Source organism: Lagenorhynchus albirostris, chromosome 15, assembly GCF_949774975.1.
Source record: "Lagenorhynchus albirostris chromosome 15, mLagAlb1.1, whole genome shotgun sequence".
In the NCBI taxonomy this organism is placed as follows: Eukaryota; Metazoa; Chordata; class Mammalia; order Artiodactyla; family Delphinidae; genus Lagenorhynchus; species Lagenorhynchus albirostris.
Genome location: NC_083109.1, coordinates 79501761 through 79602779, shown reverse-complemented (window position 1 = coordinate 79602779; position 101019 = coordinate 79501761). Strand labels below are relative to the sequence as shown.

At 53.4% G+C, this 101019-nt stretch overlaps 4 protein-coding genes across 7 annotated transcripts; 1 reads left to right on the top strand and 3 right to left on the bottom strand.

Moving 5' to 3' along the window:
- Positions 1-1387: 1387 nt before the first annotated feature.
- Positions 1388-5233, bottom strand: UPK3B (uroplakin 3B). Its single transcript, XM_060122291.1, has 6 exons — positions 5092-5233; positions 4792-4941; positions 4317-4554; positions 3011-3090; positions 2143-2272; positions 1388-1673 (listed from the first exon to the last, which is right to left on the bottom strand). The coding sequence occupies exons 1-6, from the start codon at positions 5192-5194 to the stop codon at positions 1514-1516; spliced, it is 861 nt and encodes a 286-aa protein (XP_059978274.1). The 5' UTR covers positions 5195-5233; the 3' UTR covers positions 1388-1513.
- Positions 5234-8351: 3118 nt separating this feature from the next.
- Positions 8352-41851, bottom strand: DTX2 (deltex E3 ubiquitin ligase 2). 4 transcript variants are annotated; one of them, XM_060122288.1, is made up of 11 exons: positions 41721-41849; positions 40360-40524; positions 29301-29657; positions 26781-27417; positions 20421-20521; positions 15440-15580; positions 12999-13072; positions 11711-11869; positions 10862-11023; positions 9545-9634; positions 8352-8896 (listed from the first exon to the last, which is right to left on the bottom strand). In XM_060122288.1, exons 3-11 carry the CDS (start codon positions 29566-29568, stop codon positions 8669-8671), a joined length of 1860 nt encoding a protein of 619 aa, XP_059978271.1. In that variant the 5' UTR covers positions 29569-29657; positions 40360-40524; positions 41721-41849; the 3' UTR covers positions 8352-8668. The 4 variants fall into 4 exon arrangements, with proteins under 4 accessions (XP_059978271.1, XP_059978270.1, XP_059978272.1 ...); XM_060122287.1 differs by lacking the exon at positions 40360-40524 and having other exon boundaries at positions 41721-41851; XM_060122289.1 differs by lacking the exons at positions 40360-40524; positions 41721-41849 and adding an exon at positions 35297-35510.
- A 10522-nt stretch (positions 41852-52373) lies between these two features.
- ZP3 (zona pellucida glycoprotein 3) lies at positions 52374-59513 on the bottom strand. The gene is made up of 8 exons (XM_060123555.1): positions 59205-59513; positions 57075-57193; positions 56260-56363; positions 56006-56183; positions 55794-55911; positions 53190-53281; positions 52926-53053; positions 52374-52591 (listed from the first exon to the last, which is right to left on the bottom strand). Exons 1-8 carry the CDS (start codon positions 59511-59513, stop codon positions 52374-52376), a joined length of 1266 nt encoding a protein of 421 aa, XP_059979538.1.
- A 19724-nt stretch (positions 59514-79237) lies between these two features.
- Positions 79238-88224, top strand: SSC4D (scavenger receptor cysteine rich family member with 4 domains). Its single transcript, XM_060123172.1, has 10 exons — positions 79238-79403; positions 80847-80882; positions 81155-81460; positions 82188-82265; positions 83051-83365; positions 84446-84523; positions 85097-85171; positions 85287-85598; positions 86490-86558; positions 87188-88224. Exons 1-10 carry the CDS (start codon positions 79238-79240, stop codon positions 87502-87504), a joined length of 1752 nt encoding a protein of 583 aa, XP_059979155.1. The 3' UTR covers positions 87505-88224.
- Positions 88225-101019: the final 12795 nt, after the last annotated feature.

Below are 101019 nucleotides of genomic sequence, written 5' to 3'. Positions count from 1 at the left end.
CTGCTAAACCCACCTGCGTTGGTGGGAGGCTTCCTGGCCCTGCCCCCCACTGTGGGTGGGTTTCCCTGGGCCCGTCAGGAGATGGGGCACCCTCAATGTATAGTTAGGGCTGGCGATCAAGGGCATAGGCTCAGGGCAGCCCCGGGTCTGGTGTCGGGGCCAGGCTGGGCCCTGCGTGTAAATTCTCCTCTTCCAGAACCAGTACAGGCACTGCTAGGATGGAGGAGCCAGACTGCATTTATTCATCTCCAAAAAGCAGGGGCCCCCGCTGGCCACCCTCCTCGGGGGGCCTGCCTGCTGGGAGCCGCGGTCAGACTAGAGGGGCCGGGATTGGGTCCAGGGACACGGGGTGCGGTGACAGTGGACAGTGCGCGGCGGGGAGGGTACTGAGCCTCAGTTTTTCCGTCCAGAAAACGGTGGCGGCTGTGCGGATCAGACGACACATCGTAGATCCTCAAGCAAGAGCGTGACTGCTCATCCCTCTGGCTTGGCCGAGGTGGGACCTGGAGCCCTGACCTCCAGAGACCCCCCTGAGTGGCGGTATCTCTACGACATCGGGTCAAGCGGCGGGACTCGCAGCAGTTCATAGGAGTGCGCAAGCGCGGGACCCTGCGGCTGCGTTGGACTGGCGGCCCCTTGTGGCCACAGTGGGAACCACCGGCCTGGCGGGCGGGCGGACGGACGCTGCTGAGTTAAGTGTATCCTCCTGGGTGATGGGGGCTCTCGGACCCCAGAGAGTCCATTGGGGTGATCGTCTGAGGAGTGTGAGCCCATGGGTATGTGACAATGTGAGGGAGTGATAGCCTCCCAATAGTAACAGGTCACATCAGGACACGTGGTCATCTGAGGCTCAGAGCAGTGAGTGAGCGAGCTCCCAAGAACAGCTCCAGGCTCTGCGTGAGGGCCTGCGTCTGACACTGCAGGGCATGCAGCAGGAGCTCAGTAAATGTTTGTGGCGTGAGAGTGAGTGGATAAGTGTGTGAGCCATCAGCGTGTGCAAGGGGGTTAGGAGTGGTGGCCGGAAAGTCATAACGTGTGTCTACACTGTCAGACCTTACAGCTGGTGAGTGCCCCCCTCAGAAAGGGAAATGGAAGAACCTCTAAAGGCTCCACTGCAGCCCCAGCCGCTGGTGGATAGGACAGAGGGGCAGAGGGAGGCCTCATATACCCCAGGATGGGCCCAGCCCAGCCCCCTACATGGGGCAGACAAGGCCCCCTGCAGGCCTCCTCCTGGGGCCTGGAAGCTTCCTGTCAGGGCGGTCTCTCCATGTCACCTTTCAGCCTCACTCGAGGCAGGCAGAACTCAGGCAGATGGAGGCGGAGGCTGGATGCCCAGCCTGACCACAGCCCTCCCCTGAGTGCAACTTCACTGCCTGGAGCGGGGGAACTGGGAAAGCCCAAGGCAGGGCTGCTAGTGGTGGGATGGATTTCAGGCAGGGTGGGGAGGTGCGATGGGGGAGGGGCACGTAGGTGCAGGTCCCCCACTGCCCCAGCCCCAGCTGTATGGGCCAGGCTAGGGGCTGAGGCTGGGGAGGGGTTCCAGGCCAGGCTCGCAGCCCACGGGCAGCGTGGAAGCCTTGCTGGGTGGGATGTGGTGGGTCATGTAACGCGTCCCCATGAAGGAGCCGGTTCGCAGCTGCTCTGGGGCCTCCTCCGGCCACCACAGGCTGGAGCTGGATGGGGAGAGGAAGAGGCGCAGCTGTCATTCTGCTGGGTGGAGTAGGCTGCCGAGCTCCCCGCTCCCAGAGCCCTCCCCCTGCAGCCTCTGCTCTCCCTTTCCTCCCTTGTAGAACCAACTGGAGGTGTGCCTCCTCCAGGTGGCCACCCTGACTACCTGGGTGTCAGTTCACTGAAATGATAGAGGGCTCATTGGAGAGAAAACAAGGTCAGGGAGGAGAAGGGCCCAGTCAGAACGAGGTGGCCCCTTCTCTGAACCTGTCGTCAGAGGAGCTGCTGGACCACCTCCCTGACCTCCCAGGTGAGAGATATTGGGGGGGGGGCGGGGAATTCCCTGCACATCCCTGGAAGGGGCACCGCCCACCTCAGAACCACAGGGCTCATGGAGGTCTTCCAGGTGCTGGGACCAGTGAGAGGGAAGGGGTTCTGGGTGAGAGAGGGGCCCTCTGGGGTGTCAGCACTCACAAGCGCACGCTGGAGGCTGCCAGGAAGGCCAGGAGCAGGAGACCGGCCAGAGAAGAGAGGATGGAGGTAATGACAATCATGTCGCCACTTCGCCGGCCTGGCCACGTGTCAATGGAGCCTGGGGACTTCCCTGCACACACAGTGGCTCTCAGAGGCTGCCCCTGGACCCCAGGGCGGTCACCTCCCCACCATGCTCCCACCCAAGGCTGACTGCCTTACATCCCCAGCCAGCCTCCTGAGCCCATCCATCTGTCCCTCTCAGCTAGGCATCTGTGTTCTGCCAGCCTGGACCACCAGCCATCGCTCCAGCCTCTGCCTTGGTCTCACCTTCTGGGCTGTTCCCACCAATGTGCCTGCCCACTGCCCCACCTGTGGCAGGAAGCGTGGCAACAGAGCTCAGGACTGCCCTGCTCCTGGAGCCTGGCATTCAAGGCCCTCACATGACAAGACCCACCAACACCACCAGCCCGGCCTCTCAGCCCATCTCCCGGGCGCCCACATGTGGGACACTCCAGCCTTTCACGTGCAGTTTCCTTATCCCGGGACCCACGGCCCTGACCGACTCCAGCCTCCTCCTTGCCCTGGCCCTTCTCCTCCACCTGGCAGTGCTGGGCACAGGGTTGGCTCCTTGAAGGAGGAGAAGACTGCTTCTGTCTATGACGGGGCTGGGGCCCGGGGCACCCGAGGGTTGGCAAACATTTTGGGGTGGACAGAGCCGGTGTCTCTGCTGATGGGGTCGACCCGGTGCCCCAGCCTCCAGCACGAGGTTCTGTATGGGGCGGGGGCCGGCTGAGCACGACCATGGTGGAGAGGGCGGCCAGTCCACACGGGGCAGACTAGAGCCGGAGCACCCCTCCCCCAGCGCTACCTTGGCGGAGAGTGATGGGGTCGGACCACCTCGTCTGGGCCTGGGGTGAGCCCTTGGAGTCCATCAGGAGGAACTTCACCCTGGGGAGAGGAGGAAGGGTGAGATTCCGAGCCTCGACTGCCCTGGGCGAGGCACCCACCTTGGCCAGGCCCCAGGCAGCTGTTGCTGGCTGGCCAGGCTGTGGGCCTTTCCATGTACAGGGGAGGGTGGGGCCCATCAGCACCGCTGAAGCCTGGCCCTGCTCTAAGGACCCCCGGAGACCTCTCTGGCCACAGTGACCTGTGCCAGCAGCCCCAAACCATCTGAACCGTCGCTCTCCAGACACTCTATCTGGTTTAGGTGGCCCCGATTACTAAGTGCCACATGCAGGGTGCCTCAGGGTGGCTCAGCGGGCCGCATGGGGCTGGGGCGCCCTGGCTTCCCAGAGAACTGCTGGCTGTGAGGAGTTTGTGAGGCCTTGGAAGGCCCCCCTATAAGGGCGGGTACCCCAGGCAAAGGCCAGGGAGGGAGGGCTGTGATCAGGGCGCACTCCGAGCCCAGGATCACGGGAGGGGGCAGGCTGAGCTGGGGGCGGGGCACCGGGAGCCGTGCGAAGCCTCGGTTGTATCTTTGTCCGCGGGTGGGGGGCGGAGCTCTGGAAGGTTTCCGAGCCGCAAGGAACGCAGGCAGGCTGGCACTGACGGGACGGCTCCGGGGCCGCTAGGGAAGCGGCGGCAGGTATAACTGGAGGCCGCGCCAGGGAGTGGCCACGGGGAGGGGGAGGGGGACCTGGCCGGGCTGGGTGAGAGGGCGAGGGAGGCGTGGGTGGAGCCTACGCCCCGGCCCGCCTTGCCTGCGCCCCCTGCCGGTTCCCCCAGCCGCACTTGGTCTCCCCAAGACCTCTGGCCTTGTCCCCTCGTCTGACACCTGCTCTCCCACCCCGGCTCCACCCTCAGCCCCAGGCTTAGTTTCCCGCCAGATTTACCTGTGGGAGGGACGGTGGGCCCTGCAGCATTCCCCTCCCCCCTTGTGGGGCCTGCAGACTCCTCCCCAACCCCCACCCCACCCCACCGGCTCTGCGATGCCCATCTCCTCCTCGTGGGCCTCCTGGAAGGGCCACATTCTGTCTGCCCCCCCAGCTGGTCGGACCCCACAGAGGAAGAAACCCAGGCTTGTGAAGGGGAGGGGCTTGCTCCGCTTGCAGCCGGGAAGGGGACGGGCCAGGACAGAGGCCTGGGGAGAGGCTGGGGTGGGGTGCAGCCCTGGTCCCCAAAACCCCTCCTCTCCCAGCACAGCCCTCTCCCAAGGTCCAGGTTGGGTGACCCACCTGTAAGGTCCAGGGCCGGGGAGGGGGGCGTTGCAGTAGGGTGGCTGCTGGAGGTCAGCAAGGCAGCCGGCGTCATTGCCCACCCTAAGCACCGGGGCGCCCCCCCTGCCACCCACTGGGTCCTCACAGGGCAGCTGATCCAGGGTCTGGGGCAGCGTCATGTAGTGGCCATCCGTCAGCAGCCTCGGGGAGGCTGGGATCTCAGCCAGTGTCTGGGGACTCTGGAAGTCCCTGGAGGCTGCAGGAGTGAGGGACAAACAGATTGGGGCCGGAGGGGAGGAGCGGACGGGACCTCGCCACAGCCCCTGGCTGGGTCCAAGGCCTCCAGCCCTGGCCCTCCAAGCCTCACATGAGACTTTGTCACCTCTCAGAGCGCCCTCTGGATAAAGCCCAAACTCCCAATCCACACCCAGTTGTGAGGGGTTCCCAGGGCCCCTGCAGCTGTCCTCAGCCCCAGGCCTGCACCAGGACATACCGTTGCTGAAGGCCACCACCAGCCAGACGGTGCTGGCAGCACTGGCGTGCCCTTCCAGGACACAGCGCGGCTGCTCCAGGGAAAACGTGGTGGCCGTGACCTTCCCTTCCAGGTCCCAGGCTGTTATCCGCGGCGTGTAGGGGATGAGCTCTGCGGCCGAGGAGATAGGGGTGAGGGCCCAGGGCCCACTGCCCCTGGGGCTGCCTCTCCCAATCGGAGGGGGCGGGCTCCCAGGGTCCCGGCAGGTGCCCCAGCCCCTTGGATCTGGCCAGGGGCACCCATCCCGGGACCCCCACTCACCCAGGCTCGTGCAGGGCTGGGGCCACACCAGCACCACGAGGAGCAGCAGACAAGGGCGCAGCTGCCTCCAGGGGAGCCCCATGATGGCCTGCAGAGCACGCATGCATCCACAGCCTGGGGCTCGGCCTCACCCCCTCCCCCAACACCGCGGGCCTGGAGGAGCTGGTTAGTCAGGCTGCCCCCTGGCCGAGGGCTTGAAAGACCTGAAAATGTTCACCCTCACTCCTCCTCCCAGCCCAGCCCACCACGGGGAGGGAGCTGGGCAGGGCTCCGGTGTGGGGCAGGCCAGGGCCAGTTAGGAGGGCAGGAGCAGGGCCGCTGGAGCTGAGCGAGAGAGGTCATTGGACCCCCAAGATGCAGGCCAGGGCACCCCAGGGGCCCATGTCTGAATTTGGGTCCCACCCAGCCTCCCAGCCCTGGGGAGGAGGGCTGATCTCTGGAAACAAGGGCTCAGGGCCACATGCCAGAGATTCCTGCACCCCAGGTGCCAGGAGCCTCCCTCTGGCCTTCCATCCCCACCCAGGGAAGGAAGTGGGCAGCCCCAACCTGTCTGACGCCAGCCCCATCACCGCCCCTGGCCCTGCTGCCATCTCTGCACCCTGCCCTTCCTCCACGAGGCCACATCCTCCCTCACTCCCCAGTTCCTTCGTCCAAAGGAATCACATGGACTCAGAGAAAGGATTGTAGAGCCCTTGACAGCTAGCAAGTCCCCTACTTCAGTGGTCCCCAACCTTTTTGGCACCAGGGACTGGTTTCGTGGAAGACAATTTTTCCACAGATGGGTACCAGTCTTCGGCCTGGGGGTTGGGGACACCTGCCCTACTTACATTACTCCCACGGGTTCTCACTATATATGTATTTTTTAATTTTTAATTATTTATTTTTTAAATATTAATTTTTTTTGGCTGTGCCACACGGCCTGTGGGATCTTAGTTCCCTGACTGACCAGGGACTGAATCCAGGCCCTTGGCAGGGAGAGCGTGGAGTCCTAACCACTGGACTGCTAGGGAATTCCCTATATGTGTTTTAAAAATTGAGATATAATTCACATACCATGTCATTTTAAAATGTACAGTTCAGTGGTTTTTGTTTTCTGGGGGCTTTGGTTTTTTGGGGGGGGTTGTTTGTGTTTTGCTTAAACAAGGAGGGATTTATTTTTATTTACAAGAATCCTGGAGGAGGACAGCTGCTGGCATGGGCTTGGTCAAATGACGATAGGGTCAATGTCTCTGAGATTCTCTTGGCCTTTTTCTCATTGTAGCAAGATGGCTGCTGTGGCTCCAGCCATCATATCCTCAATCAAAGTAGGAAGACGGGAGGAGCAGGGAGGTGTTATCCAATCTCTCTCTTTTATCAGAAAAACATAAGCTTTCCTAGAAGCCCCTGTAGACTTCCTCTTAAATTTCACTGACCATAAATCACCAGATTCCAGAACCTTTTCACCACCCCAAAAGGAAACACTGTACCCATTAAAACAGTCACTCCCAATTCCCCCTCCCCCTGACAACCACTAGGTTACTTTCTGTCTCTCTGGATGTGCCTCTTCTGGATATTTCATATGAAGTGAATCACACAGTGCATCCTTTTCTGTCTGGCTTCTTTCACTTGGCATAATGTTTTCAAGGCTCATCCACGTTGTATGTGTTAATAGTTCATTCTGTTTTCTGGCTGAACAGCATTCCGTTGCATGGATACATCACATTTTGTTTATCGTGCATCAGCTGATGGACATTTGGGTTGCTCCCACTTTCTGGCTATTATGAGTGTTACCGTGGACATGTTTTCAGTTCTTGGATATTCACCTGGTAGTTTTAATTGCGGAGTCATATGGTAACTGCCTTCTGAGGCCCTGCCCAGCTGTTTTCCAAAGTGGCTACATTTTACATTCCCACCGGCCGTGGATGAGGGTTCCAATTTCTCCACATCCTCACCAATATTTATTCCCTGTTTTTTTTTTTTATAATAACCACCCTAATGGGTATGAAGTGGTATCACTTTGTGGTTTTGATTTGCGTTTCCCTAATGACGTTGAGCATTTTCCATGTGCTTGTCAGCCATCTGTGTATCTTTTTCAGAGAAATATCTATTCAAGTCCTTTGCCCATTTAAAAAAAATTGGGGATCTGTCTTTTTATTGTTGAGTTGTAAGAGTTCTTGATATTTTTTGGATACGAGACCCCTATCAGGCATAAGATTTGCGAACATTTTCTCCGATTCTGACTCTCACTGTGCTGTAATGGTGGGAGCCGAGCATGAGGGTGGCACTCGGGTGCCCACCCAACTCCTGTGCCCTGTGAGCAGTGGAGCGAGTCTCACCGTGGAACCAAACAAGATTGGGGTCCAGCTTCTCTATGGAGGCCTCCCTGCCCTCCCCAGCCAACTTCTCCACGAGGCAGTGGGCACAGTGCCCAGGGCCCACGATACTGCTAGGGGTCCACAAAAATGCTTAAATTTCTTTTAAAATCAGAAAGAAAAAAAAAAAGGAACTTCTAGATGAAAGAAAATGCTCTAACATATATTCATCTTTGTACCAGCGCATTCTAACATAGAATTTCAGTCCTTTTCTTATACGAGAAGGGCTTGTGAAAGCAAACCCCCTCCCGCAAACCCCCTCCCCCACATCCCTTACGTCACTCGGGTGTGTGTCTCTTCAGCCCCAGGCCACACTCACCCCCGCCAGGCAGACAGCAAGCCTGCGAGTATTGGATCCTCCTTCTAAGAAGGTTGGGAAGGATGAGAACTTTGAGGATGGGGTCAGATCAATCCTGTCTGGGATTCCTGTCCCGGCTCTACCGCTGTCACTGTACCCTTGAACCTGTTTCCTCACCTGTAGAATGAAGACAGCAGCACCTGCCCCATGTGAGCAGTGCTTAGAAAGCCAGAACCCTGGGGAAAGAGATGGGAGGGGCCCTGGCAGAGCTGCTGGACTGCGCACTGCAAGGAGAACTGGGGCGGGGCCCGGGAGCAGCTCAGGTCAGCGCCCGGCTCCTGGCCTCACTGTAGCCTTGGTTTCTTCATTTAGGGGGTTGGATGGGCAGCCTGTAAGGCCCCTTCCTGTTCTGACGCAGCAGGACATGTGTGTGCTGGCCTTCACACATCAGATTTTACACACACACACACACACACACACACACACACACACACACACACACACACACACACACACACACACACACACACACACACACACACACACACACACACACACACACACACACACACGCAGCCTCTCCACTGACAAACCCACCAGGGCCCGCTGACTTTGGCTATAGGGCATTTATTGCAAATAGAACATCTGAGGTATGAGAAGCTGACCCAGACCCAGGCCTGCCCCTGGCTGGGGGCACAGCAGGCAGTCTCTCCTCACCCCCTGCAGGGCCCCCAGCACCGATGGCCCGACGCGGCCCACCGAGGACGGAGGGGCCCACGCACTGAGGTAGCGGCATCCAAAGCCCTCACAAGTATGACCCCCAGGCTCGCCCAGTTCCCACACAGACCCGGGCCTGGGGGGGCCGGGGGATGGGGACAGGCAGGCAGGAGCAGCCTGGGCTCCGGGGGGGCACGCCTGCGCCCCCAGCTCACTGCTGCTGCAGGCAGTCCTCAGTCACCCCCTGGGCGGCCAGCTCGGCCAGCACGTTCTGCAGGTAGTTGGGGTCGGGGTAGCCGTGGCCTGTCACGTTGCGGTCCATCTCTGTCTTGTGGTGAATCTCGTTCCACACCACCGTGTCGGTCTCCCCCGTGGTGCTGGACGTCCCTACTGTGAAGATAAGTCGCCTCTTCCAGGCCACCTTCAGCAGCTCCAGGACCTGCCCAAGGGGGAGGGGATGGTGGGGAGGCAGGAAGAGGGGGAAGGGGAGGGAATGGCGGGGAGGGGGGGAAGAAGGTGGCCGTGAACAAGCGCTTATAACAAACCCCAGCTCCCGGGGCTGGCCTGGAGAGCAGACACCCACCCCGACACCCCCTCACCTCCCTAAGCCTCTTCACACCCTCGGAGCTGTCCCCACCCCAAAGCCACCACACCGGCTCTTCTGTCTGCCTGGCATGCTCTTCCCTGGCCTTCGGAGAGCTGGGAAGTCCCAACTCAGGTCTCAGTGCAGAGGTGGCTCTGCAGGCCACCGCCCCCACCACCCAGGTAGAACGGCCCCAGCGCCTCCCCATCCCGTCCTCCCACTGGAGCACCTGTGAGGTCAGCTCGTCTCTCCCTGGACCCCGGGCACCTGGGATGCCTAACGCACAGCAGGTCCCCGGGAAGGGGTGGCCCACACCCCAGCCGGCCCCCAGGCCTCATCCCCCTCTGCCTGTCGCAGTAAGGTGAACAGAGGCAGATCTGGTGTGGCCGCCGAGCTGGGCCCTCCCCACCCCACCGCCTCCCACTGCACACAGACAGCTGGGCCCAGAGCTGCCAGCCGGGGGGAAGGGGGGGCCACTCCCAGGGGCGTTGGTCGGGCCTTCACCTTGCGGCCCTGGGCGTTGTCCGGAAGGTAGCACTGGCGGGGAAACCCTCTGGCGGTGAACGGCTTTCCAGGGTTGGGGTGTTCCGGGCCCTGCAGGAGGCACACTGATGCGGGGAGTGGGAGCCGAGGGGCCCTCCGGCTGCAGAGGTGCTCGGACACGGGTGCCCAGCCTCACCCCTTCGCCTTCCAGGTGGGGCTGCTGCTGCGCTCAAGTGACCAACCAAATCGACTGCCGCCTCACATCTCGCTCTGAAGACCCACCGTGAACACGGCGCCCCCCCACAACTGCCCTCCCTGAACCCGGGCCGCTCAGCCTGGCGTCAGACACTCCGGCTAACTCCCTCCACTTCCCTGAAGAGCCCGGACCCCTTAGAGGCTGGGACGGAAGCGCTTGCTTCGCTGGCGGCCCTCCGGGCACGGGGCTCTCTGGACCGGATGGCAGGGCCCGCCGCCTGACACCCTCACTCGGGCACACAGCGCCTCCACTCTCGCTCCAGAAGTGGCCGGAGTGGGGTCTGAGACAGTGGCGGCAGGCTGGACAGAGGCTGGCGGTTGGAACCGCGCACAGCCCTTGCTGTGCCCTCGGCCACACGGTGACACGCCATGTACAGCTCCAAAGTCCCCTCCCGCTCTGTGGCTCTACTGCTGTCTGGAGTGTTTCTAAATTTCACTTTGAGCCACGGAGAACTGGAGGGAAACCAGGGGAAGCACATAATTAGACAAAACCGAGTGACATCCCGTCAGACTCCTGGCCCCCACTACCCAGTGTCTTCCCAACCTGCCCAGGCTCTGAGATCCCCCAACCTGGTCCAAGGCAGAGACCTCAGGGGCCAGGGCTCCCGTCTGGGTCCCCAGTGAGCTTGGGTTCCTGTCCCCGCACGCCCCACGCAGGCCTGGATCAGGCCACTGAGCGGGTCCCTCAAGAGCAGTGAGGCCAGCCAGCCCTCCCCACCCTGCGCTCTGCCCCTGTGGGCTCGCCGGCCGGCCGGCCCAATAAAAGCGCTCCTCCCGCTTAGACGCTTGCTGGCCTTCCACCCAGTACAAGTCCAGCGAAGATGCCTCTGCCTCCAGGAAGCCCTCCCTGGCTCAGGAAAGGGCTAGGGCCACCTCTTTGCTTCCACAACCCTAGGAGCTGGCTCTAGCCCCCAGCACCAGTGCCTCTTGGTTGCTGGTGGCCTGACTTGGCAGCCTAGGCACCTTCACAGTGACCCGGGGTGCGCAGACTGCTAGGAGGGGGCGGGAGAGAAAGGACAGCACCCGAGAAGGGCTGATTCCAGAAAGATCCGAGGAGGCTCCTCTTGTGCCGGGGCCCCTTACCTGAATGCCATGGGGAATGTTGTAGACTATGAGGATTGTCCCACAGTCCTCGTGGCCGGGGAGGGACACCTGGAACGTGAACACCTCCATCTTCCCCCGGGGCTGGGTTCCAGTTTTCTCCCCATAGATGGTTTTGCAGGAAGGACACTGCAAGCTTCCATCCTGGGACAAGGCAGAATGCCGTGGACTGAGCCGGGGCCCCTGAGCGGGCACCCAGGCCAGCCACCCCGCTGGCTAGATGGGAAAGAGGCCCACAGGGACACGAGTTTGGCCCCAAGTCACACAGTGGGTCCCAGGCGCATTGCCCAACTCCCAGGCAGCCTCCTCGCAAAGAAACTTGATTCTAGAAGCTTCCCTGGAAAGATAAGTTTTAACCCAGAAACTCATGCAATTTTCATTAAAGGGACGAGGTACCCAGAGACTGGCATCAGGTAAGAAAATGAGGTTTATGAGCAAAAGCTTGCACAGCCGAGTCATGTTTAAGATGAAAAAGAAAACCCTGTGAACGATGGACTGATAAGCTGGCATCTTGGCTGGTACACGATGGCACGGGGACACTGTGCAAAGGCCAGGCCCCAAGGCCCACCACGGGCCTTCGTTCTCTCCGTCCCCCTAACCTGTCCACTCCGGCTAAACTACACCAAAGGTAGGGCAGCCAGGCATCGCCTGCCACCCCGAGGCCCATCCTGCTGCAGGGCCAGAGCTGCAGACATCTCAAGGCTGCCTCCGAGCGGGCCCTGGGCCCCTCACACGGCAGCCCCAGTCACCTGCTTAAGTGCAACATGACGGGTACAGGCTGCGGGAAGGAGACCCCGACCCCCACCCCTGGCCCTGGTGGGCCATGGGTACCTTGTTCCCGTTGCAGTACATGGCCAGCAGGCAGAGCAGGTGGAAGGCGTGGCTGCACTTGGCCAAGCGGCCCACAGCCACCGGCCCGAAGGTCTTGCTGTCGGTCGCGTCGCTGTAGCCGGATGCCATGGACAGCTTCTCCATACAGATGATGCAGTCCTGGAGGGAGACCCCAACCCGGGGAACGCTCACCCACGGCCCCTATGCCACAGCGGGTGAGTCCTGTAGGACTGACCTTCGTCTGCTGAAGTGCCTCACCCCAGTCTAACTCAATCTGACAGCTGTTTGTTCCGGAGGCTGGGAGCACAGAGGGCTCACCGTCACCACAGCAGAGGGGACGGCAGGCGGCACCAAGCGTGGGGGCCAGTGTAACAACTGAAGCACAGGCGGAGAGGGCGGCCAGAACAGCCAGGCAGAGAGGTAAGTACGGGAGGGGCCCTCAGCGCTGGGCTTTACAAGGGAAAGGGAACTTGTCAGACGCACAAGCATGGGAACGGGCCCGGGCCCTCGGGTAGAGAGAAGAAAGCGTTCTGAAGCAGGAGCCAGCGTTTCCGCTGGGAGGGGCGGCGCACCTGCAGGGCAAGGGGCGACCAGGGTGCAGGAGACAAGGCGAGGTGGGGGGAGGACCAGATCCCGGGAGGCCCTGACGGCCACGTTCGGGGCTGGGGCTTCTTCGTCTTACACGTCGGGGGCCCAGCTGAGAGGCTGTGAGCAGCGGGTACTAAGTCATCGTGGCCACGTGTCGGCTGTGTAGCCGGCAGCTTGGAGGGGGGGTGGCGGGGGGCAAAGCAGCCCAGCTGTGCTGGGTGAGCACAAAGGCAGAGACAGACAGGCAGACAGCTGTGAAGGGGGAGGGCAGAGCAGGCTGGAGGGAGGGGCCGACGTGAGGATGACTTTCAGGTTTCTGTCCAAACCTTTACCAACCAGATGCTTCCTATGCACTCAGTTTGCAGGAGAAAGAGGCGAGAGAGTCCTCGGCTCTGGACTGGCACGAATGACCTTGACCCCCGCCCCTCCAGATTCTCCAGGACCCTCCACGCAAATCGGAGAAAAGTGGTGCCGCAGCCCCGAAGCGAGGCTCAGCAGAGAGAGGCCCAGGCGCAGCCGTGACGGGGGTCTGGCAGGCTGGGTTAGCCACAGGAACCCCGACCGGCCCTCCCAACAGCCGGCGGGCAGGACGGCTCTCTGGACGAGGCACCTTCCAGCGGGGGACAGGCTGGCGTCCTCGTCTAAGCCACCCCTCATTTCCAAACAAAACCAAAAGCAGCGTGGTTCCCGTGACACGCACCTCATCCAGGGCCGTCTTCAGCTCTTCTGTGTAGTTTTTTATCACCTGCTCTGGCTCTGGCTTTGGAGGCCCTCCTAAAAGAGAGAAGAACATAAGCGGTGTCCCGAGGAGAGTGAACTGGAGATGCTGGAACGAGAGAGAAAGGACGACAGGGAGCGGTCCAAGTTGCTGGGAGGGATGTTAGGGCGGCTCAGAGGGGAAGGTTAGCGTGCAGGAGAGGATAGACCTGGGCCAGGCGCAGAACGCTCTGGAGCTCTGCCGGCTGAGCCCTTCCCGGCCCACGCCGGGGGCCCGGCCCCAGGAGCCCTGGAGGAGACGGAAGAGGGGCAGAGACAGCAGCTGGCCACAGCCCTCAGGAGCCACGACGGGGCCCTGCACACCTTCACTCAGGAAACCCGTCCCAGGCTTCAGAGGACATGCAGAAGGGTCAAACAGCAGCTTCTAAAACAGATACTCTGGAGCACATCCTGGCCGTGTTATTTTACTCAGCTTTCATCATTCTTGTAAGAAAGTCTCGGTAAGAGAAGTAAGTTTTCTGAGTCAAGTGTGTAGTGCGTGCCTACCCCATGGGGACATCTGTGTGCACACCAACTGCAGATGACGGCCACACGGCCACAACAAACCACAGTCTTCTTGGGCTTGTCCCTGGACTGTGGGGTGTCAGTGCCATGCCTCCTCGATTCCTAAGCTGCCCACAGTTCTGTCCCCGACCCCTCCTCCCGAAACCTCCCACTCCTCTGTGCGCACCTGTGCAGGAAGCCCGGAGCGGAGGCCCTGCACCAAACAGGCCCCACCCCAAGGAGAAGAAACGCCCCCAGCTAGAGAGAGAATCAGCATGGCAGGGGTTCTCCAGGCAGAGGCAGCTGCAGAATCACAGAGGGACAGCAAAGCGGAGCAGAGGGGAGGGACCAGGGAGACCAGCGCAGCCTGGGAAGAGTGATCCCGGCAGGGCTTGTCATCCTGTCTCAAGGTCAGGGGGAGCTCCTGGTCCTAGACCCTGAGACCAGAGGGGCTCTGGTGTGAACCCAAGCTCATGGCCGTCAGCCTGTGGCTGCAAAGACTTACAAGCCTGAGCTCCTTCTAGACCAGAGAAGGCCAGGTGACAGTTATGAGGGGAGCAGAGGGGCAGGGACCTGGTGAGGTCAGGTTGGATTCTGGCTCTTGGGCTGGGACCAAATCAGGTCACCTCTGAGTCTCAGTCCTCTCATCTAAAAAGTGGACCCAATACCAACCAAAGCCGTGATCACTGTAAGGGCATTAGCTGCTATGACCTGAAAAACAGCTAGAGGCAAAGGAAGACCACGCACCCCATACACACGCACACGCACCCCCATACACACAGACTTCTAGGACCCTGACTCTGGTCGCTGGGGAGAAAGCCAGGCAAAAGCACAGTCCCCACAGGCACCGGGTGGCCATCCTGCTGGCTGGGACTCTATTCTGATTGAGGGGAGGAGGCCTTCTAGAAAAGACTGGTCTAGAAGGCCACGTCGACTAGGGACAGGCCAGTCTGCAGCTGGACCCTGGGATCCCTCCGGTGAGGCCTGGCTCAGCACCCCTACCTCTCTGCCTGCCTGTGCCCAGGCAGCCTTTCAGAACTGGAGGTAACTCTCCAGGAGCCACTTTTCTCAAAGGGGGCCAGCCAGGTGACCGCCTACCCCACGAAAGGGACATCCGAGCCCAGGAAGGCCAGAGCATCTGCTGAGAGCCTTGTTTTCTCGGGGCAAACCCGAGTGCCTCAGGAAGCTGCCGGCCTCTGAGGCAGAGTAAGAAGAGGGAGCAGGGCAGGAGCGACTGCCAGGGGTGGGGTGGGGCTGTGCAGGATGAGCCCCGCCCCTCCTGGCCTCCCTCCTCCCCCGTTGGGCGGGGCTTAGACAGGCAGTGAGCAGGATCAGAGCAACCACCGTACTACTACTACTTGCCAGGCGCTTCCCAAGCGATTTACTTCCTATTCCTCCCACAAGCAACCTGCCCTGTAGGAGGCGCTCCGCTCATGAACGGGAGGCTTGTGTGAGTTCACAAAGCCCGGGAGCTCTGGAAACCCAGGACTGGCGGAGCCAGAGCCATGCCCCCTCTCACACCATCCTGAAGGTCACCGAGCGGTCACACTTCTCTGGCCCAACGATGGAAGCAGAGCCATCATCGGCTTTAGAAATGGCAGGTTTAGAACTCACTACCCACAGGCCCCTCCACCTGAGTTCTGTTAAAACTCACAGCACCTTCCAACGGTTCTGAAACCCCTTCCTCCCTGGCCGTGTGACGGCCAGGGCAGTGGTCATCGGGGGACCCCTCTGAAGTAGCCCCACATGGGCTGGCCCTTCGAAGGAAGCGGCGGAGGGCCGTGGTGGTCAGAGAAGAGCGTTCGGTGCAGAAGAGTCAGAGGCAGCAAGACTCGGAGGAGGCTTAGCAGAGGCCAGAGAGTATTTGTGAGCAGGAACTACCTTTCATGGACATTTTCCTCAATCTCTTAACTGAGCTGTGACTTTTAGAGGCCAGACAGGAGGCGGGAGGGCTGGCGGGCTGGGGTGCGCGGCTAAGACACACAGGGAGTCCAATGGCTGACATCAGAATACTCGTCATGCCTACACGGGGTGCGAGATCAGACATGCAGAGAGGGGAGAAACGTTAGAAGGGGTCGTGCAGCATGTGACCTCCACAAACCCCGGCTGTGTCCAGCTGGCACTGTCAATGGCCATCAGGACCTGCCGATCTCCCCGGGGAATCCGGCTGCTCGAGGCTGCCAGGGCCTATCCGGGCCAGCAGGGCTAAGCTCTGGGTCGGGAACCAGTGAAATGCCTGGCTGGTGGGAGCCTTGGCCCCAAGCTCCAAAGGGGTCTGTGCAAGCAACCCATCAGCCCGTGCCTGGAGCATGCAGTGGGCGAGTCTGTTGCTTCGGGAGGGCAGAGGGCAGAACGCCACCCCCGGAAGCCTCCTCAGCAGTTCTGGTGGGCGCCTCTCTGTGCCAGGCATGAAGAAGGAGAGCAGACGGGCGACACAGAAGGGCGCAGCCAAGCTATGGAGACGCAGATGGGCTGGAGCTCGCGGTCCTCGCTCTGTGCCCCCTCGGCCGCGCCCCCTCAGCTCCTGCTCACCTTGCCCCCATGCGGCGCTGCCTGTTTTGCACGCCGCACCTGGCCCACCTAGGTGCCTTCAGCGCCATCGCTGGGGCGGGGCGGGCCAGCGGGAATGCTGCCCCGGGCCTGCTGCCCCACCGAGGCATCCCCATGGCCCCTGTAGCCGCTCCTCTGGAGCAGTTAAGGTCCCAGGCCGTGGCTTCTTTCTCTGGTCCCCTTTGCCCTGGGTGGGAGCACAGGGGCAGCCCACAGCGTGAGGGAGCCGCAGCAGGCAGCCGCGCCGAGTGGCCTGTCCAACCTTGTCCCTCCTTCCTGATGCCTGCAGGAGGGATGCCTCACTCCTCAGCCTGGCGCTCCACACGCATCCTAGCCGGACCCTCACCCGCGCTCCCCAAGGACCTGGAACACAGCACGTCCTCCCGCTGGAGTCCCCGTTCCTGCCACACTCTCAGCCACCCTGCTGTCCACAGCACCCTCTACCCAATCCTCCCTGTCCCTAGTCAGGCTCAAAAGCACCTCCTCCCCCAGGGAACGGAGCTCTGGGCTTCCCCTCGGGCACCTCCCTTAGGGGGGCTTTCTAGGTGCTCAGAATCTGGCAAGGGGTCTGGGCACAGCGGACAAGCCAGGTGGACCTGCTGCCCACTCCAGAGGCGATCCAGAGCGGTGAGGAGAGATCTGGCCTCGGGATCCACTGGGGCCCACTGTGGCCTCCACCAGAGAACAAAGGCTCTCAATGGGGCAAATGCGCCCAGTTAGGGACAGAAGCAGAGGCCGGCAGCCTGGGCAGCACAGGGTGCGTTGTGGTGGTCACTCCCAGGAGACACCAAAGTGCACATCAGAAGACCGAGGCTGGACACTGGGTGCCCGCTCATCAGGTAATTCGATGCCACCAGCATCCCAAGGTTGTTCCTGGGCTCAAATTGTGGGTTCCCTTGGAACTAAACATCGGGTGGGCCAAATGACAAGCAGGCACAGGGGGCAGATAGATGGAAAGAAAGAGAACAATCCCTTAGGAGAACCTTGGAGCTTTGTACTTGCCCCAACATGCACCAGTTCCCGCCCATCAAGCAGACCCCTCTGCACTGGCTGCCCCTCCCTGAGCGGCAGCCCCTCCCTGACTGCCCATCTGAAACAGCCACGTCCCCCTCCTGCTCGTCTCCTTCACTCTGCTCCAAGAGGTGCCCGGTCCCTGCCCGCTGGGGAGCAGACATCCCTGAGGCGACCGCATCAGCCCCGCAAGAGGCCAGCGTGAACAACGCTCCTGCCCTTCTCAATGCAGGAACTGCTCCGAATTCAAGACACAGACAGCGAAGTCTTAACTTAGACGTCCACAGGCAAGCAGCCCATGCCCTGCAGGTCTGCCTTCTTGTGAAGAAGTGTGAAAATCACCCCAGAGCTAACACTTCACAAAAGCGGCGTCCAGTGGACAGGATTGGGCGGTGGGGGGGAGTGGGGGGGACCAAGAGGGGCCATCACATCTTCCCCAATAGCAAGGGCTCAGGGACAGCCCCCCCAAATCGGCGTAACAGCTCGGATAGCCATGGCTTTTCCTGCTCTCGTCTTGATCTGCCGGAGCCCCTGGCAGGTCCTGCACATGGGCAGATGTGCAGACACCCCCTTTCTGATGTCCAGCGTTGGCCTTCCGTCTAGTGACCAGGACTCAGGTCCAAGCCTACCCTCAGCTGGCCCTGGCCTTACCAAGCTGGGCTCAAGGCCAGTACCACTCCCCACTGGCTGACCGGTCTTGGGCAGGTCTTGGTAGCATAAAATGCAGACAGTCCTCCTCCCTCGCAGGGTGGGAGCCTGGCCCTGGTCTCGGAGGCCCACTCCTCCCCACCCCCCTTAAGAAGAGGCCCTGGCCGGGCTGCAGGCAGCAAAGCCAGCACCTGAGGCGCCTGGCTGACACGGAGGTAGATCTTCCACCAGCGAGAGGGGCGCGCAGCCCTTCCGCAGTACATCCGCAGGCTGGAGACCTACCTGCAGACCCCTGTGCCCAGGTGCTCACCCCAATGCGGCGAGCGTGTTCCCAAATCCATAATCGAATCCGTAACTGCAGCCCAGCTGAGAGGTCTCTCCAGACCCTGCTTCTTGGGGGTGGGCGCAGGATCCCTGGTTCCCTGGTGCCCCGCACAGCGGGGCACCAGGGAATGCAGGCGGGGCGGCGTCTGGCCGCTGGCTCGTCTACTACTCTTTCCTCACTGGGACCCAGTTCCTGAACCTTTGGGGTCTGTTTCCCTGACAAGCAAATGGAGATTAAAATACCTGCCTGCCTCCAGGATCGCTGTGAGAGCCCAGGCGGCAGGGGACACAGAGGATGTCCTGCAGAGGGTCCAGCCTCAAGAGCTCCTCAGTACCCAGACCACTTCTGAGCTGTGTGCAGAGGCGATCACGGCATTGGTATTAAAGCCTCAGTGACCGCAGAGCTGAACGGAGCTGGGCGCGTGCAGGTTGGGCCCATTCCCCCACAACCTCTCTCCAACAAGACCAGCACCGCACGCACGCACACGCACACGCACACACACACACAGGCCTGAAACACCTCTGGCGTCGGATGCCACGAGAAGACCTAAACTGGGCAGGGACTTCCTAGTCACCACATTTTTGCTCACTGTTCTCTCTGCCCCAGCAAAGGGCTGATGGCTGAGCAGCTGACAGACTGAAAGCCTCCCTTCCTGGGGCTTTCCGGGCCTCACTCTACCGTCCTCACCGCCTCTGACTGGTCCTTCCATGTCCTTCAAGGGCTCTTCTTCCCGGCATCCAACCGGGTCTCTGTAAGCTCACTCCCGGGGGGCGGGCACGGGCCGCCCCACTCCACCCCACGCCGCTCTTCTGAACTGCTCATCCAAACCTCCCTGCCTCTGGGACAGCTCCGCCTGTCGACAGCCACAGCTATCACCCCACCCATCGCCCCATCGCCTCACAGCGAGAAGCCCAGACTCTGAGGCCAAGAATGCCTGGGGCTGAATCCCAGCTCTGCCAAGGGCTGGCTGGCTGGCCCTGGGAGGTTTGCGGAGTTCTCTGAGCCTCACTTTCCTTAAACATAAAATGGGAATCAAAGTTCCTCCCCCACAGAGTTGCTATTGGGATGAAATGAATTACCACACATGCAAAACCCCTAGTCCTTCCTCCTTAATTATGATGATTTATTATCTCTGTCGGCAGCTGTACACCAGGCCTCATTCCATTCCTTCCCTCTCACAACCAATCCAACCACCAAGTCAGAAGCCCTTACCTCCATCTACGGCCACGACCCTAGTCAGTGGCTGGCCCACCTGAGGCATGAAGTCCAGGTCCACAGGGTCTCCCTGCCTCTAGGCCTGGTCCCCTCCAATCCCCCCTGTGCTACCACAGTGACTCACCCAACACCCAGTCTGGTTAGCTCACTCCTCTGCCTCCATCTTTAAATGATGGAGGCTCACCAGACTCCTCAGTGTATCTTCAGGTACGATTTTACATTTCCCATAAGTTAAAAAATAACTTTCAGTGGCTTCCTAATACCCGCAAGAGGAATTTTAAAAACAATTTGGGGCTTCCCGGGTGGCACAGTGGTTAAGAATCTGCCTGCCAATGCAGGGGACATGGGTTCGAGCCCTGGTCCGGGAAGATCCCACATGCCGCGGAGCAACTAAGCCCGTGAGCCACAACTACTGAGCCTGCGCTCCAGAGCCCACGAGCCACAACTACTGAGCCCACGTGCCACAGCTACTGAAGCCCGCGTACCTAGAGCCCGTGCTCCGCAACAAGAGAAGCCACCGCATCAAGGAGCCCGCTCACCACATCTAGAGAAAGCCTGCGCGCAGCAATGAAGACCCAACGCAGCCAAAATAAATAAATTAATTAATCTATTAAAAAAAACAACAGTTCAAAGGTGTAAGGTTAGCAAAAGATCTAGAGAGACACAAAAGCACTTACTCAAAATGTTAACTCCAGCCAAGAGTTCTATGAGTTCCCCAGGGGGCCCCTTTAGGGAAATGCCTAAAGCATTTGGGGACAGCAAAGTGACTCCTGAACCATAATTCAAGGCGATGTGAAAACGTAAAAGATGGGGAAAGGCCACACCAGGGCACCCACCGTCATTAGGCATGACCCGCCCCCCCACCCCCGCCCGCCCCAACACCGAGACAAACGAACAGCCACCCAGGCTCACCAGCTGGGGGATACACCATCACTGAAAAAAGGCACCGCCCCCCAAGGAGCCTCTCTGGGTTTCCATGAGAACACACAGGGTAACAAGACCCCTGCCCCACAATCTCCTCCCCCTACCCCACGCATTCTCCCCTGCCCCCAAGTCCTGGTCCTGCCAGACACAGTCTGTTCTGGAACCTGGACCAGGGAGCAGCCTGCCTACCTGCGAGAGCTTGCTGGACCCTGCTGGGCTTCGACATCTGCACGGGCACCGTGGCGGGGACGCTCCTGGGGCTGCTCACTGGACCGCTGGGCAGGGAGGCACTTGGGGAGAAGAGAGGGCAGAGCTTAATGTGCGGAGCCGACTTAGCAGAAACAGGAGCCGGAGAAACACCGAGTGAGGAAGACACGGGTGCTGCCGAGGCCCCTTTGTGGTTTCACTTCCTGCAGCTGCCTCTGTACAGTGAGGGCTTCTGTTTTTTTCTTTTTTTAAAGAAAAGATCCCGATGAAGAGTATCTGGAAGGAGGAGCAAAGAGATCTGATGTTCACTCCTCTCAGACCCAAACTAACCAAGAAAGAGAATCTGAATGCTTGATGTTAAGCCAGAGACCGGCCCGCCATCACTTCCCCTGTGAAAATCAAGCGACAAAAGTCAAACTCCAAGTTGGGCCTTGGGGAGGGGAAGGAACCGTAGGCAGGGACGGGGCAGCGACACGAAAGAACACTGCTGGGGATGAACCTCATCTTTTTACAAGGTATCGAGAATGAAGCTTTGGCTGTCAAAAAACGTTCTCCTGGACAATCAGAGACTCTGAAGACAAACCTAAAAGAATTATGAACTCACCAGCTTCATCAAAAGGAGGGCTCTGTGGTTCCCCGCAGAGCGGAAGTCCAGCAGAAACCACTCTGAGTGGTCCAGACCAGTACCACCAGTAACAGGACCAACCAACATCAGAAACCCCAAGAGAAGATGCTCCGAGAAGGAAATAACACCCCTTTTGTGGTTCTTGCCAAAACAGCATAACCTCAGTCCAGTCATGAGAAAACGTCTGACGAACCCAAATTAAGGGCCATTCGACAGGAGGCCACAGGAGAAGGAACAGGTGGAGGAGGAGAAATGACAACTGGACGCAAAGTGGGATCGTGGGACAGAAAGACAACTGCAGAGGAAACACCGATGAAAGTGGGAAAAGTCTTTAGCTAACAGTCCTGCACCAGTGGTGCGCCTCTCTCTGGTTCTGAGCCGCACCATGTTTACGAAAGACGTTAACGCGAGAAGTCAAGTAAGGGCAGTGGGGAAACTCTGTACTATTTCTGTGACTTTTCTGTAAATCCCAAATTAGTTCAAAATACAGGAAATTCTTTTTTCAATGAAGGTCTTGCTTCCCACAGTGACTAATTCCAGGTCTCTCACTTGGTTTTAAGCCGTTATATTTTTAAACGGTAATAAACCCGTGCCATTATGGTTTCAGGGAGCCCTGCCCTGGGGACAGCTGGCGTAGATGGCCCGCCATGCCTGCTACCTCCTCCCCCTCCCGGTGACTGCGTCCTCCAATCCAGCACTGCCCATGTTCAAGGTGACGCAGTGGGAAGGGTTTTGAAACCCTTCCACGCAGTCCCTCCACTGGAGTTCCCCAAGGACAGGCCCTGGGCATGTTCCTCTCTGTTCCACTGGGCCCAGCCTGGATCCAGGAGCTGGGAAGGTGCTCAGGAAACGATGGACGCCTCCAGTCTGCTGTGCCACCCTTATAACGGTCGGCAAACCAGCAACCACCTGGTTACAGCAAATGCTTCTGGAAGCTGCCCAGATCCTTCCCTACTGCTGGCCTGGGGTCACGGGTCCCACTGGTGGACACAATAGGGAGCTGCTGGTTCTGACCCAAATCAGAAAATTTCACACTGGCTGGTACTGGTTTTCATTTCTGGACTATTCTCCCCAAACAGAATAACCTGTGCGGCCACGCTTCCTGCCACCCTTATCTACCCTCAGCCCCAAGAGGACAATGGAACTGGATCAGGCGCTCTGATGATGTGGGGGGCGGGGGGGCGGGGGGGGGGTTAGGTGTGTAGGACACTAGGGCTAAGGTTTTGGCCCCGCTAAACTCCGTTTAATTTGAAGCCACGCCCCACTCCCTTCCTGAGCCTGTTTCTTCAATTCTCAGGTTCTAGAAGTGAAGAATTTGAGAAGATACAGCCCTTGGAGGCATCCTTCATCTCCCAAGCCAACCCGACAGGGAGCACTAAGCTTCAGCCCATAACCAGGAGGCTGGAAAGCCGAAGCCTGGCTCTGCCACTGCACTGGGCTACTCAGTGGGCTGGGCATCACTGGCCCAGCGGGGGTCCGAGAAGCGGGATCCTCCCTTGCTGGTGAGAGGCACGTATCTGAGGGAGAAGGCCTAGGTTCTAGAGCAGAAAGCAGACAGGCAGTAAGGCTTCCAATGAGCAGCTCACCCTGGAACTGGGACCAGGAACCATGGCTAAGTTCAATCTGCTTAGGGGTCTCAAGATGTTGTCACTTGCCCTGCGACCTTCCCCAGCTCCTCCCCCATGCATTTCTCTGCTGTGATCAGAAGGAACAGAGCAGTAAAAGGATCCAGTGGGTCCCAAGATGGGGACTCTCAGGGGTGGACAGAACCTCAGAGGTCGCTGATCTCCCTGCACCGTCCTCTAAAGGGCTCAAACTGGCAGAGTGTTCCCCGATGTGGGGGCACCATATGCCCATGAAGTGCCCTTCCGAGAGTTCCCTCTCACCTGCCTCATGCACTCGTCCCACCTGCTGGGTTCCTGGCTCTACCTACTAGGCCCTCCCTGCCTTGCCTGTCTGGGACCGTCTCCAGGAGCTTCCAAGTGGAGCTGGGAACACGAGACAGGAAGATTTCTAGTCTTCTCCGCAGACAGGACTGGACAGTCCCAAACAGGGGGCAGAGCTAGAAGGCTGGACAGTGAGGCACACAAAGCCTGGTCCAGCTCCCCACAGGCTGCCACCCACCGGGGAACCTCTGAGCACGCGCAGTACAAGAAGCGTACGATGTGGAACCTGGCAACCCCCTTCCAGCCCCCGCAGCGCTTAAAAGCTGGGTGCCCTGGTGCATGTCAAGTCCCCTCTCTGAGTTTTACTTTCTCTCTCTGTAAGATGTGAACAATTCCCAAAGGCCCCCAGGGTGTCTGCGAGGCTCAATCTGCAGCACCATCCAAGTGCCCACTGTTTCCTAGCTCTGAGCGGAGCCAGGCGGCTCCGGGAGAGCTGCAGGGCCCTCACCAAATCCTGAAATCCACAGCCCTATCAGAGCAAAAGGAAACTTCAGAAACTGACCCGCCCAATTCTGTAACCTTCAGAGAGGAAAAGAGAGACGCAGAAAGAGAACAGAGTGCAGCCGAGGGCCTACAGCGAGTCAGGGGCAAGGACCCACTGGAACCCAGGACCCCAGTCCCACAAGTCTGAAGAGCCTGGCTGATACTGGGAGGGCGTGGGGTGCTTTCAGAGGCTGGGAGAACAGCAGCAGCAAGAACAGAGCTGACGAAAGCAAACTGAGAGCCGTTTTCCTAGGCCGGGTTAGTGCAGGGACTAAGCTCCCCGAGGCCTAGCCACACCAAAGCTGCAACAGAGGGCTGGCCCTAATCTCCACCCAGAGCCATCAGAACGCTAAACCAGCCGGCACACCCTCTATTACAGAATCTGTGCGTGACACATTTTGGAAAGTCTTCCATCCAACATCACTGAAACACAAGTTTTGGTGCTTAAAGGGATAAACTTCAGCTACCAGGAAATTTACTTAAACCCAGCGGCTCAGTGACAAATCATGTGTCTTCTCCATGGATTACTGCCTACTCGGAAAGGCTCCTGGGGCAACAGGCAAATCAGTCAGCCAAGGTTTTACCCAGATTGAGCAAGAAGTGATTTGAAACTATGTGGGTTACAAAAAAAAAAAAACCACATGGGTTCCACAAATTTTGATTTCACTGACTCACATGTCCTTTGACAACAGCTACCAGTAAACACTTTCTCCTCCACACACGCGGTAACCTTCACCTGATGCTGCTGCCATTCACTTGGCTTTGAGAACTATATCACAGCCGCTAGAAGACTAAGGTGCCAGGTGTTTTCAAATCCTTCCGGCCCTGCTGGGTTAAGAGGTCAGAGGTTTATTAAACCCCCTCTGGCTCTACAACAGCCATTAGAGAAGGGTTAACTGCAGAGAACCACACTACAAATTAGACAGGAGAACACCGGCCCCTGCGAGTGAATGTCACCCCTCCCAGCTCCTGAAGAGCTGCAGGAGGTCAAGGTGAACACCCCCTTCAGGCGGCAGGTCCCTTTGAGGCTGTTTCACCTGCCAGAGCCTGCTGGCCCAGCTCCCTCCTGGTTTACAACGCAGGGCAGCAGGGTAAGCAGCAACACGCACGACTCAGCAGCAAAGGTAAGGCCGTCTGGCCCGGCAGCCTTCCATCCTGTAACTGGCCTGGATGGCACTGACGGGACCCACCTCAGTAGCCTCTTGGGCCCTCAGGTTGGGGAGGGGAGACCAGAGAAATATCAGGGGAGGCTGATGGGCGCCCCATACCAAAAGAAAGCAACAAAGCCCATGAAGTCGCCTGGCTCAATCCCAGCATCCCAGCTCTAGAACCATCTAGAAACTTGCCAGTTAATTTGTAAGAACATAAGCCCCAGGAGGCTAGGCAAAGCCGACCTAGTCATAAAAGCAGCTCCAACCTTGCTGATAATCCTTCTGGGCTGGCAAACATGACATGTTTTTCTCTAAAACAGACTGACTCACATACTGGAAGGGGCCTCACAGAGCACTGGGAGGGGCCTCATAGAACACTGGGAGGGGCATCACAGAGCAATGGGAGGGGCCTCACAGAACACTGGGAGGGGCCTCACAGAACACTGGGAGGGGCATCACAGAGCAATGGGAGGGGCCTCACAGAACACTGGGAGGGACTGGGTTGGCATGGAGCCCAGCTTGCTTATGTCTCTGTGCAAGCCCACAGAGAAGGCCCAGGCCATACCTCCCTGTGCTCCCGATTCCCAGAGAGATCTCAGATCCACGTGCCCCAACTCCTGGAGTACACGTAGGAAGACACCCGGACCCAGGGGGCCCATCCCCTCCTCTGTGTATTGGCGGCTTCTGTGCGCACCCCTCAGGACGCCCTCTGCCTTCCTCTCACTCTGCCTTTTAGACAGCTTCAAGAACTCCATGTGGGGAGTTCCCTGATGGCCTAGCGGTCAGGATTTAGAACTTTCACTGTAGAGGCCCGGGTTTGATCCCCGGTCGGGGAACCATCCCACATGCCACGCAGCATGGCCAAAATACAAAAAAATAATTATTAAAAAAAATTTTTTTTCAAAAAAAAAAAACTCCACATGCCCCACAAGGGGCCTGGGTTTGATCCCAGCTCTGCCACTTCCTGGCTGTGCTGCCAACCTCGTCAGCCTCAATGTTCTCCCCTGTAAGCTGGGGACACTCCCTACCATATGGCCATTGGGAGGATTCACGAAATCACCCACACAGCCTGCTGAACAGGGCCCGGCTATAACATGCGCTTGGTGAGTGACAGCTGTCACTGTCCTATCGAAGCTGGAAGGTCCTCTGAAGCCTAACTAGAAGCTGCCAAGGAGGTCTCGGCCACACTGGGGCGCTTCAGCCTCCCTGTGGTCAGGTGGGCTGGTGGGCGGGCTTGGGTGAGTGACATGGCACCGAGAGGCTGACTCCCTGGGAAACAGGGCGGCCACAGGCCTACACAGCCAGTCACCACCCGCCCAGGTCACCCTCTCTCAGAAATCAGCCCCCATCCCGGCTAACACTCTGAGTTCTCAAAATGTTCTCCAGGCCCCAGACCCTCAGTAATAATCGATGATGAGGCCCCTGATCAGTGACAGGTCTCTGAGCATCCCAGATGCACCCGCCACTGGCCACTCAGGGTTTCCCCACTTTAAAGCGCCACCTGGTCTGGACGGGGCCCATTTCATCATCTCAGGGTGCCCTATGAGACATGGACTGCACCAGCACAGCAGCTGCCCTATGTCACCTGCTGCCACCCCCAACACGCTCAGCACTTTGCTCTCTCCTCAACCAACTTTTAAGCACCAAAGCTGGGCTCACAGCCTTCCCTGGATGAGGCCGTGGGCTCAGGGAGAGGGCTGAACCTTCCATGTCTGTGACTCCAGGGCCAGGCACATAGACGGAGTCAGAGAAATGTCCTCAGGTACCCGGCCCCAGCTATGTGGCACACAGGCACAGCCAAAAAAATCTTTAACTGCTCAGAGAGCCCAATTCTCCTGGGTCAATGAAAGGATCACTGGTTTTAACCCATGGGGCAACTACCAGCACTCAAGTGCCAGAAGTCAGGTAGGCTCCCCGGGACACAAGGCTGTGCACGGCGTGGCACCTCAGCACCACGTGACACGTGCAGCGCTGGGGCACGTGCAGAGGGGATGACGCAGCAGGGACAGCCAAGGAGGCAGGTGCCGAGCCTGCGGGCATTTGGGGGGAGTCCTCCCAGCTAAAGAAGAGCAGAAACCCAAGCCCGCTAACAAGGCATGCAGGTGGACAAAACGACCGGCCGCGTAACACAAGATACCTGGCTGCGCCGGCAGCGGACAGTCCTGGGGGCTGGTGCTGAGGTCCCACGTGGGAGAGGCTGGAGCGGTAGAGGGGCTGGTTCCCCAGGGAGGGGAGCGCCCCAGCCCAGAGGTTGGCGGTGCTCAGCTTGGGCGCAGACCTGGCCCCAGAGAGTGAGGGCTTGTTGTACGGAGAAAAGGCCTGGTGGGCCCCCAAAACAACGGCGGTCCTGTGGGGTGGCTGGGGGACTGCGTAGGCAGGAAGGTTGGTCATGGAGTGGCGGTAGCGGCCTGACATGGGGCCGGCTGCGCCGCCGCCGAGGCACTGATGGCAAGAGCAGGCCACTCCCGTGTGGCCCGGTGGGGCAATGACAGTGGTCGCTGGGTACGGGGGCCCTGCCTGGCGCCGCACGCTCCGGCAGAAGCTGGAAGTCTTGTTGGTCTGCGTGTGGGTGGCACAGTTGACGGTGTAGTTGTACCCCAGGGCAGCCAAGTCCACGAGCTGGGCGCCCCTGGTCACCTGCTGCTCCAGGTAGTCGCAGACGCTGGCTTCATACGCCGTCCAGGAGCCGTCGTCACTCAGCCACTCCCAGACGATGCCCCGGCCCGGGGCCGAGTGCTGGGGAAACAGGTGCCTCCGCACAGCCCGCATGGTGCCTGTTTTAAAAGGAGCGTTGCACATATAAAGTTCATCTGCTAGCCACTCACCACCTCCCAAAAAAAGGGAGTTTAAAAATTCTTTTTTTCCTACAACCAAAATAAAACAACATGATCACGGTGTATATATGGTCATGCTGCTGTCTGACCTAAAGGCTGGCATTGACTATTCTCTCCAAATTTGGGGTGAAGGGTAGAGAGCTCTCTCTATGCAAAGAAACCATGGATCAAAGGGACCAACTGGCAGAGAGGGACCAGCGCTTCTCAGCAGGAGTGAGGGATGCTGGACGCTTAGGTCAAAGACCAGCTGTGGCTCAAAATAGTCCTAAGGATGAAACCTATGTAGCCTGACTTAAAAAACTGAAAACAAAATGTCTGAAGAAAATTAAATAATCCATAATCCAACCACCAAGAGGAAAGCACAGGACATATATCGTATATTGTAACATATTCCTTCCCGTCTAGTCTCCTAGGCATGTATGTTTAGGTGTAGCTGACAATCATACTGAAAAATTTCCTGTTTTCATGTATTATGCCGTAAGTATTTATTATGTCTGTAAAACTTTGTAAAACTCTTTATTAACTGTTACACAGTTCTCTTACATGGATGTACTTAGATTCCTTTGGACTTCCCAGGTAGCAACTATTAGCAAACACCTGTGGTTAGCTTATATTAATAAACAAAACCAATTCAGGAGAGAAAGAAAAAAGTCAATTTGGGCCATGCTTCCAACAGTACTTGTCAAAAGGTGATCACTGTGATTACCTTCTACCTGGTCTCCCGACCTCAGCAGCCAGTGGGATACTCTTAACCCCCAAATCAGATTACGTCACTCCTCTGCCCTAATCTTCCCAGGGTTCCTCCTTTCAGAAGAAAAGTCGAAGTCCCTAAAGGGATGGAAAAGCCCTGAATGACCTGCCCCTCCCTCCTTATCTGTCCCCAGCCCTTCCTGGTGACCAGGCCACCCAAGCTCAAACTTCAAAACGACCTCTCTCTGCGCTTTACACATCCATTCCCTGATAAACACTCACTGCTACCTAACTCATACACAGTTCTCGAATCATTTATCTTGTGCGCTGCCTTTCTCAGTGACTGCAAACATCATGAAGGCAGGGACTTTTATCTGCATCCACTGCCTGGAAGCCTGAGTCCTCACACCCTCGAGGAGGCTGCTACAGGGATTAGACCAGGAGTCTTCAGGCTCGGCACTAGTGACATTCTGGGCTAATAACTCTTTGTTGTGGGGCTGTCCTGTACATTGTAGGATGTTTGGCAGCATCCCTGGCCTCTACCCACTAGATGCTGGTAGCGCCCCACCCCATAGTCCTGACCATCAAAAATGTCTCCAAACATTGCCCCCAGCTGAAAACCACTGATTTACAGGGATAGTGCACAGCTCTGGGAAGAAGTTGGTGGCCCCATTCTCAGTAATACTGAGCAAAAGACACACACACACACGAAAGAAACATGAGTGCACAGGAGAGTGAAGTAACTTGCCCATGTGACACAGCTATCATACAGGAGCTGGAACCCATCACCAGGCCCTCTTAACTAGCATGGTGTGCCACCCCCATGCCAGCCGGCCTGCTTGCCTGCCTGCTGCCAGCGAGACCCTCAAATGCCTGCGGGCGGAAGCAGGCATTTCTGGTTTGGGAGACAAGGGGGGAAGGGGCTGGAACGGCCTCTGCACTGTGTTCCCAAGGCACCCCGTACCACTAAGGAACATCTCACACTGCTATCACTCCCACCACCTGCCTTCTGACCGTGTGCATTTCAGGGGCAGGATAACACTGAGAGTCAATTCTGTGACCCCCAACACCTAGCACGACGCCCAGCCCGAAACAGGCACTTGGACACATACTCGAGGCAGGAAGTGCCTTACCAGTGTCCTGGCGGAACTGCGTCCAGCTGGGGAGGTCGATGATATAAGGAGCCAGTGAGGGGTCAGCCTGGCCTAAGGGGATGCTGTGGGCCAGGCTCCCCAGCCCGAAGCGCTGGCCCTTCTGCTGGACAAACTGCTGCTCGATGTAGTTGCAAACAGTGGCACTGTAGGGGTGCCAGGTGCCCAGCCCGTCCTGCCATTCCCACACGGCCACCGCCACCGGGCTGGTGTACACCTGAGCCAGGGAAGGGCTTGGGGCCATGGCCATCTTCCCCAGGACTCCCTCTGTTCTCCCCACCGGCTTCAGACCACTCTGGGCTGCAGTCTCAGGTTCATTGCCCAGCGCTTCCAGGAGACCTGAAACAAGACAGACACGCAGTTACCGACGCACACGGTGGCCCTGCCAGAGTCAGTCTCGGTGCGGTGGGGGCGGGGGGGAATCGTGCTTTTCCGCAGTCACTTGTTTCCCTAATACCTTAAGGGCATCGTGAACCAAGTACCTAATCCTGTCTCTTTGCTCAGGCAGCCAGAAGAATTCAGAGTCAATCAAGCAGCCTCCTTACCTTTGCAAATGTCCAGGAAGACACAGCGGGTGAATTCTGGGTGCTAATCGTCAGCCCTGCTTCTGTCCTTTTACCAATAATTTCCCTCTGGCCCAACTACTAAGTGTATCCTCCTATACTATATGTATTTTCATGAGTCACCCCAATCCTTTGTGGACTGAGGCCAGCATGACCCCTTATACCTTTGCGAGGACGCCACACAGGTTTCCAAAGCAGTTTGTTTGTGAGACACATATTAACACCTGCTATGCTACAGATGAAAAAAAAAACTATGTCTCAGAAAGGACCAGGGGCTCAAGGACAGCCAGAGCTGCGACTCTAAGCATGGGCGGGTCCTAGCTCTGTCCAGGTGTCCAGGCTGCCCTGGTTTCCCGCACCATTAACCACAGAGGGCAGACCCTAGATAGACATTAAAATCTATGGATGCTGAAGCCCTCCCTCTCTGGCCTCTCTGCACCCCACTCCCTGGGCCTGGGCCTTGCTGACCAGGGGTCAGCTCCAAAGACTTTACACCCATCTCCCAAGACATTCTTCTCCCAGTCACTCCCGCCCAGCTGCATCACTCAGGGTTTTCCCAGGCCATCCATCACGTGAACTTCTCCTCCACGGCCCCGACCAGAACTCTAACGCCCACATACACATATGGCGGTCCCTGTCTTTCTGCCCCCTCAGAAGGCAGACACCCAGCGAGTCGGCCTTGTCCACAGCCACCTCGCCAGCCCCAGCACAGGCCGTGTCAGGTAGCACGTGTTATACGTGGATTAGCTCAAAGCACGACTGAATGGAGGCAGACGAAGATTCTATGTGCCTGCAGCTGTTTGAAGAAGAAAGGGGGTCTGTGGAAGCTCCTAGGGTGAGAGAGGAACCGGGCCAAACAGACTGACAAGGCGGTATTTCTCCCACTTTATGGACAGGAAAACAAAGAAGTCAAGGTCTTATTGAAGGTCACACATACACTGGTAAGTGGTAGCACAGAGTGCAAACCCAGATCAACTGGCTCTAATGCCCATTTGCTTAGCGAGGAAAGCTCAGCATGAGCTCTACCTTGGGCTCCGCCTAAATAAACGTTAAAATCCTAGGGATGCTTAAGCCCTCTCTAGCCTCTCAGCCTCTCTGCACCCTACTTACTTAGAGAGGGGGGAGGGAGAAAAGGGAAAGCGGTGGGGGGAGGGGAGGAAGGGAGAGAGGAGCCTGCATCTCAAGCTGTGAGCACCCTCAGCTGTTACGTCCACAGAGGGCCCTGGTGCCAACAGGGTTCCCAGTCACATCATCTGCTCCGATTCCCACACAATCCCCTTAAGTACAGACACTGAATTTTGTCCCTGTTTTGCAGATGAGAAAACCGAGGCCCCGGTGGTTTTGGTGACTCACTTTCATGGCCACTAATGAGGCTGGGACCCTGCCTGGGCTTTCGCTGCTGTCCCTGAGATTGTACTCCAGCAGGGTTTCAGTGAGAAGGCCGATACCACCTGCCCCACAAGGAAGGCAGAGCTGGAGGAGCACGTGACAGGGAAGAGGCACAGGCTGTGGTGTCCACACGCCGCATATTCACTGCACTCTACTCACTGTGTCACCTGGTGAAGGTACCTAAGCCCTCCACGCCCGATTTCGCTTGGAAGTGGACATATCAACCTCTATTCTAAGTGCTTTTCTAGGGGATTCAGATGGATAGGTGTGTGTAAAGCACCCAGAACAGCTCCAGGCACACAGCCGATATCAGCCAATCTTGGCCTCCCTCCCTTTCTCTGCTCCCCTCCAACCCAGCACCTCCCACCCCTCAAGTCTAGGTGAGGAGTGGCGGCCCAGGGCGGCACTGAGCTACCCGGCCTGAGAACGTGGGCGATGAGTCAGGCCTGCAATAACTCTGAGCACACATAGGGGGGCCAGGGCCACCCCTGAGCTGCCAACCGCTCCAACAGTAGCACACATCCCGCCATGGAGGATTAGACCCAGGATGCCCTCGAGATGGCTGGCGAGCTTATTAGCTCAGCGCCTGCAACTAGAGGTCTCTGGACCCACATCCAGGTACAAATCACAGGACTGGTTTCAGGGCCAATTACTCCTGAGCCCAGACTTTCCCCCCGGCACCTCCTGGCAGGCGTCACTCATCTCTCGGGCAGCAGGGGCCTCCCATGTACCAGCGCACGTGGTATGTTCCAGCATGTCCACACACCCCCAGATGAACCAACTCGGATAACTCTGCCAAACAGCCTGAGAACTACACTCGAGAACTTCAGCTAAGCTCTTCATGAACGTGTTTGGCCTACAGACCACAGGCACACGACGGTCCAGGCTCTGTCAGGGTACTAGAGACCCAGAGATGAGAAAGACACAGCACACGGCCCCTCCACGACCGGCCACTGTCCCCACTAATACCAAGGCCTCCACCTTCTGTCCACATGCATCAAATTCTAGCAAGTGCCAGAATATTCGGAGCCATTTCCCACCTCCCAGACATTGATCCTGCTGGTGTCCACGTCCAGACTTCCATCCTTTCTGCGCCTAAGCCCCCAGCAAACATGCCCATCCTTCCAGACTCAGCCACGGCACCCCACTCTGAGCCACACCTTTAACAGAAAGTGCTGACCCCATCCTCCTGTGCATCCTCACTGCATTCTCCATTGATCCAAACATACTGCATTTATTGGTTTCAGTATCTGTCCCCCCTCTCACCACCCCCCAGAACAGGAACTCCCTGAGGGCAGAGCTGGGGCTGACCCAAAGCTGGGGCTGCAGCTCGTCAAATGCCTAATATCCCAGAGGGTCTAAAACACACACGCCGAAAGAGAGGAGCACCTTCTGCTCCAGGCGCCTGGGGCACACTTGGCGCGATGCCCAGAACACCCACTGAAGTTCCCCTGGAACGCAGCAACCATGCACACACAGTGGCCGTGTCAATGCACCCATTCTCTGTTACAGCCTCAGCCACCCCAAGCTGCAGTTCAAAAACCTAATTTGTTTCGGCTCCTAATGATGGGGCTATTTAGGGTGCTCTTAATTATGAAAATTGTTATTATTCTAATTGGCCATGGGAAAACAGCCTTAGTCTGGGGGCAACCTAAACACTTTATGATAACGGAATAAGGGAATTCTTAAATAAATTATGGTACACCCCAATGATGGAATATGAGCCTTGAAAAATGTTTTTAAAAGGCTTTCAGACCTAGGATAATGCTGTTGACAAGTTAAAAATACCGGATATGTAACCATATACACTATATGCTCTCAAGGGGGTGGGTGTGCCATTTACTGAGCACCTACTATGTGGCATGCACTCTGTCCGGTGCTCTTGCCATCCAGCTCTCTCAACCCTCAACTGCCCTTGAAGGTAAAGATTATCCCCATTTTACAGACATGAGAACCAAAGCCAAAAGCAATTAAGAATTTATTCAAGGTCAGATGGCCAGTCTGTGACACCAGGTTCTAATATAAGCTAATTTGTAAAAGGTGGGAAGGAACAACTCTGACATTTTACTAGGAGTGATGGAGTTATGGGATATTTATTCTTTACCTCTTTCTGTACTGGCAAATGTTCTACAATGATCATATTACTTATTATGATCGAACAGAAGTTATTTTTAAAAAACTGTATCAAGGGGTTCCCTGGTGGTGCAGTGGTTAAGAATCCGCCTGCCAGTGCAGGGGACACGGGTTCGAGCCCTGGCCCAGGAAGATCCCACATGCCGCAGAGCAACTAAGCCTGTGCGCCATGACTACTGAGCCTGCGCTCTAGAGCCCGCGTGCCACAACTACTGAGCCCGCGTGCCACAACTACTGAAGCCCTCGCGCCTAGAGCCCGTGCTCCGCAATGAGAAGCTACCACAATGAGAAGCCCATGCACCACAACGTAGAGTAGCCCCCGCTCACCACAACTAGAGAAAGCCCGCGCGCAGCAATGAAGACCCAACACAGCCAAAATAAATAAATAAATAAAAATTTAAAAAAAAAATGTATCAACAACTTTGACCACGAGAAAAACCATCCTGCCTTCTCTTGCATTCTCTTGTCAGATTTAGCCACAAACGCCTGTGCACAGCCCCACGGCTCCGAGGCACAGAGGGACGCTACTGTCCTACCAGAGAGGGGTTTCACACAAAGGAAAAAAGTTGCATGTGTCCAAGAGTCTTTCTATTCCCAGGGGATTTACAAAAGCTTTAGAACAAGACCTGAGCTGACGCAGGAATCTGAGTGAAACTCATCCTGCCTGACTGTGGGCCTCCGGGTAGGGGAACCACACAAATGGATCCCTTACAGTTGCGGCCTCCGGGAAGAAGGCCCCGAGCGTGGCTTTTAAACTGGTGCCCAGACTGGGCGACTGTCAATTTGCCAACATGTGAGGACCCGTTTCCTCCCCGCAAAGCCCACCGAAATACAGAGTGGCCTGGCCCAGGCCTGAGTTGGGCAGTTCACCCTTGGCTCCATGCTCGGTCACCTTGGGACAGTCACCTCCCCTTTCCTGGGCTCCACTGCTCAGGCGGTTGGATGGGTTTTCCAGCCTCTCATAAGCAGCAGAACCCTTTTCCAAATGTGACCGTACGCTGCCCATCGATATGTAAAACGCAGAAGAGTGGGGTGCTCTTATGGACACAAGGGCTGCCCTCCATTCCTACTTCCTGAGAGGTCCAGGAAGTTGTTGTGCGGGACAGAGGCGTTCTGAGGGGCACGGATTGGAGACCAGTGAGACCGGGTGGACTTCAAACCCTAGTTCCATGCTGCGTCACTTTCAGGTGCTTTCCAAGAAGCATGGGCCTGCAACTCCACACCCCACCAGCTGACACGGTGCGCATGACCGCTAAGCAGAGCATGACCTTCAAAGACTTGTTACAGGGCAGCCGGCCACCCAGGCACTGTCAGAAAGCCTTCCCACGGAGATGGGAAAGTCGAATACTGCACACAAACACACCAAAGAAATGTTCTACTTTGCTAGACATGTTGTTTTTAATACAAATTTAAAACAATGGCCTATTATTTTTTTGCCTGTCAAAGCAGTAAAAATAATTTCAGTACTCAGTGCTGGCGAGAGTACCCTGAGATGTCACACTTCTGGGATGGATAAACCCTTTCCAGAAAACAGTTTGGTAACACACATCAAGAGGTTTAAAAATGTTCACTTGCTTTGACACGATCATTAAAAAATCTATCAAAGGAGATGAGAGAAAAACTTCAACATAAAGATACTCCCCACAGCACTATTTTAACTTGGTAAAAGAGAAGCAGAGAGAAAACGCAGTAGAAACGGTACCAAAATGCTAAGGACTGCCTTGGAGTGCAGAAACTATTAGAGACCTTTGGTTCAACTTCCTTACATATCTGAACTTTTCACATTTTCTAAAGTGGGAAACTATTACTTTTGTTTTCAGAAACAAACCGCTACAATGCCCACCACTTTCAAAAGATCGTAAATATGACACAAACCCCACCACTGTTACTTACCATCATTACTTCAGACGGCTGCTCCCGTCCCAGTGGAGTTTCACTAACAGGCCTGTCAAAGTACCACGGCACCTCCTTGCCAAGAGACACCATGTCCCACCCCTGAGTTCCAAGGAAGTGCAAAAAACACACCATCCAGGTGCCCAAACTATTACAACAGGGGAGCGCTGCAAGGTAAGGCTTTTGTCTGGAAAAGAGATGGCTTACGCTGGTGCCACCCAGGCCTGACTAGGCTCCTGAGAGATGGAAGGAACTACACATGATTTGTCCCTTGCACATGGGGCTGCTAGAAGGGAAATAACTCCTCTCCTGGCTGGTGCCTGACTAGGGCCCTCCAGGGGCAGGTCAGAGCAGAACGTTCCAAATGGGGCTCAGAAAGCCACACAGTGGCCAGGAGGCAGGCCCCAGTGACCAACAGTTCCCCAGTGGGCAACCTCCTCCACCAGCACCAAGAGCCTGCTGCTCCTTCTTTGCCAGGGGCAACCTGACCACCCACAGGTCGTCAGAGCCTATCCTGGGGCCAGAATGGGGGAGCAGCGGAAGCAGTGGCAGGCACAGTGGCCATAATCACACCAGTGGCCACCAACCAAGAGCTTACTAGGTACCAGGCACCTTGCTAAGTATCTTATAAGTGTTCTCATTTAGTCCTCACATTCCTGAGCAAAGGGTATCATCTCCATTTTATAGATGACAAAAGTGAGGCAAAAGATAAACAACTTGCCTGAGAAGCCACAGGTATAAGCAAACCCAAATCAGTTTGCAGAGGGATAAACTGATGTGGACAAATCAGCCTGCCAGATGTGTCTGCTTGACCTACTACACAGTTTTTAGTTTTTACAAATTGAGCCAATGTTTAAAAACTGGAATATCCACCATTAAAAAAAAAAAAAATCCAGACTTCCAGCTTCTCTTGAAAACCAAAAAACCTGGCAACATTTGCAGGCCTGACCCAGATGCATTATGCAGCCAGCAACGATGAGCTGCACCACGGTGGTGGCTCGTACTACTCTCAAGGTTACCACAGTTACCACAACTCTCCAGGGCAGAGCCGGCAAACTTTTCCTATAAAGGCCCGGAAGGTACATATTTTAGGCTTTGTAGGACACTGGGTGTCTGTTGCAACTACACAACTCCACCACTGTAGTGTGAAAACAGCCAAAGGCCACACATAAACTAACCGGCGTGGTTGTGTCCCAATAAAACTTTACTAACAAAAAAAGGCTGTGGGGCTTCCCTGGTGGCGCAGTGGTTGAGAGTCTGCCTGCCGATGCAGGGGATGCAGGTTCGTGCCCCGGTCCGGGAACATCTCACATGTGGGCCTGTGAGCCATGGCCGCTGGGCCTGTGCGTCCGGAGCCCGTGCTCCGTAACAGGAGAGGCCACAGCAGTGAGAGGCCTCGTGTACCACAAAAAAAAAAAAAAAAAAAAAAAAAGAGGCTGTGGGCTGGATTTGGCCCATGAGCCACGGTTTGCTGACCTCACTGTGGTCCCACTGAACTATAGTTGAGAAATACTTCTTTGAACCCGTTTCTCTACTGAAAAGTGGGAGAGTGCTTATGCCTCTGGCCAGCCTCCCCTATGACATGCCTGCCCTCTGTAGACATGTCAGTCTTTGCCCAACACCTGAGGGTGAAATACAGCATCCAACAGCACGGCAGGCAGCATGTGGTGAGGGCCACCCCCAGAGAAGCCCAACCTGCTTCCCTTTCCTTGCATCAGGCAGCTGGGCCCTGGCCTCTCTTCTCTCCTCCCTCCCCTGGGACCCTCTCATCTGCTCCCATGGCTTCCATAATCCCATGCACGCAGAGCATCCAGATCTTTCTTCAGATGTCCTGCCTGAGTCCCTTAAGCCCTCTGCTCCAGCCATCGGCAACTCCAGTGAGAGCCCAGAACCGGCCAGGCTGTTTCATGCCCCTCACCCCCCACCATGAGTACCCATCCCACCTGTCCACTTACTCAATTCTTAATTCCCAGCCTGAGACTCTCTGTCCAGTGAAATCTTTCCTACATCCACTCCTGCCCTGCACGGAGAAGTGGCCTCTTCTAACCACCAATGTCCATGTGACATCTGAGTGCAATTATCTACTTGTCCCGTCCACTAGGGCACAGACTCCTAAAAGGCAAGGATTATGGTCAGGAAAAGATTTTTCAAACAAGGCACAGAACGCTGACTACACATGAAGAGATACATTTCACTGTGTTAAAATTAAGAATGGTTGTTCAACAAAACATGCCTCAAAGAAAGCAGAAAGTTAAAAGCTGGAAAAAGATATTCACAATAAGCACGAAGGATTAAAATCAAGGATATATAAAGAACTCTTACAGTCAATTTTCTTTTTAAAGCGCCAGGAACCCCACAGAAAAATTGCAAAAAAGTGAACATATAATTTACAGGAAACACACATGCCAATAAACTTATGAAGAGATGTTCGACATCAGGGCTCAGGGACACAGAAATCAAGATCCCAAAGATCCCATTTTATACCCATTCCATTGGCAGAAATAAAAAAAAGTCAGCCTATACCAAGTGTTGGCAAGAGTGTGGAGCAAGTGGAAGGCCTACGTTCTGCTGCTGGTGGAGTGAAAACTCGTACAATCACTTCAGAAGAAGTCTAGTAACAACTACGAAAGTTGGACATTTATTCACCCTATGACCCGGCAAAATACCATCCCTCAGCTCATACCCAAGAAAACCTCTTGCATATGTACAACAGGAAACGTGTACGGAAATGTTCAGAGCAGTCCACGCGTGACAGCAAAACTGGAAACGAGCAGGTACCCATCAACGGAAGATCAGACGCATAAACTGTGATTTGCCCACACCATGGAATATTATTCAATATTCAAGACAAATGAACCAGAGGACATGCAATACTATGGACAAACTGTAGCGGTATTTTTTTAAGTGCCTTAGGAATACACAGGTACCGTAAAACTACATAAAAATGAAAGTGAGGGGATAATGGTTATCTCAGGATGGGAATGAGAGGAAAGATCAAATGATTGGATGTGTATTTTGTTTCAAGATCCTGGCTTTTGTTGTGGATGGCTGAAATGCAGGAACTTACAACACATTAAAAATAACTTCGGAAACAAGTGAAAGCAAGCTGGGCGTGAACGGTGATCAGTGTTTATTAATCTAGTTCTCTGTTTACCTGCAGTGAAAATTAAAACAAACACACAGAAGGGACTGTTTAATTCTCTGTACTCCAAGTGCCAAGCACAAGCCCGGGCACACAACTTCCTAAGTGTGTGTGCAATGAATGAGGGATGCTCCTCCCTTGCCCGTGGCCCCATTCCTGCCGGCCTCTTCGGTACCTTCAACAGGTCTGAAGCCAAATCCACCTTCCTTGCTGACGCCCCTCTCCTCCTGGATTCCCTGGCTCTGCACTGGCCCTCCTCCGCCTTCTCCCCCAGCCCAGCGGCTGCCCTGGCTTGCCCTCTCCTCGCCTCCTCAGACCCCACTGCTAGCATCTGGTTGGGACCTTTCTGCCTCTCACCTTGACAAGCACTCTGCCGACTGGCTTCTCCAACTCCTGTCTCTCCTCGTCCACCCTAGAGACAGGTGCGAGGTTGAGCTTCCCCATACAGTTCTGACCCTCTCTCTTCCGCACCTCCCCTAGAGCTCTAGAAATAATGTTCACGTTCCGGCTGATGCTGAACGCCCATCACAGTCTGGTCCCTTCCTATCAACAGTAGCTGCCAGAGCATCTCTCTTCAGTATCCTCTTCCATCTACACCTTCCCCTCCCTGACCCCTCCTAAAAAGTGTAAGTGATGAGCTGCTACCCCACATACCGCCAGTTTCCCCAACTCCGTGCCTCGACTTTACCCAGAATCCCACCCACTTGGCCACCCATCCTCAGCTGACCCACACTTTCAAGGCCCCATTTAAACACCTCCAGGATGCTGGGACGTGCCCACTTGAAAGAAAAATCCCCTCTTACCAACTTCCACGGCATTCTGTCTGTCCTCTACAGTTCTCTCTCTTTCACAAGACCCGGAGCAGCCAGAGGGCAAACTCCCCTGTCTACCTCCCCCTACCAGAAGCTGGCAGTGGTGTACGGAAACGGTCACGAAGAAAACAATCGAATCCATTCCACGCTTTCTAGCCAGGGAGCTCATCTGGCTCATTTCTAGCCATGGCTCATAAAATGCCCATCCTAGGATTTCCCTGGTGGTCCAGTGGTTAAGACTCTGAGCTTCCAACGCAGGGGGCTCAGGTTCGATCCCTGTTCGGGGAACTAAGATCCCACAAGCCGCGCGGCACGGCAAAAAAAAAAAAAAGCCCTTCCTGGAATTCTACTAAAATCCTTCTGTTCCCCTGAGCCTTGGCATGACCCCTAAAAGCCCCCGCTCAGCCCCCTGCCTACCTTTCCAGGCTTCTCGGCCCCGCATCCACACGCTGTCGCTTCAGCCACACTGAGCTGCTTACAGTGACCCAGATATGCCAGGTTTCTTCATGACTTTGCGTATACTGACTCCTCTGCCAGGCTCCCCTACTTCCTGGGACCTACTCCTTCTTCACAACCTTAGCTATCATCTTCTGGAGGCTTCTGGGCCTTCCCTCCTGGGCAAGGGTGGGCTGGGCTCCGCCCTGTGATTATCCACTCCTCAACATGTATCACACTGACAACACCTTGTCACTGGCTATGGTTTGTTTATCTTTCCCACCAAACAATGAGCTCCTGGAAGACAGAACTTTTGCTGCTGGCCACTGTAACCCCAGCACTGGGCATGCGGCTTGACAAAAAGGAGGCACCCAGTAAAGGTTCAAGTAACCAAAGAAACTAAAATTTCCAGTTCAAATGCAGAAACCGTGACTCGTGTCCTTCATCCCATAAAGCGCGTCTGAAGGCGGAAAGCATCTTCTAAGACTGGTTAAACAGGAGAAGCTGCTGGCAGGAAGCCACCTGAATTTATCTGAGACAGTTGGCAATCAACAATCAACTCCCAGGGCTCACTTTCATCCTGGGGACCTCAAGTTCCACCCTCCCCAGTGCCCACTTTCTCCACTGAAAACCAGATTGGGAAGGCAGCAACGTCAAGTCCCCAGGGCTCCCACCTTTTCTCTCTGGAGAGCGGGCACAAACTGTGCCTTCTTGGTGGAGGTACCAGATCCTTAGGAGGAGTGACTTGTTTGAGTTCCCATCTTGATATAAAATTCAAACAACAAAAACCGGGCAAATGTGAAAGGCTTGCTGACTCAGCAACACAAATTCCAAGGCACCTTTGCCAACAAGGAAGAAGATGATCAGGTTTTAAATTGAAAAACAGGAGTTAGTGAAAACGAATTCACAGATGTCCAGTCTGTGTGCTGTGGCTGGGGACTGGAAACCACCAGATTCATTTTCCAACAGCCTGGGCAGAGCAGAAGGTACAGTAGTCTCCCTCTGCCCACTCAGTAACCAAGGGGATGGCTAAAAACAACAACAACCACCACCACCACCCCACAAAACAAACACACACACGCTAAGCCCTTCCACAGAAAGGCCTGAAAGGACTTCGAAAGCCGATCTGCAGTGTAGGTATCCAGGGAATCAACACACCAGAGACGGAAAAAATTTGGCCAAGGTCACATGGCAAATGAACAAGAAGCCCAGTTATAGTCATACTGATGGTTTAAGTAAAGCCTGATTTTGGTTACCCGAAAGACCACCTTCTACAACTCTACAGGAGCTAGGATAGCATGCAGAAATATTTTGAGTTTCTTAAGGGTCCAAGCGTCTCTGCACAAACTATTTCCACTGCTTTTGGCACTTAAAGAAGAGGAACCAGTGTGGGGGACAGCAGCTGGCTGAGAAAGGGTAGTTTCAGGGGGGAAAAAAAAGCGTCCTAAATCCTTTCCACAGCATGTACCTTATGCCCTCCCCAAGAAAGTGACCCAGGGTCCCAGGAAATAGGCACTTCCTGGAAGTCAGACCCTACATGAGGCGAGTTAGGAGTTAGACTAAGGAGGCAAACTCCCCTAAAGTACAGCCCCTGGCTCCAGTGAGCCGTCCACCGGGAGGCAGACCCCAGCAGAACCCAAACGCTAACTAGGGCAGCCGGTGGCATTATCACCACCGCCTCCTCCAAGCCCTGTGAGAAAAGGTACACTCCCACAGACGGACCAAACTCTGGGTCTGCGCCCCTCCCCCTGCTAGCCCTTCGGCTTCCACCCCGGCGTTCACCCTCCCACCAGGTCCGGTGCTAAGCTCCCAGCGTCTCCCAATTCCCCCAACTCCCTCCTCCGGGACATCTACCCGAAGGCGGGTCCCCACAATCCCCCCCCTCCCCCGTCACCCCGGGGCTCTTCTCCGGCCCGGCCCAACCTTACCCCACGCCCACGCCCGCCCCCTTCCGGTCCCAGATCGGCTCGGTCTCCCCCGCGTCCCCGGGACCCCAGCCCTGGCGACGAGCAGGTGGCCTGTCCGCCCCTCTCACCGAGGCTGAGGAGGGCGGGGGGGCAGGCGGACGACACCGCCGAGCTCAGGCTGCAGCCCCCGCTGGGCCTGGGCACGGCTCAGGCTCTGCCTCCCAGCCTAACGAAGAGGCAGCCAGAGTGAAACAGCGTCGCTTCCTTGCGTCCCAGTGCGCATGCCCAGGACGCTGGGCCTTCTGGGAAACGTAGTTCCAGTGGAACAGCGGGGGGGGCGGGGCCGAACTCGACGTTCACCTGTTTAGGGGGTATGTATCCCAAGAGAGCTTCGTGTCTAGCTGGGGAGACAGACACTTAAACATACAACTACAGGACTCCCCTGATGGCGCAGTGGTTAAGAATCCGCCTGCCAATGTAGGGGACACGGGTATGAGTCCTGGTGCAGGAAGATCCCACATGCCACGGAGCAACTAAGCCGTTGCTACAACTACTAAGCCTGTGCTCCAGAGGCCGGGAGCCACAGCTACTGAGCCTGCGTGCCACAACTACTGAAGCCTGCACGCCTAGAGCCCATGCTCCACGACAAAAGAAGCCACCGCAATGAGAAGCCTGCGCACCACAATGAAGAGTAGCCCCCGCTCACCGCAACTAGAGAAAGCCCGCGTGCAGCAACGAAGACCCAACGCAGCCATAGATAGATAGATAGATGATAGATAGATAATAAAAAATTAAATTTAAAAAAACACACACCGGGGCTTCCCTGGTGGCGCAGTGGTTGAAAGTCCGCCTGCCAATGCAGGGGACACGGGTTCGTGTCCCGGTTTGGGAAGATCCCACATGCCGCGGAGCGGCTGGGCCCGTGAGCCATGGCCGCTGAGCCTGCCCGTCCGGAGCCTGTGCTCCGCAGCGGGAGAGGCCACAACAGTGAGAGGCCTGCGTACCGCAAAAAAAAAACAAAAAAAAAAACACACCTACAATCTAGGTGGATAAATGTAATAAAGGAGTGAGAGTATAGAAGGGGGTGCCTAATGCGGGGTGGGGGGGGAGGTCAGGAAGACATTGCAAAGGAGGTGACATCTGAATTGGATTTTGAAGCCTGTATAGGGGTTTGCCAGATGGAATACAGGGAATCCCTTGCAAAGGATGAGAGATGTGAAAGTGCCTGACACATTCAGGAAGCAGGGACATGTTCTGTGTGGCCAAGGCAGAGGGTACATGGATGGGGTGAGGACAGAGAAAATGGATTAGGGTGTGGCAGGATATGGGGAAATGTCTGGGTAAGATTATGATGGACTCTATATGTCATGCAAGAAATTTAGGCCACTGGAGTCAATTGAAGATTAAGCAGGGGAACGAGAGTAGGCATTGCATTTTAGAAGGATACCCTTGTGGTGGGTGGAGGATAGAGAAAGGAGTGGGGAGACCAGTGTGGAGGTGGTTGTTCAGGTCGAAGGTGATGAGGCCTAAACCAGACTGGTGACTAGTCTTTTGGGATCATAGACCTCCTGTAGAAAGCTAAAGAAAGCTATTCCCAGAAAAATGCTCAGATGTGTTCACACCTGTGTATACACATACATTTTTGCATACAATTCCAGGGGATTCAGAGTCCTCTGAATCTTGAACTCTAGTTGAATATCCTTACATAATCTAATGTCACTCATACTTTATCAGGGATTTGAGGAAGATTCAGATTGCTGGAGATGAGGAAAGAGCCCTCCCCCAACATTCAGTTCAAACACTTCATTTTATAGAGGAGGAGAGAGGGGGAGTAACCCACCAAAAGCTAGTGAAGGAAGAGAAGGAACAACTGCAGCAGGCCCAGTTTCTTGTACCCTAGGCTGGGTATAAGAGCTGGGTCAGCTCCCCATACCACCCAGAAGTGACTTAGAGGACATAGGCTTTGAGACTGGGGAGGCATCAAAGTCAGGTTCTTCTAATTATGCCCAGAGCCAGCTCTCCATTGAGAAACGAAGGGTAGCGTTTTACCTGTGATTTATACTAGATGCCTGCCGCGGCTACAGATTAGGATGGGACCACTTCCCTTCCCCTCTCAGAGCCTCAGTTTTCTCAGCCATAATCATTAACAACATGTCTAAATCACCTAGTAGGTGCTTCCCTCATTACTCCCATTTTAAAGATGAGGACACTGAGGACTTCCCTGGAAGTCCAGTGGTTAAGACTGAGCTTTCACTGCAGGGGGCCCGGGTTCGATCCCTGGTCCGGGAACTAAGATCCCACATGCCATGCAGCACAGCCAAAATAAAGAAATAAATAAAATAAAAATAAAAAGATGAGGACACTGAGGCTTAAGTGAGGACACAGATCTTAAGCAATGTGTCCAAGGTCACATAGTTGACAGCTGAGAGCTGGTCTTTTTTTAAAAATAAGTTTATTTATTTATTTTTGGCTGCGTTGGGCCTTCGTTGCTGCGTGCGGGCTTTCTCTAGTTGCGGTGAGCGGGGGCTACTCTTCACTGCGGTGTGCAGGCTTCTCATTGCGGTGGCTTCTCTTGTTGCAGAGCACGGGTTCTAGGTGCACAGGCTTCAGTAGTTGTGGCACGAAGGCTCAGTAGTTGTGGCTCATGGACTCTAGAGCGCAGGCTCAGTAGTTGTTGCACATGGGCTTAGTTGCTCTGCAGCATGTGGGATCTTCCCGGACCAGGGCTCGAACCCGTGTTCCCTGCGTTGGCAGGCGGATTCTTAACCACCGAACCACCAGGGAAGCCCTGAGAGCTGGTTTTTATATCGAGGTAGTGTCTGACTCCAGACTTGAGCACCCCATATAGCTGGCCTCACTGCAGGAGAGGTGGGGATGCAGATGAAATGGTCTGAACCATTAGAAAAGCCTTTCAACACCCAAAAGATATTTTAAGTGTTTCCTTTTTCCTCAGTGAAACACTGGAGTGTTTGTCCAAAACCCCACTGCACATACACGTAGACACTCAAATGGGTAGAACAATGGTGAGAGGCTGGCTGGGAAGGTTCTGGAACCTAGGCTCTAGAGAGGGGAGGACCTCTAAACACAGACTGTTGGAGCTCTGGGGAAGTCTCAGGGGCTCAAGGTTGAGAACCAGTGTGGGAGGCCAGGGGGAAGGCTGAGGCGAAGTTCCACAGGGACAGGAAGTAGGACACGGTCTGGAAGACTGGGTGCATGGGAGTGTCTTCCCATTAGGTAGAGCATGCTAGAAAAGTGGGGAGGTCAGTCAGTCAACCTCACACAGAGTGTGAGGTAGGGGGAGGGGTCAAACAGCCAGGTATGAGGCTCTGGAGAGATCTGGGCTAGAGATGGGGATTTGGGGGTCACAGGCGATGAAATTGAGATCACCTGGGAAGACCGCAGAAGAGGCGCAAAGGTCAGTCCAGGGCTGAGGAATGCTGACTTTTGAAGGACAGATGAGAAGCAGAAGTGTCTGGGGAACAGGCTGGACTAGGGGACACCAGGTGAACATGATGGCAGAGAACCAAGGGGAGGGTTCCATGAAGGGGGAGCTCAGTGGTGACAGACACTCTGAGAGGCCCAACCAGCTGGTCCCCTGGTGGGGAGCCCATCCCAGAACCCAGGGCTCCTGCCTCCAAGTCTTGGGTTCCCTCATTTTTCAGTCAACCGGCTGATGTCCAGAAAGTTCCCAAACTTCTGACTTAGGGACAGGAAGGCCATTGGTGACCACACAGTGGCTTCCATTGAGAGGCAGGAGCTGAGGCCATGGAGGTTAGGAATGCAGTCTGGAAGCATAGGCAGCTGTTCCAAGAGCAATCTTTGTGTTCCACACATGGGAGGAGGAGATTGAAGGGGGTGGCAGAGGATAAATCCACACGTGTGGAATGATGCCACTTACGTAAGGATGCCCGTGGCCGTGTGCACTTGGGAAGACGCCCAAAGGGCGGGGGGAACAGGTGATAGTCACTTTCTTTGTACTTTTCCTGTAGCATTTCACTGTGTCCCAATGAATAGTTTCCATTTTTGTAACCTAAAAAGAAAGACTATTTTTATTTGGGGAAAAGTAAAGAGTTCCGGTCGTGAAAAGAAGCGAAATAGGACAACAGCGAGAGGGAGAACGGGGGACAGAGACTTTGAAGTTTTAGGCAGGAGAGAGTGAGTGTGCTGTGCTCTGAGGCTACAGCAAGATGTCCCTCAGTTAGCTGGAAATGAGGGAAACTGGATTGGCCACTTGCAAACTGAACTTTAAGCCAATACACATAGAACGGGGCTGGTTAAATAACCCTGGAACACTAGGTAGAAAGAATGAGGAAGACTCACAGGTGCTGATGGAACTGGTAGCCAAGATCTATTGTTAAGTAAAAAAGGAACTTTCAGAGCAGAGGGTTAGAGTAGAATGGGCACTTTTGTGTGTGTGTGTGTGTGTGTGTGTGTGTGTGTGTTTGTGTGTGTGTGTGCATTTTAATTTTTATTGGACTACAGTTGATTTACAATGTTGTGTTAGTTTCAGGTGTACAGCAAAGTGAATCAGTTATATATATATACATATATCCACTTTTTTTAGATTCTTTTCCCATGTAGATCATTACCGAGTATTGAGTAGAGTTCCCTGTGCTATACAGTAGGTCCTTATTAGTTATCTATTTTATATATGGTAGTGTATATATCCCACTCTCCCAATCCCAATCTCCCAGTTTATCCCTCCCCCCACTTCCCCCTTGGTAACCATAAGTTTGTTTTCTACATCTGTGACTCTGTGTTTTGTAAATAAGTCCATTGGTACCATTTTTTTAGATTCCACATGTAACAGATATCATATGATATTTGTCTTTGACTTACTTCATTCAGTATGACAATCTCTAGGTCCATCCATGTTGCTGCAAATGGCATTATTTCATTCTTTTTTATGGCTCAGTAATATTCCGTTGTGTATATGTACCACATCTTCTTTATCCATTCCTCAATCAATGGACATTTAGGTTGAGTCCATGTCCTGGCTATTGTAAATAGTGCTACAGTGAACACTGGGGTACGTTTGTGTGTTTTAAATGCACACACAGGCTTGGAGGCATAGATATTTTCTGAGAGGAAACCTAAGATGCTCCAAGAAGGTAAGGGATGAGCTGAGGATTTTTATTTTATTTAGTATGCATTCATGCTGATTTTTTCTATCACAAAAATATGAGAATGCCCCCCAACACATACACACAGTAGAGTAGGTTAGGTATGCCTTGTGGGAGCTGAAACATTCCAGGTGGAGGCTCTGTACTAAATCGTCTGCCCAGAAGGGAAGACTTTTTTTTTTAATTTTTCTTGTGCTGAGAACTCTTTTTTTTTTTTTTTTGCGGTACACGGGCCTCTCACTGCTGGGGCCTCTCCCGCCGCGGAGCACAGGCTCTGGACGCGCAGGCTCAGCGGCCATGGCTCACGGGCCCAGTCGCTCCGTGGCATGTGGGATCTTCCCAGACCAGGGCACGAACCCGTGTCCCCTGCATCGGCAGATGGACTCTCAACCACTGCGCCACCAGGGAAGCCCTTTTTAAAAAATATTTATTTATTTGGTTGCACTGGGTCTTAGTTGCAGCAGGCAGGTTCCTTAGTTGTGGCATGTGAACTTTTAGTTGCGGCATGCATGTGGGATCTAGTTCCCTGACCAGGGATGGAACCCGGGCCCCCTGTATTGGGAGCACAGAGTCCTAGCCACTGTGCCACCAAGAAAGTCCCAGGAAGACTTTTATTTTTTAAGGTCTCACAGGCTAGCATTTGTGCCACCCACCGGCCTTGAGGGCTCCCAAGCAACTGAGAATGAATGATGTGGCCCAGGAAAGAAGTGGCCATAGAAGGCGGAGTGGTGGGGGCCAAAGGAACTTAGATTAAAAAACAAAGTTCTTCAACTCCACTCCAGGTGTCAGGGTTTACTGCTTCCAAAGGTTCCAATCTTGGAACCAGCCCCTGGCTCACGCTGGAGCAAGAAAAGATCGACTTCAACCTGGGAAAAGGCGAGACATTAGAGCCCAGCGACACCACTGAGGGGCTCAAGCACTTTCTGATGTTTTGCTTGGAAAGGCAGAATTTTGCCGTTTGGTGCCTCAGCTAATGGGCCTCCATCTGACACTCTGGAGGGCTCGTCTGATTAGAAGCCACAGCTGCCTTGCTCATTATTTCTGATGAATTGACAGCACCTGGCATCTCTGGGTGATGGCCTCGCTCAGGACCCAGGTGCGACCTACACAGCCAACAAAATCGCAGTGGTTTTGCAGCCCTGAGGAGGGAAGCAGTCTCACCTGAAAGCACCATCTTATGTCATTCCCAGTCCCTGGGAGCCCAATTTGATGAACTGGTTTGTCCTTCTTGCTAGTTCCCTTGCTGCCAGTCTGAAATAACTGATGTGAACTCACAGTTAATTCATTGGAGAAGTTTGTTTTAAGTCTAAGCAATCCCACTTGACCTCCAGCCTCCACCCCACAGTTATTGTTCTTATTGTAAATTAATGCTCTAGCACCCTGCTGTTAAAAAAAAAAAAAAGACAACAAGCCTGAGGTGGGAGATAGACGGGCCCCAAGCTGAACAGTTTCTCCCCTGTGGACAGAAACTCCACAAAAGCAGGATGATGGCGGAGGCTGGGCCCTGCCCAGATAAGAGATAATAGACGACATATTCCTTATTCTTGAAATCAAGGAGACCTCCCTGACTACACATGCACAGAAAGGCTCCTTGGAGGTCAAAAAGGGAGGGGGCACCAACTCATAGTAAGTGATGTCAACTACCCATAGGCCTCTTCGCTGGAATCCATCTTGGCTAAGAGATACACACGCACACAGGGAGGACCCTGAGATATACCAAATATGGACTCAGAACCAGGTAAAGCAACATGATTGGTCAAAGGAAACCCAGAAGAAATGCCCCATATGAGTGATTCAAACTGCCACGAGTGTGTCACTCTCGCTCTGAGCCCACCCGCGTGTCTATCCACGTGTACACTTCTTTCTCCTAATAAACACTTGCTTCACTACTTTCCGTCTCTGTGTGGAAATTCATTTCTACACAGCTGACGGGCCAGGGACTTGTCACTGACCACTGGTCTAGTGGCTAAGATTTGGTGCTCTCACTGCCGTGACCTGACCTCAATCACTGGCCAGGGACTGCAACCCTGCTTCAAGCCGCTGCAAGGCCGAGGCCACCGGAGATCAGGCCCAAAATGGAGTCAGCTGTGCTAAGCCGCATGTCAGCAAACCAAGACTTATTACCTAATTGCAGTTTCAGCCTCTCCCAGGAAAGTAACCTTTAACCAGTCAATCTGGAATTACCTGGCCAGCACTACTGAAGTAATTCACCCCATAGACCCTTTCTGTCCCCCATAGGAAGGTGACTTTGCCTGAAACAATCCACTCTTTGCTAGAAACTTCCTTTTCCCGCCCGCTTCTGCCTATAAAAGCCTTTCACTTTGTACAGCTCTTTGGAGCTCCTTTCTATTTGCTAGATGGAATGCTGCCGAACTCCTGAATTGTGGAATGAAGCCAATAAGATTAAATTTACTCAGTTGAACTTTATTTTTTTTTAATTTATTTATTTTTTGTGGTACGTGGGCCTCTAACTGCTGTGGCCTCTCCCGTTGCGGAGCACAGGCTCCGGACACGCAGGCTCAGCGGCCATGGCTCACGGGCCCAGCCGCTCCGCGGCATGTGGGATCTTCCCGGACCAGGGCACGAACCCGCGTCCCCTGCATCAGCAGGCGGACCCTCAACCACTGCGCCACCAGGGAAGCCCTGAACTTTATTTTTAACACTCATTTGGAATCTTGAGTTGCTCAAGAGAAGGGATCAGTTGCGGTGTGTGGACAAGCAAGGTGTCCTAACCTGAAGGCTGAGGGCAGGTGGTCCCTTGGGAGACACAGTGTTATCTTTCTGGTGATATCCAACCTCCTCCTGGAAACTTCCATTAGCCCCTAGGAGCTGCTCACAATCCATTGATTAAAATACCTGATAAGTCTCACATCTGTCAGGAAAAATTGTAAAAGACAATTTTGAAATGGGCGAAAAGTTAATCTGGAAGGGTGTTAGAGAACACCTAGGTATCTGATTCTATAAGAATCTGTGCCTTTCCTAGTCTTTGACTAAGGTATTTTACAAAATCAATAGTAATACAAATAACTCTTACCCATAGAGATGCAATTGCTTTCTGTCTGTGAAAGCCATTTTTGCCTCTATCAGCAAATTCATGCCTGCATTCCTGATCACCTTTGTAAATCTGTTTTTTGGATTCTCCTTTGAACCAGTTTTTTCCATCTTGCAGTTTCCCTCAATGAATGAATTCAAACAAGATCTCTGACATGTTTTAATTTTATATTTGTGGGATGATTTTTTTTCGTTGTTCTTTAACATAGCTCATATCTCCCTTTTTACCCCTTGCTATTAGGAAGGCAAAATTTTAAGATTAAGTTGTCTTATTTTTTAAACTTTTTACCATGGGGGCACACCCATAGGCTGGAGCTGCAACCTGGTCCAGGAGGGTGGAGTGTGGGGTCTCCCAAGAGAGTGAACAGGTGCACTTGGAGCCCACAGGATGTGCTATGTGACTCTGGGCGCAGTTTTAAACACTCAAAGTGTTGATTAACCGAGAGTTTCCCAGGATATAATAGGGACTTTCCCCAAATGCCCGGGAAAGAGGCGGTCTGAGCAATGGGCCTGCCATCTTCCTCCCTTTCCCACGGAAGCTCCACCTTGAGGCGGGAAGGCAGGGTCCTCTGACATTACCGCTGGAAGTGGCCTCTCCGCCCGAGCTGAGGGCACCCACCTCCTGGAAGTAGCTGGGGCTGACACTTGAGGTTACGTCCTCGGCACACTTCCTCCCCATACCACACGCAGCCACTTCCTCTGAGAACAGCAGAAGTTGAATGAGAAAAGAGTTCCCGAGATGTTGCAACACCCAGGACAATGAGGGCAAGTAACAGGTGGGTGGTCCTAGCAAGGACCGTCTCCCAGGGGGTCCTGGGAGTAGCCTTTGCTTGGAGACCAGCTCTGAACACACACTGCATTCCAAGTGTCACATGAATCCTCACCATAATCCTGAAGTCCAGAACTCCCCCATCTGAAACAGGATGATTCTTAGGAGGAGGAAACGGGCTCGGGCAGGGGTAGAGCTGGGTGGGATGTGAGACAGGCCATTTGGCCCAGGGGTCGTGCTGCATGACCCAGGATTCCACCAAGTGCTCTGTTACTCAGTCTTCAGACAGTCCCATCTTACAGATGAAGTGACCTGCCAGCCCGGCCGTGGCAGGGAGCCAGGCTGGCTTTTCGTCAGCCTCCAGGTTTTACTCTGCTGCTCGGTTGATCTCCCTGACAGAGATGGCCCATCCATGGCACTCAGCCCTTCAGTGGCTCTTTTTCATGTTATCAGCCCTATGTGGCCAGCTTCTCCACTCTCCCCCTTACTGGACATCCAGGTCCTCTATTCCTACAGCCACAGGTTCTCACCATCCTCTCCTCCCTCCACACCCACCTCCCCCATTTTGCCCAGCTAGGACCTGCTCGTTGTTTGAGGATTTGCTCCAGGATCACCACCTCCAGGAAGCCCACCCTTTCTACCCCTGAGACTTTTACTCCTGTACAGCACACCTGATGGGGGCGGGGGACAGGAATCCTTCTTGATGGAACTCCGCTGGCCCAGAGTACTTCACACACCTGAATCAGTTGGGGATTTTGTTGAGATGCAGATTCTTAGGTCTGGGATGGGGCCCCAAACTCTGCCTTTCCCACAAATCCCCAGGTGATGCCCAACGGTGTTCACAAAACCATGCTTGGAGGGGAAGGACCTAGGTCTTCCTGTACTTCTGAGGCCCAGAATCTCACAGATCTTGCTCTGAACGTATTTAAGTGCCATTTGACTCCAATCAGTTTATGCCTAACAGCCCTGCCCAGCAGGTACCAGCCCCGTTTTGCCCCCAAGGATGCCCAGGCTCACAGCAGGTGACTAGCAAAGCTGGGATTCCACAGTGAAGGAGATCTTCACCCAGTGAGAATGAGTCGCAGCTGGTGGTGAGGTTGGGGAGCTAAGGGGCAGCCGATGGTGGGGACGTCACAGCCCTCAACAGCGGGAGCACGGCCACCTCCCCTGGAGAGGGGCCACAAGCTTCCTGGGCACCACCGGGGCACCATTCCCTTGTTGAGCACTCCCAGAGGCTGTGGCCAGGGCCTGGGGGAGCACGGCAGCTTCTGGGGGGGAGTGATGAAAGTGAGGGAGGCCGAGAGGCAGCTCCCCTCGGTCACAGGAGGGCCTGAAGCACCCACAGCTGGTGACTTGGCCATGACACTCACCCCCCAGAAGGGCTCCCCTACAGCAACTTCAGGTCCCAGGTGACCATGCCCTAGACCATCACTTCTGGCCTTTGGGCTTCTAGCACGTGGACATGTGGCTTCGTGCCTGCTGCCATTAGGGAAGGCGACTAGAAGTCCTTTCCTCCCTGCCCCCAGCCCTGGCATCAGACCCATAGGGCCCAGAGCCAGGACCCTCTGGCCCCCTAGAAGCGGGGCTGGCAGGGCCCACCCTTCTTTAGCCCCCAGCACCTCTCATCTCGGCCTCCTTGGAGATGTGGGATTATACTCGCCCTGGGAAGACAAGCCCCACCCGCTCTGATACACAGACTTGCTAAAGACACAATGGTACTTCAGTTTCGCCGCTTGCACCCACGACCCTGTTACAGTCCACCCTCCGCCCCTACACAGCCCCTCCCAATTCACCCCCATCTAGTTACTGTGCCACACCCCAGGGGTCACTTTCTTCTTTTATTGGGAAGCAGACACAGGGCACACGGGGTGGGAAGCAGCCCGACGCTTCCCCGTGAAACCCAGGACGATGGTGGCCAGAGTCAGGGACACCACAGTGGCCAGGCCTAAGCCCAGCAACACCGAGGGGGGAGAGGAGGTGGACCCTTCCACACTGTGGTCTCTAGTCTTCCCCAGGAAGATCAGTGGCCCCACTGTGACATCTGCTTCTTCTGTCACTGAAAGACAAGACATCCAAGGGTCACCTTAGTCCCCACACAGGAGTCAGGTTAGGGGTTTGGGGTTGCTCAGTGGGTTCTAGACCAGTAGGTTTAGTTCTAACAGCTGCATATTCTCCCACACCCCTGATTATGTGTCACGACTCCAGGATGACTGCAGAATGGCCCCAGCCGACAGCAGGGTGAAGGCTTGGGGCCTCTCTCACTTAGCCCCGAAATGGCATCCCCCTAGGGGTAAGCAGCCTTAAATGGGGAACAAGTGTCACCCTAGAGTGACATCCGGTGCCCTAGACTGAGGGGAGGGCAATAGACCTGGGGCCCTCTGGAGACCTACCATGCCTGCGACTGCGGGGAACAGACTGTCCCTCCAGGTGGCGCAGCCTCCTGTAACGGCCTGATACGCCACAGCTCCCCTTGTTACAGCATCGACAGATATCAACAGGGCCTTCTACCGGGGACCATCTGAGAGGGAAAGACATAAGGGTCAGACGGCTGTGCAGTCTGCAGGAAGCGGTTTGCTGATAGTAGGCACCTTGGGGGAATCAACAGGAGTGTGGCCAGTTTGCTACCCCGGTTATGTCCAATCTGGTCTCCTCACCTATTGGAGGACTTGCTGAAGGAACAGGCCTTGCTTATTTGGTCTGGGACTCGGTCAACCGGAGTGACCTTCAGGTGGCAGGTGATATATATCTGGAAATAAGAGCAGCTGTTACGAGGTGGAGTTCTACGCAGTGCAGTGACTAGTAAGCCAGTTCTTCTCTAACCCTTAACCCTTGAGGGGGAGGGGAAGCCCACTTTAGGGATGGGATAGTGCAGGCTCAGAGGTTAACCCGCCTCAAACTTCAGAGCAAGTTGCAAGTTGGATTCTAAATCGGCACCATCATCTTTATTCCTCTGGTCTTTCCCCTACTTTTCCAATCACTTAGCATGCCTAAGCCCCGGGGCCCATTAAGTCAGAACCTCAGGGACAGGAAATCAAGTCCACAAGGGCCAAAATCCCACCCGACCAGCTGGAGTGGGGGGGTTTTTGACAAAACCAGAGCTCAGGTCAGCCTGCATCCTTTTGGAAGAGGTTCCCCACAGTCAGAGGTCCCCCTTCATACTTCAGGGTCTCAACACACACATGCACACACCCCCCAAATCCTGCAAAGAAACCGAGGTGCACCGCCTTTCCTAAAGCCTTCTGCAGAACCACAAGCCTCGGCCGCCACCTAGTGGCCAAGCGTGCCTGCAGGGTAACCGTTTCGGAAACTTGAACCAGCCCAGCTGCACTTCCGGCTGCCTCTGCCTTCCATCTGCACACACACCCCAGCCCCCTCACCAAAGAAGGGCTTCCGGGTCCCTTAGTGTTCCCACTCCAGGAAGGGAACCGCTTTGAGCCTCAGCTTCTTCCCAGAACATGTTGCTGATGCTAACTGGGGCCTCAGATCCCAGGGTGGTTCCTCGTTAGCTTTCTCCCTTGTGCCATAGCCGCGCCCATCAGCCAAGCCACCCGCCCACCTTTGAGGGAGAGCCGTCCGAGAGCTCAAGGCTGCCTTCCGTTGATCAGGATCGCCCTCTGATCTTAGTCACCCCCAGCCCATCCCTGGAGAGGCAGACACCGGCTCAAGAGTCACCCATGCTGATGGCCACCACCTGTGTGAAGCCTCATCCCCTCCTTCCTCACCCCTGGACCACCTGTGAGGTCGATTCCCTACCCCAACCAGCATCTTCTACCCTAGGCCCCCCAGGGTCACCGAGGTGGGCACTGGCACCCTTCCCGAGTCTATTTTCTTTTATCCCCAGCCCCATTCAACCCAGGACCTGCCATCAGAAAGCTCCAGGACATCTCCCAGTAGCTTCAGTTGTGCCCTTCCTTTTATCTGTCTACCATCTGTAGCAGATAACTTCTGTTCTCCGAACAGAACTTCTGGGTGAGGTGAGGTAGCAACAGCGAAGTCTAAAAATTCACACCGCTTGTCCCTCAATGCCAGCCAGCCACGTAAGCCTCTGGTTTGGCGGTTTGTAAACCTAGCTGCTGATTAGACGCGCCAGGGAGCTTAAAAGGCTCCTGATGCATTTCTAAATAAAGAGACTAGTGGCTAGGTATGGTGAGATACTAGTGGTAGAACCTAGATGGTAGGTACATAGCTGTTTGCTGTGAAATTCTTTTGGCTTCACTTTTGAAGATTTTAAGAAACTGGAAAAGTTGATGCCAGGTCCCACCTCAGTGAAATGAAAATATATGGGAGGTATCAGTATTTTGATGGTCCTTAGGTGGTTAGTACAGAGCCAGAGCTGAAAACCCCTGCTTTAGTCACTAATCCTTCCTGACTAGCTATTCCAAATTTCACATCCTCCCAATCCTATCTCAGGAAACTTGTTTAAAAACTTCTTGATTGTCGTTTGTAAGATTCTACCAGCACTTTCTGGCTAGAGGCCAGTCCTACCTGTGCTTCCTGCCCAGCCATCACGAGCGATCCACGTTTTAGCTCCCTCCCCCCTCTGCCACCCTGAGTGTCAAGTTGAGCTTCCTAGCTTAGTGGTTCTCAAAGGGTGGACCCCAGAGCAGCAGCATCACCAGGACCTGGAAACTTATTAGGAATGCAGATTTCAGGCTCCACTCCAAACCTTCTGAACCAAACCCTGGGTGGGGGGCCCAGTGGTCTCTTTCAACAAGCCCTCCAGGTGATACTGATGCACTCAGGTTTCAAAAAGTCACAGGTCTAGCCTATGATCAAGTTCGAGAAGCTACCTAGCATGAAAAGTTCACCCCTGCTTCCCTTGCCCTTCTAGAAAGCCTACAGGAAGGCTGACACCTGCTCTTATTAAGTCCTTTACTCAACCCACCTGGGTTCTGGCCCTGCTGACCTTGGTGAGGACAAAGTCAGTGACTTGGTCATCAGGTGCTGCATTGTTGGTGCTCATCCGATGTGAGCTGTCAGCTAGGTCTCCTGCGCTCCTATTCTCCTAGTTCGTTCTCTTTCCAGGATCCCTGAATTTCTCCATCCTTCATGGATTTTCTACCGGTCTCTTAGGGCCTGTGCCTCCCCAAAGATCTCACTAGAGCCCATGGCTTTTTCTACTTGATAAGTTACTAGGATAGGGCAGAACTATTAAATCACTGCTTAAGGGGACAGCTAGTGAGTGACCACACCGGCTAGTAAGCCTGGTCATCCTGACCCTATGAGTTCAGCCTTATTCCAGGCTCTTAAGCCATTACCGTGTTTCTGGAGTCATTAGCAAAGTGGAACACATCCACTGTGAACTGGAGGGTCTCTGGTCTGGGTCTGGGTGCTTTGAAAGCAGATGAGGCATCGGTGAGACCGTCCACGAGACAACTTGAAAGAGAACAAGTGAAACACAGTTAAAGATTGAGGAGGTGACACAGGTCGTGTTGCACAAGCGTTCCCTAGAGAGGTAGCCCAGCCTTACCCGTGGAAGTCCACGATGGTGTGATAAGGGGAGGTGTTCCAGTCCGGCGTCAGGGTGGCCACACAGTGGTCCACGAACACTCGCAGGGGCACGTGGCTGCCGGTGTGGACTTGGGCCTGGAGGTGGGCTCTGTCTCCCAGCTGGAAGGTGGGCGTCGTCTTCTCGGTGCTCCAGTTCTCTGCAAGGCACGGCCAGGGTGAGGGTCTGCCAGAGCGCCCCCTGCTGGCCGCCCCCTCCCAGCTCTCCTTGCTCACCCTCCATCAGGCGCAGGGAGAAAACCAACTTCTCCTCCGAGAACATCGTGGTCCTGAAGGGCACCCAGGTGGGCAGGATGGCCCAGCTGCTCACGTTGCCCTGCCTGGGAAGAGAACAGCAACCGTCCACACCTGGCCCGGGGCTCCAGGTCCCTGGGCTGCAGCCCCTACTAGTGACACACTGCCCTCCTCTGGGGTGTGTACGGTTCTGCCCAGATGTGTCTGCCCACCGTCCGAGGTCCCCCTCTCCAGGATCTTGTTCTGGGAAGCCCTTCCACACATGCCTCATCCCTTGTTTCCTCGTGGTATCAACACCATCTCCCCTCCCCACTCCCAGATAGGAGGGCAGGGTTCAAGGCCTTCACACTCCGCCCAGCACAGGGCCAGGTGTTGTAGTTATAAACCAGTCGCCCTGTCCTCCCACCTTGATGCCCCAGTTCACAGGCACATGCTTCATGCTGGGGCCTCCCCACCCTTGCTCAGCCACTGCGGGAAAGCCAGAGGGAGAGAGCAGGTTGTGATGGCCAGAGTCAGAGCCTGGAACCCACCCCTGCGCTATTGAAAGACCGCTTCTGAGCTCTGAGGGCGCCAGTGGCCGGGCAGCCTCGCAGCTTTCACCAAGAGGCAGCTGTGGCCCGGACCAATTTCAGAGGCTCAGAGCAGAGGCAGCAGGCCCTCCATTCCCGCCAGGACTGAGTGCAGGGACCGCAGCCCAAGCACCTCCCCCTCCTCACAGCTAGATGCTGCCAGGGGGCTGACGTGCCTGCCGAGGGACCTCTGTGTCAGGGGCAGCAACAGGCCCATCCCACACGGACCTGGGGTAGCGGCACTCAATGGGGACCTCCGCGCGGTTAGTCCTCAGGATGGACAGGTTTCCCACAGGGCGGGGGTCATGGAACAGGAAGGTGCTGTACACCAGGGCGTTGTCGGTCACCTGAGGGAAAGGGGAGGGGTTAACTCTCCCAGCATCACCTGCCCTGATGTGCCCGGCCAGGGGCAGGAGGGCCGTCCGCTGGTGGTGGAGAGAACACAGGCCCTGGGCTCAAAGCCTGCTCTGCCGCTGACAACGTGGGAGAGCCTGGACAGGCACCCCCTTCGCACCTCTTTTCACCCCAAAATGGTGACACCACCGCAGGGAGTCTGGGTAAGCTCCGTGTCATCACCAAGCAGTGCCCAATGACCAGAGACATCGGGTGTATGCTCCCTTCTCAGACTGCTGCCCTCACCCCACCCTAACACACACACACACACACACACACACACACACGCACACACACACACACACACACATACACACACACCCCACTTCCTTTTCCAGGAGAGGCCTGAGGCCAAGAAAGCCTCCAGGAAGAGGCAAGAAACTTCCAGGAATTTTAACTCACTGCCACAGCAGTTACTACCTAACTCGCCCTCCCCCTTCTGACTTATTCTCAAGCCCATTTCACAGAAGGGGAAGCTGGTTTTTAGCGGTTGCCTGAGGCCGGAAGAGCACAAGCAGGTGCTGCTGGGGCAGTTTGCAGCACCTGCCCCCTGACCCCAGCCCCCCAGTGAACGGCTGCCTGGCCCTGCCCTCCGCCCGCTCAAACGTCAGGGGAGAATCCTAACTGTCTATCAGCAAGGGTCCCAGGTGGAGCGGCTGCATATATGTGGGACCCAGTGCAAAGTGAAAACGTGGGGCTCCTTGTTCAAAAGGAAAGAATTTCAGGACAGCAGAGCATCACTAAACCGAGTGTGGGCCCCGAGAACCGGCACAGGTAGCGTTCCCAGGAAGCCGCCCCGTCCCCGCAGGATTCTCATCTGGCGAGACTGGGCAACATTGTCCTGGGGAGAGGTGTCATCAGGCTGTGCTCCACGGTGGAGTCAGCTGGGGATCTTAAAGCTACCGATGTCTGTCCCCACCTCCATTCCGATTTAAGGTGGGCTGTGGGAATCAGGAGTTTTAACCACTCTCCAGGTGATTCTAATGCCCCGAGGCTGGGAGTTACTAAATTAGGATTATTCCTTAACTCCTGCGGCCTCCCTATGCTCTCCCCAGGGAAACAAGGCCCAGGAGGCTTCAAGGACAGCCCTGGACACCACACTGAGACCAGAGCCCCAGAGGAGGACTCCGGGGGGCTGATGGTGCTTCAAGGCCAGGTGGGCAGGGGGGCATGACAGAGGGGAGGACAGGCTCTCTGAGCCGGAGCAGAAGTCGGTCCAGGGAATCGTGCACCAGCTGGGCCCGGTCCGGCCCTGCCTTGCTGAAAGGCCCCTCCTCTAGTCTGAGGCTCTGCCCCTCCCCACTCTCCTTGGGAGGCGTCTGGCCCGAATATTACTCAGCTCTCTTCCTGTACGTGCCCCCTACTTGGGACTGCTCCTATGCGACCCACTTTGAGCCTCTTCAGCAGAGATGAACACGATGCCCTTTGCCCCCTCCCTCAACATCACTTTTAGTTCAAGGCTTCAAAGCCATTAAACATGAATGAGGGATGCCAAAATTCTGGTGTGTTTTTTTTCTGAGATGACTTCCGAGCTTTCTGAGGTGTCAGAGTTCATCTCTTCCATACAAATTTCTAGGGCCCCTCACAAGTGCTGGGCTACCCGCAGGGGATCCTATCACACCCTCCTCCCCTACATCAGCTACATCTCTCCTGGATGCCCTCCAGGGGTTCATAAATCCTCAGGAATCGGAGTGGGGGTGCCCAGTCTGGCCCAAAGTGCACTGCCACCTCTGGACTGCACCCCACCTCCCCAGCGTAGGCAGCTAGAGGCAGGAACTCCCCCGCATCCCCATGCCACTGAGGCCCAGCTTCAGGCCTCAACTACTCCAGCCACCCGACCCCACAAATGAAAGGAATTCACCCCAGCCCCGCCTGACGCCGGCTCTGCATCCACACTCCCCATCACCGGCCCCCTCCCATGTCATCCCACCGAGGCCGGGGCTGCCGAGGGGGCCCAAGCCTCACCTGCACACTGTTGCCGCATGCGTGCAGCCCAACCTCAAACCTGACCACGGGATCTGTGTCCATAGAGAATAGCGGCTCACAGTGGTCAGGGCCCAGGGTAAGGTCTGCAGGCCTGATGAGCTTCCCGGTGCCAAAAAGGTCTTTGCTGACAGTAACCACCAGCTGGTCCTCCTGACACTCCACCATCACGGCGGGTGGCTTCAATGGCATGAGATGCTGGGATTCATCATGCCAGACGGGCCGGGGGTTGCACAGCTCCAGACTCCCCCAGAGCAGAAGGCAGACAAAGAGCCTACAGCTCGGCCCCATGGTGCCTACAAAACCGCTCCCACTGGCAACTCCGGGGCAGGCGCCACCCCCGCCATCTTATACCCCGGGTGATGGTTACTCACACCTGGGCTCCCAGTTGCCTCCCTTCCCCAGCCAATCCAGTGGGCTAGGCCTCCGCTGCTCAAAGTGGCTCCCGGTCCTGCAGCATCGGCATCACCTGGGAGTTGGTTAGAAACGCAGACGCTGGGACTTCCCCGGCTGTCCAGTGGTTAGGACCCCACGCTTCCACTGCAGGGGGGGCCAGGTTCGATCCCTAGCTGGGGAATGAAGATGCTGCAAGTCGTGTGGCACGCCCCCCACCCCCCCCCCCCCCGCTCAAAAAAAAGAAATGCAGACTCTCAGCCACAGCCCAGGATGACGGAGTCAGGATCTGATTGTTTGCTATCTCCCCAAGTGATGTGTATTCACATTAAGGTTTGGCAGCCTGCTCAGTCATAACTTCTCACCCCTTCCCTACTCCCACCCCTAGGGTTCCACCCTTTGCAAGGCCTTGCCCTCATTGCCTAGAGAGGGAGCTGAGAGATATCCTGGATTGCTGGGGCGGGGTGGGGGGACCTGGAGAAAGGCCTTGATTGAAGGATGAGGAGGATTTTATCAGAGATGGGAGCTCTTTCAGAGAGAATCGGAGGCATCACTAGGAGACCAGGGTATGTTGTGAGCCGCTGCTTAACTTTACGGGAGGTAGGAGGGAAGGGCGGTTCAGGCAGAGGCAGCTGTGTGAACAAAGGTGTAGATGGGGCACTGGGTGGGCTTGGGGGAAAACCCCAGGAGCTCAGAGATGCTGGGGCCTCAGGTCCCCAGGGGGCAAAAGTGGCAGCTTAGGGAGCTGGGGAGGTGGATGGGGCAGGATCGTGAAGGTGCTGGGCTGAGATGCTGGACTTTGCTCTGGGGGGCAGGGCGGGGAAGGCCACAGAAGGGTACTGAAGCAGATGCACCATCTGGCGAGCTCTGGCTGGGGAGGGGTAGGACTGGAGACGAGGGTCAGGGGGCTACTGCACCAGTCCTGGCGGAGGAGGTAGAGAAGGACTGACAGACAGGGTCAGCCTGTACTCATGGCCTACTCTGTGCCAGGCCTGGCTGAGACTCCTTCAGGAGGGGAGAAAGAATACAAAAAAATTCACGGCACTGAATTGCCAGGGGCAGAAGTGTGTACTCTCCAGCAAATGCTTGTTTCTAATGTGACTGAACCATACATCTAAGTCGCTTAACTATACTTCCTTGGTGTTTTTTTTTAATACTCTACTTGTGCAAAAATAAATGCAGGGGAGAGACTGCCCGCACAACTTCTTCTGACCTGATCAGCACGGGTGGGGGGAGGGCGGAGGGGGGAGGAAGCCAGCAGAGAGAAGCAGGTGAGAGGTCAGGCTCCAAGCTCGCCTGAGTGGCCTACGGCAGCAGAAACCCTCCCACCTGGGTTTCCTGCCCAGCAGGCCCAGAGGGAGGGAACCAGCTGTGGCCTGAGGCCCCTGAGGGACAGACAGCTGGAGAGAGGGGAAGGGACCCCTCAGAACTTGTTACCCACAGCCGTGGGTTGGTTGTGGTGGGCTGGGGATGAGCCTCCCTGAAGCCTCACATCCGTCAGCCTCTCTCCCTCTCTGCCTTGGAGTTAACCCCCCTTAGAGGGCTTCAGGAAAAACAAGACAAATCTGTGCGGGGCGTGGCGGGGGGCGGGGGTGAGGCATGTACTGCTAGGGGGAATCTGGGTGAGGATGGGGGAGAGTCTGGACGCACACGGGGTGGTGGTGAGCATGTGTGTTCCCCTTGTCCAGAAGGAGGACTAGAGACACCTCCATCAGGGAGCATGGCCAGTCCAGCCCCCAGGAACCCTGAGAAGTGCTGAGAAGTGCTGCCCCCTGGTGTCCAGGATGCACCAAAGCACGGCCACCAGCTCAGAGCATTTTCCTTAAAATTCTTGAAAGCCCAGATAGTGGTTTCTAAACACTATTCCTCTTTAAAAGCAGGACCCAGCTCTTCTGGGAGAAATGGCTGATTCCAGGGCTAGGGCCAGGAAAGACAGGTGAATCTGGAACATCTTGTCATGCCAGAAAATGCCCACAAGTGGTTAAGGATCTGCCTGCCAATGCAGGGGACACGGGTTCGATTCCTGGTCTGGGAAGATCCCACATGCCGTGGAGCAACTAAGCACCCCCCGCGAGCCACAGCTACTGAGCCTGTGCGCCACAACTACTGAAGCCCGCATGCCTAGAGCCTGTGCTCCGCAACAGGAGAAGCCACCGCAGTGAGAAGCCCTCGCACTGCAATGAAGGGTAGCCCCTGCTTGCCACAACTAGAGAAAGCCCGCACGCAGCAACGAAGACCCAGCACAGCCAAAAATTAAATAAATAAAGAAATAATTTTAAATGCTCGCAAAATGATGAGAACGTGTCAAAAGAACACAGGAGTCAAATTAATGGGGTGGGGGGTGACTGGCCAAATTGGGGACAACTGTACATCAGAATGAATAAGGACAGTAAGGACTACACATTGAATAAAATAAGAATTCCTGGGCTTCCCTGGTAGCGCAGTGGTTGAGAGTCCGCCTGCCGATGCAGGGGACGAGGGTTCGTGCCCCGGTCCAGGAAGATCCCACATGCCGCAGAGTGGCTGGGCCTGTGAGCCATGGCCGCTGAGCCTGCACTTCCGGAGCCTGTGCTCCGCAGCAGGAGAGGCCACAGCAGTGAGAGGCCCACGTACCGCAAAAAAAACAAAAAAAGAATTCGTGAGTGTCCATGCTGATGCTAAACACAAACATAAAAACCCACGAATGAGAAAACTTTTCCCATAAAAGGGAAACTTTCTTACGATACAATGCCAACAAATGATCGTGGAAGGAAGATAGATTCAGAAAATAACCATTTGCAATCATCACAGTACTAATAGATTCAGGTAAGAAGCATTAGCGCCTGTTAAAGATCAGCTGATAGTGGGTAGGGGAAGGATGGATGGGGAGTTTGGGATTAGCAGATGCAAACTATTATATACCCGTCAGGACTAAGATCCCGCAAGGCGCTCAGCGCGACTAAAAAAAAAAAAATAAGGGTAAACAACAAGGGCCTACTGTGTAGCACAAGGAACTATATTCAATATCCTATGATAGGGAATTCCCTGGTGGCCTAGTGGTTAGGACTCTGCCCTTTTACTGCTGAAGGCCCGGGTTCAATCCCTGGTTGGGGAACTAAAATCCTGAAAGCCACACGGCGCAGCCAAAGTTAACTCTTCTAAAATGTTCGCTATCATCTATTAAAAATTTTAAATATATATATATATCCCATGATAAACCAAAAAAATGAGCTGATGCTGTGATGAAGATGTTAGCTAACCCTATAATCATTTTGCAGTATAAAGTCAAATCAACGTGCTGTACACCTTAAACTTATACAATGTTTTATGTCAATTATATATTGATAAAGCTGGGGGGGAAGCTCTGGAGATGTATGGTGGTGATGGTTACACAACTATACTGAATGCTGTTGAACTGTACACTTAAAAATGGTTAAAACGGTCAATTTTATGTTATGGATATTTCACCACAATAAAAACAAAGCAAAACTAGTTGATGGAAGTTAGAATACATAGTCTCGAAGTTTCTCCTTAAGGATTCTTTATTAATTACAAAAGAATAAAGGCTTCCCTAGTGGTGCAGTGTTTGGGAATCTGCCTGCCAATGCAGGGGACACGGGTTCGAGCCCTGGTCCGGGAAGATCCCACATGCCGCGAAGCAACTAAGTCCGTGCGCCACAACTACTGAGCTTTCACTCTAGAGCCCGCGAGCCACAACTACTGAACCCGCGTGCCACAACTACTGAAGCTGCACACCTACAGCCCGTGCTCCACAACAAGAAGCCTGCGCACCGCAACGAGGAGTAGCCCCCACTCGCCGCAACTAGAGAAAGCCCGCACGCTGCAACGAAGACCCAACGCAGCCAAAAATAAAGAAAGAAAGAAAATAAATTTTTAAAAAAATTACAGGGCTTCCCTGGTGGCACAGTGGTTGAGAGTCCGTCTGCCGATGCAGGGGACACGGGTTCGTGCCCTGGTCTGGGAGGATCCCACACGCCGCGGAGCGGCTGGGCCCGTGAGCCATGGCCGCTGAGCCTGCGCGTCCGGAGCCTGTGCTCCGCAACGGGAGAGGCCACAACAGTGAGAGGCCCGCGTACCGCAAAAAAAAAAAAAAAAAAAAAAAAAAAATTACAAAGGAATAGGTGGCTACTTTACAGTGGATAAATCTGGCAAATAGCACTTTAGCCACATCGTCAAACTAACTATTAGTTGAATAAACATTATTATTTATTTGGTGGGATAAAAGGACATCACGTGCCTCCTGATGTGAGGAGATGATACCCAGGGTTTAGAAAAAAGTTATGTATGTGTAAATATGTGTGTGTGTGTAACACACATGTATGTGTATACATATGTGTGTATATGTGTATGGGTATATATGTACATACACACAAAATTACTTGTGTATACATATTACATACATACAGAGATAGAAAAAGCATATGTAGCAAAATGTTCATATTTGCTATATCTGGGTAAAGGGTAAAGAGGATTTCAAAATAAAAGGTTAAAAATAAACCCTTTCTAGGTCAGATTCAAGTGAGAGGACAAAGGGATTCGTTCTCAGAAGAAGGCTGTTAACCAGTTTCCAAAAGCAGTGGCTGAAACAAAGTATGAGGTTATAGGTAGGAAACAAAAAGATGTGTAAGATCTTTGAGAAATAATTTATGAAACTTTACTGAAAGTCATCAGAGAATACCTAAACAGAGAGAGATTCCATATTCATGGATGGGAAATGCAACCTCAAAGATATCAATTCTCCCAAAATTAATTTATAAGTTCTATCAAAATCTCAGCAGGTTGTGTGTGTGTGTGTGTGTAACTTGACAAAATGATCCTAAAATTTATATGGAAGGGCTAAGGGCCAAGGAAACCAAGACTTTTGAAGAAAAAGAACAATGTGAGAGACACACCCTAACAGATACTAAGACATATTATAGAGCCATGGTAGTGAAAGCAGGGTGCTGGTAGGACAAGAAAAAAATACAGTGGAATAGACGAGAGAGCCCCAAAACAGCCACTTGCATAAGTGGAAATATGATACATGACAGAAGGAACAGATGGACAACTCAGTAAGAGAAGCTGTGACAAGTATTATCCATATGGGAAAAAAACCTGGATTTCTACTTCATATATAAAAATGAATTCTAGAGAGATTAAAGAGCTGAATGTGAAAGAACAAAACTTTATAACTTTTAGAAGGAAATACAACCTCCCAGGGCAGAGTGAGGTGAAGGGTATTTGCTAAATATGACCCCCATGCCCTCCCCCAACAAAAAAGCACAAATCGTAAAAGAAAGGTGACTTTTTAGGGCACTTTCATAAATAACGATAAAATAGTTATAATAATAATAATTACCATTCATCATTTACTCACAATACACAGGGACTAGGTTGAGTACCCTAATCCTGATACCCACCTAGGGAAGTGTCACTGACCGCATTTTACAGATGTGCAAACTAGGACTCAAGAAAAGTTGTACCCAAGGTCACGATGTACCAGTGAACACACAAACCAAGTTCAATCCCAGATCTATCAGACTCTAGCTCCTGGTCTTTTGTCTCTAACCCTTACTGTCTCTCTGACACTTTATAGTAAAGTTAATAATACCAGTTGCGTGTGTTGGCGGCGAGGTCTACCCACCTCAATAACTCTAACAATCAAGTGTTAGGATTTACGTGCCTCTCCCCCAGCTATTCATATAAGATATCCAATAGGTGCTTTAAAAATAGGACTTTCTTCCTATCACCCTGGGAAGACAAAATAGCTGGTGTGTGATTAAGAATAAGAAACCAAAATTGTGGGACAGATGGAATTTGCCAGACGCACCCACAAACAAGCCACTGACACTACAGCTATGGCATTAATTCTGTAGCCAGACTTTAGCTGGAGGGACCATGATGGGGCGAGATTTGGCACGTTTTTTGTGCAGTGAAAGAGATGAAAAGAGATTTAGGGGTATGAAAGGAAAGCAGCTCTGGGAAACTTTTCACTATTTCATTATTAAACGTCAAATGGTATACAAAATTTACAGCCCTCTTGACTTAGTACGTGACTTTGATTACAGCTAAGGAAAATGAATATTTTGTACAATGTTTCTGGCTTTTACTTACAGAGTGTTAAAAATTACCTTAAAAAATCAATTGTTGGGAATTCCCTGGCAGTCCAGTGGTTAGGACTCCACGCTGTCACTGCCAGGGCCCAGCCTCGATCCCTGGTCGGGGAACTAAGACCCCACAAGCTGCGTGGCACAGCCAAAAAAAAAAAAAAAAGTGTCTAAAGGGATAATGAAATCCACTTCCTCCCACCCCCACCTATTGTTAACAGTTTGTGGTGAATCCTTCCAGACAAGTTTTATATGCATATAAAATCACTTAAAAATACACTTACTAAATGCAATGTGGTATCCTGGATTGGATCCTGGAACAGAAAAAGAGACATTAGTGGGAAAACTGGTAGTATCCAGATAAAGTCTGGAGTTTGGTTAATATTAAGGTATCAACGTTAATTTCTCAGTTTTGACAAATGTATTGTGGTTGTATAAGATTCTTGTTAATATTAGGAGAGAGGCTTCCCCGGTGGCGCCGCGGAGCGGCTGGGCCCGTGAGCCATGGCCGCTGAGCCTGCGCGTCTGGAGCCTGTGCTCCACAACGGGAGAAGCCACAACAGTGAGAGGCCCGCGTACCGCAAAAATATGTATATATATATTAGGGGAAAACTAGGTGAAGAATTTATAGGAACTCTGTGTACTATTGGGGCAATTTTTCTGTAAACCTAAAATTATTCCAAAAGAAAAAGGTTATTTTAAAAATGCACTTAAAATGGGGGTCATATTCTACACTGTTCTGCAACCTGCTTTTTCTCGTAAGAAGCAGAGGACATCTTTAATGCTGAAAATCACTTCATTCTTTCTGGTGGCTGAATAGAACCATATATGGAGGTACCACAGTTTATCCAACTAAAGTCCTCATGCTGAACATGTAGATGATTGCAATTTTTTTTTTCACTGCTACAAACTAGAACTTCCTTGTCCATCTATCTTTCCATTCCTGCTTCGATATTTCTGTAGGATCAATTCTTAGAAGTGGATTTGTGGATCAAAAAGTATCTGTGTTGGGACTTCCCTGGCAGTCCAGTCGTTAAGACTCCTCGTTTCCAATGCAGGGGGTGCAGGTTCGATCCCTGGTCAGGGAACTAAGATCCCATATGCCACACGGTGTGGCCAAAAAAAAAAAAAAAAAGGTATGTGTGTTGGCACTTTTCATAGCTACTGCTATCGAACCCAGCAACCTTCTGTGGATATGCCTGTCTCCTCCACACCTGGCCTTTAGACGTTTTACCCCTGATGTCCACACTAAACCAGCAAGGAGCGGGGGGACTATAATCCACGTTCTATTCCTTATCCAGCAGGTCCTGTGTGGGGCACATTCTCTACCAGCTCTGGGTATGGCTGCGTTGCCGACACTGAGATCTTAGGTCAAAGGCTTTATACTGTCTTCCTTTCTCAGTGGTCATGTTACCCAGACTATGTTCCTTGAAGCAGAGGAAAAAGACTGAACACTTTCCAAGAGGCTGTGTGTGCTTGACTGACTGGTGTTTAGACCACCTACTCACCTTCTACAATCAGGGGGGTGGTACTGGAGTTACCGGGCCATCAGACTTTTCAAACAGGATCATGAGGGTGGAGAGTGATGGGAGGACTTCTGATTTGGAGAGGGTGATCAGGAAAGGACATTCCCAAGGGAGGTACATTTGAGCAGAGGCTTGAATGAGGTGAGGGAGTGAGTCGTGCAGATATCTGGGGGGAGACAGCTCCAGGCCAAGGGCAAGTGCAAAGGCCCTGAGGCAAGAGCAGGTTTGGTATGTTCCAGGAATGGCAAGGAGACTGGAGGGGCTGAAGCCTAGTGAATGAAGGAGGAAGTGGTAGGAGGTGAGCTCAGAAAGACCAATTCATGAAGGACCTTGTGAGATTTTAGATCATATTCTAATGGGAAGTCATTCAAGCAGGAGAACACTGGATGTGATTTACTGTCAAAAGGATACCTAGTCACTATGCAGATAATACATTTAGAGGGGCAAGCATGGAAGCAATTAGGCTACTGCGGTGGTCGAGGCAAGATATGATGGTGGCATGTATCAGAGCAGAGTTACCCAACCCCAGAACTATTGACATTTTAGGCCAAATAATTCTTCGTTGTGGAGGCCTGTCCTTTGCCTTATAGGATGTTTAACAGCATCTACACAGTTGAGACAACCAAAAACATGTCTAGAAGTTGCCACATGCCCCCTAGGGGGCGAAATCATTCTGGTTGAGACTTGTATTCATATTGTATTAGAGTGACTTGGAGAAGGTAAGAACAGATTGAGCTCCAGATATATTTTGAAGGTAGGGCTGGAAAGATTTGCTGATGGAATGGATGCTGATGGTACGATGCAAGAAAAAGAAGAATCAAGGATGACTTCAATGAATAGATAAAATGTGGCCCATCCATACAATGGAATGATTCAGCTTTAAAAGGACGGAAATTCTGGACTTCCCTGGTGGTCCAGTGGCTAAGAATCCGTGCTTCCACTGCAGGGGACACGGGTTCGATCCCTGGTCAGGGAACTAAGATCCCGCATGCCTCATGGTGCGGCCAAAAAAAAAAAAGCATGAAAAAGGAAGGCAGTTCTGACACAAGCTACAACATGCGTGAACCTTGAGGACATTATGCTGAGTGAGATAATCCAGTCACAAAAAGACAAATACTGTATGATTCCACTTATACGAGGTACCTAGAGTAGTCACATTCACAGGCCCTCAAAAAGTAAAATGGTGGGTACCAGGGGCTGGGGGAGGGGGAATGGGGAGTTATAATTTAATGGGGACAGAGTGTTACTTTGGGGAGATAAAAAGTTCTGGGAAAAAAAAAAAAGTTCTGGAGATCTGTTTCACAATAATGTTAATATAATTAATACTGCTCAACAGTAGACTTAAGAACTAGTTAAGATGGCCAATTTTCTGTTAAATGTATTTTGCCACTTAAAAATAAAATAAGATAACTCTTAAAAATATTTATTTATGTATTTGACTGTGCCAGGTCTTAGTTGCGGCATGTGGGATCTCTAGTTGTGGCATGTGGGATCTAGTTCCCTGACCAGGGATCGAAACCGGGCCCCCTGAATTGGGAACACGCTACTGGACCACCAGGGAAGGCACAATAAAATAATTTTAAATATTGCATAAAAAAAAGAATGCAGTTTTTGCCCAAGAGGGTCCGCTTGATTCTCAGAATGTGGCAACTGCTGCCAGAAGTTTCCTCTGGGCCATTGGGTTCCCAATACAAGGCACATTCCTTGGGAGGCTTCTGCCTTGGCAGCCCTTAGGCCTTAGGCTGCTTCTGAAAGAAAGTGCTGGACAAACATAATGGTCCCCAGTTCTGGTCATACCAAACTCTCCCTCAACACCGGTGCTTCCCCAAACATGCTCCCTGCCGTTGTCTACAAGAAGATCAAAGAATGAAGTTTCAGTGACTCCAGGGGGAAATATTGGGCACTTCTCTTCTATGCTCTAATTTCACTTTTGCACGTTTTGTGGGAACCGCGTTTTGTCGTAGCGCAAATGTATCTCACAAGGAGACTTTCATTTCCCAGCAATGGATTGCAATGGATTCCCACTTCAGCCGTCTTGCCTAGATAAACACACCAAAAGCAACCTAAATGTCCATCAGCAGAGGAATGGATAAAGAAGATATGGTACATATATAATGGAATATTACTCAGCCATAAAAAGAATGAAATAATGCCATTTGCAGCAACATGGATGGACCTAGAGATTGGCATACTGAGTGAAGTAAACCAGACTGAGAGAGACAAATATCATATGATATTACTTATATGTGGAATCTAAAAAAAGGGTACAAATGAACCTATTTACAAAACAGAAGTAGACTCACAGATGTAGAAAACAAATTTACGGTTACCAGGGGGTAAGAGGGGGAAGGGATAAACTGGGAGATTGGGATTGGGAGAGTGGGATATATACATTACCATATATAAAATAGATAACTAATAAGGGCCTGCTGTATAGTACAGGGAACTCTACTCAATACTCTGTAATGGCCTATATGGGAAAATTCTGTAATGGCCTATATGTATAACTGATTCACTTTGTTGTACACCTGAAATGAATACAACATTGTAAACCAACTATACTCCAAAAAAAACTTTTAAAAAAGAAAAGAAAGAGGAAAGAAAAAAACCCCAAAACGAAACACACACACCAAGAAAGAATAGTGATGTGGGCACTAGCCAGATTTAGTGTAACAGATTTCCTGTGGATAGGAGGGACTGTTAGAAATGCATTAGGGGAATTCCCTGACAGTCCAGTGGTTAAGACTCTGCTTTCACTGCAGAGGGCCTGGGTTCAATCTCTGGTCAAGACACTAAGATCCGATCCCACAAGCTGCACAGCACAGCCAAAAAAAAAAAAAAAAAAAAGTGCATTAGGATATCTTTTCATAACTAACCTAAACGGAGTCATCAAAACTTTTGGGTGTCACCATCCTCCTAGGGGGCTGAAGAGCAGAAAAGGTATTCCACTCGGGAAAGACATTCCAGAATGTGGGGACCCAGTGGGATTACACTCACACACCGCACACCAGATTTTCCTACTATCCAGACAAGCCCGGCTGCTTCCAAAGGATCTTGAGAAGATAAAACAGTGAATCAACCCCTGGGCACCTGCAGTTTCTCACACCAGGGAAAACCACTTGTCAGAATCCATTTTCATACCCCAAGCTGATGATTTCAAGAAATACTAAAAATTTTTTGCTTTTATTTTGCAATGTTAGTCTGTTTTGCTTTTGTAAGTCAGCTAAGACTTTTTTTAAAATGTTTTATTTTGAAATACTAATTATAGATTCACAGGAAGTTGCAAAGAAATGTATAAGGAGGTCCCGTGTACCCTTAGCTCAGTTTCCCCTGATGATTACATCTTACATAACTGTAGTACAATATCAAAGCCATGAATGTGACATTTATATGATGTGTGTGTATAGTTCTGTCATGTTATCATATGTGTAGACGTCTGTTACCATCATGGCCATCAAGATACAGAACACTTCTGTCATCACAAAGATCTCTCTTGAGCTATTCCTTCACACCCACTCCTCTCCCCTACACAATCCCTAAACTCTGGGCATCACTAATCTGTTTTCCACCTCTATAACTTTGTCATTTCAAGGATATTATATAAATGGAATCATAGCGTGTGTGACCTTTGGAGATCAGCTTTTTTTTTCACACAGTAAAATGCCCTTGAAATTCACTGAAGTTCTTGCACATATCAATAGTTTGTTCCTTTTTATTGCTGAGAAGTTTCCATGGAGTGACTGTACTATGGTTTGTTTAACCCTTTACCTAATGTAGGACATTCTGATTGTCTCCAATTTCAGGCTATTACAAATAAGGCTGCTGTGAACATTCTTGTGTAGGTTTTTGTGCAGACATAGGTTTTCATTTCTCTGGAATAAATGCCCAGGAATATAATTGCTGGGTTGTATGGTAAGTGTATGTTTAGGGGTTCTATGTGTGTTAGTTTGTTGTCTTTTTTTTTTGCCGCACCACACGGCTTGCAGGATCTTAGCTCCCAGAGCAGGGATTGAACCCGCGCCCTCAGCAGTGGAAGTGTGGAGTCCTAACCCCTGAACCTCCAGGGAATTCCCTGTTTAGTTTTGTTTGTTTGTCTGTTTGTTTGGGCTGCATTGGGTCTTCATTGCTGCACGTGGGCTTTCTCTAGTTGCGACCATTGGGGCTACTCTTCGTTGTGGTCTGCGGGCTCTAGGCATGTGGGCTTCAGTAGTTGGGGCGCGAGGGCTCAGTAGTCGTGGCGCATGGACTTAGTGGTTTCATGGCACGTAGCATCTTCCTGGACCAGGGCTCAAACCTGTGTCCCCTGCCTTGGCAGGCGGATTCTTAACCATTGTGCCACCAGGGAAGTCCACCTGTTTAGGTTTTGTTTGTTTGTTTGTTTTTGTTTTTTTGCGGTACGCGGACCTCTCACTGCTGTGGCCTCTCCCGTTGCAGAGCACAGGCTCTGGAAGCGCAGGCTCAGCGGCCATGGCTCACGGGCCCAGCGGCTCCGCGGCATGTGGGATCTTCCCGGACCGGGGCACGAACCCGCGTCCCCTGCATCGGCAGGCGGACTCTCAACCACTGTGCCACCAGGGAAGCCCCCCACCTGTTTAGTTTTTAAAGAAACTGTTAAACTATTTTCCAGAGTGGCTGGATCATTTTATATTCCCACCAGCAATGTATGAGGGATCCAGTTTCTCCACATCCTTGTTAGCATTTGGTACTGTCACTATTTTTATTTTAGCCATTCTGATAGTTGTGTGGCGATAGCTTACCCTGGGCTTAATTTTCATCTTTCTAATGGCTAGTGATGTTGAACATTTTTTCACGTGCTCATTGCCATCCGTATATCCTCCCTGGTGAAATGTCTCTTCGTGGCTTGCCCATTGTCCAGTTGGAGTGTTTGGTTTTTTTAATGTTGAGTTTTGAGAGTTCTTTATATATTCTAGATAGGAATATATCAATATCTATTCATATAGGTGATATATCCATACAGTGGAATATTACTGAGCTATAAAAAGGAATAAAGTACAGATACATGCTACAATATGGATGAACTCTGAAAACTATTCTAAGTGAAAGGAGCAAAAGGCCACATATTGTCGGATTCCACTTATAGGAAATGTCCAGAATGGGAAAATCCATAGAGACAGAAAGTAGATTAGTGGTTGCCAAGGGCTGGAGGGAGGGGGAAAAGGAATTGACTGCTAATGGGTACAGGTTTCGTTGGGGATAGTGAATATGTTCTGGAATTACGTAATGGTGATGGATGTATAACTCTGTGAATATACTCAAAACCAACAAATTGTATACCCAGAGCTTATTCAAAGTCTCCTAGAGAGGTAGAATGGATGGAGAAAAAGGCTAGGACTGAGCCTAGGGCTGCGGTCCACTTGCCAGTCATACTTTGCAATGGGCAAGTCACTGGATCTGGCCACTGAGACTTGAGTGGATTTCTCTTCTGGTAAAGACTTTTTAGCTTTTAAAATAGGACACAAGGTGGGGGTGTTTCCTCTTTTCTGGCTCTGAACATTGTCATATGCATGAGCTACTCAGAATTGAGGCCACCACGTTGAGTCATGAGGGAAACCAGCCAAAAGAAGGAGCCAACTTGCTGAAGATAGCAGAGTAGACCTGGGTCCCTGATGATGTCACTCCACTGAATTAACCAATCCTGAAATGGCCTTACCTCTGGACTTCTTTTTTTTTTTTTTTAAATATTTATTTATTTGGTTGCACTGGGTCTCAGTTGTGGCACGCAGCATCTTCATTGTGGTGTGCAGGATCTTTTAGTTGTGGCATGCGAACTCTTAGTTGTGACATTTGGGATATAGTTCCCTGACCAGGAATCGAACCCGGGCCTGCTGCATTGGGAAAGCGGAGTCCTAGCCACTGGACCACCAGGGAAGTCCCTGGACTCCTTATTAAGTGAGATAAAAACTCCTCTTTATGAGTGACTGAGATTTGCATTTTCCATTACTTGCAGCCAAAAACACTGTAACTGATAGAATATCAAACACTTTTGAGGGAACTCTACTCAATATTTTGTAATAACCTATATGGGAAAAGAATCTGAAATAATATATATATATATTCATATATATATATGAATCACTTTTCTGTACACCTGAAATTAACACAACATTGTAAATCAACTATACTTCAATTTTAAAAAAACCCAACATTTCCTTCTTTTTTTTTATTTATTTATTTTTTATTTTTGGCTGCGTTGGGTCTTCGTTGCTGCGCGCGGGATTTCTCTAGTTGCGGCGAGCGGGGGCTACTCTTTGTTGTGGTGCGCAGGCTTCTCATTGCGGTGGCTTCTCTTGTTGCAGAGCACGGGCTCTAGGCGCACAGGCTTCAGTAGTTGCGACATGTGCGCCCAATAGCTGTGGCATGTGGGCTCAGTAGTTGTGGTTCACGGGCTCTAGAGTGCAGGCTCAGTAGTTGTGGCGCCTGGGCTTAGTTGCTCCGCGGCATGTGGGATCTTCCCGGACCAGGGCTCGAACCCGTGTCCCCTGCATTGGCAGGCGGATATTAACCACTGCGCCACAAGGGAAGTCCAACCCAACATTTCTGAGATATCAGGTAACACAAGGACTATGGCAGAAACTGTCATTGTTGCCTGGTACTTTCTGTCCCTTCTTACATAGTAATAGAATTCTTAGCTGGGCTATGGCTGTGAGAAGATGTTCCAGCCATAAGAGAGCAGAAGGGATGTGGTTGTGCCCCTTAAGGGAAGGAACATGCCTTCCGTGTGTCTTTTCTTTCTCTTTTCATTGGCTGTTATGGACTGAACGTGTCCCTCCAAAATTCACGTTAGAGCCCTAACCCCCAATGTGAATATCTATGAATATAGGGCCTTTAGGAGTTAAGATTAAATGAGGTCATAAGAGTGGGGCCCTGATCTGACAGGATTAGTGTCCTTATAAGAAGAGGTACCAGAGAGCTCTCTGAGATCCATGTGAGGACACAGTGATAAGGCAGCTCTCTGCAAGCCAGAAAGAGGGCTCTCACTAGGAACCAAACCTTGCCAGAACCTTGATCTTGGACTTTCCAGCCTCCAGAACTGTGAGAAAATAGATTTCTATTGTTTGAGCCACACAGTCTGTGGTATTTTGTTATGGCAGCCAAGCTGACTGATACATTGGCTGAAATAAAATCATGATGGCGGAGGTTGGAGAAGCCATCTTGGACCATGAGAAGGAAGCCCTGTTGAGGGCGGCAGAGGAAGAAGAAAGAAGGAATCTGTATCCTTCACAATCGTGAGCTCTAGATCTCCTGCCAGCACTTATAGGTGAGAGATAAAAATAAATTTGGATATTGTTTAAGCCTCTGTTATTTTCTCGTAGGTTATACTACTGTTCAGCATATGTTCACTCTCTCCTCCTCCCCACTTTTGGGAGAGGCATACTTCCCCTGCCTCATTGATAGATAACAGGCTTGGCCATATGACCTGCTGTAGACAATGTAACATGCATGAGCAGATGGGATGGGTGTCGTGACCCAGCATAAGCTTTAAATGTGCTTGCTTGGTCTTTGGGGTTTCTGCCTTCATCTCCAGGAGGAGCATGCCCCAGGTAACAACTGCTCCTTTAGCTTGGGTCCTGAAATGAGGCACACACAGTGCCGACCTGAACCCAACCCACAGCCTGAAATAGAGCCTTCAGAGCCAACGTGCAGAACCATGGGAGAAAAGTAAATGTTTGTTGTAAGCCATTGCAATTGGGGGGGTTGTTTGTTATGCACTCTATCCCAGCAAAAACTGATGAATACAGTTTCAGAGCTCATATTATAGCTAAAACAAGGAATGAAAAAATTATCCCTTGAATCTCATGATGTGCAGGTCACCATTGACCTGAGGAAGGGTTGTCTCAGTGACGTGCTAAGGACCAAAAGCAGATTGGCGCCATTTGAGTAGTGAGTGAGAGGAAAGGAAATAAAGGTGGGTGAGCAGACAGCTCTTTGGGGAAGTTTGGCTGTGATAGGGAGGAGAGGGGTAGGGCAGCAGCCAGAGTGCGGCATGGAGGCCAGTGGCAGCCATGCAGATGGTCTGCTCAGATCTCCCTCCGAGAAAGGAGCTGATGAGTCGTGAGGAATGTAGTCAGCTGACAGCCTCCATTTGTAGCAGCTTTGGGATCTACTGCAGCCTTTGAGCCAAGGGCACACTATTCCCGGGCATCCCCAGCCAGTGACAAAGCATGGTAGGGAGGGACTTCCCTGATGGCCCAGCGGGTGTGGCTTCGATCCCTGGTCAGGAAACTAAGATCCCACATGCCGTGCAGCGCGGCCAAAAAAAAAAAAAAGCATGGTAGGAATACTAGGGCTGGGCCATTTCTACCCTGAAGACCCAACCGACATAGGTTGAAAGGGTTTTCTGTTGTTTGCTTTAAATGACAGAAACCATTTTGCTTAGAAGCCCCATGGGAAGAATCCAGGTGGGAAAGAGCAACTGAACACGGGAGAGAGAAGACCCACAGATGGAGAGAGGGAGGTCCCCGAGAAGGCAGAAGGAGATGGGGTCTGGACTGCAGCGGAGCAGTTCCTCAGGCCCGGGGAGGAGAGGAGGGCTGAGTGCGGACATGTGAGGGGGTGTAGGTTTGGGAGCTAGGTGATGGCAGACCTCGTATCAGAGAATTTTCTTTTTCTAAGTAGGAAGCAAGATCAGGCTCCAGAGTCAGGGAACTAAGTCCTTCGAGGTTGTACAGGCTGTGTCTCCATTTTCCTCTCTTGGCCTCAGTTTTCCCATCTGCACGATAAGCAGCTTGGGTTAGACCCCTGATCCCCAAACTTGTTTGAGCCTCAGTAGATTTTCAAAAATACACTTTTGGGGGGAATCCCATCCCTCAACTGCTGGATCGGAATCTCTGGGGCGAAAGTGGTAGGGGCAGGAATCTGTTTATATTTTTAAGTGCACCCAGGGATGATGTGAATTTGGGAACCACCCTGTGGAGGCTCTTAGACCCCTTCAGCTCTGAGAGTTTGTGGTTCCAGCCAGAAGGTGCAGAATTCCAGCACAGCATTTGACTGAAGCTATAAACTACAGAGTAAACCACACGCCGCTACCTGTCACCTATGACTACAAAAGCGCCTAAGTCCCAAAGGTACCGGAACTTAAAAGGAACCACAATAAGGCAAAAAAATCAGCAGCAAAATCAGAGGTCCTGCCTACATGGGAAGCCTATCTCATGTACTCTGGCTCCTGCAACCAGGTTTCCAAACCCCCGGGTGGGATGGGTTTGGACATGGTCAAGGGGGAGTCCCAGGCAACGGAACTAAGGGTTGAATCAGGGCTGTCGCAGGAGAGACAGGGATGCTTTTGGCTGCCCTGCCAAGGGGTGGAGGCCTATCCAGGCCTTTCTGAAACCTGAACCGTGGGGTGGGGGAAGGGGGAGGAGGGGCTGCCTGGCCCTGAGAGTCCACGCCTGCCCCCCAACCCCAGAGCTTCTCCTCTGCCCGGTGCCCCTTCTGGGGGCTGCTCCAGACACTGCAGGCCACCTTCACTCTCCCTTTGCCTCCCTCTGCCCCTAAGGTCGGGTGGGGACAGGCTGGGACCACCAGCCAGCTCCATGGACGGGGGACTTTGCCTCTGCTCACCTCCCAGCTTTGGAAAGAAAAGAAGAAAGGTCTGTGTTGATCTGCATCTGGGGGATCCTTCCCAGTCCTAAACTTCTGGAGGCAGAAAAAGTGATTTGACCTCAGACTGACTATAGAAGAAGGAACAGAAAGAGCCTAGAACCTTCCCCCAGGTATGAATTCTTCCCTTTTGCTGGCGTGTGTGAGTGTGAGTGTGTGTGACTTGTTTTCCACTGGACAGATGTGGAGTTGTCCTTAATGATCTCCAGGGCCCCTTCTGACTGCTTCAGTGCTATGATTCTGCAGCCTTAACCTTCATTCAGTCTCCTTAGTACCCATCCTGTGCGAGGTGCTACCGTTGGGTAAGCCCTGGTCCCTGCTCTCGAGGGTCCCCAGTCTAAACGGGGAAACAGTAATCATAATAACAGCTACCACACTTATGGTGGGCCAGGCTCTGGGCTAAACTTTTTACAAACTTTAGCTCATGTACCCTAGCAAGAACTGTAAGAGGTAAGTGTATTACTAACCCCATTTTACAGATGAGGACAGCGAAGCGTGGCAAGATGAGCTCACACAGCTAGTAAGTAGATGGTAGAGCGGATTCTTGTAACCACTGTGTGTGCTGCCTGCCCTGAACAGTGAAGAAACAGTTCAGGGCAACAGGTGCACTGCTACAGGATAGGGAGGGAGCCACAATCCACGAGGGCAGGGAATGGTTAAGCCTCATTTTGACCAAGGTTCCCAGGGTGTAAGGCGGGAGCAGTTTTGGGGACCAAGCTAGGAGCTAGAGATAAGGCAGTTTCCACAAGGCCCACTGAGAGCTCTAGGGTCAGCCAGGACTTGAGATCAGTGGCGGTCAGGATCGGGGGTCCTCCTCCCTCACTCCTGGGCCACGGTGGCAGGGGATAGAGAGGGGGTACTTCAGAATTCCCAGCCAGGTTCCCTGGGAGCTGTGTGTCCCCATACTCACAGAGCAGGGGCTTCCCTGACCTGGGGGGCCAGTGTTCCAACAGCCTGAGAGATGGGTGGCCCCAAGGCCTGGGAGGCAGGGGAAGGCCCAGATCACAGTGGATTCCCCTCAGCAAAGATGGGACCATGGTTCCCCCCTCCTCACAGCTCTCGACTCCCATCTCCCAGCTGTCCCCAAGAACACAAAAGCTGATTATTCCACTGGGGGCTGTACTGGGCCCCATGAATGGAGTATTGAAAACCCTGTGTCCACATCCAGATAGGTTTTCATCCTCTTCCCAAGCAGACTGTTTGTATGCCAGGATGGAAGCAAAGCCAGGGAAAGATGGGGGGGTGGGCGGGTGCGTTCCGGCTGAGAGGGGCACCCATGTCCCCCGGGAACCTGGCTCTCAGTATGTCCCAAACAGAACCATCTTCTAAACCAGCCGCCAACCGTCCAATCATAGTCCACACACTGGGATGCTGGTTATATGGTGCGAATGTTTACTGAGCTCTGCACTTACGATTTATGCACTTTTTGGTTTGTAAACCTCAATCCAAAATTAAAAAAAAAATCCCAAATGGCATTTACTCTCCCAGCCCTATACCATTCTTGCATATTTGTGACTCGTGGGAACTGTATTTCCTTGATGTTTTTTCTTTTTTTAATTTTTATTTATTTTAGCTGTGTGGGGTCTTAGTTGCGGCACGCGGGATCTTCGTTGTGGCATGCATGCGGGATCTAGTTCCCTGACCAAGGATCAGACCCGGGTCCCCTGCATCGGGAGCGCAGGGTCTTACCCACTGGACCACCAGGAAAGTCCCTGATGTTTTTTCTTTAAATTAACTTTTTTTTTTCTGATTTCAATTAACTTTAGGGAATTCCCTGGTGGTCCAGTGGTTAGGACTCAGCCCTTTCACTGCCATGGGCCTGGGTTCAATCCGTGGTCGGGGAACTAAGATCCTGTAAGCTGCGGTGCAGCCAAAAAAATAAAATTAAATAAATTAAATTAACTTTAAAGGGAAACTTTATGTTGTTCCAGATAAATGAAAAGCCAGAATCCTTTGCCATAAATAGAAGGCAGTGTAAAAGAAAAAATAAATGAAAATGAAACAGTAAATGTCATCTATCTCCCCCCAAAATGATGTGGGTTGCCCCCAGTGGCACAAACACCCTGCTTTGGGATGTGCTGCCCTGGAGGAAAAACTCTGAGCCTTTGGCACAGCCAGGCAGACCTGTCTCGGTTTGGGATCAGACAACCCTCCCACCCCTTGCTTTCATACACCCTCTGCTCCAGCCAGACCTAACTCCTCACGAGGAGTTTCCATCTGTGTTTCTGTCCTCATCCTCCAGCTGCCGCCTCCACTCAGAATACGAAACCCAAGTGGAAATGTCACGCCCCCACCCCTCACCGAAGCTCTACCTGGGCCCTTCCAGCTGGAAGAAGTGAAGGGGAACCTTTAATTCCAGAAGTTCCAGCTGTGACTTCTCCACCACCCCTTAATGGGACCCTTGGAAAGGCCATCCACTGGCTGGACGCGTAAGGACACGGAGATGCAAGTTGGTCCCCAGCCTGATGAGAAGAGCCGGGGATGGAGGCCGGGAGACAGGAACGCTGCCACTTCCCCCCTCACCCCTGTCCTGTCCTTCCTCCTCCTCTTGCCACTGGGTGAGTGCCCCCCTCCCCCCATTTCCCCTTTCTGGCTCTGAGTTTTCCCAGTTGTAAAATTACGGTGGGAGGTGGCCTGTAAAAGAGGTGGTTTTCAACATTCCCTCCAGCTCTGACATTTGCCCAGGTTTGCTGAAAGCTAAGGTCTGAGCTGGGGGAGTGGAAGGCTCAGTGCTAAAGGTGAGGGCTCAGTGTACACAGAGTATGGACAGTTTAGGATATTGGAAACAGGCAAGGAGGGAAAGGGCATGGGCTCACCAATGGCTGTTGGAAAGCCAACTGGTGGAACAGATGCAATCAAACAGCCTAGGGACTATCCTAACTTAGGAAAGAAGAAACTGACTCTTAGTTGCTTCATCTGTAAAATGGGTACACTAGTACATGCCTCAGAGGTTGTAAGGATTCTTTCTCTGAGCTAAGGTATGTGGCTGTGTCTGAGAATTCTGTGCACAAATGAGGGGCTATTATGGGTATTCAATTTCCCATGCTAGGCCAGTTTCCCTCTCAGTCCACATGCTCAGAATTGTATGGTGAAGGAGAGTGTGGCTGTCCGGGTTAGAATTCCAGCTCTACCTTTTATTTGCGGAATGGCCTTGAGCAAGTTACCTAACTTCACTAAACCTGAAGTTTCCCCTTCTGCAAAATCCAAGCTGCCTCATAAGTTGTCCTAATGAGTAAGTGAGTCAGGCCACATAAAGCAATGAGCACAGTACCCGACATACACATATGTGAGAGCCGAACCAGAAGGACTTATACAGGTAAACCTTTGGGGGGCAGTCAGAATGAATCCCAAAGGTAATTTACACACTTAAGGCAGAGCTACTGAGCACCTGGGGAGTAACAGGCTCTGGGCAGGGGGCTCTGGGGGAGACCGAGATGAGACAGACATGGCCACATCACCGGGCAGAAGGCCTGGAAAAGGGTATGTATACGGTGCCCAGGTATTCAGAGGAAAAGGAGAGCACTTCTAGCTGAGAGCTCCAGGAAGGCTTCCCATAGGAGGTGGCTCGATCTGCAGGGCTGTAATGAGCTGGGCTAGCAGAGGAGACTGCAGGGTTAAAGACCTGGAGACAAGACTGATGGGAGATTAAGAAGTAAGGAGAAGCAGATCAGAAGATCCTAGAAGACTTTGTAGAGAAAACTTAGGTTCTGGGACTCCTGCAGGAAAAGGGGAGTCTTTGAGGAATTCAGCAGTGGAGTGGGATAAGCTGAGCTGACATGTGTCTCAGGCAGATCTCTCTGGCGTGGCCCATGGACCAATGGGCGAGGGATGAAGCAAGGAAACCAACTGGGGCAGTCAGGGGCTTTGGAAAAGCAAGGGTAGTGAAGAGGAGGGGGATGATGGTGGGGACCATGGGCGGAGGAGGGGGGGCTGTGTTCCCAGGGCCAGGCAGCCAAGGGAGGGGGCTGAGGGGGCCAATGCTCTTCCTCACTCTGTTCCAGCCAGCGCCCTACAGCCCACCTCACTGCCCTTTCCAGGTAGGTGCCCCTGCCCTTCCCCCCCACCCTCCCCCCTGCTCCCAAGGTACTCAGATGCTCAGACAGAAGACCCAGGGAATAATGACTAACCAGCCCTCCATTATTCTAGAGGCCCCCAAAGGGATTGCTCTAGTCTCCCCATTTTACAGAAAGGGAGAAATAAGTCCCCAGAGGGCCTGATCCCAAGGACCCCACAGCTTCAGGGCAAGGCGGAGGCACCCTCTCGTTTGGGCCCACTGATCCCCCCCATGCCAGCTTAACCCACTCCACAGAGCTGAGGCTGGTGGGGGGCCCGAGCCGCTGCCGGGGACGCCTGGAGGTCCTGCATGGCGGCTCCTGGGGCAGCGTCTGCGACGACGACTGGGACGTGGTGGACGCCAACGTGGTGTGTCGTCAGCTGGGCTGCGGCCTGGCTCTGCCCGTGCCGCGGCCCCTCGCCTTCGGCCAGGGCCGTGGCCCCATCCTGCTGGACAACGTGGAGTGCCGTGGGCAGGAAGCCGCGCTGAGCGAGTGTGGCAGCCGAGGCTGGGGCGTCCACAACTGCTTTCACTACGAGGACGTGGCTGTCCTGTGTGACGGTGAGCAGGACAGTCTGTGACCCGGAAGGGCAGACAGGCTGGCAGGCAGCAGGGCTTCCCAGCGGTAAGAATGTTCCAAAGAAGAAGACCGAGCCAGCAGCTGCAGTGCACGGCGTTGGGGAAGCGCCCCAGCCTGGCTGTCAGAGCCTGGGCCCCAGCAGTGCTCTGGCTCATTGTGTGACCTCTGCTGAAAACCAGCATTACTGCTTCCATGGAGGGCCTTGATTATCCCAGCAGAGCCCTCTTCCCATTTCTAAAACCAGACAATTGGGGTCAACACTGGCGGTGAGGCCCGCTTGGTGTAGAGCTGCAACAAATCTCTGAGAGGCATTGACCTTGAGAGCAGTAGTTCAGGTTTTCAAGAAAATCAGCTGGAGGGCTCATTAAAACACAGATGGTGGCCCCATGCCAGAGTTTCTGATCCTGCGTCTGGGGTGGAGCCTGAGAATTTGCATTTCTAACAAGTTCTCAAGTGATGTGATGCTGCTTTAAGAACTAAAAGAACTGAGAACCAAACGAAATCCTCTAAAGCTACTGCTTTCAGGACTCAGGTGGCCCTTTCTCCTCTCATAACCCAGATTTCCTAGTTTTGACCCTTTGTGTGGCCAGAGGCCCTGAGGGCAGGTACCTTAGGGGTCCATGCCCTGCCCCTCACATACCTGTGTTTGTGAGGATGGAGAACAGAAAACTCCATATTCTCCTCCCTTCCACCCTGCTTCTTTCCCAGAATTCTTGCCCACACAGCCCCCAACAAGGAAAGTGTTAACCAGCAGGGCACCCCCTACAACTCCCCAGAATGGAAAAGGTAAGTAAAGGCAATGTGGGGGACCACCTGGGTCTTAGGAGAGGGATCCAGGGAGGAATATCCCAAACCCTACCCTAGGCAGTGGGAAGTGAGGGATTACTGATGGGTGAGTTTGGTCATTCCTTCATCCCGCCCTGCCCCTGCACCCCCTCAGGCCACTCACCATCTGGACAGGGAAAGAAGATTCATTCTAGTGGGATGATAAAAATAGTCAGCACAAGGTTGGAGAAAATAAGAGAGGTGGGGGCTGAAGCTTAATCTAATGGGAGAGTCCGATATTCACAGAAATGCTGATAATGATGTAGAACAACAAAATGAAAAGTTCCCTTAAAGAAAGACAGATAAAAAGGCAAGAAAATCCGGAGGAGGAAGAAGATCCCATTCATCAGAAATCAGGGAGGGTTTCCTGGAGGAAGAGTTGTTGTTGCTGTACCTGGAAAGATGAGAAGGCTTTCATTGCAGTAGTGTTCTAAATGAGGAATCAGCACATCCTAGATGGTTAGCAGAGCATGGATGGACAAGGGCAGGGAGGGTTGCTTTTAGGCAGGAAATGACACAGTCATAGGGTTCTGTCCTCAGATCCCACAAAGCACCCCCAATCTAGACTCTGAGGAAGCAGTGCCTTGGGGGTAAGTGGGTGAGCAGCTCCTCTTAGGTTTTAAGTCCTGGGACACCATGCACTGTGGGTATGCGGAGGGCCTGGGGCAATAAGGAAGAACTTTGGGTTGGAATGGGCAGCAAAGCCATGTGGGAGATGCTCCTTGTCCCCCCACCCCCATTACCAGGTGAGGGCAGCGTGCGCCTGGTGGGGGGCGCGGGCCCGTGTCAGGGCCGAGTGGAGATCCTGCACGGTGGCCTGTGGGGCACCGTGTGTGACGATGACTGGGGGCTGCCGGACGCCACCGTGGTCTGCCGCCAGCTAGGCTGCGGGGCGGCCCTGGCAGCCACCACCAACGCCTTCTTCGGCTACGGCACGGGGCACATCCTGCTGGACAACGTGCACTGTGAAGGAGGCGAGCCCCGTCTAGCAGCCTGCCTGAGCCTAGGCTGGGGGGTGCACAACTGCGGCCACCACGAGGACGCCGGCGCGCTCTGCGCAGGTGCGGATTTCGGGGGCGGGGCCGGTGGGCGGGGCGGGGCCGAGTCCTGAAGCAGGAGGAGGTGGAGTGGGGCCTGGGAGGGGACCGGGATGTTGACTGTCTTGGTGTTAACCTGAGCTCTTTCAAGAAGGCCCCCGAATTAGTTTTAATTTCTCAGTACTGCTCTAGAAGTGCCTCCGAACATCCTAGTAGACTCCACAGGTATGTAATACTGCAGTATTACCTCACCAATACTCCAGAATTGTCTAACAGTACTCCAAAAATGCCTTCGGAATTTTCCACCACTTTCTAAGTACTCTTTATGGAATACTTCAGAGTAAAGTAATAGTCCTCTAGGATCGCTCCAGAGATACTCCAGAATTCTCTCATTGACACCCAGGTATGTCCCCAGAATTCCCTAGCCATCTGTAATCCTGATTCTCTTATAATAGTAGTTCTTCTCACCTGGTCCCTCTCCCATACTGAGAGGTTTTCTGAAGTAGGAATAATAGGGCTGTTAATGGCATTTCACAAATGGACTCCATTCTACCAGATATAAAGTGCTTGCCCATGCCTCACAGCTAACCAGGGGGCATCATCCCCAATTTACAGATGGGAAAGCTGAGGCCCAATGAGGCAGAGTGAGCCCTGGCAAAGCCTCAGCTAACCTTGCTGCATGATCTTGGGTATGCCCCTTGCCCTTTCTAGTCTTATTATTTTATCTGTAAATGGGGATAGTGAGTTTTGTTCTGCAAGCCCCTCAGGACTGTGCATGGCCCTCCCTGTTGGGCAAGGCCTTCTTTATCTCCCCATCTTGGACACACATTGGGCTTCTGGGAGCACTGGAGAGAAATGAAAGCACATCTGTGAATGCCTGTATAAACCGTGAAGTGTACACCTAGGCAGCACAAATAAATTACAAGAACTGGCAAAGTGGGGCAGACTTCCTTGGACCCCAGTTGGGACTAAGCCCCCAGCTCTGAAAGTAAAATCTGTTGTCTTCTCCAGGGAGACCCTCCCATCCTCTCCGAGAGCCCAAGGCTGACCAGGAACCAGAACCTTGGCCTCTGACCCTACTCCCTTCTCTGACTCCTACTCTAGTCCTGGGGCACCTGGCTCTCACAGCACTGCCACCGTCGGGCACAAGAGCGGACTGGGCCTGGCACACAGAGCCAGAGGGTAAGGAGCCCAGCCCACCAGGCTGGAATGGTAGGGGCAATGGTAGGTGGGCAGGGCTGGGAATTGGGAAGACTGTTCTGGACTCAGGGGGAGGGGGCCCGGGCTATTAGGCCAGGGCTTTTGGCCAGACGGTAAAGAGGTGGGTGAGAGAACAGATGAGCAGGTGGAGCAAGGGTGAAATCCAGAGCTCTGAACAGTTCAGCAGGGTGGGAGGAGGCACTTCCTCAAAGCTCTGAAATAAAACTTGGGTTGGGGCTGAGGTTGGAAATTGAGAGGCCTTGTGAGAAGTGAGATATAACTTGAATGAAGGGTCAAAGTATATTTGCAATTAGGGCTGGACCTATCATTGGGATCGAAATTAGGATAATGCCTGGAAGTAGGATTTGGTTTATTCCCTTCAAGCTTCCTGAGGACCCCACCACAGCATACAACATGGTGACTCTAGGATTGAGGCTGAGTGGGGTGCAGGTGTGGTAAGAGTTGGGGCATCTCAGTAGACGCGCCCTGTGCCCTGCTGCAGGCCAGAAGCCCTCTTTGTCCCCTTCAAATGCTCTAGATACCCTGTCTCTGCAGCTACAGGAGTTGGTGCCCTGCCTTCCAGGGAGCCGGCACTGTTCACCACAGCGGCCTGGGCGGCGGGGAAGAAAAGTAAGTGGCAGGGCCGGGGTTCCGTTGTGGGTGGAAGAGGGTGGGGCCGGGGCTCTGCCCGGGAGCCGATGGCCCCAGCCCAGCCCCTCTGGCCGCGGGCCTGTGCGCCCCGCAGGCGGGCGGCTGCGGCTGGTGGGCGGCCCGAGCCCGTGCCGCGGCCGCGTGGAGGTGCTATACGCCGGGGGCTGGGGCACCGTGTGCGACGATGACTGGGACTTCGCGGACGCGCGCGTGGCCTGCCGCGAGGCGGGCTGCGGGCCGGCGCTGGGTGCCACGGGCCTCGGCCACTTCGGCTACGGCCGCGGCCCCGTGCTGCTGGACAACGTGGGTTGCGCCGGCACGGAGGCCCGCCTGAGCGACTGCTTCCACCTGGGCTGGGGCCAGCATAACTGCGGCCACCACGAGGATGCGGGCGCGCTCTGCTCAGGTAAGGCCGCTGCAGGACCACGTATGCACGGCGGCACGGGCAGAGCCGAGCACCACCTGAGGAATGGGGGGGCGGGGGGGGCGGGGTGCCGAGCGCAGGCGCTTACTGCGACACGGGCGGGGCCTGCTGTGAGATGGGCGGGACCGGCGCAGGCGCGTACAGAGGCGCGGGCGGGATGAGGCAGGCTCTGGGGAACGGGCGGGGCCTCGCGCAGGCACGCTCTGCGGCGCGGGAGGGGCGGGGTCTGTTGGGAAATGGGCGGGGCCGAGCGTCAGAGCTCGCCGAGGCACTACGGCGTGAGCGCCGCGGGAGAGGATTCACGCTCCGCAGGCAGAGGCGGAGCCCACCATCGGCGCGCTCTGCGGCTGCGCGGCATGAGCGGGGCCGCGAAGGGAGCGCCCTCTGCTGCAGGGAGGGGCGGGGCCCGAGGTGAGAGGCCGAAGTCCACTGGTAAAGTGTGGCAGAACCTGTGACAGACAGGCGTGGCCGGGGAGGTTTTGTTCTGCTGCGTCAAGGACCCGAAAAACTGTAGTTAGCAGGGAGAGTTGATCAGCTTTCGGGGAGCAAGCGTTTGACCCTTGGTGGGAGTCAATGGAAAAGGGGTGTTTGCAGAGTCTGACACATTTAAAAATGCGTCTCTTTATTGATTGCTTTGGGAATCGGTATTTTCGCCCTTGTTTGGTGTCCTGGTAACCTTGGCCACAAAGGGTTCTGCTTTGGGCCCCAGGGTGAAAGAAGCACAACCCACGTTTCTGTACCAAGGAGCGGGGACCTATGAAGTCCTTTCTGACCCTAAATCAGTCCTCCCTTGGAGGGTAAGAGGTGACCTGGCCTCAAGGGACTTGTTCCCCAGTGTGACAGCCACCTGTTTCTTTATCCTTGCTGAGCCAGGCCCAGACGAGCTAGTCCAGCAGGACGGTGCTGAGACCACCCAGGTGCCCACTCCTCGGCCCAGGGACGGTAGGTGTCCACCGTCCCTAAGAGTGAAGTGGAGGCATCAGGATACGAAGGACCAGATTTGGAAGGAGGTCACAGCCCGGGGTTACACAGCAGATTTGCACCAGGTCCTGGAGCCTTTGTCCTTCTGCGAGAGTCTCAGGCCTCATTAATAGAGGCATGATGTCCAGAAAGAGGGAGGTGGGTTTTAAGCTAGAGTCATCTAGAGATTTCTAGAGTTGGGACCAAAATAAAGGGATGGGCTCCTGTCCTCAGGAGAGCAATGAAAGAATTCAGACTTTAGTCTGGGGAGTCCAGGGAGAAGGGGAGACGATGATGATAGAGAGGAGCCCTGGGTCTGAGGTATTGGGATTGTGAACAGAGAACTAAGGAGAGAGCAGACATGAAGCTCCCAGCATGCAAAGAGCGCCCCACAAAGGCTTGTGCACATTCTTCTATCTTGAGATGCAGTCTGGACCGATGCCCATCTTATTTTAATCTCCTTTGTCTGCCTTCGTCCAGTGGTTCCCAGGGCACTGCTGTGTCCCAAACCACCACCCTTTGCCTCCTCTAACTACCCCTTACCTGGCCTAGCTTGGGAGTGGCGTGGCCTGGGCCAGCCCCTTTCAGCCCCAGACCTTGTCTCCCCACAGGGCACTTACGTCTGGCCAATGGAGCCCACCGATGCGAGGGCCGTGTAGAGCTCTTCCTAGGGCAGCAGTGGGGCACTGTGTGCGATGATGCTTGGGACATGCGGGCAGCCGGCGTCCTGTGTCACCAGCTGGGCTGTGGCCAGGCCCTGGCAGCCCCTGGTGAGGCCCACTTTGGCCCAGGCCGAGGCCCTATCCTCCTGGACAATGTCAAGTGTCGTGGGGACGAGAGTGCCCTGCTGCTCTGCTCTCACATCCGCTGGGATGCCCACAACTGTGACCACAGTGAGGATGCCAGTGTCCTGTGCCAGCCATCGTGACCCAGCCCACTCTGCAGACCACTTCTGGGAGCCTACTGTGGCCTGCCCCTCTTCCTTCAGGAAGTCCTCCTCCTGTGACAACTGCAGTTCACTCTGCCCTTCCCTCCCCTTGCCTGGGAGAGAGCCTGCCCAGATGGTGTAGTCCTGCCTGAGGGAGCCTGGCTCTATCCCATCAACTTAGTGTGTGACCTCACCTGTCGTCACCTACTGTGGGCCCATTTCAATGAAAACTCCTACTTTCTGCTCAACTAAAACAGAAACTGGTGGGAAGGGAAGCACTCCTAACTTTCCTCTTTGGTGGGACTCCTGTTACAATACCCTTAACCCAGCCTTCCTTAACCCTGGTCCAGGAGGTTCAGGTGCTCTCTGTAAATGGGGTATCTCCTTTCCCTCCACCCATCTGGGGATCCTCAAGAAGAGGGGAAGGCAAGAGAGGCCTACAGCTCTTACCTTAGACTGGCCTGGGGCTGCAGAAGGACCTGGGTCGTTGCCCTGGCCTGCTCTGTGAGGGCCTGGACTCAGATGGTGCTTGGCTGGACAAGGGGACTGGAGGGGCCAAAGCAGGGACAGTGGCCCCTCCCTGCAGCTGGAACCAGCAACTCGATTTATGCTGCTCCCACCACAGAGCCTCCACTTTGCAGAAGCAAAGAACCCTGGGGGCCTGTAGCCACCCGTTCATAGGTGCCAAGTCAATAAAGCATTGTCCCCCCTGTGTTTTAACCGAGGTCAATGTTTGGGCATAAGTGCGTTGTTTGTGGCAGCAGAGAAGACTCTGGTTAGAACTCTCTGGAGGAAACCTGCCTGGGGTGGAGGGCAGTTCAAGAGCATCATCAGAGAGCTTTCGGCGGGCCCATCACATCCTGGAAATGCTGACTCACAGTGTCAGGCCAGGAAGGCCCCTAAAGGGTCCCCTAGCCCATCCCCATTTTCCTTTTACATACACAGAATCCTAAAGGAAGGGGTCTGCTCAAAGGCACATAGCAAGAGTCCCTAGAAGAGAAAAAAATTGAGACGAGGCAGAAAGGATGATGGAGGAGAGTAAAGCAGCATTGGGGCTTCCCCAGGGGCTGCTCTTGAGGTACCTCACCTGGCGCCCCAGGGCCAGAGGGAAGTGAGGGATCCTGCCAGAGCCTCTCTCAGCCCCCCGGTGGCTGACTTGCCAGTAGCAACTGTCTGACGTCAAACCCCCGCCCTCCACATAGCCTGCAGGCTCTGTATGAGTTTCCTATCCCTGCCGTAACAAATTACTATAAATTTAGTGGCTTAAAACAACAAATTTATTATCTTACGGTTCACAAGGTCACGAGTCTGAAATGGGTTTCCCTGGGCTCAATTCGAGGTGTTGGCAGGGCAATATTCTTTCTAGAGGATCCAGTGGGGAATCCTTTTCCTTACCTTGTCCAGCTTCTCGAGGCTGCCTGCGTTCCCTGCCTGCTCACAACCTCCTTCCAGCCAGCATTGCATCACTCTGACCCCAGCGTCCATCATCTCATCTCTTCTTCTGATTCTTCTGCCTCCCTCTTCCATCCTCGAAGGCCCTTTGTTATTATATTAGGCCCACCTGGATAATCCAGGATCATCTCCCCATCTCAAGGTCCTTAATTTAACCGTGTCTGCAAAATCTTTTTAGCTACGTAAAGGAGCATTTTCACCAGCTCCAGGGATTAGGACTTGACCTCTTGCAGCGGGGGGGGGGGGGGGGGGGGGGGGGCGGCGGGGAATTATTCTGCCTCCCACAGGCTCCAAACCCAAGTCCTGGCTGCCAGCCAAAGAGAGAGGCAGACACTTAAGCTCCAAACTCCATCAGCTCTTGGCAGTATTGGTTTTGCCTCCATTTGTCGGGGAGCTCTGTGACCCACTGTGTCATTGGAGGGATGAGGGCTGGAGGAGTGAAAGGAATGAAAATGCTCAAGAATTCAGGGAGTCGGAGCAGAGGGACAGGGATGCTGTAGCTGCCCTCAGCCCCTAGACCTCAGTGCAGCACACTCAGATTCTGCTTAGCCTGTGGTCATTGCCACTCCAGCCACATCCACACTCGAGTGTGCCTCTCTATTGTCTTGAGATGTGTCACGGCTTCCCACCCCTGGACTCCCCTTCCTCATCTAAACAAAGTGCTTTCATCAATGCTCAACTAAAGGGAAGTATTAGCATCCCTTTTTACAGACAGGGACAACTGAGGCTCAGAGCGGGGAAATGACTTGTACAAGTTCGCAGAGGAGACCCAGGACCAGAAGTTAAGATTCTTGATGCCCATTACTGGGCACCAATATGTCCAGTTCTTCCCCTTCCTGGCATATGGTAGATTTGTACTTCCCTGTCCTCTTGAAGCGAGGCATGGCATGTTGACACGCTTTGGCTGATGAAATGTGAGTGGAAGTATCCCCCTCAGGCAGAAGCCTTCAAGGACCCAAGCACTGTCTGCCAAGTTCCTTTCCTTCAAGGTGACCAGTGACATTCCAGGTGGTGGAGGCTCCGTCCGTCTGGGTCCCCCCCTGGAGAAAAGCTTCCATTGACTCAAGGTGGGCAGGTAGAGTGAGTGAGAAATCTGAGTTTGGGGGTGGTTTATCATAGCAGCGTAACCTAGCCCATCCTGAGTGAGACACCGAAGCTCCTAAGTTTTTCTCTGTCCTGGGGGGCCTACCTGAAACCTGTTTTCCAGACACTGATCAAAGCTGTTCTGCTGTCTGTTTTCTGTGGTTCTGTGTACACTTTGGTGTTGTGTGGGCCAGAGCCTACTGGGTTTGGGAACACGCAGATAAATAAGGGTTTTTGCCCTTGAGAAACTCACAGAATAATCCAAATGCTGACTTGAGCGCCCTGTGCTCTTCTGAAACTCAACCTGTGACACTTAGAACTTCATCACCTACACCTAAACCTGGGTTTCCCTGTTTAGGAAGTAACACTACCAAGCACTAGCTTAAGCTGGAAATCTGGGTGTTATCCCCAACAGTCCCCACCCTTGAAAAACTAATTAGTCATTAAAGTCTACTGATTCTACCTCCCAAACACTGCTGGAATATGTTCGTTTCTCTTACCATTTCTTCTCTTACATTTCTTTCATGGCCTCTTCACTGCCTCACTGTCTCCAATCCATTCCCCATACCGCAAGAGCAGTGAATTGTCTAATGTTGACAAATCTGATTGTGCCACTCCGCTGCTTAAACCCCTTCCGTGGCTCGCCAGCGTTTTCCTCAGCAACCTAGCTCAGTCTACAAGGTCCTGCGACAGCCTGGTTCTACTTGTGTTCGACATCATCCCTTACCACTTGCTGCCAGGCTCTTGCCAGGCTGAACTACTTTCAGTTCCTCTAGTGTCTGGGCTTTCTTCCCACCGGGCCTCTGCACATGCTGTTCTCTCTGCCTGGAATACACGTCACCCTCTCCCCTCCTTCCCTTTGGTCAACTCTTATTTAGACTCATGTCTCAGCTTTCATTTTCTCCAGAGGCCTTCACGGATACCCCCTCCCCCACCCACGGTCTGGACTAGGAGCCCCCATCACACCCTGTACCTCCCCAGTGACAGCACTCACCCCTACATCACAGCAGACTGCTGACTTAGCTGTGTCTTCCACCAGCCCAGGGGCGCTGGGAGGGCTGGGGCTGGGTCTGTTGCGCTTGACTTTGCACGTAGGACCTTATACATGGCAGGTGCTCAAATAATATTTGTCCAGTGAACGGAGGACATGAACAAGTATTTCTGGAGCACCTGTGTGCTAGTCTGAGCACCGTGCTGGACTCTGGGGCTGCAGAACAGGAAGAGATCTAGACCAGTTACTGTTTGCATGGCCCAGAGATTACCTTCAAAAGAAGACCCATGATAAGCCATTGAACAAATCAATAGCCCAGAGAGTTTGAGCTAGTGATTAGTGCTACAAAGAACATGAAGCAGGGTGTTATGGGGAGGCTCAGGTGGTCAGGGAAGGCCGCTGAGGTGGTGAGCCTTGAGCTGGGCCCGAGGAGTGAGGGGGAACCAGCCATGAGCTTTTTGTTGATCATGAAAATGTTTGGAGTGGACCATTCCAGGTCCTTCACCGGGGATTTAGCCTGGCCTGCAGAAGGACCAGCAAGAAGGGCATTGTGATTGGAGCAAAGAGAAACATGATAATAGATGAGTCAGGAAAGCTGGTAGGCGCCAGACCACTCAGGATTTTCTAGGCCACCGGGAGGAGTTTTATTCGAAGAGCAATGAGAATCCATTGGAAAATGAAGAATGCAGGCGGCCCAGATGTCAGCCTCTTGAGCATTTCCCACCCCTTTTAACTTGCTGAGTGCACCTTGCCTCTTAAGATCTAATCAAAAGGACCCATTAAAGCAGGATACCAGGATCCCTACCAAAAGCCTCAGGAATTCTTAGGGAGCTTAGATTCTGCTAAGTACCCCTGACTTTTGCTGATTTCTAAATCTTCCATCTGCTTTTGCCTCCTTTGTGACGCTCCTTTTACCTGTTCACTGACCAAGCCCTTCACTCCCAAAGTTCCACCGATTCTAGGCTGTGCGTGGTGCACACCTGGCTGACGATCTGAAGCAAGCATTCAACAAACAGCCGGAAATTAGATACCCTGTTTTTAAAAATCCCTTCTATATTCACATACACGCACACTGCCACCATTACCACCACCGCACACACAGGCACATTCCCACGTAATTGTTACTGATATTCTCTACTCTAGCCCTAATGGCCTACCCCAAATGCTGAGACCCTCCGTCTCCTACCACCTCCTTCCGCATTTGCAAGCCCTCTTGACTCCCACATTTTTGCTCATTGCTTTTTCTTAAATAACAGCTTTATTGTGATATAATTCACATACCATCAAATTCTCCCTGTACACTCAAGTGTACAATTCAGTGGTTGTTAGCTATTTGCAGGGTTGTGCAACCATCACCACTATCTAATTCCAGAACATTCCAGAACATTTCATCACCCCACCAAAAAAACCTCATACCCATTAGCAGTTACTCTCCATTTTCCCCACCCCGGGGCCCCTGGCAACCGCTAATTTACTTTCTGTCTGTATGGGTTCTAGACATTTCCTAGACATAGAATCAGGCAACATGTAGCCATTTGTGACTGGCTTCTCTCACTTGGCATAGTGTTTTCAAGGTTCATTTGCATTGTAGCATGTATCAGTACCTCATCCTTTTTTTTTTTAATTTATTTATTTTATTTTATTTATTTACTGTTTCTGGATGCATTGGGTCTTCGTTGCTGCGCCCGGTCTTTTCTCTGGCTGCGGTGAGTGGGGGCTGCTCTTCGTTGCGGTGCGCGGGCTTCTCATCGTGGTGGCTTCTCTTGTTGCGGAGCACAGGCTCTAGGCGCGCAGGCTTCAGCAGTTGTGGCATGTGGGCTCAGTAGTTGTGGCTTGTGGCTCTAGAGCGCAGGCTCAGTAGTTGTGGCACACACGCCCAGTTGCTCCGTGGCACGCAGGATCTTCCCGGACCAGGGATCGAACCCGTGTCCCCTGCACTGGCAGGTGGATTCTCAACCATTGCACCACCAGGGAAGCCCTCATCCTTTTTTAAGGTGAAATAATATCCCTTTGAATGGACTTATCAGATTGTGTTTATCCATTCATCTGTTGATGGACACGGGCTATTTTTACCTTTTGGCTTTTGTGAATAATGCTGCTATGAACAGTCCTGTACAAGTATCTGTTTGGGAACCTGTTTCCAGTTCTCTTGGGTATATACACAGGAGTGGAATTGCTAGGCCATATGGTAATTCTATGTTTAACATTTTGAGGGACCACCAAACGGTTTTCCACAGTGGTTGGGCCATTTTACATTCCCACTTTGCACTGCACAGGGGTTCCAATTCTCCACATCTTTGCTAACTCCTGTTCCCTCCTTAAAAAAAATTCTAGCCATCCTACTGGCTGTGAAGTGTTATCTCCTGGTTTTGTTTTTTATCTACTTAATGACTAATTATGTCAAGTGTCTTTTGTTGTTGTTCTCATTGGCTATATGTATATCTTCTTTGGAGAAATGTCTATCAAGTCCTTTGCCTATTTTTCACATGTGTTCTTGCTCATTTCTTATGCAGAATTATCTTGTCTACTGCCTAGCCTCCAGGACTAGCTTTCCAAAATTGCCCTTTTTGTTTTGCTAATCAAAGCTGGTTCTCCTAATTGGAATTCTGCAGCCACCTATTAAGTGGTTTTGTTCCCTCCCCCCCGTCCCCGCATTTGTATACATTGTCTCATTTCACAGTCGCAACCTGAGAGATGGAGGTAAAAGCCTTCTCTGATTTGCCATTTGAGGATTTAGGGATTGGCCGGGATCTTACAGCTAGCTTATTAGGGGGTGGGATTCGCACCCTGAGCTGTCAAACTCCAAAAAGCCCCATGCTCTTCCTACTAACTAGTACTATCTTGTCTCAGGACTACCCCTGGACATGTTTATCTTTATCTCTACTGTACAGAAGGGAAACTCAGGGCCGGAGAAGGATCAGGAGTTTTCCTGAGTCACGAAAAAAGATCAGAGACCAGGTCTAGGGACGACCACCTCCGCCCCCAAACCCTCCTCCCATCCCCACCAGCTCAGTGGCGTGGACCTGGAAAGGGTGGCTCGGCTCGGCCCTTTCGGCCCAGTCCAGCCGCGCTTTCCTGCTGAGTCACTGCCGAGAGGCAGGGCAGGGCGGTCGCAGCGAGCACGCGCGAGGAGAACGAGTAGGAGCCCGCCCCGCGTGGGAACCGAAGCCCCACCTCTGACTCCGCGGTAGCCTCCTGATTGGAGAGCATTGGACTGATACAGCCAATCACAGCAAGCTGCGGCGTGCGGGTGGGGCGGAGCCGAAGACAAGGGAGACACCTCCCACTTGTCTCCTAGAATCCGCCCCTTCCGGGCGCACCCTTCTGGGCTTTGGGGAGCGTCCTGGGCTCGGACGCTGGAGGGACGGGAGTAGCCGGACCTTGCGGGATGCCGGGTGGTACCTACGCGGGGTCGGAAAGAAACGGTCCGGAAGAGTCCCCAAGAACCTGGGGTGAAGGCGACCTTTTTTAGTCTGTGCGGCCATTCTCAGTTTACAAAGAGAATTTGACACCCCACCCGCCGCCAGTCGGGCCGGGCTGGGATCTTTATTCGTGTTTGTGGGGAAGATTAACCTACAGAGGCCTGTTAAAATTATAAGGCTAGATTTCGTTAAAACTGGCATTGGAAAGGGGCGGGCCCAGGCACTTGCAGACGTGCGCACTAGACTGGGAGTTTGCCGGCAGCTTAGAGGCGCCCCAGCAAAGGCCTGTGTGTGCAGGGTCACCCTGAGGATGTGGCCCGCGTGGTCTCCAGAGTTGGCCCTGAGGGCCTTTGAGATGTAGCGAAGGCAGGGAGGGTGGTCTCTGGAGCTCAGCAGTTTGTTGTTCAAACTCGTAGTCTAGGCCTAACTCCCTGTCTCCCCTGCCGACCGTGCACCCCTCCACCCACCTCCCTGGTATCTGCCCTTGAGGTGTCTTGACGGGCTTGAGTTTATCTTACTCTCAAAGACTGCTAGCAGTCTTCCTCTCCACCTCGCTCAGCTACCCAGCAAATATTTGAGCCCTTCCTTGTGTCAGGCTAAGGCAAACAGTGCATCACAGAGCCAACCAGGTCTCTGCTCCTGTAGAGTTTACAGTCTAGGCAGGAGATAGACCAATGGTTACACAGTGGTTACATTGTGAGAGTTGGATGGGGGAAGAACAGAGTGCCAAGTCAGGGGCAGTTTGCAGGGGGCCCTAACTTAGTATAGGGGGAAGGAGCAAGGAAAGCTTTAGGAAGAAAATAACTTTTTTAAAAAAATTTTTTTAAAAATTTATTTTCTTTATTTTGGCTCCTACTTGGCAGATGCAGAAACTGATGCTCAGAGAAGAGACTGCTCTGCCCAAGGTCACCACCCTGAGCTAGAGGCAGACTTGGAACCTGGATATGCGGGCTCCCACTGGCTTCACTTTCCACTGCCCACATTTGGGTTGTTTTAGGTCTTCTTTGCTGCGCACAGGCTTTCTCTAGTTGTGGCCAGTGGGGGCTACTCGTCGTTGCAGTGCGCAGGCTTCTCATTGCAGTGGCTTCTCTTGTTGCGGAGCACGGACTCTAGGCACGCAGGCTTCAGTAGTTGCGGTGCGTGGGCTCTGGAGCGCAGGCTCAGTAGTTGCGGCGCACGGGCCTAGTTGCTCCGCAGCATGTGGGATCTTCCTGGACCAGGGCTTGAACCCGTTTCCCCTGCATTGGCAGGCGGATTCTTAACCACTGTGCCACCAGGGAAGTCCAGCAGGAGGATTCTTAACCACTGCGCCACCAGGGAAGCCCGAAAATAGCTTTTAACCAGAGGAAAGGGAGCCTGGCCCACTTGGAAGAGTGGAAGGAGAAGCAGCTGGCTGGAAGAGAGGTTTAAGAGAGAAGGTGGATTGAGATGGGAGGAGAGCCTTGTGGGCTCATTAAAGATTAGGGAGATTATCCTGAGGGTACTAGGAAGCTAACTAGAGGGTTTTAAGCAGAGGAGAGACATAATAAGATTTGAATTTTAAAAAGATCATTCTGGGCATCTTGAGGAGGGGTAGACAGTAGGGGAATAAGATGGAAGCAGGGAAACCAGCTGCATTAATGCAGAGGAGACATGATGATGATGGTGGTTCAGACTCTGGTGGAAGCGGTACAGACCATGAGCAGAGGATGAATTGTTGACCTGTAAGGGGGCCTGTAATGCTTCGGAAGACTTAGAGTGGCACTCCCTCTGAGGGGCCCCCTTTATTTATCCGTTCATTTATTCAACAAATATTTGAGCACCACTCTGGCCAGAAATTATGCCCAGTTTCCCAGGGAGCGAGGCTGCTGTCTGACCCAGTCGGGGTGGAAGGGAAGGGGTGATGTCTGCAGAGGGGTTGGTGCAGACCTCACTGAGACCCCACAACTGTACAGCATTTGGACACTGGTGTGGGGTTCCTATGCATTTCAGCTCCCACCAGAACCTCCCTCTGCTGACAGCCAGCCAGAGATTTCAGTTCCTACTTGGCATATGGAGAAACTGATGCTCAGAGAAGGGACTGACCTGTCCAAGGTTACCACCCTGAGCTAGAGGCAGACTTGAAACCTGGGTATGCGGGCTCCCACTGGCTTCTCTTCCCACTGCAGTCTGGCTGCCCACATTTGGGCTGTTTCAGGCTCAGAGCGCCTCTCGCCACTGTCAGGCAGGAGAAGCTGCAGACAGAGGGGCGCCTGCTCCTTGTCTCTCTGCGTCCAGCTCCAGCCCTGAAATTGCTATATTATTAGCAACAACCCACGGCTGCGCAGAGCTGTACAGCCTCCTGCTTGCCAAGGGACTTACATGCAATATCTCATTTGATCCATCTGGCCTCGCCAGGAAGTGAAAATTATTATCCCCACTTAACAAGTGAAGAGACTAAGTCTTAAAGACACCAACTATTAGTGCATCTGATGAACTCCACTGAGGTTCAATAACATACAACTAATATGTATCCATTGCATTCTGATCGTCTGCAACTGTGCTGGGTTCCATAGAATGCAAAGATGAACAGGATCTGGGCTCTGCCCCCAAAAAGGAGATAATCTATAGGGATATCGTGCATATACATTCCTGGCCTTTGTGTAAGACCCTGGTGTGTGGGGCTTTGGAGAAGTGGTGCGGGCTCAGAAGCAGAAGTCACTCCTAGCAGAAGTTCTGGGAAGCCTCTGGAAGAGGAAGCATTTAAGCTGGAGTTGGAGGCCATGGGTTTGGATAGGTGGTCCTAGGGTCTCTATGTCCTCTCCCAGCATCCTGGGCTCACCCTCTCATCACAAGTCATTACTTGTCTCCCCTGCCAGGTACTATGCACCTAATAAGTACTCAACATTTGAATCAATGGAGGAGCAAGTAAACGGTGGAGAGGCAGAATGAGGCCAGTGTGCAGGTGACCTTGATGATCAGCAGGGTCTCTTCCAGTCGTAGAGGGCTGCCATCTGGGGCAGAGCTCTTGGGCGGGTGGGATAGAGCAATGAAACATGTCCTTTCTTCCCTGTTTTTGGTGGGACTTGGCACCCAGCATAAGTGCTGGGGTTTGGGGTGAGGGGAAGTGGGTAGGAGCCTTTAATTGGTGGGATCTTTATCAATGGTGCAGCCCTGGGAACTGGGGTCACAACCTACTCTCCTGACTCCCCACCTTTGGCCCAAACTGCTTGGCCAGATTTTTGGAACTCTCCCCAAAGGGTGCCAGGAACAGAAGGTATCTGTTGCCTCCAAGATCTTGTTGGACCTGAAGGACACCCTTGACACCCCAGGTTACTCAGGTCCTCTGTGGGGTAGGTGAAGATATGTCACAATCACTGAGGATTGGGTGGTTGTTTCCAGTTTACAGATGGCGATGAAGGCTGCAGAGGGCTCAGTGGCTGCCAGACCTCACAGCTAGTGAGAGGCAGAACGGGGTCCCTGCCTCCAAAGCAGCCCCCTTCTCCGACCTCCTGCTGCCCCTGAGGAAGCCCTCAGCAGGGGCACTCCTCAGTCTGCAACACAGGGTCACCTGGCTGGGCTTTCTGCAGCGGGTGGTGCAGATGGAAGGGATGATCCAGCTGCCTGGCCCGGTGGCCTCTGCCTTCCCAGAGCAGCCATCCATCTTGCACTGACTGGGTCCAGCCCAGCAGCTTCCGGGATGAGCTGTGGGCACCTGGCCAGCGAGCTCAGCACCTTCCCTCTGTCGGATCCTTTCTGTCTTTCTGTCTCTGTTTATTTCTCTTTTCTCTGCTTTTATTTTATTTATTTATTTATTTTGCCAGCCTCAGGGCCTCCTCCCTGGCCTTTCCCTGCCCCAGGAGTAACCCCAGGACATCCAGTGCCTCAGAAATGACAGCTGCCCCTACTCTGCCTGTGCCTCTCCTCAGCCACCTGCATGACCCAGTGGATAAAAAAGAACAAAGGGAATACGGTAGTCACGCTCCGCTTTGTTCAAGCCCTTGGCTTCTTCTTCCCTGGTTGTGAAGCTCAGGAGGCCCGAATCGGCCCCATCTTTCCGAGGTAGAAGTGCTGGCCCAGAGATCAGAGTTATAGGAGCAAGATGTGAGGGTGGCAGGGCCCTGTGCCAGGCAGAAGGGAAAGGTGTGGAGGTTCAAGCCGCCAGCTGCCCTGCCTGCCGCGCTGCTTCTTCCAAAGCCAAACCCTTTGAGCAGACCCCCTTCCCTGGGGCTCAGAGCTCGCAGCTCTGTGAACCATCCCTGCGCCCTCACAGCCTGGTCCTGGGTGGCCTTCCTGAGGCCTTTGGCCCCTGGTTGTCGTTTTCCTCCTTCCCCAGGCCCTGCCTCATCCTGGGGACTTCCAGCGTCCACAGGACACAGCGTCTGCCACCAGAGCCTCTCAAGGGAACCAACTCAAACCTGAGCCTCAGCCCTAGCCCCTGTCCACTCCCCAGAATTTTCTGCTGCTCTTGGGCTGCCCACTCTCCTGATGCTCTGGCGCCCCACTTCATCACTCCCCTCTACTCGTTCTTCCATGTCCCTGAGCCCTCCGGCTTCTGACCCCCTCCCGCCTTTATTTTTCCCACCTTGCCCGGTCCTCGGCCAGTGCTGGCATTCACTCCTTTGATATATTGAGCCCCCTGGCCCCCAGGCCCTCGGCCACAGCTGACCACTGCCTGCCCTGGGTGGTCTGACCTCGACCTTCTCAGCTCCTGGCCCACACTGCTGAGAGCTGCTGGAGAAAACCACAGGGCCGGGCAGATGGGGGCCCTGTGCACGAGGCCTCCAGGCCCAGCTGATCCTTTTCCCAGCTCACTCCCCCGCCCTCCCCAGAGGCTCCCTCAAACCTTCAGCCTGTTCACCAGCCTTCTCCCCTCCTCCCATGACTCAGCAGATGACTTCAGCTTCTCCTTCTCTCCCGGGAATCTCCCAGCCCTCCGCTCAGAAGTGTAGCCCACCAGCCTTCCATCCCGGCTGACCCCTCTTCCAGGGCTCCTGACCTCCCCCACGTCAGCATATCCACCTGTTCCTTCCACACCACCCCCATCCTTCCAGCCTCTCTCTCTCCGGCCTCTTTCCCTTGAGCATTTAAACAATCCCAGCCTCTTGCAAACAAAGGAAACCCTCCCTCTGCCTTGAGCCACCAGTAATACCGGCGTCTCTCTCCTTCATCTGACCATTAAATTACTGATGAAAATAGTCATTTGCCTAACACAACATTGTAAATCAACTATACTCTAATATAAAATATAAAATAAATTTAAAAAAAGAAAATACTCATTTCCAAATCCTAATTCACAACTTCTCTACCCCCTGCCATCCTGAACCACTGTAGTTCGGCTCCACTAAAATTGCACTTGCCGAGGTTGACAGAGATGCCCTGACTCATGGAAAGGCCTGCTTTTCTGTCCTTACAGTTTTCTGGAGGTACCTGGCACCTTGGAGCACCATGAGGAATGCATGGTCACATCCTGTGGATCCTTCCAGGTCTCCTTCTGAGCCCGTCTTTTCTGGCCCAGCCCATACCTCATCCCCTGCTCATTTATACTCCTTAAAGGCCCACGGGTCCACCTCCCACTGCAAACTCAAATTTCTGTGTCCAGACCCAACCTGGGCATCTCACCTCCCAAACTGAACCCATCAGCTTTCCCTTAACCCTGCTCTCTCTAGGAGGATGGGACTGTCCCCATCCACCCGCTTTTCTAGGAGTCCTGCGGGGTATCTCCCTCCTCCCACAGCCATCACTGCTCCCTAACCCCTCCCCCCACACCTCTCACAGGGGCTATTATAGGAACCACCCCCCAAAGGGTCTCCCCACCTCTGGTATCCCCATCCAATCCACTCCCTACTCTAGCTGCCAGAATGACCATTCTAATTTGCAAATCTGGGAATTCCCTGGCAGTCCAGTGGTTAGGACTCCATGCTGTCACTGCCGAGGGCCCAGGTTCCACCCCTGGTTGGGAAACCAAAATCCCACAAGCCTTGTGGGTGGGCCCAAAAAAAAAAAAAAAAAAAGACCTTAATAAATGCAAATCTGACTCCATCTCTCCCTTGCTTGATATCTTCACTGGCTGAAGAATCCAAAGGGCAGAATCTGGTCCATTCTGAGATTCCCAGCCATAGGGCTTTTCAGGACTGGTTTCATTTATCCTCCCCTCCCCCACTCCCAGAACCCAGGAAATCCCCAAGGTTTCATTGAGCGCTCCTGATTTGTACAGGATAACCGGAGTTCAGATCTTTTCAGCGAAGGCCGGAAAATGTGAAGATTTTAGTATTAACCTAAGTGGCTTGTTCTAAGCAAAGGAGAGTCAGAGATCCAGAGAAGAGAAGTGATTTGTTTAAGGTTATTCAGCACATCATTGGTGCAGCCAGATCTCCAGTGTTCTGTTTGCTGCCCAGCCCCCGAGGGCAGCCCCAGCCTTGGGGAGTATGCCTGGAAACGGCTGTCCCTCCAACTTCTCCAGGAGGACCTTGACTTTGACTCATCCTCCTGGAGGACACACTCCTTCCCACTCCCATGAATGAGCAGGTCATTCACTTCTGCTCTCAGGCCCCTCCTGCTACCCAGCTTTGTCTGCATCCTCCCACTGGAGAGGTGAGAAGTAAACCC

Excerpts from the sequence above, each read along its gene's own strand:
- SSC4D (XM_060123172.1), top strand. The coding sequence starts at position 79,238 with ATGGGACCCTTGGAAAGGCCATCCACTGGCTGGACGCGTAAGGACACG. Across the intron at positions 79,404-80,846 it reads CCTCCTCCTCTTGCCACTGG|CCAGCGCCCTACAGCCCACC; the intron begins GTGAGTGCCCCC and ends ACTCTGTTCCAG. Across the intron at positions 80,883-81,154 it reads CACCTCACTGCCCTTTCCAG|AGCTGAGGCTGGTGGGGGGC; the intron begins GTAGGTGCCCCT and ends CCCACTCCACAG.
- UPK3B (XM_060122291.1), bottom strand. The coding sequence starts at position 5,194 with ATGCGTGCTCTGCAGGCCATCATGGGGCTCCCCTGGAGGCAGCTGCGC. Across the intron at positions 3,091-4,316 it reads CCCGGCCCTGGACCTTACAG|GGTGAAGTTCCTCCTGATGG; the intron begins GTGGGTCACCCA and ends TCCTCTCCCCAG. Across the intron at positions 2,273-3,010 it reads CCCCATCACTCTCCGCCAAG|GGAAGTCCCCAGGCTCCATT; the intron begins GTAGCGCTGGGG and ends CTGTGTGTGCAG.
- ZP3 (XM_060123555.1), bottom strand. The coding sequence starts at position 59,513 with ATGGGGCCGAGCTGTAGGCTCTTTGTCTGCCTTCTGCTCTGGGGGAGT. Across the intron at positions 56,184-56,259 it reads CTCCCTGCGCCTGATGGAGG|AGAACTGGAGCACCGAGAAG; the intron begins GTGAGCAAGGAG and ends CGTGCCTTGCAG. Across the intron at positions 53,282-55,793 it reads CTAATGACTCCAGAAACACG|ATATATATCACCTGCCACCT; the intron begins GTAATGGCTTAA and ends TCTTATTTCCAG.
- DTX2 (XM_060122287.1), bottom strand. The coding sequence starts at position 29,568 with ATGGCCATGGCCCCAAGCCCTTCCCTGGCTCAGGTGTACACCAGCCCG. Across the intron at positions 13,073-15,439 it reads GAGGAAAATGTCCATGAAAG|GAGGGCCTCCAAAGCCAGAG; the intron begins GTAGTTCCTGCT and ends TCTCTCTTTTAG. Across the intron at positions 9,635-10,861 it reads ACATTCCCCATGGCATTCAG|GGCCCGGAACACCCCAACCC; the intron begins GTAAGGGGCCCC and ends TGCCTCCTGCAG.